At 38.6% G+C, this 144,179-nt stretch overlaps 3 protein-coding genes and 2 non-coding genes across 5 annotated transcripts; 3 read left to right on the forward strand and 2 right to left on the reverse strand.

The window, feature by feature from the left end:
* The first annotated feature begins 3,011 nt into the window (after positions 1–3,011).
* LOC139735060 (protein Wnt-5b-like) lies at positions 3,012–70,457 on the forward strand. Its single transcript, XM_071645833.1, has 5 exons — positions 3,012–3,041; positions 45,150–45,534; positions 49,077–49,345; positions 58,854–59,146; positions 69,064–70,457. Exons 2-5 carry the CDS (start codon positions 45,329–45,331, stop codon positions 69,520–69,522), a joined length of 1,227 nt encoding a protein of 408 aa, XP_071501934.1. The 5' UTR covers positions 3,012–3,041; positions 45,150–45,328; the 3' UTR covers positions 69,523–70,457.
* LOC139735059 (F-box/LRR-repeat protein 14-like) lies at positions 20,952–24,241 on the reverse strand. Its single transcript, XM_071645832.1, has one exon. The coding sequence runs from the start codon at positions 24,235–24,237 to the stop codon at positions 22,813–22,815; it is 1,425 nt and encodes a 474-aa protein (XP_071501933.1). The 5' UTR covers positions 24,238–24,241; the 3' UTR covers positions 20,952–22,812.
* A 6,432-nt stretch (positions 70,458–76,889) lies between the features above and the next one.
* Trnat-agu (transfer RNA threonine (anticodon AGU)) lies at positions 76,890–76,963 on the reverse strand. Its single transcript has one exon. It is a non-coding gene; the product is annotated as a tRNA-Thr (tRNA).
* A 37-nt stretch (positions 76,964–77,000) lies between these two features.
* Trnat-agu (transfer RNA threonine (anticodon AGU)) lies at positions 77,001–77,074 on the forward strand. Its single transcript has one exon. It is a non-coding gene; the product is annotated as a tRNA-Thr (tRNA).
* A 13,728-nt stretch (positions 77,075–90,802) lies between these two features.
* Positions 90,803–122,836, forward strand: LOC139735084 (GRAM domain-containing protein 4-like). The gene is made up of 17 exons (XM_071645857.1): positions 90,803–90,833; positions 91,059–91,711; positions 93,821–94,052; positions 95,772–95,901; positions 99,963–100,042; positions 101,629–101,779; positions 102,184–102,209; positions 109,744–109,835; positions 110,814–110,905; positions 111,507–111,555; positions 112,564–112,682; positions 113,089–113,198; positions 114,578–114,732; positions 115,972–116,107; positions 117,806–117,893; positions 121,386–121,467; positions 122,534–122,836. The coding sequence occupies exons 1-17, from the start codon at positions 90,803–90,805 to the stop codon at positions 122,834–122,836; spliced, it is 2,529 nt and encodes an 842-aa protein (XP_071501958.1).
* Positions 122,837–144,179: the final 21,343 nt, after the last annotated feature.

Here is a 144,179-nt window from a genome sequence, read left to right on the forward strand (position 1 = left end):
AGCTGGTGTGGTCTCTTATTGAAGCTGGACGGGTATTAAACCATTGATATTAACACCAACAAATATCAAATCAACACCATGTGGTGTCATTTTTGAATTAACACCAGTACAGTGTCAAATTAACACCACGAAGTGTCAGGTGAACACTTTTCAACACCATCACAGTGCATTTTTAACACCTGTGGGTGTGGTCCTTTATTGAAGCTTGATCGGTGTTAGATTTAACACCCGTGGTGTTAAATCTAACACCGATGTTTTTACAGTGTATACTGCAGCCTTTGGCGAAGATGAAATATCAAATTCTACTGAAGCACTAAGCATATTATGCTGCACAGAATTGCTGATGGCTGTATGCACGCTAAAACTGCCACAGCTTAGCTCATCCTTAGCGGAAATCTCAAACCTTGACACGGGGCACCTGCCCCCTTCCATGTCAACGTCGAACCCTTACTCCAACAGAAGAACGTCACTTCCATCCCGAGCTATACGGCGACTTGTTGTTTGCGTCACCAACTGACCAACGTGGTTGGCGCAAGTAACAGACGAGCTGAGCTGAACCTCCTTGGACCTTGTCACTTACGTCTTGGGCACATTTTCGAGGATTAGTGTCCAGTAGCTAAATTACGATCAAATCTGTGTAGTTTACCATTCAGGAATCTGATGAAGTGCATGCATTTTCGCATCCATATATTCACACCTTCATTGTTCATACAGTCATCTTCCAATATTATTTTTTCCTCTACGTTAGATTTTCCTCTTTGCAGAATGATGCACTTCCCAATCATTATCTGGTTGATTGATGCTGAATTTGGAAAGCTTAGTTCACTCAATCATGTAATGCATGGATATCTATTCATTCAGCGCTACTTTAGGATAGTGATATTATTCACTGTATACACATGACTCGTTTTTATGTTGTTATTGTTGAATTTGGCGTATCAAGCCTGTTTTGTAGGATGGAATTGAATTATGTAGAAATGGGGTCTCGGTTCTGAGTCTTTGCTCCCAGCTCTGTGCAGAGGAAGGAAAGCAGGCAAGCAAGGCATTTCCACATCAATCAGGCCTGCCTCGAGTTGTGGAGAAACTTCACTTTTTAAGGCCTCTCTTGTATTATGGTTAAGATGAAAATCCCAGCCAACGAGACATTTTGCTGCGAGTCACTCTTTCGATATTCAACCATTCCTCTGGGATTCTTTTTACAAATGTAAATGGAGGACAAACTTCCGCCTATTTTCTTACATTTTTTTTTTTCAATTTAGTCTGCTGTAAGAATGCAATTTTTTCTCTCCTGTAAGTATGCGTGCAACGCGAAATCAACCGAAATCCTAAATGGGTAGAGTGCATGAAACTATTCTGAACTGGTGATGATGATGATGATGACTTATATGCGAGTATACGAAAATGTTGCTATGTGCGTGCGCTATGATCAAAGCTGGGAGCAACGCTTTTTGTTCTGAGCGTTATCAAATTTGAGATTACTTTCCTTGACTTTTAAAGCTAATGCATGCACGCACACACCTACTTATCTCTGCGATGTTTTGCAGACAGCATATTCGAAAAGTAGAAAATACATATCATTGTTTTATACTGGCAGGGTATATGCCACAGGCAATGTACGAGCATTATACCTCGAAGCCGTCAGAATTTAGGACATTTTTATGCGAAAAGATTGGATAGAACTGTAATGTATTGGCGTGTATGCAAATTTGAAGGAAGCGGGAGAGAGAATCTGGGGGAAAAAAGCCAACCAGTCACCCTTTGTGTACACCCAAACACTGTCAACCATGATTGTAAATGACTACATCTCGCTTCTCACACTTTACAGTTGGTAAAATCATTAGCAAAGTGGATTATAGAAATTAACTCGATTTTGGAGCTTCTTGCGATGACATAGCGATATCAATTATGTCTTTATAACTTATAGACACATTCTCAAAGGCGTAATTCACGATAGAGAAACCAAAAAATTACTCGTGGAGCAGAAAAAAGAAACATTCCTTTGTTGCTATTCTTTTGAGACATCCAAGCGCTATGATTTAAAGCATTCAAAGAGATGCTTTCACCATATCCTGTCTATTTATCTATATTTAGTTTACAAGAGTGGAGTGTTCATACTGAGCATGAGGGAAGAGGGTAAGAGAAGGGAATATTTTTCACACGAGATGTTAGAGCTTGCAGTGTTTGACGAAAGTGAAACAGAAAGAGCGGAACCACCACACTTCCTGTTAAGGCTATAGGCCATCACCCTGTCAGTATTATATGATCGACAACTCTTTTATTATCCACTTTCCATCGCCTTTATAAGTTGGCTTAAGTTAACATGCCTTTGTTATAGCCCCTGTGAATGGCTTTCCTGTCTGACGTTTCTTCTTGTTATGCTTTCACTTTTCTTTTATTTTTTTGTGTAGTCATTTTACATATCACTTGACAACTGACCTGACTCTGTATGACTGTTGCAGTTAACATAATTATGTTTGTCAATGACACATTTATATTGTATAAAATGATGATTGAAGAATAAGAACACTTGCGGATGATATGATTGGCAATGTGTGTTCGTGTTTATTTGTTTGTTTGTTTGTTTGTTTGTGGCAGTTGGAATATTTCTGACATTTATTCAGAATCATTACCCTTATACGACAACGCGTATAAAGGACTCTGGATGCTGACACATCGAAATTATATGAACGGGGGTACGGGGAGGGACTTCTGACAGCGATAACTTTATTAGAATGTGTTTATGTTTTATTTATTTGCCCATCATGCGGCAAACTGTGCCACTTTTATCATTTATTTTTGTTAAAGGAAAAGTTTCCTCTCTGTGTCACGACAATTCCAGTTCCTCATGCACTGTGCTATGCCATATGTGTTATGTATAGTGTTCGTGTACTGGAAATGTTGACAGATGAATTTACCAGGTTGATGTTGATCATATTATAATTGCACATCCTCTTTTTCTTCACTTTTTATTCGATGCAGAATTCACTCCTGATTCTAGTCCTGTTCACCAATCACCGAGGAGATTCTCACCTTCAAACCAGGTGAGCACGGTCGTGTGCGAATGATTTTTTTTGAAGCTTTTATTCTTTTCTTTTTATCAGCAGTACGATGCTCCCATGGTTTGTATTGCTAGAACCTCGGCGGTAATAGAAATGAATGCGTTCTTCTTAACTAAACCAAGCAATTACCCAGACTTTGATGTTGACATGTGTGAAAATTCAATTAATCTATAGGTGAAAAATGGAAAAAGTGCAGTCAATGGAAAATAAAAAGGTCAAAATCTTTGAAAACATTCGAGTTATATGGTAAGCATGAACGTATATCCTGTTGAGTAGACATCTCTTCCTTGATTTATCATAATTACATGAATCAATGAGATAATGATGAACGCACCAGCAAAAAAAAAAACACTGTTTAAGTGCAAATGATTGTATGACAATTTTGAGACCGCCGTTGTTTCGAGGTTGTCTTATTGTCTTTTTTTTTACAACATGGGGTTCTTTAACTCTGCATTCGCTTTGAGAAGACACCGTTTAATATAAACATGGGGGTAATGGTTGAGACAGAAATAGCACCTTCTAATTTTCTTGGAAACGGACCCGGAATGATAGTCCTTGCAAAGGAAAGAAGCAGGATAACAATAAGAAAGCTAACGCTTTACTTCAGTGTCATATCTTGTAGCTGCTGATAATTATTAAAATAGATCTCGGCAAGTTCGCCTATTTTGTCCTCTGTTTCCCACCGTGTTCCAGACGTTTTAACGTTGAAGCTGCTGCTGATGTTGGAGTCACGAAAACGGACGAACTTTTCTAGTTATTAATAATTCATCGAGGAGTTTCATTTCAATAACGATGTAAGATCATGTTACCGATGAAAAACTAAATCAATGCATCACGTACTTCAAAATGATGCCCTCCAAAGCACAGTCAATTTGAATGAAATCTCATATGATTGAATACTCTGTATTCAGGTATATCTATTGAGTCACCTGTGAACGTAATATTGTATGTAGACCTAATTACGTGACAGATAAACAGTAAATGGGAAAAATTTCTAATGTACGACCGAAGGACTGATTTTTACCTTTTTCATAAGATAGTTTGCGTGCTCTCAATCTTTCCATATTGTATATTTTCACATGTTTTCCTTTCATAAAAAGAAAGCCTAGTTATGCAATTGGATATACAAATAGGTCTCTTTATTATCTTTCTGTCTTTTATTGTAATGCGTACATTCATTCCCACATCAATCGAAGACGACGGCAGCATTCAGATGTTGCATCACTTAGCTGTCATGCTAGACGCCCTCCTTTCGGATGCCCCTTGATTATCATGAAACCATAGATTACCACCTTTAAAGGACAAGTTCACCTGAAGATACATGTGGCTTGAGATAATGCAGCAATATAAGTAGAACGTATCAGTGAAAGTTTGAGGAAAATCCGTTCAAAAGTCATGAATTGTTTGAAATTTCTACGCACTCACTGCTGGATGAGAAGACTACTACAGTTGATGATGTCACATGCGTAGAATGATATAAAGAAGAAATAAAGAGGATTCCACAAAATTTCTTTTTTTTTTAAGTACACACTCCTTAACTTCCTACCGACATTATGTTAAGGTATGATTTATTGCTCCCCCTGCCTTCTGTATGAAAGGGGCAAGTCATGTGCTCTTTTATTGTGAAAGAAAAGTGAAAATTTTCTTTATTTTCGGTTTACACAAAAACATCACAAGCTGTAGTAGTCTTATCATCCAGCGATCGCGGACTTGAAACTACAAAAATTGATAGCTTTTCAACGGATTGTCCGATTTTACTCAAACGTTCACAATGTGTTCTCTAATATTGCTGCATTCTCTCAATTCACATGCTTATGAAAGTGAGCTTGTCCTTTAACGCATTCAGATCATTAGCACAAAAAAAGTCCCCGTTCATTGCTGATTTTCTTTGTTTGTTTTGTTCTGCTTTGTTTTGTTCACGGAGTTCTTGACAAGAAGAACAAGATATAATCTTTTCAAAGATTTCATCTTTTTTTTTTCTTTTTTTTTACGTTTTCTCTCCGGGTCGCTTGAGAGGAAAGTAACATTAGCCTCGAGGAAAACATGGAAGTGAAATTAATTCCAAGAATTTTGTATTCTTGTTTCACTCGAATTGTCATAGGAATTATGTTGATGATAACATTCCATCTTGACATAGAAACATGTGGATTCTGCAAGGTTCGCAAAATGTGTGCTATTTTATATTGTTATCATCGTTATCTTCCCGCGGAATGGCTTCATGGCTGTTCCCCGATTCTATTTGGCGCGATTTCGACATGGACCGATTTATCACACTGTGAAAAATTGCGGAGGAATCTATTTTTTTAGAGCTTCTCACTGCTGGTAAAGAGGCCCATAATTAGAAGAAATATATATATATATATATATGAACCACAAGAAACCACCAGCTTATTAGTATATTGTATCAGTAACTAAATATTATTAGCGAAATCTGCTGTGCTCTTCAGTATAGCATTGTTTTGATTGATCATTACATTTCGTCTGGATTGTTAGCCTTTTAAAATTCTGGATTACTATTTTGGTAGTTTTTTAAATAAAGCTTCATTTATACACAAAGTATGGTGGAAAGAGACTTTACTCATGCTTGCTTTCTTTGTAGAATACTCTCCCTCGAGAAATGAAAAAAATGTTAGGTCAGATAAAGCGTTCAAATAATCTTCATAGGTATATGTTTATATTAGCATGTAAATGATTTTCCTTTTAATTTTGTGATATGACTTTTGCACTGTATAAGTTGTTCCTCGAGCACTTGATTTCGAGTGGATCTGGCGTCTTACGAATGTTATCACACATATCATTATCACTAGTAGTGTGTAAATATTGCTGTTACTTTTGATGAGTGCACATTTACAATAATTCTCCCAGGGCTATAACATAAGATTGTCACTCAGGCTAAATTTAAGTAATGCAGTCAGCATGTCAAATAAGATTCGCATATCGACTTACAATTACACAACCGTTTAGGCCTACTATTACATGAAACGAAGAACGGATTTTTGTAACCTATATTTTTTATCGTAACTGTGGACGATTTTTTTTTCACTATCGTATAGCAAAACAAATTTATTCACCTTGACTGTGGTAGAAAACTCCAGAAGGAGGGGTTGCCGTGCGACAGCAGTGATCTGCGAGAGCAGAATTTTTCGTTACTTAGCTTCTTGTCAACCACCTGTCAATCATCTGTCATCAGATTCTACAAATGGAAATTTAATTCTTTCCACGCAGGGGAATTCTGCCTTGGTTAAGACTTTATGTAGTTCCGCTAGCTTTATAGTACGTCAATACATACAAAAGGAAGCTTATTCTCCCGCATATTATTCGGGCCATTTTACCAGGCCACACCCTTATGATAGATATAAGATTATTGGCATCATGACTATAGGTAACCTTCAAAGTACCATGTGTTAGTTAAGGTGTCACCGTACTCGTTACCATTATTACTATCATTGATGGAAGTCATAACTAGTTTTAAAAATTCAAACTCAAATGAACTGTCCCAGAACATCAGAATTTTAATCTCATAATTTCATGCGGCGGTGATATTTTGCTTTATGGTAATATCAAATTTACCTCGTGGATTCTAGGGGTAGGAGGTTATGTTTAATCAATATCGCTTTCTCAGCAATAGAGATTGTGTGTGAATTTAAAAAAAAAGTCTATTAAAAAAAATCGAACTCTAAAGGGTTCATTAATGAAAATCTTATAACATCGTGAAAAAGAAAACATTGTAACGTTGTCTGTGGCGTTCTGAATGTTTGATGATGCTCATTACTATATACATTATTCGATTTGATTATTTGGTTATTCATGTGTTGTACCCTATTGCTTATGTAATAATCATTACAGCGTAATCTCACAAAAGTGGTGAAAATTGCCCAGCAGACTTGCGCTAAGTCTAGAGTACGATGTCGTTAGTGTCAAGTGTCTTGGGTGAACTCTAAAGGTCTGTCGTTGAACCCCCAGTGGGTTCAGTCTTATGTCCCACTTTGAGTTCCCATGTTTGCTTGACTCAACGACTTGCCTGTATACGCACCTGACATGTGTGTGTTTAAAGTTGAACCGGGCACCACTGGAGCGGCTGCACTTAGCTCATAGACCGGCACGAGTTATCAGGCCAGACAGAACATGGACAAGCACAATGTGATTGACAGTTAAAATGCCCTCAGGCAATGTAAAATGCAGCGTTGACGTCCGAAGCAAGCTTCTGCGGCGTGCATGAAACAAGCTGTGGATCATTATGCGAGTCCAGTTATGTTTTGCCTATAACCAGAGTAGGAAGGAGCGTATGAAAGCGGTAAACAAGCAAACAAATAAAATAAAATAAAACAGAAACAAAACAACAAAACAAAAACAGAACAACAAAACAACAACAAAAATAGAAACAAACGAACAAAGCGCTTCAAACAATGTCTTTCACCGTGTCCAGAAGAACAAAAAAGTCATGATATCGTATTTGAGTCCTCTGTTTGTCATACTGGTCTGATACTTCCTAGAGAATATTTTTGTGTTTTGGTGTTTTCAGCGATTAAGCCAATTTGAAGGAGATTCTCAGCACCAAAGATTCACCATGACTCTAAATCAATTCCTTTCACTTCCAGTCTTTGCATGAGAGATTAGAGAGAATGGTGGAGGTGGTGGGTTGATGTGTGTGTGCCTTCCTGGCTAGTAATCCTTGTGGGAAAACAGTTCAAACAAAGTCAATGCATCAAATTTAATTCCTCAACATGCATGACAATACACGCTGGGCCAAATACACAGCCCTCCAACACACACACATACACACACACACACACACACACACACACACACAAGTCCATGCATGAGGAACGGAGTAGTCCTACTTACGACTAATGCTTGTCTCTTTCCATCATCATCGCCATTGTTTTGACAAGCTAGTTTTAGTTAGTATAAGCCTACAGAGTACAATCAGAACAAAAGACCGGAAGTAGTTTCAGCGAACTTTGACATGAGTTAACATTATTTTCAATACTTTATCTTATTACCAAACAGTCATATAAGCTGAAGTGAGGATGATTATTAATTTGTCACAACTCTCCCACTGATCGGTGCACCACAAAATACTATGAAAATCACGGTTAAGTCCATAAAACTTAGCAACTGTAATACAACCCTTTACCATTCGCAAGGATTTATATGAATTCGCAAAATCACAGAAATTAAATTAATTCTCTCAACATTCTGGGGTCCTAGCTAATATACTACCGTTGTTTGGAAAAATCTGTGAACTTGAATATTAAAGGGACTGTACAGTACTGGTTGAGGCAGGGATTCATGTTTTGAACATTCCTAAGTGAGATAATGAAAAGCCTCTTATGAAACATGGAAGAGCATGTAATTCTAAGAAGGATTCAACATTTATTTGATGAAAATTGGTTTTCAAATGGCTGAGATATCCAAAAAAGTGCTAATAATAAAAGGTGACATGCCCCAACTTTATTAGTATCTCTTTGTTTCACCTTGTTTTTGGATATCTCAGCCATTTCAAAACCGATTTTCATCGAATAAACTTTTGATTCCCCTTAGAACTGCATGCTCTTTGACATCTCAGAGTGGTTTCTGAATATCTCACAAAACATTAAAAGCTAAATCTTCACCTCGACCAGAACTGTACACACCCTTTAATCGTAACTTTCTTCTCCTAGGTCTGATTTTGATGAATCCTGTACGTTTGGTTGTTGATTTTTTTTTATTTTCCTCTGTTCACTCCCCCAAAATATATAGATTTGAATAGGAATGGTTTCAAATGCAGACTTACGAAATTTGTATAACTTAAAATCTGCTCAAAATTAAATAGATTTTGTTCAATTATGATCAGAATCTATTGTTACTATGAAAAGAATTCAATCAAAATTTGATCAGATTGTGAATAGAAACCTTGTCAGTACTCATCTGAAGGAATTCATATTCAAATTGATTAGTTCTTTTTTTTACAGTGTTTGGTAGAGCCAAATTGACTCGCATTTCAAAGGAATGGAAATGGCAAACGACTTTCAATCAGGCTCACACTCACCAGCGAGAATCTAGATTTAAGATAAGGTCGATCAGAAAGAGATCACAAGCGCCACGGTCAAGCATAACTAAAATGCGTCATGAATTTCATAAGAATTAACAGGCTTTAAAACCTTCCAACTTCCATGTCGTGCGCGTAAAAAATTCCTTAGAACTTTAATTATACAGTGTATATCATGGATATTACCTCCCTTATATTACTTTGTTGTTAAGAGTAATGTACTAAGGTTATATCATTATAATGCACTCGGTGATGAACTATATTGATCTGCATTCTTCTAAACATGTTTATCTTTTTTTATTTTGTTATTGATATTCTAAACCATGCGTAATTCAGCTTTTGAATTGGAGGCAAAATGTTTCGCTTGAGCCTCACTCCAATGAATTGAATTGAATTTCATGTGCCCAACTACTTACACTCTACAGGGAAATGCGTGTCACACGACTATTGTGGTGACCGTTTATATAAATTATGTATACATCAGTTAGTTTTGATAACAGCACGTTGGGAATGCGAATATGCATGTTCGTATCACTTGGCTTTTAATAGGTGGAAGGACCACCCATCAGAGACAAACTTTAAAAATTGTCTCTTTAAAGTCTTACCATTAGACCACAGAAATACAGATGGTTTTGAAGTCTTAAAGAGCGGATGTAAAGTTCCCTTTGGCCCATGTATATAATTATATAGAGAGAGAGACATGTGAAAAGGTTAAGGAATGTGAATATTCATGTTCGCATCACTTGGCTTAGGTGGAAGGACCACCCAATCAAAGACAAACTTTTAAAATTGTCTCTTTAAAGTCTTACCATTAGTATAGACCACAGCAATACAGATGGTTTTGAAGTCTTAAAGAGCGGATTTAAAGTTCCCTTTGGCCCATGTCATAGAGAGAGACATGTGAAAAGGTTAAGGAATGTGAATATTCATGTTCGTATCTCTTGGCTTAGGTGGAAGGACCACCCAATCAGGGGCAAACTTTTAAAATCGACTCTTTAAAGTCTTACCATTAGACCACAGCAATACGGATTTAAAGTTCCCTTTGGCCCATGTATTATATATAGAGAGAGACATGTGAAAAGCTGTGAAAACCTATGTTTTGATAAACGCTTAGTGGCTTGGACCGCCATTTGGCTTCCTTGTTTGTTCGGGAAAGTGCGGTTTGAACATCACCATTCAGATGGCAGTGTACAGAAGGGAAAATGGTTGACTTTTCTGGCAACGTAATAACAAGAGAGGGTTGGATAAAGAGAGGGAGGAGGAGAAGGAGAGGGGAGAGCGTCGTGCCGCCATGTCTGTCAGGCGGCTTGCCACACTGCATCCAGGAGTTTCTTCTTCTAAAGGAAGAGAGGTGCATGCATTCATTTCTTTGTCGAACTTTACGTTGCTTTATTATCTCGAAGGATTATGTAGTAACCAACAAGTGCAAAGCGTTTCTAAAAGAAGGAAGAGAGAAGGGAAGAGGGACAGCGGGATGGGTGGGTGATGGGTGATTGGTGATGGGGATGGGGAGGGGGGGGGGGGGGGGGCTAGTGGAGAGGGGTGGGGAAGAGGGGATTTTTTGAATTAAGATCCCGGACCATCTCTGGAAACGGATGAAATTAAATTAATTTGAATTAAATACTTTATGCCGGATCTGCGGAGAACGAATTGTTGCACACACACACACACACAGACACACACACACAGACACACACACACAAAGAAAGCAAGGCAAAATGCAGCATTATCCCAAATGTCAGTTCTTCATGTTCTGTGCTTGTGTGCCGGTGTGTATGTGGTATGTAAGTACGCACCACAGATTGTTTAATGTATCAACTTCATTTCAAAGCTGTTGTATACCGGCATCATGATACAGCATTCACAACATGTACTATACCATGTATACTGTGAGCTTCGGATCCTGTACAAACTGCATTTTTTTTTTTAAATGATAGAAAGGTGCAGCTGTTTATATGCTTGTATACGGCTGTTTAAGCCCTTTGACCCTAAACTTCGTACTCAGAACTCGTATGAATAAACGTCTCTGTTCACAACTGCGCTTCGAGTCGACGCTATTCTACAACCTATCGCGCAGACGTGAAAAGTGCGTTGACGTCGTGCTATATCGATTCGCAATATCGAAAGTGTGAGTTTCTGTTCGTTTTCGTCCAAAATTGCGCCCAGTCGACCATTAATTCAATATCCGCAAATGGGGGAACAAAATGCCGAGCGTGACACTACAAAAAAACGTGAGCCCCTCCCTCCCCAACCCTTTTCTTTTTCTCCCCCCCCCCTTTTTTTTTCATTTGGTAAGAACAGTAATGTATACGGTAGACGTGTGGTGAAGTAGTTGCTTCTTCACATTGTCCTGTCCCACCCACACAGAATATCCTTATGCTTGAATCACATCTTAGATTACCATTATTACTAAAGCTTGACATGATTACAAGCGTTGGTGTGTTTAACTGGAGCCGTCCTCACGTGCATGGACACAGCATGAATATTTCACCAACGGCATGAAGAATATTGCATTGTTTCCGTGTACACTGTGACCGAAGCATGCAATTTCTGTGTGTTTCTTTACTTTAATTCCTCTCTCCCTTTTCTCTTGCCCCTTTTGATCCTACCTTCGATGTCGTCATCATCTTTAATCCGACGTCGAGATGCATATCAGGACTCAGAAATAAATAGTTGGCGCACTCCGATGTGATATTTTCATCCTAATTCTAACGGAGGTCAGTGCGAATTGTTTTGATGTCACAAATCACGTGGCCGACTCGTCTCTCGTAACGTGACTGCGGAGGAGTATGGTGGAAAGTGAGGAAAGGTTTAAAGAAACAGGAAACACATTTCCTTTAATGACACCAGTAAGAGGCAAAATTATATCAACACTACACGTTTTCAGATTATATCAGCACTTTCATGGCGCAGCCCTAAGGTAAGAAAAATGCAATTGCTTTTTCAAGGTCAGTATAATAACGAGGACTGTAATAATTATTAGTATAATACACTGTACTTAACTAAAAAGCAATTAAATTGATGCTATTCAAAGATCTCCCAAATCTTGGGATAAGGTTTTCACAATTTTGACATCGTTCATTTCATTTCACCCCTTCTCCAATATATTCTGACTTTGAAGTTGATTTCAGACATATTGCAGGCAATTACATGTACTGCTTGTGTACAAATTTATGAAGCATATAATAGACCTAATCTTACAGCATTCACTGATGATGTTATCCGGTGACTTCTCGATTATTCAGTACTATTACATGTAGATTACTACCTGAAAATTACGTGTGCGTGAGGGATTTCACTCTTTCTTTATTTCTTTTTTTTTTTTTTTGGCTTTGCGCAATAATTCTTTTTTTTTTTCGAGAGTATGCGTATGCTTGAAGAAGCCGAGGTCTCCGTTTTGTCTTGAACTCGCCAGCCATTCTTTAAAACATACTACTGTATCTCCCGTCCTATTAGTGGTGTGTGTGTGTGTGTGTGTGTGTGTGTGTGTGTTTGTTTGTGTTGGCGTTTGTTTAGCATAGGCCTATACACTCCCTGGCAGGATATTATGCTTTGTATTTTTATCTCGTATAGTTGAATATTATGTATTTTGTGCCCGTGCGTGCATCTGAACATGCAAATCAGAATCTCCAAGTATACTCCTTCACAGGAGATATTCATAATTATGAAATCAAAATAGCATTTTAAAAAACGGGAAAAGTATATGCTTATGCAAATGTATAAATGTGTGTGTTCTTTAATGGAAGATGTGGGGTAGTTAATAGGGAATTACAAAAAAAATATCAAGGCTTAAATTCAAACCATTCCTGTTATAACGTGCAAATGCAGTATAAGCCTAACTGTAATTTATACCAGTTATCTATTCCAATGAATAACAGTTAAGAAAATGAATTATTAGTAAGTCCGCGTTCTTTCACCCAGAATAATGTAGTTTTCGATCGCACTTTGTGATTTATATCTATATTTGTCGAACACATGACTTGACGAAAATGGTCAATTTCAATATATCATGATTATATTACTGTAGAATGGTGGTTTGAATGAAATCCCAGTAAAGATTACGGAATAGTGTGCGCGTGTGAGAGAGAGAGGGAGAGAGAGAGAGGGAAAAGGAGAAAGAGAGACGGAGAAAAAAGAGAGTGCTCTATTAATGATTTTAAGAATAAGCTGGACGAGCATTGGATATTTGATTACGAGTAACTACTACGTATAGGTCCTCAGGGGCGGATCCAGGGAGGACCGCAATCGGTGCACGCCCCCCCCCCCCTTATTTTTTGTTGAAACAAAAGAAAAAAAATGGGGGAGGGGTGCGTGCGCGCCCCCCCTTTAGTTTTGCAAACGCGCCCCCTCTTCACGGAATTCCTGGATCCGCCCCTGGTCCTCATGGGTCTCAAGCAGTTTTCATCCCTCCCTGCCATGTGTATGTCCAATAGATTTTTTAGAATTTACGATAGTCATGTTTGAATGAGTTTAGCCCAGGCTATATAATTCTTAGAAGGATCGAGAGCAGCCGATGATACAACCCTGATCGATGAAAAGATTCTGACCTATACCATCGTTCCGGAAAAGTAAAAGTAAAAGTGAAGTAAGTAACAGATATAGAGAGAGTATGTATGTGTTTGTGTTTGTGTGTGTGTAAACTGTGTGTCGTGTCTGGATGGGAAAATAATCAGGAGAGATAATACAGTAGAAGTGGGTTTCAAAATGCGTGAAGAAGATGAATTTCTCTTCGATCGCTTTTAGTCTCAAAAGTAGGAGCTAGTCCTCAATTAGTGAAAAGCTGGAACAGTATAAAGTAGACTCATCAAAATGATTCCAGCCAGAATAGAGACGTTGGAAAGGAACATAGGATGACGGTTGAGGGAACTTTTCATTTCATGGCTACATCGTAGAGAGCGAAAGAGAGAAAGAGGGGTGCGAGGGGGTGCAACGCTTTCGGAGTATACAAACAGTCAACTCCATGTCAGTTGATCTTTACGATACTGAGGAGAACAGTCAACTCTGTGAAAAGGCGGTCGAAGTTGAAGATAAGAAAAGTCGAAAAGTGTTGCAGCGGGTGTTTTTCAAATCATTGACAAAGATCCTAAACTTGTTGATCTAAAAGTGTTTAAAAAAATCAAGCGATTACTGTATAGATATGAAACTGTTTTAAAAGAATAGGTAATATGGGATTGATTCATTGCATTGTACCACTAGAGTTAAGAATGGTTTATTATATCAAAAGGAATTAGATAAATAAAGAATTGTAATGATACTGTTTAAAACCAGAGAGAAAGATGCAGCTACTTGTTTTTTTTTTCATTAGCTATCTTCATAATGTCTAAACCAGCTGTAAGTTAAACTTGTGCGTATACAAGAATCGGTATCCGTGCCTTTGCTCGTGCGCATGATTCATCCCGTGCGTTTTACACAAAATGGAAGCAAATTCGTCGAGGGTTCCGTCATGTCTGTAGAAGCTAAAATTACTTACGAGTATACATGAATCTTCCTTCTTAGTTTATTCATAGCCCACTTACAATAATGATGGCGGCCAAACGATCGAACATACTCTGTTGGTCTCTGCATGCTTATCTCTCCTGATACGACACAAGTATGCTTTTAACAACTCCTTCTCGACTAATTCCCATGCGATAATACCAATGAGTGACGTTGCTATTTGAGTTTTCTAATCGTGTGATGTACAAAGCATGCATGTTCCAGCACTTGAGGTACATAGAAATACTGGTGATTTATAAACAACAACAACAACAACAACAACAACAACAACTTTGATATCTCCCATGATTCACACGATATTTCACATCCGCACATAATCGTAATTTTCGTATAAGAAAGACCGAGATAAAGAATAAAACATATTAATGAGCTATAATATACGCCAAAGGGTTAGATACTATAATCTAAGAAGTAAGGCAATAGAACGCGTGATTTCTGAATAAATTCGAAGTCCCTACAATATAATTTTGATACTTGATTCATATTCCCGAAAATCAGTGGGATTGGTTAAAAGTGATTCGTCATGATCTTCTACCTATAATACACATGAAAGGATAATTTCATTATAATCATGGATCATTGTCTTTCTTCGGCCATATTCATGCAACGCAAAAGTAGTTCAAGTCACCGTTACCATTGGGAGCAGTGATTAAAAATGTTCGAATGGATGCATATGTATAGTTCAGTTGTCACAAAACATCCTACCATATAAAACATTGGTAAGACGCCGCAAATATAAGGAGATATCACAAATTTTCTCCATAAACCTAATTGTATAGACGGTTCATTCTAGAAACGATTTTGATAAAATTACTGTTCACATTTTGTATATCTAACAATACCTAACATTGATTATACTGACTAAATTTTTTAAGTTGGTTGTTGTTGGTTGTAGAACTATTTTGCAGCACTTTTTCATCTGCAAAATGATAAATAATCGGGCTTCAAGGTGAAGATGGAACTTAATAGCGCTTCCTTTGTGTATTCAGAATACACTTCTGCTGTGATTTTCCACTTTGTCTACAGGAAGACGGAGGGTTGAAATGAGAAGAGAAAGGGTACTTTCCGCACCAGTTAAAAGTTAGTTGTTTCCTGGTTAAAGGACAAGTTCACCTTCATGGACATGTAGGTTGAGTGAATGCAGCAATATTAGTAGCGCACATCATTGAGAGTTTGAGGAAAATCGGACAATCCGTTCAAAAGTTATTAATTTGTGAAGTTTCTGCTCAGTCCAGACTGGATGAGAAGACTACTATAGCTTGTGATGTCACATGAGTACAACGATATAAAGAAAGAATAAAGAAAATTCAACATATTTTCACTTTTCTCGCATAACAAAAGAATACTTGACTTCTCTCTTTCAGAAGGCAGGGGGAATAATATTACCCTTAAAGGGGCATTCCGGACGATTTTCATAATTTCACATCATGTAGTGCATAAATCGACAGCCCCATGTATAGATTTGTGGAATTTATTGTGGTCCTTGAGCAGAGAAACCAATAAATTGAAAATCTTAAACAAATTACACTGAACAGTGTTGATGACATCAGAGCCTCATATATTTCAGATATGTAGCAGTGTAATTCCATTACAATACCGCTTGCTCAACAAGTTCACCTGTGAAAAATCTATGCATGCCTTCTTCTTTTGTTCTGCTTCCTTGAGCCCCTACTCCTGCATTCTTATGGTGAGGCTGCTATGTCATCATTCTTGTTCATTGCAATTTGTTATAGATTTTGAAAACATTCTCATTCCTCATCCCAATCACTAAAAATTCTGAAACTCTATAGTCAGTTTAACTAATTTATAGTTGTTCAAATGTAAAAGTCGGAAAATCATCCGGAGGTCCCCTTTAACATATGTCAGTAACAAGTCGAAGAAATTTGCACTTTATTCAAAAAGTAAAGTTTTGTGAAATTCTCTTTTTATTTTCTTTATATGGTTGTACGCATATGACATCATACACTGTAGCAGTCTTCTCATCCAGCAGTGACTACGCAGATACTTTAAAAAATCATAACTTTTGAACGGATTGTCCGATTTTCCCCAAACTTTCACTGATGTGTTCTACTATAAATATTGCTGCCTTCACTCAATCCGCATGTATATGAAGGTGGACTTGTCCTTTAAAAGAAAGAGTGAAATTTTATACAAGCATGCGCGACAGTGAAAATCTGACCGAAATCAGAGTAAAAGAATAAGAAAGTTATGAACTTTCAAAAAACAAAAGAAGATAAGATATGATAAAAGGATACAAATATGGAATGAAAAAAAATCTTATGCTATATAAAAGTGAAAAACATAATATTGTTCATTGTTAATAACTTCAAAAGAATGATCAGTCAGATATATTAGGATTTAAGAATGTGGTGCAACATTGCGTTTGAACAACAAAAACAACAACGAAATCCACCGAAAATGTCAAGAATTTATGAACAAACCATGTTTCTGAGGCGATGACATCATCAACCCACTATAGTTCTATTTGCATGATGAATTATTATAATTGATTGTTCAAGAACTGTTTCGTGAAAATCAGCGAAACTTAACAATTTCCATAATCCAGTTCCATATCCTATTTGGATTAAATTTTCGAGTTCATGTTTGTAAATTTCACTCTCTCTTCTATTTTTACCCCGATTAACTTTATCAATAAACCTCTAAGAGCGGGAGATATGCATAATAGATTAGCAGGAGAGTTACACCTCTATCTGTACCGTTTTTGTCATGTTTGTTAGTTTGTTTGTGTTTAGTTTGGGCGCTGTTGCAGTGTGTTACAAAAAGAAAATAGAGAAAATGAAATTCATCATCGCAATTCAGCAAATAAATTTGCTGAAATGCAGCAGGTAGAACACATCAGAGAATTTTGAGGAAAATCGGACAATACAGTTCAAAAGTTGTGAATTTTGAAAGTTTTGATGCAGCCATTGCTGGATGAAGAAAAAAACGACTAACGAACTACTAGTATACAACACTTCGTGACGTCACCAACAATGTACAGCGATATAAAAAAGACATAAAGGAAAGTCAACATTTTTTTTTCTAGCGTAATGAAAGAGCGCTTACGTACCTCTTTAAGAACATTATGTCAGGATATGCAAGTCAAGGGAATGTGTGAGGCTTGTATGTACAAATACGTTTTAAAATCGTTTGTGTGGTCGATTCCTTTGGAGCTGTACAATCCTCTCCTTTGCAGAGTCATAATTGCTAAACAACTCTAGTAATTTGATGTTGGACGAAAGAAATAATCTACCTTCAATTTGCATTCCAAACATGGACAATATGTGCAAGTAAATGAGAGACGTATGGGTATTACATCATCAAATTGACATAATTATATGAATGTGATCAATATCATATTTCTGGGAAAACGCGAAACTTTCCGTAAATGTCAATGTCTTATCCAATTTTAATGAAACCTCTCTACCTGTGTATACACACGTAGTATTTGATTAAAGAGGAAGTCCAGACGATTTTCACAATTTGACACTATGTAGTGTACATACAATGTAAATGTTTAAGATTTGTGGAATTAATTGTGGTCCTTGAGCAGAGAAACCAGAACTCTGAAAAACCCAAAACAAATTACTAGTACACTGAATAAGCATGATGACATAGGAGACTCACATATTTCAGAAATTAAGCAATGTAATTCCTTTACAATGTTATGTACCGCTTGCTTCATAAGTTTACCTTTGCATAATCTATGCATATTATGCTTTCTTCTTTTGTTCGGCTTCCTTGAGCCCCAACTCATGCATTTCCATGGTGAAGCTGATATGTCATCATCCTCGTTCATTGTGATTAGATTTGTTCTAAATTTTAAAAACCTGCTCATTCCTCATCCAACGAAATAAATTCTAGAACCTTGTACCCAGGATAACCAACTTATATAGTTGTTCAAATGTAAAAGTCTGAAAATAATCCGGAATTCGCCTTCAAACATTGTGGAGAAGATTAGCTAATAGACACCCCAACCCTACCTTAGGAGCAGAATGCCTCGCCTATAGAGGAGACCACGATTCCTGCACGAGACTCGAATCGGTGACCTAAACATGGGGATTCCGTGCTTCTATCCGTTGAATCACGGAGGCACAGGGGATTTTCTCTTCTATATACCTCCCTGGTTGAAGTATGCAATCATGTACACCGAACAAATCGGGGTTTCAATCAGTTTCATACATGCAACCATCATTCCTTTTAAATTTCAATCTTGCGTATTTCATTGTACGGGCTTAATTATTCAAAGCAAACAAATTCTCAAACTTCATTTTATCATGATGCATATCTTTTGTTAGGATTGCTCTGCATTGCTGAAGACGAAGTACAGGAGCAGCATTTATGAAATGACAGTGTAGGATTTGATTTTCACGTAACATCTTTATATCTAAATCCTTACCATTTAATTACATCTTAAAGATGTAAACAAAGTTTAACGCGTTTTTATGAAAAAAAAAATGAACCTTCAATTGGTATTACTTTTTATTTTCCCGGTTGAGTTTCCTAGCTATTCGATGACTAACTCGGTCCTGCAAACCGTAATACAATGTAGAAAGAATGTATAAATTCATGAATGAAATGCCAGAAGTTCTATAAGAATACAGTACATGTATGTCTATTTCAAGGTTTTCCTTGCTAGTTTTCTTATCACTGCGAAGCATTTCATTCTGAGATAATCATCGTATAGGAGCCTACCATGTTTACATGTATTGGAGATTACCCTGAGTTTTGCTCATTATCTTCACTTTGCAGTTGGAAAAAAAGAGCGCGCATAGAATAGCGCGCGTGCGCACACACACACACACACACGACACCCAAGCACACACGCACACGTGTAAATATACATTGGTACATGGTGTACATGTAGGCCTCATTAACTTAAAGGACAAGTTCACCTTCATGTACATGTGGATTGAGTGAATGCAACAATATTAGTAGAACACATCAGTGAAAGTTTGAGGAAAATCCGACAATCTGTTCAAAAGTTATGAATTTTTTAAGTATCTGCGCAATTACTGATGGATGAAAAGACTACTACAGTGTGTGGTGTCACATGCGTACAACGATAATGAAAATAAAAAGAGAATTTCAGGAAATTTTACTTTTTGAATAAAGTGCACATTTCTTCGACTTGTTACTGATGTATGTTAAGGATAATATTATTCCCCTTGCCTTCTGAAAGAGAGAAGTCGAGTGTTCTTTTGTTATGCGAGAAAAGTGAAAATAAGGTGAATTTTCTTTATACTTTCTTTATACCGTTGTACTCATGTGACATCACAAGCTATAGTAGTCTTCTCATCCAGCCATGACTGAGCAGAAACTTTAAAAATTCATAACTTTTCAACGGATTGTCGGATTTTCCTCAAACTCTCACTGATGTGTTCTACTAATATTGCTGCATTCACTCAACCCACATGTCTATAAAGGTGAACTTGTCCTTTAAATATGTAAATGAATTGAATTACGTATACACTGTTACAGCTATACATGTACACACTATTTCACTAAACTAGTAGGGTTTAGTTATACACGTGTAATACATGTAGTGACATTGTGTTATCTTCATGTTTAGCGCTCGCAGCGGAAAATCTTATCATGACACATCATCCATACACCCTGGGGTAAGCAACAAACAAACCACCAACTTCTGATTTACATAAATACAACCACATTAGTCGTTGAGTTTTTTTAATAGATATATATTTATATATCGAATATTATATTCCCAATATAATCATTGACGCTACTTACATCTGACATAAAACGTTACTTCATTGAAGAGTGTGTTTAAGGCTACAACATTAATGTACAATACTAATGCGTATCTCTGTCTTCACATCATTGAGACCACGGATGTTCAGTTGCCGTGATTTTTTTTAAAAAAGAGCGTAAATAATAATATTTGTTTCCAAGAGGCAATTATCTAGAAATATGGAAATGAAATCTGAGCACATTCGGTGAGGGGGGTACTGAGTGCCTGCTTTTAGAGGTCGCAAAACTTGTAGCAATAATTAACAATTTCCCTATATGATTGACTAGAACTGCCTTCATTTTGTACTTGCAAATTTTCTCACTTCCCCCAGTCAGGCGGGCGCAAAACTTCATGAAAATCATACATGTCATGTTTTTTTTTTCAACAACAAATTCCCTGCCATGCTTATTTTTCTTTGTTTTTCTTTTCCACTGAAAAATCATCGTACATTAGACATATTTGAGGTAGAACACCTTAATTACAACACAACTTCATGAAACTCACTTTGATACATGACTTGTAGTTCAAATGAAGATACTGTAATATCACATCGATTATTTCCATTATCTTTGTCAGCGAGTTCCATAAAAAACACCACACTCCCCCACCCCCTCCCCCCCCCCCAAAAAAAAAGGACAAAAATGAAATCAGTTGGCTCTAGACACAGAGATAACAAAGCAGGTTTGGATTACACATGCAGAAGGACTTACAATGTAAATTTCCTTTTGGGAGAAAACTACAGCCCTTGCCAAAAACCGACGCGACCATCAACGGGAAAGATAATGTGTGTGAAATTACCCTTTCATCAGATGCATAAGTCCTTTACAAACGTTACGTATTACTTATGTTGTCTGCTAATGCACTACAAATATTGTACATGTAGTAGATGTATTTGGAGCGGGATAGCACCGGTGGAATACGGTAGCTCAGACCCTTTTCTCGTTTAAAGGTATCGAAACACTCTACCATTTTATAATTGCAGATTTCACGTCAAGAATTTACCCCAGAGCATTCGCAGTCTTCGTGGCATGTAGCTTCCAGCTTAGCCTCTTCACGTTCATTCTCATGTTTCGATTGAGCCAATTTTCAAACATCGAATATTATACCAGAATGTGTCGCGAAAAGTACTGAGTGAGCCCGTATCATCAGGAACACAACACATAAAAGAAAAAGAAAAAAAAACAACAAAACAAAACAAAATATGGCTGACCTGTTTAAAAAGGGAAAATAACAAATCCTGCACGGGAGCCTTGGGCACTTCCTTGCAAAATCGAGAGGCTGATTGTACCGAGCCAGCATGAAGTATTGTGGTGTGCTGGGATATGAGGAATGAATAGCATAGCAATGGGCGCTCCTCTCCGCACTTTAACCATAAACAGGAGGGGTTAAAGGCTAGAACCGATGACCTTTGAACCCGATTCGTCTGCGCACAATACTTGTACCGTCTTGCGATCATGGCACTGCGTTATCCCGGTGCGTTATTCAAAACCATACAGCCATGCAGTCTACAACTGTTTCATACTTTCTTAGGCCATTTCTGCTTCGTATTGAACGCAGAACAAGAATGACACTATCATACGTCTTCTGCCAATTTGTATACATGCGACACTAGTGTATGAATAACGTGCAAAAACTTGAACACTTCATGATGTAAAACAACGATTTGGCGTAGAAGTAGAACAACGAGTAAAATATCATGGTGTAGGATGGTTTGACATGTATCAATGTCTGTTTTTTTTTTTGAAGTATGGCATATAATATCTGGATTCACCTCTTGTATGACATTTCGTTATATTTCTCTACTTCTACTGAAGGATGTTAAACATATATCAGTACCCGCAATTCGTCTCGTCTCCAAATGTAAGGAATAGAAATTGAAAAACTGAACAATTGCCTATCTGTCTAAGATAAATTTCATATCTCCACGGACAGCCATGAACATTGTATAAATGTACGAGTCATATACTGTATTATAGACATGTGTAATGTTACCTCATTTTATTATGACCTTTCAATTTCAACATATTCCCCGTTCACATAATATTCACCAGCAGCCGTTTCATTTCCAAACTCTTGCAGATTTATTTTACCAAAGGATAGTTTCCTGTTTATTGTCATAAAATTTGTCAGAGTTTTGCCTTCTTTACTGGTGGTTGACTACTATCTACAGGTGCTAGTGGAATAAGTGATTATGTCTTGCATCATGTTAGATAAAAACTCAGTGTTCATCTGCTCCTGTTCATCTACATTGCTGCTTACAAGCAGTTTAAAAACGTTAAAAGTATTTTTTAAAGGCGCTCAGTAGCTCGTAAAAAATAATATTCTATTTCACTGATCATCAGTGAAGAAACAAGATTTTCATTCCCGTGGAGTGTGGCGTTGTGACAACCCAGCAGTCACTCGGTAAAAATTAACACATCGTAATCTGCTGAACATAAAGTGAGCGACTACTACCACTGCTGCTGCTTCTACTACTACCTCTTGTGCCAGAGCCCGAGGTTGAGGACAGATAGGCACGGGAGTTGCATGATCCGTTCTAGGCCAACGGTGGTGATCATCGTGCAGCCATACAGATCGATGCATTGCAATTCTTTCAAATGCTCAGCAATGAGAGCCAGGCTTCTGTCCGTCACGCTGACACACTGTCCGATGTTGAGGGTGGTGAGGTTGTGGAGATTCCGGACCAATCTCCCCAACCCCTCGTCGGTGATATGGCAAGAACTTAGACTACAATTTGTCAAACTGGGCATTCCCTGAGCGATGTGCGATAGCGCAGCGTCCCCGATCTTGTCGCAGAAGCTGGCATCCAGTGTGTTAAAGTGTCCCCCATACTCGGCGAGGTGAGCAATGCCGATGTCGCTAATGTTATCGCAGCTCCGGAGGTTGAGTTCGCGAAGACTCGGCATCCTGGAGAGGCTGATCATGCCCGTGTCCGTGATGCCGCAACAAAAACTCAAGTTGAGGCTGGCGAGCTTCTGCAATCCTTTGGCAATGCTCATCAGAGCTGTGTCACTTAATTTCTGACAATCCTGTAGCACCAAGAGTTCCAAATCTCGCGTCCCCCTTGCCGCCTCCACACTCACTCCAGCTAAGTAACCGATTCCCACGTCAGATATGTGCCGACAACTTCTAAGATTCAATCCTTTGAGTTTGTGAAGTCCCCTGGCGATAACCAGGAGTCCCGTGTTGGTGATGTTGCTGCATCCTGCCAAGTCGAGCACCTCCAACTGTTTCAAATACTGCTCAATTCGCCACAAACTTGTATCGGTAATCTGCTTGCATAGACTGAGATTCAGTACTGTTAGTGTGTTGATCTCCCGTGTGAAGGCATGGGACAAACCAACATCAGTCAGGTTGTAACAACCACTCAGATTTAGGCTCTGTATGCTTGGCATTCCCTGCAAAACATGGCTCAAACTCCGTCGTAAACTGAGTATCTGAACTCGTTTGATCCCCCGTGCCACAAGACTTGGAAACAAAGAGGGGTTTGCCCGCCGCAAATGCAACTTGGCCTCCACTCCACGCCATACCGAGCGGTGATACGCCGCGTCTCTCCATGCACGACAGACCTGTGCTACGCGGCCTTTATCACGTACGTCCAAATAGCCGAAAATTAAGGCGAGTACTTCAGGAAACAAACATGAAATGTGAGTTTCCTCTTGGTACTTGTCGAAGGGCATTTCGTCCACAGAGCGACTGGCTCTGTTTCGACGGCTTCTTCGATTCCCAATGGCTTCACATTTGCGATGTTTTCCATGCAGAAATCCGCCGCCTCGGACGGCCGATTCTATGCACACACCACATTCTCGTTGCACGCTGTGCCGCATAGATGCATACGCTATAACACACGTCCGTTGAATGAGCATGCATGCGTGCATCGATATCAGTTCACAGTGCATAACACAGCGTGGGTATGGACAGATGAGACGGGGCCGCTCAGGTCGCGGTTTGTGGCTGGCGAAGCACAGTGTGCTAGCTACCCCCTCGGTACACTCGTTTACCATCGCACTGTGTAAGAACGTATTTGCAGTGGCCTCAGGCATTCATTGATAAGTCACGTGACTCAGTCCAGCGCGGCGTACGGCGCTGCTGTTGTGACGTTCAGTATTCTTTCCGACTAGTCGAGCGTCCACCGCAGGGGGAGGTTTCTTTTGAGTCGCAATGAGCTTCGCCAAGCCAAATTGCTGATAACCTGAAAAAAACGAGGAACGCGCAGCAAGACACCAGTGTATGTTCTTTAAATCTATATGAAAAAAGAACCCTGATTCATATCGACTAGCAGAGAGCTCTCATTTTTTGTACCTTTTAATTTGTGGTTCATGCTTCCACTATGCAAATTCAGCTATTGTGAATGTAGAATGCGCTTACTTTGGCAAACTAGATATCACTCAGTTGGATACTGTGGTAATTTTCTGTGTGTTAACTTGAGACTAGTAAGCGTTTTTGAAGAGTAAGTGAAGCTGAATGTAATCATCGCTCTTTAAGGCGGACAAAGGAACCATTGTACTGTGTTTAACTTTACGAGACCTGATGTGTTACATGCTTTGGCCGAGACCATGGTCATTAAATGGAAATCGATTAGGTTAATCCTTCCTTTGTTATAGAGAGTTGGATTGACTAATCCCTACCATTCAGATGAAGTCAGTGACGATGTTGGTACAAGTATCAAGAAGAAAAAGCTGCAGACAGCATAATTAAAGGATTGGAGTTCCATGAGTCAGGGGTGTTTGATTTAAAGAAAAAAAATCTAGCCGGTCTCTGGTAGGCTTACGTTGTCTTCGGAACTTAGCACATGATCATCATGGTGTGCAGGTCAAATAATTATAAAACAACGCATCACAGGGGAATCTAACGTGGACCGGGTTGTTGTTTTTTTTTTTCCCAAGAATTTTACATTTAAAATTTGTTTACCTGGAGGGCTCTAAGTAATGGTTAGCTTTAATTTGTCACATCTCTGTAACTACCAATGGCGATTTGTGTCAGTATGCAAGCTAGTGTTTTAGTTCATGTCGACGGTGGTCTATAGAGGGTTAATATGGGAAATAAGTTCAGTCAATTCGAATAAATACTTCTGGAATTGTGTCAATTCAATATAGGCTAATTTAGGGGGAAGAAATGTCGGTGTAGCTTCGCTACATTGGGTGGGGTTCGTTCTTGTAAACGCACTGTTGCATCACCAGCACACGATCAGTCGTCAAGAAAATAATGAAACACTGTCCAACTCGTTTGCTTGAATCAATAATCCAGGCCTGTCCTGATTTAATGATCTATTCATCAAACACTCGAAGAATCGCAATGAACATAAATACACGAATGTGTATCCAAAGCGATGTGATGTGAACTTATGGTTCGAACGTGGGATGAAGCGATGTGAAGTGAAATGTAGTGTTCTAAAAGTGTCTCATGGGTGAAGTGTCATAAAAGTGTCCTGAAAGTGGTTTACTGTAACAAAGGAATACATATACACTTTAATTATACTGTAAATGCTACTACATATGGTACATAAGCGTCGTTATAGCTCACCTTGTGTATACTTGGCTAGTTACTAATAAGCATTAATTGATTATAGTACAGTAATTAATTAACATAAACATAACACTTGAACTGAATGATATTTACAATGTAATCGGACAGACTCATAACTTCATCATTCTGAAGGGTTCACCTCATAGTCTTCTACTAATCATTACATAAACTATCTGTCTAAGTAACATGAACAGAGTGTTTATAATCATTGCATACAGTCATAACAATGCATGGAATTATGTGTGTGTGTGTGTGTGTGTGAATCTCCTTCAAATAACTGAGATTTTGACATACAATAATTGCTGTATAACTTTACTACTAACACTGTACAACTATACACACCTTTAATTATATAACAAATAATGATGACAACAAACATTTCTTTTTATATCACAATTGAATTAGCACAACTATTGATTATTGGCTATTGACTATTGGCTGAAATAACAAGTATTAAGCTTCTATCTCAACTTACCAACTGTTTGAGAACCCCAGTCAATTGTTGCCATACAGTCCCATACTGTATTTTGCAGCCTCCACTGCTTCGTTGATTCTGACTGCCTTCTATCACCGATAGTTGCACAGTGAAGAAGCGTCAGAAGTTTCGCCTGTTTAAAACCAATCCTCCCTTTTCTCTATACAAATTATATCAAAAAGGAATTTCTAGAAGTGAAACTACTTGAAACAGTGCCGACAGTGGCGCCAAGTGCACTGGGTCGGGCAGAGTCCCCTTAGCGATCCGTCATCTTGACACGGTTAGTCCTCTTTTGACCTCTGTCATAACCCTTATGACCCGCATTTCTCTATGAATATATTTGAACTATATACATATCAGATCTCCTCTACTGACATCTCATTATGCTGAATGAGTGTAGGCATTATAAGTCAAATACAGTGGAAAATCACACTTCTGCCGCTACAGTCGGTTTGGTCTTTTTTTTTTTGCACATCATGACATGTAGGCCTATAATGTGTAGATGTGTGTGTGTGTGTGTGTGTGTGTGTGTATGTGTGTGTGATGTGTGTGTGTGTTTGTGTAATTGTGTGTGTGACAGAGAAGGGTGAAATTAAGAATTTTGAAAGAATGTCACCAAATAATGACATTTCATATTGCACTAAATGAAATTGCACGTCTATAATTATGTTACGTGATCGCGTACATAATATAGATCTTGAAACGGTGTTCATCAGACCACAAAGCCAGTAACGTGGAATTTTCGAATGGACAATTTTATATGATACTGACATCTGCAATGGTAACCTTGATTCTTAAGGATAATCCATTCATGCAGGACTTGTAGGTTTCACAAAGAGCAACATGTGCATCCGCCATCTTTGATAAGTATTTTGTATATAACACTCATTTTTCCGCATTGCTTTCACGAAAACATTGATGATGATAGTACATGTATATCTATACTGTTCCTGTCTAGATACACTTGCGCATGTCCATCATTACCCACAATTGTAACTGTTATAGACAAATTTACAATTATAGGCAAACTACAAATATCGACGATTCTCGATAAGAATCAGAAACGTAGGTCGAGAATGCGATGAAAAGCTAGAAGTGTATTCCTTCCATGATGGAATACTCCGTATAGATGATGATTACGATCAAATTTATGGCGAGATATTATCTAGGTTGAATGTATTTCAGCTGTAAAGAGAAAAGTATATCATAGAATATTCTGGTGAGAGATGTATATTGAGGCAGTCATGAGAAACACCGGCTTTATCACTGTCTGACCCTATGGGTTGAACTCAAGGCGTATTCTCTCCTTTCGATCGGCTCGAGTTACATCAGCTGACATCTTTAGTATACAGCGCACTGTCTGGTGAGAAATACAGCTGTAGATGTGATATCAATGTTGTCGCATATGGACTTACCTTTGTGACTGAACTTTCTCACTATCGGCAGTGGTATCAAACACCCTTACATTTTAGAGATTGTAGTTGTACTTTAGAGCTTTAGAGCTCTGTGAAATGTAACATTTTTTGTACAAAGCAATTGTGATATCACAAAGTAATTCTGACATCGCGCACTGCGTCGCACCGTCACTCTCTGAAATGTAACAATTTCTAACAAAACCATTGTGACGTCACAAAGCAATTTTGACATTGCGCACTGCTTCATACTGTCACTCAGCGAAATATACAAAACTATTGTGACGTCACAAAGCAATTTTGACATTGCGCACTGCTTCGTACTGTCACTCTTTGAAATGTAACATTTTCTAACAAAACAATTGTGACGTCACGAAACAATTCTGCCATTGTGCGCAGCATTGTACCATCACTCTGTGAAATGATTTTTTTTTACAGAGCAATTGTGATTTCACAAAGCAATTCTGACATCGCGCACTACGTCGTACCGTCACTTTTGTCTCCGAAATGTAACAATTTCTAACAAAACAATTGTGACGTCACAAAGCAATTTTTTATATTGTGCACTGCTTCATACTGTCACTCAGCGAAATGTAACAATTTTTAAGAAAACATTTGTGACGTCACAAAGCAATTCTGACATTGCGCACTGCTTCGTACCGTCACTCTAAAATGTAACAATTTCTAACAAAACCATTGTGACGTCACAAAGCAATTTTGAAATTACGCACTGCTTTCTACTGTCACTCTTTGAATGTAACATTTTCGAAAGAAACAATGTAACATCAAAAAGCACCCCTCCCCCCCCCCCCCGCCCCCCCCCCCCCCCGTAAATAGTTCTTTCGGAGCCACCTCTGCCCATAGTTTTAACCAAAAACTCTCAGGGCAAAGTATATTGTTTTAGAATGCTGGCCTCTTTAACACATCATGTTGTAATATTTGTGGAAATGATGTCACAAAGCAATTGTGAAATGTTACATCGCGCCCTGCCTCGTACGGTCACTTTGATTAAGATCCCTCCACAACGTCGCATCCACCACACGACGTTTCCCCTCATATTCCACTTCTTCTGTTTAAATTTTTGATCGGAAATATATAACAAATAATAATGCTCGCCTAATTTCGAGTTTCTGGTATAAACTATGGGCGTCGGTGCCTCCAGATGTACCATTCACTGAGAGGCGTAGCCTCTCAGGGTATGAATACAATATGTAGTACAGTGTACTATTTTGAAGTCACCTCTGCCCATTATGTATTTACCAGAAACTCTCATGGCAAAGTATATAGGGCCTATATTTCTATACAAGGTGATGAGGGCAAGGAAACCATTTTTGCATTGCTTAAGATGGTTTTACAGTGGATTCTATTACCTGCCTGTACAAATCAATTAAAGAGAGCCTCTGCTAAACACATTTGCTGAGGTTCGAATTTTATACGTACACTTAGGATACAGTAACACGCAGTATTGGATTTACGCTTAACCCAATCACACATGCCAATGCGGCCTGAATATAAAGAGCATCAATGCAAGAATAAGAGACGTAAACTCTTGTGCTTTCTTCGTGTTTTGGGTTGTTCTAAGGAAATTTGGTTGTATATACATTTCAAATCTCATTAAATCGCATCACGATGCTATGGCATCAAGTTTATACAATGTGAAAAAAAAAAGAACTTACACTGTTACCACTTGATTTCAGTGCATTGCATGCAATACATGCAATACAACACATGAAACTCTTTCCCCATCATATTACATTTCAGTGATGTTTCATGTCCTTACGTTACATTACGTCTAATCAACTTCATCTACCTTGAATGGTTCTATGAGATTAGATTTTGTTACGATTACATTCCTGAATGGGATAAAGAAATAATTCAAAACGACCAGAGAGTATGAAAAAACAAAAACACACCCACACTATATCAATCAGGCTTACGATTTGACATGCAGCGCCCATAGACTCTTGTGTGATATATACGTACATCATATTTATTAATTACATAAACCGATATGAAAATATGAATGTCTAATATGTATATGAATGTTTGTTTGTTTGTTTGTTTGTTTGTTTGTGTGTGTGTGTGTGTGTGTGTGTACGGGAAGGGTGGTTAGCGAGAGAGAGAGAGAGTGAAGTAGAAATATATATCTAAGGTTATATTATTGAGAAAAGAAAAAGAAACGTACAACCGATTTCAATAGATAAATGAAAAAAAAAATAAACCTGTAAAATTCACTGAAAGTGGAAAAATTTACTCAAAATAAACACGGCGGTCTGTGAGCACTCTGTGTTGAGGAGTTGAATTTCCTGCAGGAATTATATTGAGTAAGCATAGAGATTGGCCTGCCGACAGACATGGGAAAGCCGACAAGGCTTGGTCGGGTCATCGTCAATATTTGGGAGTCACGCCTTTGACCTCATTTGTGTCCATAATACGCCGTCTTGCACTATACAGCATCTATGGACGTGCACTTACACATTCACAAACACTACTAATGTGTATATTTATATAAGTGATATATATTTCTCCATCACCCTATTTATCTATCTATTACACAATACATAGATTATGTGTATATGCATATAAGAATATATGTTGTATATATGATATATATATACATATATATATACATATATATATATATATATATATATATATATATAAGTATATCTATGTATATACTCATATAGATGAATAGATATAAAAATGATATAGGTAGATATAGGTCTATACTCGCACATACACTTGATCGGTCTGTTCTAACCTAATGTAAATACAAACGTTGAATCCTGCTGCATGATGCAGATATCACTTCCCCGCTATATATATGTATGTATATGTATATCTTATATATATATATATATATACACATATTATAATGATCGTGATTTGGGGGCTTGCAATACCGTAAGTATGTTTATGCGAGATCGAAAAATCGACAACATAACAACAAACATGGGGAGACTGTGGTAAAATGGATGAGACTCATAACTTTCGAACGGAAGTCTCAAGTTCAAATCCTGGCAAGTGCTTACGTCCTTCGACGAAATGTTTCTGCCAATGATGCTCCTCTCTACCCAAGTGTAGTGGGTACCTGGCAGGGTGATCTTCGTTATTCCCAAAGTCCGTTATTTCGAAACAGACAAATTCCCTGTGCGTAGATGTTAGTTAATCCGAAAATGGAATAGGGTAATTCGTTATTCCGAAGGTTCGTTTATCCGGAAATGAAAGCAAACACACACACGCGCGCACACACACACACACACACACACACACACAAGCTGCGTACTAACCTTATTTCATCTTCGGATTACGTACTAACCTTATTTCATCTTCGGATTAACGAACCTTTTTTTTTTTCAACTGAAGCATGACTTTGTATTATCTTTTTTTTTGCCAGCATGCGCTCCTATGTTTATTGATACCATTTATTAATTAAGACAAATGTTCTTTGTTTATGATGTAAAACCTGATCTATCTTGTGTTATGTTTTTGTTGAAAAAGAAAAAAGAAGAAGAATGAAAATAAATGAATTGAATTGAATTGAATTGAACCTTCGGAATAAGGAACCGTAGGGTAACAATAATGGCAGCGCCCTCTGGTAGAGCAGTGGCAACACAGAAGAGACTACCCTGGATAAATAACACCAAGCATGCATTTTAATTGTTATCTTGGTCGTTAAACCTCTCTCCTTCCTACTCTTCTCCAGCAGGTCAAGTAATATGCCCTGCACTTCAGTCGCAATAGGCAGGATTGCTCAAGAATGGGCGATACATAAGATATATCTCTATGGGATGGATCCGCTTGACCAAATTAATTAGAAATCACCACCTAAGACACATCAACAAAATACGAAGATTGATATTATCATCTGCCATTTTGCCGCAACGACTCAATACTCCACTTTATTGATGAATTAAATCTCAGAGACCTTATCGTATTCTCTTGTCTCTTTTTACCGTTTAGTTTGAATACTCAGAATGCACTTTGCAGTATTTGCTGTGTTGATATGTCGGGCAAATCCCCGGTCAAGCTTTCTGGTTGTCAGGAACAACCTGTGATTTGCTTTCAGGGTGTGACCATGTGCATACAATCTGATTGTTATAGTTACTTGGTTTGTTTACATGCAGGTCTTGTCTCGTATATGCGGCTTTCTTAGGGATTATCTCTTCCATTCAGTGTGTAATCGGACAATGCTACTTTCTTGAATTTACAATAAAATATTATCATTATCCACTTCTTTGCCAATGCTTATAAGAATGCTGCTACAACAGTGGATCACTATTTTCCATAATCGAATTTTTTTCCGCTCGCCCACGAAGTATTTATACAGTGTTTTTTCCTAAATATTGTACATGTTATATGTTGTTCTATAATTTGTCTCGTATATATATTACATGAACCTTTTGCAAACGTTTGAACAATATTATTTCATCGCATGTATACTTTGCACTATGTTTTTTTTTTTATTTTCGATGATTGGAAATAAACTATGATTGAATTGAATTGAATTGAACAACATTATGAATTCCGCATTTACTGCTCGTACAAACGTTCATCACCACACGCTTCATTTTCTCAAGAAGCTCTTTAAATCGATAAACTATGCTTCACATACTAGCATTGGCTATGATGTCACGTGGGGTAAAGGACACCAAAAGAAGTTAATCCATTTTACACTGAGGTGATATACCTTTTAGGCAGAGGAAAACTCACCAGCTTTGACACAGAAGTAATTCAAGTATAGGGCTATCAGGGGGTTTACGTGCGGAGCGCACTAGAGGGCGCCCATACCCAATGTACGAGTTTCTCACTCGCCAAGTTCGGGCAATTAACTTTTTTTCTTCTCTATTCTTTTTCTTTCTTTCTTTTATATATATATATATATATATATATATATATATATATATATATATATATATATATATATATATATATATATATATGTAAGGGTTGGTGTACTTCATATAGGATTAAGTGTTTCTTGGCTATTTTTTTTCTCCGATTCGGTAAGGTGGTTATCATTCATTTATTTTTTAACTTCTTTTTTGTAATTTACCTAATCTCGGAAACTTTGTCGATATGGAGATTTGTACAATGTACAATGCATAGAAATTATTGCTATCAAGACTCAATATGGTAGTATACTTTTGTGAACTATACTCAGTTAGTGGAATTGAATTAATTGTTAATCCTAGCTTAAGCGAAAAACAAGAAAACAAAAACTTCCACAAACTTGAAAAGGGAGATATTCTTTTATTCTGTGACAGACAGGCAGCCAGAAATAAAGAGTAAACAATGAGTATGAATACGTGTAGGTTCATATTAAGATTTACAAATGTCTAGGAAATTGACACATAGACAAACCGAGAAAAGTCAACTTAAGCATACAAATAAGCAACATAATAAGAGATACATAGTGCTCATATCGATCTCACATGATTTAAGTCTCAAACCTATCAAGTGCAATGAGTCTTGAGGACCTTATAACTGAACTTTACCGGGTATGCTTTGGAGAAAAAAATAAGAGAAATCAATTTTAAAAAAATGAGTGTATATCAATCATATTGAAATACTAGACAGTTCTTGCTGATGAGGAGAAATAAGACCTCTTCAATTCACCTTCATGGAGTCTGTGTAAGCTTTGTACATAGAGGGCGCAGTTACATTTTATGAGCACAAACCCTAGAAACCGATCACTCCCATGAACTACATGCGTCACAGTACATGCTCAGAGATGCAGCAACTATACGGACAAATTCGTGAAACAGCTTGATAAAACATGACGAATGTTTTATTATCGTGTTGGAAATGAATTTAATGAATTATTGCTATGTGAAAGCAAAATGATATTGCAGAATGACCAGTGACTAAAGATAAATTATTATTGATATTGAAAAGTAGGTTGTTTCTTTCAGATCTCGTTCGATCGTTTAGGCATGTTGTCATTGTTGGTGAATTATTCATGTCGACAAACTATAATGCTGCAATTGTCATGACCTCTGTTTGCATGTACTGTATTGCATTAACACGTCTTTATATTGTTAGTCATATTGAACACATGGCATAATCCGCTTCCAAAGGCAAACTTCGTAAGATAGAGAAAATGTATCATGGCTATACTTCATGCCATTACCAGCAATCTACACAATCATGTCGAAGAACCAGCATGCACAAACGAAAACTGAGACTGAGAAAAAAAGAAGAAAAAGAAAAGAAAAGAAAGAAATAGTCACACTAGATTACAGAAAACAGTGTTGCAATAATAAGACATCGTGAGCGCCGCCAGAACAAAACTGATAGGCCTACTCCAAATTGAGCAAAAAGTTGATTCATTGTACAGCAACATTAAAGTTCTCAGGACCACCACCCTAAAATCCACACATTCATAATCAACACATTGACTACACAAGAGGAAAAGAGTTGGCCTGACGGTGTATGCGTAACATTATTTTGACGAACATCTCCTGTCGATTAACGTGAGAGGGCGCTATCAAAAATTGTATATTGTTTGGCAGGCAGTGGTGCTTTGCAATGCTTGGCCTGATCGACCAGGAGGTCTCGATGGTGGTGCGGATTTGATAACGAAATTATCTTAGTAACTCAGTGGTTGTCATGGGAATGTCTTAACGTATCGAGTTTCACGATTTTTTTTTCTATTTAAACCAAACAGTCTTCATTCAAATTCAATCCATTGTGGCATGACTTGTGGCAAGATACAATCCTACTTATTATCTCCCCTCAAACCCCTCAACATAGCGAAATTCGGATTTTAAATAAACATCAACTGATCGCAGACCCACCAGGAGCACCAGTGTGTCTCATTATAACAGAAAGTGTCAGATACACTCATCGTCCAGCCATGAAGGGTAGCAAAATAGCCGTCCCGTGTGGCTCTCACGGAGATCGCAGCTCAATCTAAAGCCAGCCGTAAGCCGACGACAAGCTCTACCAACATCTCTCCGAACCCCCTGGCCACAAGAATTTAACTAAAAACGTCACTTTCCGTTGTATCATCCGCATGGCTGCGGTCGGTAGAAATATTCAAATATTTTTGTATGCCGCATGAAATTTTCTCGGAGAAAAAAAAAAGAAGAGAAGAAGATATCTACATGTCATACTTTGCTATGTCCAAATCAATCACCACACAGCGCGATGGAAAAACATTCATCTCCTATCCGTCGAGGTAATATCAATTTAATGCTATAAAATTCTAGATTGCACGACTTTTGTCATCATTCTGTAACAACTATCTCGACCTACTTGATCTAGTCTTCTGATAACGTCATTATCACCATTCTTCCATGCACAATTTACTGTTGAAAACACGCATGCGTATAAAGTTTTTGGAAACAATAATTGGAAAACGTGCTTCAAGATTCCGTCCCATTCTACATTCCTTGCTTCAAAAGGAAACAAATTTAGGAGCAAATGCGTTAGTAATGCCCACAAAGGAATATGCTTGAAGAGGAAAATATTACTGAAATCGTAATCCCGTTCTAACACATGGCACGTTCCTCGTCATTGCTGTATAATGTAATATATTATGTTTTTGGTAACTGCAAAGAGGAGCACACGTCGGCCAGTTGGTTTAATGTTTCTCCTGCTAGCTTTGCCACATGATGCCACAGCGTATTGTAATACGGAGATCTACTTTATCTACGACAATTTATTATAAACATACAATTTCGCGAACAAACCCCAGTTTTTTATTTCGCCGTTCATTCAATCTCTGATCATGTCAGTTCCAAGCAATCTCAAGTGAATGGTAATTGTTTCTTGTGTAACTGTTCCTTAATGTTTGTCTGTTTCATTTTTTCCATCTGAGAGTATAGCTAGATAGCCCACGTTCAGCTGCACTAGCTGGTCTTCCATGAGGTCCAGGTGGATGTGAGACGGAACCACTTCACCGGGTTATGCACCCTGACCAAGAAGCATGATGGTTTCAACATGCACAGTGTCATTTAAAGACTGCTAATATATAATCTCGTATTATACTTTTCTGTGAAGATGGGATCTGATTGTTTACAAAGGATGTGAAGTTTTCCATTTTGGCTTGGGTCCCCGTTGTGACGCGAGGCACCTTAAAACAAAAATTAATGCAACTTGCAAAAATTACAGTTACTATGACAGCAACTTGGCAATACATAGCCAATAAGTTAAGAGCGTTCCTTAGTCACTGTTGTCTCTGCAACTTGCAATGAATTCAAATGCCTTTAAATAAAGTTATTGTTACCCTTTCACTATCTAGATTGATGGCGTAATTGGACTAGAGATGTCACTGGGGAGCCCGCTTTTTGGGGGAGTTCGCTCCTCCCTCATCCACGGACGATAGGGCAGTTATCAATGGTTAAATGGCATTCGTGGAAAGCTATCACAAACGGTCGAGGACTGGATAAAAGACAACGAACAGATATATCAAAGCATGTTACTAACGGCTGATCAAAAGGAGCGCATTCCGTGAGGCCATTGATCAGCCACCCCGAGTTTTGTCCTCGGTTTCTCTAAATGATACTCGAAGCCAGTCAATTTACTCGCAAAATAATACTCGCTAGCTGAGAGGGAGACCTTTTCTCTTTAAGCATGAATAATTGATACTGGCATGTCCCCCTTTGAGAAGACTTGAATAGTCGGGGGACAACATGAAAGAATCCGCATCGCTGGGATGTGGAAATGTTATCCTTGCGAGCACGCGTACAGCCAACGACTTAAATCGCGCCCGCGCTTCACCCTCTTTCTCCCTTCGCCAGACGATCGATCGATAGCGAGGAGAAGCGTAACCGATTATCAGATTAAAGTGCTTTGTTTGGCGTCTGACTCCTTGTGTTTACTAATAAAAAAAGATTTAGTCCGACGCGAAAAAAAGAATTCATTTCTGACTTTTCCCCCCTCTTCTCGCGCACAAAAAGATGGTGTCACTTCACGGACTCGTCCATGGAGCATTTCCCGTCGCCTTTTTGTAACACGCCATCGAACAGTGAAGAGGTACTCGAATGGCCCATTGACTTGAAGGCGAAGTGAGTTTGAGGGTCTCTTGGTCAAGTGGGTATATAGCATCACAAACCAGCACGGACTTCCGGAAAGCACCTCAATGATTCGACTGCGATTATAGCAACGGACTAGGCAAGCTGCTGTGGTGAACGGCGGATAAAGTGTGACAGCCTTTTCGTCAAACTCTCGCAAACAGCTCCCAGATATTATGTGTTTCAGGTGCGTATATACGCAATAACTATACGATACCATTTTATAGAATGCGTGGATGATGTTCAAACGAGGACGCTGTCTTACGTCGAAATAATTGAATAGGGAATAAAAACATGAAGTCAACTTTGGACATGTTACCTTTGCAATGCCGAAACCGATTCTTAGCTTCTCTTACAGAAATTTATTCGATGAATTCAACATGACGTATCATAATGTTCTATACAAAGGCAACATCTGACAGCATACAATTTTGAGAACGTTTTTTTTTTTCTTAACAGATTCGCTTTCAAAAGGTTAAATTTGATTTTTCAAAACAGTGTTTGCGACATAGTATGTCTATCTGTTGACGTACAATGTGATGTTGTTGCCATAATTTTTAGGGGACGAATGACGTGATTATTCTCTGAAAGTAATGAAACATTATGACTTTAACTAGCAAATTAAATTACATGATGCATGGAAGAACAAAGCAAGGAGTATGAGTGGGGCACATCTCTATTAAACCCTTTCTGTGCCAAAGGAATCAAATGTGCACAAATTTCAGACACAAACCTATAGACAGGTATAGTAAATGTGGCACGCGCAGGGTTAACTGTCCCATTGATTTCCAGTACTCCTTTCTGATGGGACCAAGGTTTCCTTCTACCTTGCGAATCAAAGGTAATGCGATTATAGAGCGGCGATTATCGAACATGAATGTATCCCGTCCATCAATCAACTATGAGTGCAAAAGACACGCCTGTGGAGGAAATAAGTGTACTCGACAATGCTTTGGTCCTAATGGACAGACAGACAGCTTTTAGGTTTTAAACTCAGTGACTTTAGAAAGTAGGGAGGGAGGGAGGGAGGGGGGGGGGGGGCTGTTTCACAAAGAATTTTAGTCGATCTTAAAAGTTAAAATAAACTTCAAATTATGATATGCTCTGTGTGTCTTCGATGGCATGTTATCTTCCTACAATGGAAATGAAAAATTGGAGACTTATTCATGCAACCATTAATATATAATATAGAATAGGTGACAAAAGGAATTTGTCTCTGAATCTTGATAACAATATGAAATCGAATCTAAACAACAACAACAACAATAGATACAACTAAACAGGAAAAACAGTGGCATACCATGATCTTAAGCTGATTTGAACTTTAAGACTTAAATTCGTGATGAAACAGCCCTGGATAGTCTTGCCTGCAGAGGGAGTTTGGTAGACTTGTGAGCTTTTTTTTCAGATATATTTCTGAAATATTATGTTTGATCCGTCACCACGATCTGATAGTTTAGAATAAATCATTTAAAGCATATTTGCCTGTTAATTTCTGTCTCATGTTACTAAGGCATATAGAGCAGAAAGGTCATACATAATATTAACTCACAGAAGAGGACTTTTGATGATTTTGGCACTGAAAGATCTGTGATAAACGTTAGATTTTTTTTAAACACATTAATAAGTTCGTGAAGAATAAGCGCGCACAAGGAAATTCAAAAATATATATATCATCATCAGGATACCGACCAGGTGAGATGGTGTTTGCTAGAGAAGAAAACATATTGATATCAGTTTACAATTCAAGTTTATCTGTGTACTGCACTCAAACTGTGCATAATAATATATAAAGATTACAAAAATTTCCTAGTCTCATAGGGTGGTGGTGGTAAACATTTTCGCCTCGAAGTTGCTTCTCATAAAAATCTTTTCGTATGTCCATTTTTCTCTCTCTCTCATCTCTTTCTCTCTCTGTTTTTTCCTTTCCTCCTTTTTTTTATTCGTATCCTTCGCTAACATTGCCCTCTTGAATTGTTCATCTGTGCTGTAATTGCTACCAATCGTCACTTCATGTTATTTCGTACTCGTTTCGGAACTTCAATTATTTAGCCATCTTGCAGCGTCTGTTAACAGTTCCAATATGTCAGTTCTCGCTGGCATGTCAGAGGCAAAGCATTCGTCATTCGGAGGTAAAGCATTCATCAGTTTGTTTGCAGCATATACAGCCTCACTTTTTCCCTACCTAGTTACACAAAAGTTGACGGTCTCTCGCTTCGACTTTCTAAATTTGTGTCGCTTGTTCGTGTTGGTTATTTCGCGGGTCGTTCACCTTCGCTGCAGGCGAAACCGAATCGCCCCGGTCTGTATGCGGGACGGGATCGCTTTCACGGTTCGAACCGGCCCGTTAATGGCCCGCCGTAGCCCACGCTCGCCCCGCCTCGTCATGTTACATAAGGAGGGACAAATAGGGAAAGCGTATCGGTGGCGGATGGGGGTATGTCATGCGAGAAATGCGATACAAGCGTGCATAATTATTGACGGAAAAGACGAATAACATTGCGAGAGGTTACCGCGTGAATATACAAAGCCGTCACTGCATGGCGTACGTGCAGGCCAAGCTTGCGGAGATCTCATACCAGTGACATTTTAATATCACAATGGTAATTCGAAGAAATCAGCTGCATTCCTTTTCTTTTGCTCTGTTTAATGCTGTGTTTTCCATCAAATCCGGCTTAAAATATAACATTACTGTCTTGCATGAAATACTCTTTCATAGGCATAAAAGATATGTTTTTTCTTAGTATCAAACAATCATCAAACAATGTTTAAAGAGTTATTCAGATCTAGAAAACACTTTTGGTGTTTCTTAAGACTGCTGTCACTGCTTTGGGGAGCATAATAATGAGCTTTGGTTTCGGTGCAAATAGACAGAGTTGCACCTCATCTTTCAAAACCACTGAAAAAAAAAGAAATACTCTGTGAGGCAAATCTCCATGTTGGTTCGATATTTTGATTACTGTTCATACTACTATTATATTCTATATTGAAATGTCAAATTCGTTTACAATCGTTCAAATTTTGCATGTCACACATACACACACACACACACACACACAAACAAACATATGTGTATATATATATATATATATATATATATATATATACATATGTATTATATATATATACATATTATTGTAGGCTACATAATAAATTAAGTTTAAGATGCGTTCTAATATCATTCTTTTTCAGTAAATTGTTTTGAGAAAAAGACAGATGAAAATAATGTAATAGAAACATTTCAGAAAACACCGACGTACTACATTTTGTCTCTTAATTCTCTTAAATGTTATTGGCAAAGAGATGCTCTCCAGAGTTCCGTTAGAGGAGAAAGAATATCACATAACAGTAAAACACATCTGAGTTAAATGGGTGGTTTAGTTTTGGTTGAGATGAAGATTAAGCTCTTATTTTTAGAAACTGCTTATGAAATATTAACGAGCATACAATTCTAAGAGGAATTCAAAATTTGTCTGAGATATTAAAAGCAAAATAAAACAATTCGATCCTAACAAAAAGTGGGTCCCATCTTTTAGTACAATCGCTCTATTTTCGATATCTCAGCCATTTCAAAACCAATTTTCATCAAATAAACTTTAAATTCCTCTTAGAATTATAGTATGCTCTTTCATATTATATGAGAGGTTTCAAATTATTTCACACACAAAAAAAACGTGTGAAATTTGAAGCCCCATCTTACTCAAAAATATATTGTCCCTTTAAGATGGTTGTGAATGTGCACTTGGAAACGCGACGATCTCAGTATGAATACCCAGAAAAGGGTGGGTAATTACAGAAATTCACCAAATCCGCATTTCTGCCCCCCTGCGGGTGTTTTCTTCCATCATCATGCAGTTTTCGACTTGGGCTTCTGGTCGGCTTTCCTCACTTTTTAAATCGGTTTTCACGTATTTTATTCCTCTCTTTCTCCCTCTCTTTTCACTCTTTGGTTCGTGTTCATGCAGAGATTCAGTATTTCTGGAATGGTAGGTTATTTTTTCGTGACTGGCTCTCCAAGATGGCCTTATAGAATGTGTTGGAGCCTTTATCAACGCTTCGAGCCCTACCTGTCCACTCCATTTGGGGTTTGCGGTTATTTGGTAATTCTCAGACATCGATTTTTTTATTTCCTCTTTGTTAGAAATTATTTCTCGGTATAAATATTGCTCTGTATGAAGGTATGCACAATAACATGTCAGGTACACTATACAATGAACTTTCTGTTAACAAAAAATGTGGCTAGTATTTCACGGTATTTACTTTCCCTTAGTGAGCCCCATCCTTTTTTAGTTTTTCTATCAAAGAGGAAGCTAAGTAAAGAAAGGGAAAGTTATTTTGACTAAATGACCTAAAATTGAGACATAAGCGCAATCTTGCGTCACAGCAGCAATTTCTGAAAAGAAGGGGAAAAAGGAGGAAAAAGCAAAACGTTTGAATGCTAAAGGGCCATTGAAGTATCAAAGTTAATTGCATCTATTCAATTCAATTCAATTAAATTCAAACTTTATTTCATTTTTCGAAAAGAACATAAACGTTTCACTTTCTTTGGCAACAGAGAATAAGGTTGCATAATCAAAACAAAGTAAATTGAGAAAAATATAATTGTGGAACCTTGGGGTAACAAATACGTTGTAATGAAAATTGACTGACTGAAGTGATAAAGACGATATAACATTACGCAAAACGTCGAAAAATGGAGGGACCCACTAAAAAGACAATGCTTGTTGACTGTGGGCCCCTCAGGTACAGAATGTCAATAGAAAATGAAGTGATGCAAAAAGGGGAAAAGGCTGGGAATAAAGTCAGAAAAAAGTCTAATGGTTGTGGAGACATACCATGGAATGTTGATCATCCGAGAATGATAAATCAACTCATCATTCAAATCGAATACAATAATGTAACCACATAGATATTCTTACAGACGGATCTTATATGGAGACAAATTTGTGATTTGCTGTATTTTATATATCTTTTTATCAACTATATATATATTACAGTTTGTAGAATATAACATCACTAATATACGCCTTCTGTTGGCAGTGATAGAGTCCTGATAGTGCAAAACAACAACAACAAAAAAAAAACCCGAATAATTATTTCTTAGGTCGTAGGAACATGTATGTTTGTTTGCTTTTTGTAGTCTGAAAGGCTTACCAGTACAAAACTGAAGTTAGCCTACATTAAGGGATTGGGTGGTTATTTTCTCGCTGGTAACTAGTTCAGGCCAAGAGATACATCGTTCTGGAAAGAGACTGTCTTTCGTCTGTCGATGTCACCAGCCCCACCGGAACGAAACGTTACCACTTGGGGCTTAAATTGCTATGCAAGCCATTTCGGCGTTATGAAAAGCTTAGGCTACTACGCCAGTGTCTCCGCCTTATAGAAACGGAAGCACTGGGATCGGGCCATTGTGTGTAGTCAACAATGCACTGAATAATAACCAAGAGTATTCGCAGCTAGACTGGATGGTTTGGAATTACCTGCCTTTGTGATAATATTTCCAGAAGGGGAAAGTTCAGCTTTCGTAAAACAAAACAAAACAGAGGCGGACAAAAACCCCAACCCTGCCTGTCATGACGGTTGAAGACCCTTGAACTTTGGGTCATTCCACTAGCGACCTACATTTGGGCAACCTTTTGGTCAGCTTGACCACGATGTTGCACCATGTTCTATTGCGTTCCGCGCTTGTTAGGAAAAATTGATTTTATGGCATAAAAAAGGACTAAAATAAAACCAAAACAAAACAAAAATCCAACAACACACACCAAAAAACAAACAAACTTGAATTACGATATTCAAATCAAGCAACAACCTAAAAGTGAGAAACGATATTCAGATTTCTGCAAATATTGTAGACATTAAGGTTATCCAGTCAGGTACAAACTGATTTTAACTTTTTTATTTATGTTATTCTTATTATGACAAATTATAACGTAAAGTCGTTATAAAAATCAACGATTAGTATGACATTGATAAAAAAAAATAGTATGCGATGATTAGCAGTTTAAGGAAGATAACAATTCAATTCATTCTTATTTCATATTTCTTTTTCCATAGAATATAACATGAAAAAGTTACGAAATTGATCTTGAGAACACAATTCTTGACTGTAAGATAAAATTATAGATAATTAAAGAATTAAAAACGTGTATACATAGTTCAAACCTGGAAAGTAGTAGTAAAAGTAATAGTAATAGTAATGGTAGGGGTTATGATAATGGTAATAGTAATGGTAATAGTAAAAGTAATATAGATAGTAATAGGAATAGTAGTAGTAATAGTAATTGTAATTGTAATAGTAATAGTAATTGCAATAATGATAGTGATAGTAATGACAACGATTGTTACATGTAGACGTCAAACAGTAAGAAAGTAAGAACGCATCTCGAATTCTCGACGCCCGTTACATAAAAGAGAGGAAAAAAGTCAACAGAAAAAAAAAGAGAAATACGATGAAATACACAACTTGAAAGGAAGATTATGAAGTCAACTGTTCAAGCTTGAATCGAGTGATAACAATGCTTCATTATCCACGATACGTGGATGTTGCTATATACAATAACAACGTTTTCTTAACATCTTCAAGGAGTCGCATACTGTAGTGCACGCTGTATTTTCAAGGAAAGAAATATATGAAATATATGTATCATATGATGTAACATGAATATACACTTGTATGTGTGTATATATATATATATATATATATATGTGTGTGTGTGTGTGTGTGTGTGTGTGTGTAGGTGTGTGCGCGCACGCATGTTGAGTGGTTACAATGTCATATTATATCGTATTGTGTTTCTTTTTTTTTCAACAAAAGTCAAAGTCAACTCAAATACACAGACAGATTATTTTCAGTTTTCAATCCCCGAGTTCGAACATATCGTATAAAAGAAATGTGTCGACAAACCATCAGGGTCGGGTCTACCTGGCAATAGATTTTTTTTTTTCGAAAACCAGGTCAATATTGACACTTTGTCACCTTTGGAAGCAGCAAATGGTAAACTTCCCTTGTTTGAATGACTGTGTTTACTCTGCCTCTGCCAATTTTTATGTCTAAGAATTAAGTTTCACGAAAGACGGACCGAGGCGGGAATGTGCCAGATTTTAGTATGTCTTCTCGTTCGTATGATTATTGGTGCTTGTGCAGATGTGTTTTCGCGCGTTTTTGTCTCTTAAAACAAACATGATAACTATATATTTGTTTTTGAGGAAAAAATATTTTTTGAGTACAGGATGAAGATCATTGGAAAGAAAAGAAATATCTTTTTTATTGTTTTGTTGAGTCCTCATGCCCGTGTGAGCGGTCTTTTTCTAACTTGCCCGTGTTTTGTACCAGAAGCATCTTTGACTTTGACTACTGTGCATCGTGGTGATATTACATCTATATTATTATGCTGAGCTTGGACGTATCTCTGCTCAAGATTGTTCGCTGTTGCGGAAATAATGAGTAAGTGTGATGGTAATATCAATGAGAAATTGACTCTCCTTCACAGTATTTAAATATTACTTAAGGAAATATCAAAGAGTCAGTACGACTCCTTTTAGAGCTCTGTTTTCATTTTCTTTTAATGGCTGAAAAGTGTTTTCCATAAATGTTATACTGTATACAGAGTGGCGTTCTTCTTTTATAGAGCGTTCCATAAATGTTATGTAAAGAGTGGCGTTCTTCTTTTATACAGCTGAGCAAATAACAAAAAACAAACAAACAAACAAACAAACAAACAAAAAACCTCAAAAGCGTAATCCATTGTACCCACTGCCATGGACAGTCGTCCAAACAATGGTTGGCGAGTTATGTCGTTGTAGAAGGTGGACGTCTGGCGAGAGAGGGGAGAGGGAGAAGGGAGAGAGAAATTAGCCGAACTTGCGAGAACCAATCGGAGCGTGATATTCCAGCTTCCAGAAGCTTTACTGTGGTTCCCCTCGCGAGACGAAGTTTTAAGGGAGTGCTGTGCGCCAAAGCGATTCGTTCATACAATATATTGCATTAGAGAGCAGCGAGCAGTCAGATGTGTTCAAAGCGCCGAATCAGACCACTCCACTTACTCTCGCCTGTCCGCTTCGCTGGCCTGTTTTGGTTGTATAGTCCCGAAGCGTTTTTCCTGTGTACAGAGCGTATTTATTAAAATAAACGATGAAATGTTACATCATTATCACCTTCGTCGATTGAGAAAACTAGGAAATCATATCGCATGACTAAATGTCTGTATATTTCTCCAACTCTGTGATGGCCAACTGTAACATCTCGTCGCCGTGATCCGTAAGAAAAAAAAAATTACCATTACAATGATTACGTTTGTTTGGCTGTATTCAAGATGTTCATTGCCAATGTTTGCAAGCTTTAAAATCAATGTATTTCTCTTATTTTCCCCCAGGTCGACTTTGGATACGTAGTGCGGATATTCAAGGATGCTCTTTATTCTGCTCGAACCTGAACTGCATTTCGAACAAGGGACGTGTCATCGGAAACGCCAGTCCGCCGCTCACACGGAATATACGCTTTGATGGGAAGCTTTCACGAGAAAGACTGACATTGCATTGTGTGGATGGTACCATGGACCAATCATCATCGGACCGGTGCAGGAACACGATGTCAGGGCCCCGCTCGAACACTGAATGGACGAAAACCTCTGGTTGGAGGCATCTCTTTCGCCGCTCGTCGGTGATGTCGGTCTCGAAAAATGGCGCCTTACTTTTGCTCTGGACTTTCGTTGGATTTTTATCGGTCTCGATAGCGAAAGCGCAGGACACGACATGGATGTAAGTAATTGTCCCCCTCTTTTTCTGTCTCTGCCGCTATGACTATTCCTACATGGTCACTTGCCTTGTCATCTCTCTTCATACTTTTTTCTTTTGTTAACATAAGCCCTATAATGTCACGTGTCATTGTGATGATTTTTCTTCTTTTTTTTTAAAGGAGAGTTCGCTGCATCCGTATAAGTGACGACATAAGCCAATCCTTAGGTACAGCTCGATCAGTATTGACTGCTTTGAATTGTGTCTGTATGAAAACAGTATACATGCCACCACCAAACCGCAATCCTGGGAGAAGGACTCGCCCATCAGTGATAATCAGCGTCCATAATAGCTCTCCTCCCTGTACCACCAGTTTGCGACGATTATGTTGTTGGGAGATAATGGTTGGTAAGGGTCATTATTAGCGTCTTCGGAAGAAAAAAAAAATAAATGTGTTTGTGGTGTTGTTTAGGCTTTCTGGTGAGATGAATAAAACCTTAATTGTAAGGTTCCGTGAATTAGTATCAATCATGGGAGAAATTTATCTGTGTGCTGACATGTTACAGACCAAACTTAGGTCAAGTAGTTTACGCAAAAGCTTTGTCCAATCCATCGTACCACAGACTTTACTAGCGACCAGTATAGACCCTAAAGTGCCGGTTCCATATTGTGTATTTCGGCAGGCAAATGAGAAATTAATGAAGTATAATTAGCAAGTTTCATACACTTAATGTGTGTCTCAAGTCATACTGAGAAATATTGATTGTATTTTTGTTTTCTTCGACCCTGCTGAAATGAAAGCGGCAGTTGTTTTTTTTAAAGGAAATCAATGATGTGGCTATCCATTCTTTTTTTCGAACACACTATTCTACGTCACACGTAGTTGATACACCTATCTTGATACAAATGACGCATGTTTGTGTATTCAAGTGTGATTGTATTTAACCATCGGGTCCTCGTACAACAACGTATTATACATATAGGTAATGATAAGTGTACTCTGTTAGAGTAGTAATAGCAAAATTGATAAGACTGTCATAATTCTTATCACCTACTCGTTTAAAGACTGTGCAGTTAAAGTACTGTTATCAAAAGGTCCCTGCCATCAGGTCAACCACTTATCCATTTTTATGTTATCATATATCTTGATAAAAAGAAACGTGATGGGAAGAGAATCTTGCCCAAAGATGAAGGCGCCATGCAAGATTCGTAACTCTTGATCTCAAGTTTAATACACCAGAATCTTATCAACTCAGCCACAGCATGTATCACTGTATAAACACACATAAACGTAAAGAAACTGTATAAAATGTTCTGGACGATAACCTGGCGAGAGGCGCGTTGCACTATTCCGCTGATGGATACAGGTATATTCTGGACTGGGAAATACTTTCAGTCAATCAGTAAACGCGCAAAACGAAGAGAAGGTCGGCAAATTAATGGAGGCTTTCTCGGGGGACAGATTAGGACGACTTGGGGGTAAAGCATCATTTAGCAGAGATCAGACGAAAATTGTCGAGTGGTGAATTGCGTTGTCAGGTTGGAGGAGTGCAACCAACATACATTTGTACGCACCCTCTTCTTACACCTTTAAATGAAGGAGAAAGGGGGATGTAGAGGGATTGACTAAAAAGATGTGTGTAGGATAAGGGTAGGAGGAAGAAAACTTAGCGAGGGGAAGTTAAGCAAAGCAAAGATTGGAAGAAACGAGAAGTGTGTATTGCAGTAATGCAGGGATATCAAAGATACTGACAAATGGAACGAAAAAGAAAAGAGAGGAAGATTGTGACTGCGTGGAAATGTTGGGAGGGAGATCAGCTCACCAAACCGTGACCTGAGAGTTTTTCTCGCGGCCCATTGTCGAGAAGTATCATAGCCAGACTCGAGTCACAAATCCGCTGGGCGGCTTGTCCTTGCATTGTTTCCGCCTCCTTCTGTCACCGCGGTCAACCCTGACGCCACCATCCCCAACGCCTCCTTACCTCATCCCTTCTTCTCCGGACCAAGATCTGGGTATATGTTTAATTAGATAAACCCCCTCCCACCCTCCCCATCGAAACGCACCAGTGACAACAGAGCTTTACATAATAGCTTGCCGCCACATTCCTTGCCTGTGAATCGAACATGTGGGGTGTAAGGGGGGGGGGGGGGGGGGAGGGAAGGGAGGGGAAAACCAAGAAAACTTGTCAATTGAGCCGACATGTCCTTTGTCTGAGTGCTTTCATCATGCCAGCCCAGATGAAATTGTAAGGTCTTACAGAAAGTACGAGGTATGCATTGGGCGCAAGGTTTACTGACGCAGAGTGCCCAGAATCTCTCTAACGGTACAAGTAAGAAGCAGGCTTCGCTATGCGCAAACAAGTTACCTCGACAGTCCAGATGCTTCGTGATGAAGTCATCGTGATCAACGAGGCAAGACAAGAATTTAGACGTTTTAATCGTACGCCCATCACCCTTAGCGGGAGTTGGCATCAAAAGAGCGTCAAAAGAATCCATCGATGACACTTGAATAGGTGACAAGTGATACCTCTTTTTCATGCCAGCTCAGCAAAATCGCCTTAAAAAAGCCTAGAATCAAGCACTGACCAACGCCATATTACTGACATTGTTCTCGTATTACAAGCCTACCGAAAGGGGATTTGGCGTGCAACGATCCTCGCCACACGGGGTAAATTCGTGTGCCATTGTTGTTTTCATCGCACCTCATTACAGGTTGAGTCCATTTTCTTTGGACAGGCACTACCAGCTATCATGCCGAGAAATGACAGTAACATGGCAACCCCTTTGATGACAAGAACCATTTAACTAGATTCGATATACGGTTGCTGCAAATAGACTTCAAAGTCTGCTCTGTATACGCCAAACTTGAGACCGATTAGAGCCTGGTAACTGAAAGTGAGGTTAAAAGTTTCATGAAACATGTCTGGAGTACTCTCCTTGCCTCGCACATGCTATTCAAATAATTTGTTCGCGTAATCATTTGCAGAATTAGGGATTTATGTAAATAAGTGTCAGTCTGTCGATGTGACAGTAGTCCGTCCGTAAAGTCCGTAGTCCGTAAAGACCACGATACCGAGTTTTTCGGTAAAGGCATGCTTCCGACGATTCTCAAAAGAATGTGCAAGTAAACATAACTAATATTTAACCGTGTTCATGGTGTTGATCACGTGACGACTTGAAAAAAAAAACAGTTCCATGAAACGAATTGTGATTTGTCTTCAGCAGAATCAAATCCTTGTATCATAAAAGACTTGTCAGATAGTAGTATCCAACTACAGTACCTCAGTTCCCTTGGCAGCAGTCGGACGGCAGCCGAAGCTCAATCATCCATTATCATTTTACTTGTCATGTTAACCACAAATATTGTGATCGTATAACAAGCTGTCATCCAACCACCCGAATAATAATGCTATTTCCTGTATCTTTTTTCTTTGTGTGTGTGTGTGTGTGTGTGTGTGGGTGTTGATGTTGAAACTTCTTAATGTTGATGATATTGTTTTGTAACCGTGCTGATTACTTACATTCCACATGCTCTGTTTGCCTTTATAACCCTTCCCTTGGAACAGAAACCTTGGTCTAGATACCCGCGTGCAGCAGTTCGACGCGTTTCGCAACCCTGAACTCTTCATTCTGGGCACCCAGCCCCTGTGCAGTGAGCTCCTGGGTCTGTCACCGGGCCAGCAGAAACAATGCCAGCTCTTTCAGGACCACATGGCACCAATAAGCGAGGGCGCCAAACTCAGTATCGAAGAGTGCCAGAACCAATTCCGGAACCGACGATGGAACTGCAGCACGGTCGACAGCAACAACGTCTTCGGTAGAGTCCTCAACACACGTGAGTACGAGGTTGGCAGGGAAATCCAGGGTCCAAGACCACAGCGTCTAAGACCACAGGGTCTAAGTCACAGGGATCCAATGTAAAAGGGTCTAATTCATAAGAGGTCCAAGACACAAGGTCCAATACATATAGGATCCAAGGTAAGGGGGTCCCAATTACACAGATGCCCAAGACAAAAGGTCCAAGACACAGAATATGTCCGATACACAGGTGTCCAAGACACATGGTCCAACACACATGGGTCCAAGGCACAGGTGTCCAAGACACAGGGTCCAAAGACAATGAGGCCCCGAGACACAGGGGTCCAGGACACAAGTGTCCAAGATACAAGAGTCCAAGGCAAGGCACAGCTGTCCAAGACACAAGGGCCCAAGAAAATGGGGCCCCAAGACACAGGGGTTTAGGACACGGGTGTCCAAGATACAATTGTCCAAGGCGCAGGGGCCAACACAAGACGGTCCTAGACACAGGTGTCTAAGACACGGATGTCTAAGACACAGGGATCCAAGACAACTTCTTACTTCTATTTGTCATTCGGTTTGTCAGCGTTCTTATGGACCAATGGTGATAGAGGGTCCACACATTCTTAATGGGACTGGAAAGCATGGGCTGTTAGTATTGTAAATGCATTTTATTCATATGTATATAATACGTATATTGTTATCATTATTTTAAGGGGGATGCTTATGAATGAAGACTGCAGCTTTGCAATTAGCAGTCTGTTTGTTTGTTTGTTTTTATACTTCACCGTAAGGCAGGTATCAGTATATTGTGTATAAGCAACCGTTGTATTTTGTTTTGTATAGTGATCTCTTTCCTACGTCTGTTCGGAACGTGTGGTGATAAGGTATTCGTGTTACTTCCTGAGATGAGAGGTGAACTGAACGAATCGTTTGAAAATGACGTTAGATGATGCACGTACATCCCATCCACAAGACAGCAAGGTTATCACGCAATCACCCAACATGCCTGTGATCAAGATGACTACATTTACATGTCCAGTGAACTCCATGTACTCCTTCGTATAAATATCAAACCGATCTGTAACTTTTCACACTTTTTCAATTCTAGCCTCCCTGCATCTGAGTTCAAAGATCTCTGGTGTATCTTCCACAAACCTCTCCATACATCACGTATTGATCTGAGTACTGACTTTATTAGAAACGTACCATACCCACAGAATATGAATACAAATAAAGTTCAAGTGCATACACGGTAGTGCTGTAAAATTCGTCACCAATTTCGGGTTGTGAGATGGGCAAAACCAGTACTAAACTAGAAGCTTTTGCACTTACTCTAACAATCCCTCTGCGCCTATTGCTGTAACTAGGACTGTCCTATTTACCGCCGGTCACGGTTGCCGTGTTATAATGTGTACCAAGCTCATAAATCATCCCAAGTTTAAATCAATAAAAACTTTGCCACCTACCAACTTCTTGGTCAAGTGACCACCTTTTATCACCCACTAGAGCCCAGTGCTGTGCGGATTCCAACACGTTTACCTCGACAAATATTATTCATACGCTTCATGACACTCTCAGTTTATTACGAGTGATGTCAGACCCTTTTTTTCACGGCTTCTGACTGTTCACGTACGTTCAGTTTTAGTGCGTCGGAACATGGGCCCAAGTACGTTCAGTTCTGGAGAACCTTATCAGAGGAAACGTAGTAAAAATATATATGTGTACACAAGGTTTAAGTTTGATGTGATTATCTGGTGTTAATAGCCCCGCCTCAAGACATCGGTCAATGCTATAGGTGCGAAAGGTTACAGTAGATTGAGTTGTAATAGGCTGTTATTTCAGTACTAACCGCCCACTCACCTCCGTATGATATTTTATTGAGTTTTATACACAGAGGTATGCGAATAATTGTCTTCTTGTGACAAGAATTGATACAGCTTCATGCTTGAACAGGCCTAGATATAATCTGCAAAGATTACACCGAAGTGTTGTGTAGTGTGTTTCCCCTTTCAATCCATATCGCAATTTATCAGAAAGTAAGCCAATCGTGTTTAAGGAATTATTTTTGTTCATGTTCTGATTACTTCCCTGAACTTAGAGAAATTTTCTTTCATGGACAACATGGAGCTAGTAAAGAATTTAAAGGAATATCATGACTTCAGTATACTTGATGAGATGGGATGCAAAAATATTTACTGATGTTTGGGTGTCAAAGTGTGTAGTTTGCTTTGATTTTGCACTTTTTAATATTACGTTGCAACTAGCAATAAGAGAAACACTGTGTGGATTCAAATGGCGCAAATGCTTTATAAATCTACCGTATATTTCCAGAGTTCCGGTTTGAACTGATTTTCAACGAATTTGCATCCAACTAATCACAAAATATCTCATCTGCAAATGGATGAGATTTTGGTACTGCCCTTAATATTGATGCAAACCATTTTCATCAAATACTAGACGAAAGCCTATTCCAGACTAGGCAATAGCATCACGGGTCCTTAAAGGACAAGTCCACCTTCATATACATAAGGATTGAGAGAATGCAGCAATATTAGTAGAACACATCAGTGAAAGTTTGAGGAAAATTGGACAATCCGTTCAAAAGTTACGAATATTTTAAGTATCTGCACAGTCACAGCTGGAAGAGAAGACTACTACAGTGTATGATGTCACATGCGTACAACTATATGAGGAAAATAAAAAGAGAATTTCACAAAACTTTACTTTTTGAATAAAGTGCATAGTTCTTCGACTTGCTACTGACGTATGTTAAGGGTAATATTATTCCCCATGCCTTCTGAAAGAGAGAAGTCGAGTGTTCTTTTGTTATGCGAGAAAAATGGAAATATGTTGAATTTTCTTTATTCTTTCTTTTATCGTTGTACTCATGTGACATCACATGCTATAGTAGTCTTTTCATCCAGCCGTGACTGAGCAGAAACTTCAAAAATCTATAACTTTTGAACGGATTGTCCGATTTTGCTCAAACTCTCACTGATGTGTTCTACTAATATTGCTGCATTCACTCAACCCACATTTCTATAAAGGTGAACTTGTCCTTTAAAAAAGCGAATTTACACAATAATCACCTATGTTATTCAGCATTTAGATATTTCAGCCGCAGGAATATGTAAGTAGGCCTACATGTAAGTCGGTCAACTTAAGTCCGAATCTGGGGGGACTGCTTAAAGGGTGTATAATTTTTGTATGTGTGTGTGTGCGTGTGTAAGGGGGCACTTCCCCGGTTTCATGCGGAAGCGATCCCGTCAATCCGTTTGACGTTCGACTCCTGCTGTTACATTCTTCAGGACTTGGAAAAGCTTGACTTCTTCTCGTCCTTCTTCTCCGACGTTAAACCCCAATGACTCCGTATTGTCGCATTTGTTCCCAGATTTCACCGAAGCAAATATGTCTCTTCTTGAGCGACAGAAAGAAAGGAAAAAAAAAGCCAGTAACAGAAATGGGTCATAGGTACACACACTCACTATAACATACAAAAAGGCAAGAGTCTGAAAGATAAGAAAGAATCCTGTAGTTTGAAAACACTCAAAATAGAAAAGTTTTTAAAAGAAACTAGAACATATAAAATATTAAGTGTTTAAATATTTTGAAGTGTTATATTTTATCATCTAATCTTATACTTTCGTTATGTTGTAATACCTGTAGAGTGGAAGAGGATTATACAAACATGTTATTACAAATGACAAAATATTAATCTTAGGAAGCAGGGCAGCAATTCTGTTGTGTTACATTATGGAAGAGTTTGATAATACCTCCGTCTCCCGCAGATATAAAACAATTGTCATATAAACGCGTCGCCATTCCGTAAATCGCCGATTTCTTCGAAGGAATGGCAGTAGCTGTTTCACTTTTGGAAGACCCTATCACTTTAATTACACTTGGAGATCGGCGTCTGGAGACTTTATCCAGGAGCGTGTTCTCAAACTCTTTCTTTCTTTTTCTTGACGGGTGCATTGAGTGGTGATGTAGACCTATTTATCGAACACGCACGAGCAAACACAGCCAAGAATAGGGAGACGTACTGTCGATGGTACCGGTCATAACCCGACCAACAATATCAAGTCTGGCGCTGGTGTATGGGTCGTGAAAACTACAAAAAGACGTTGATGCATACAGAATAACTGTTATGAGAGGTAAACTTCACTTTTTTAGGAAGCTGTAATTTTGTTACAAAAGAGTAGCTGAAAAGTTTGCGATCGCACGTTTGAATTTGAAGTGATCGAACTTCTGGAATAAAAAAAAAAAGAAGCGAAAAAAGTGAAAGAATAAAAGAAGGAGTGTGGGCAGGAATTTTGAAGTCTCAAGTGTAAACAGGAGAGTTATTTAAACTCTCGAATCGTTGTTGTTGGTTTGCAAATTGCAACTGGCTGCACCAAGCAATTTACTCCTTCAGTTTGATATCACTGGCACCAGATCCTGGTGTAATTTAGACGTGCCAATTAGCACGGTATATGAACCCCCTATTGGGAAGTGTAATGGGCAATAGGCATTGCGTGCAATGAGCCCCTTGCCTTACCAACAACAACATTCGTGTATGATTAGTCAGAGAAATTGTTGCTTTCATTACAATAAGAGGACTAACCAAAAACAGCAAGCTATAATGTACACCAAATACGAGTAATACAAAAGCAAACCCGAAAACAACTCATGAAACAGAACTGAGTCCTTCACGCCAAATTACTGCAGATGTTGTTTTCTTGTGTAATCTATAACTCTTTGATCGCAGGCGATAGATTCGAAATGCAGTGTAAACAAATAAATGAATAATATAAAGCATTAACATTATGTGTACGGGAAAGCTACGTGATTACTTAGATTGTGTTGTGGTGTGAACCACGATGAGACACCACAAACAAAGTTAATGCGTTTCTCCTTCAAGATATTGCCAATAACAATACGTGCCCTCCTTTAATATGAGCTCCTTTCTTCCTCTTATTCAGTCAGCACTTTCTCCTCTTTCCAGAGGCTAAAGATTTCTTCTTTTTTTTTAATTGTTAAATTTCGGGAAAAGACCGGGACAACAGACCGTAACTAATCCGGCATTGCGCGCTAATTCCTTACCTGGCACCATGCTAATAGCGTGTTCAGCACACCATGTAGTCCCCATATAGTCGTGGAGAATCACTTTTAGCTCCCGCGGAAGGAGGCGTTAAACAACAGGGAGAATCAATACACCAATATCGGCTCTCTTTCATTCGTACTCACATCCCATTCACAAACAATCTCTTAGTCGTCGTGAATAACTGAGATCAGTTCCCTTTGAGGGGAGCGCAAATCCTATTAATAGTGACCCCTCCCTGATGTTCTAAGGATTATCATTACTTCCCCCCCCCCCCCCGTGACTGACCTCTCCCTAATCATGCTCTCTTTGTTCCACCGGAAGTGGAATGTTTCCGTTTTTAAACGTTATCCTCTTAAACTCTTCACACAGGACCTTCGTGACAACACGCAAATAGCCTAGGCCATTGTGAAACCTGTCACCTATGTCGTGTCAGACATCAGTTGTATGACATCAATACAAAGTGAAACACTTACACGTACACTGTAAGACTGATGATACGATAAAGAGGTGACCAATGGTGATCTGTGTAGATACGGCGATAAGAGACCAAAAAAAAATCTGCAGTATTTAGTAGTAGTGACAGGGTCATGTGGTGATAATGAAATTGTGAAAGACTAATGAATAGGTCATCCGGAGATAAGTGAGGGATTGATGTCGTACTCTTGAGCAGTGATCATGTTTTATGAAAACATGTAAGATACTACAATTTCATAAGTTTGTTGTTTGATGCCTGATTTAACCAAACCTTTCGTCATTCCGCGAAACAGATTTTACTCACTTTTAATTCTTATAGAGTCAACTTGAACATGAAATAACAATTTAGTTTAATCTTTATTTAAAGAACTGATTCAATTTGAGACAGTCTTCGAAGAGATTTCTTATTCGTTCACATTTCATCACACACACACACACACACATACACACACACACACCACACATACACACACACACACACAGAGTTTGAGATGTAGATGTTTTTCCAACTGGATCACGTGTTGTCGCGTGTAAAAGGGACGCAAACAACCGGCTCTCTGGTATTCGGCGGGATTGTTGAATCGGCTGCGTGCTTAATAACATCAGCTCTCGTGTGACAACATGTTCAATGACGACTCATGTAACTTGCGGGTCTCCATTACCCGAAACGTCATTACACCGGCCCATGCAGGCGCAGGTCAGGAGGATTAACTAAACAAACCGAGCTGAAGTTGGGGCAGGTATCTTCCGCTTTCTTGTTCTCGAAGGGTCCGTGATTTTCTGACTGGATGTCGTCAAGGAGGGGAAGAGTAAACGATTTTTGATGATGATAGCCTGCGGTTCCCGCCCCGCCTTGACGCTGTCATCCCCCGCTAATGTTACACCAGCATTGTTATCTTCAGGAGATGTGACGTCACTCTCCCCAGTGGCACTGTCACTTTTGATCCCGGCATGCCTTTAAACGTGTACATGTTGATTGGGACGGACTTGAAAGTATTCCGACACGTGTCCAATTGCTGTTATGTTTACCCGGCGTTTTCCCTTCGTGTCTTGTATGGGGATGAAAAAAAAAAGGAATAAGTGGTTTTTTCGAAATCTCGTTAAAAGTTGACACAAATGTTTCAGTGTCGGATCACATCCGTGCAAAGATCACGATATAGCTTAGTGTCAGCTGCAAATCGAGGCTCCGCCAACATTGCGGCTGATTAAGTGCTTTTCATTTCTCAACAGAAAAAAAGTTGCCATTTTGGGGAGGCTAAATTTTGACAGGGTGAATTGAATTAAACTGGTCGACCCTGTCGAAGCGTATTCTACGCCAAATATCCACCCCGACAAGTTAGTTATCGTGTCGGGGTTTTTTTTTTCTTTCTAAGAAGATCAAACAGATCGCCGTCACAATGTTATCATGAAGTATTTTGTCCATAAATTTCACATTCCAAGACATACATTATTTCTTTTAAGTGTACGAAATTTGAATCACTATTGACAGCTGACTGAAAAAAAGGGGGAAAGCTGTAGAACTTTGAAGCATGAAATTGCTCCATGCTGATGATTGACGCACACACACACAAACATAAAGAGCAACACAAAGGTCACCTCTGAAGCCATATGTTAAAAAAAATGACTTGCTTTATAGCATTGCAAACGATGTAAGATGTTTAGCTTTAGAAATTTTGAAATCCATAATCGGTATCAAATAAGTGATCCATGAGAAGTGATAACTTTTCATCAGCCTAAGATTAATGAGGTAAATGTTACTTCATTCGAATGATTATTCCGCTTTGGATATAATGTGGGGAAAGGCGGTATGAAGAACACTTTGGCATCTTCTATTCGTGATGAGTATTCTTTTGAACCGTTTGCGTATGTAATCTTTGATATCTCATATGATTTAGAGAGATGTAATATGGTAATGGAAACAATATTAATGGTATCTTATACCAAAACGAAAAAAAAAGTGAGTCACCATAAGTATGTTTTTTTAGCACTATTCGTATCACCGCAAGAATCATCCGTTTTCATGAAAAAGGGGGAATAAAAGGAAAAGAAAGAAAAAAAGCACAAAAATACCTGTTCTCAAGGAGCACCTTTCGAGGAGAAGAAACAGACAAAAATTGGTATACAATTAAGTTGCAAACACTCACGCCTGTCGTCATAGAATCGGTTAGCGCTCTAATTGCATATAATGTTGGCGACATTTTGAGACGGTATTTTTGTAAGAGGGTTAAACGAATGAGGTGTAACTTGATGGATGTTGCAGCTCGCAGGGCGCCATTACGAAGATCACGTTCCGTATGGACCAGGTGCAGGTGGGTCATTTGGCAACCACGGTGATTAACGCAGTTTGTGGCAGTGCACAATACAATAAAAGGCAGCGGGCATCATTCCGTGCTATGCCGTCCATGAAATTAGACTTTGTGGTTTGTTCTCATACAGCTCCAATCAATTTCATTTGACGCGGTCTCCATCAAAAAGTTAGAAAAACACCATTACCCAGTGTCTCGCGATCGTTTGATTAATGGCAAAAATCATTAAATTATCGATACGCTGGAAATGGTTCGTTATATATTTCCTGTCTATTAGGGTGTGGTGGGGGGGGGGGGGAGGAGGTGGAACGTGGTGAGTATCCATGACAGATTCGGAGTTGACATTTTGCTTTCATACCTTGCGGTCTTCTGATAGGTGAGATGCATCCGTTGACATGTATATAACGAAACAGACTAAGAAAAATTAAGAGCACTGGTGAATAACGCATGCTCTATAAATGTATATGTTGCTTTTGCTCAGCCGTATTAACGCAATTTGTATTCCGAGGTACGCAGACAAATTGAAGTTTTTGAAAATTAGAATTGCTTTACAAGTAGAGATGGGGGTGGGGGTGGGGGTGGGGGTGGGGGGTGGGGGGGGTATGCACTTAATAATTTTGTCTCATTCTCATTTCCAAACCATCAGTAAATTTTCGACAAATTCTCAGAACTATCAAACAAACTCTACCAGATAGAGAGACTGTTGAAAGGTAAGACCAGGGAGATGACCTCTCTGGTAAGACCAAGGAGGTACGCCTAGTACCTCCCTGGTAAGACTCAAACTGGCCATGGTCCACAGCGTATGGTACACGTTTGGCGCCCAGTACAGAGCGCATGTATGTATTATCAACTGTTAGAAGGATGGGGGATCTTGGAAGAAGAAAGGAGAGGAGAGGGGGGGGGGGGGTAGGACCCTCCGTAAAGCATGATAACAAATATGTTCACAGGAATCAGGAAGTGTTTGTCGAAGTCACAGGATGGGTTAAAAAGGAGAATAATGCGGCGGTGGTTGCTTGTAAGGACCCCTGAGTCCAAGCGCTGCCAATAGTGTCAACATGGTACGGCGAGAGGTGCCAATGCATGCACCATGCATGCGAACGGAGGCAATAGCTCTCCAATGGCCCTTCTATTCAATCCAGTTGTCTTTTTAGCTCCCCGAAGAGTCAGGGAAGCCGTGAGTCAAGCAATGAGTAAGAGGGTCGCAGTGTCAGGAGTCACGGACCAGCTCGGGTCATGTGACTATTGACTCGTCCGTTTCGGCCATTGATCTCCCCGTTGGACATGATTAAAGGGAAACATAACCCCATTGATGAAAGACATTTGTAATATACGTTATGAAAGTACTGAAATGAGGGGAGCATATCAGTGAGACTTGGGTATAAATGCGGTGCCCGTGTTTTGCATTTGCAGTTTTATTTGTTTATATGTACTTCTTTTATGATAGGCTCACAGCCGAATAATTTTCATGACAAAAAAAAAATGGAAATTTCCTGGCAACTTCTTTATCTTCAACTTTCTTCAACTAATTTATTCCTTGACTAGCTCATTTTAACATGTTAAATCACAAAATTATATATTCACTGTAATATTTGATTTAACATTGCCTTGCCCTACATGAAATCAGCGGCATAGTAATGTGCGTCAGGGTATCTCCTTTTCCTCTTTTTCATTTCTTGCAGCGAGTCGGGAAGCAGCGTTCACGTACTCGATCACGTCGGCGGGTGTCGTCAACGCCATCAGCCGCTCCTGCCGCGAGGGTCAGCTGTCTACGTGTGGCTGTAGCAAGTCGTCGCGCCCGTCCGATCTCCCTCGGGACTGGGTGTGGGGCGGCTGCGGGGACAACATCGACTACGGCTACCGATTCGCCAAGCAGTTCGTCGATGCTCGAGAGCTGGAGACGAACCCGCAGAAAGGCACGGCGGCCTATGCCCGCAAGCAGATGAACCTACACAATAACGAGGCCGGCAGAAGGGTTAGCAATGAAAAAAATTTCAATATCGTATCATGATTAATATTAATATGGGGGGGGGGGGGGGGTCTTTACGAGCAACCACCTTCCGATCGTAAGGCTCCCGACTTTGTCGTATGTCCAGTCATGTTATCACGAAATAACGCCAAGATGCCGCCACAATGCAATGTACCCCTCCCCCAAAAAAGTACTATGCTTTCTTTCTGTTTTAAAGAATGTTTCATTATCTATCAAAGAACAAAATTGTACAGAACAATATACACTGTTTTCACAATAATTTCAGTAGCTTTCACCAATGCGATAAATCATTTTCACAATCGTAACTGTTAAACCTACATAGTGTTAACATTTTACAAAAAAATACAATACAACTTTCGGTCTAATAATTTCGATATCAGTTACTAGCTACAAAAGCTGCTTTCCAAAAAAAAAGAAGAAGCTGTATGCGTATTCATTTCCCACTCCCCAACCCCACCTCGCCTTCCACTTTCCGCATCCCCCTCCCCCATCTGAGCTACACTTATGCAGGCACTTAAGTTTTTTTTCACAGGGAAATACCAGGACCCTGTTGCATAAGAAGATGTGTTCAAACATAAGTCGGGTATCAGCTAATCAGAATTGAGTATTCACAGAGTTACGTTTTGTTTTTTCTGACTTATGTTTGATCTCAAATTGTATGTGACGGGGCCCAGTACGAGAGAAAAGTTGGGCATTTTATGATGGATGCTCAAACATACCCCGAAACTTCCCAAAATTATCATTTTGCTCCTTTTACTATTCATAACATATAACATTGTAAGAACAGACAAGCACTATGATAAATATCTCGTAAACATGCCTGGCAAGTCTGATTTTTATATTTTCATCCCTACTTATTCAGTCTTGCTGACTGAATGCTCTGCAACCCGAAACTCTTCCACTGTCGGCTGACGAGAATGTAGCCAAATATCTGCCGAAGTTCAGAGCAATGGGTAGGCAGATTCAAACAAATTAATTGACCAGCAAACAAGCGAATAAACAATTATGAACACACACACGTACAAACAAGCATCATACAGACATACATGCAAGGCAAGAAGCAAGCAAGTAAACAAGAAAAGCAAAAAACCAACAAACACCCAAAACAGACACAAGGAAAGGTTATGACATGTCAGAATCTCGTTTTTTTCGCTCGACGTGCCCGCGCCCTTTCTCTTACGCCGAGCATTCACTCCGTGTCAGAGACCAATTTGCCGGACCAGTTCTTGCTTGTCCGTCGAGTGGATTGGATGATGACAAGTCCCTTAATCCGAGGGTGTAATCGGGGTGTAATCGGGGGATTTAAAGACAGGCGTGGAGACCCGATTTCCCTATGTCAACCAAGCGATCAACAGGATTATGAATGATAAATTGTACACGAGCAGTGCATTGAGTGAGGCTCCTGATGCACACTGACAAGGGATTGTCGTTATACGACACGAGAAAAAGAATTAAATGAATAAACCTTCCTATTCGTCGTATTTTGTATCCCTCTTTCCGCAGAAGCTTAACGTCCAACAAGGGAGTATCATATGCATGTTCTGAAGAAAGGTTACTTTGAAGTCAAGACGCCAATTTGTTGAGAGATAGCGTTGAATTTCTGTTTTTCGGTAATATTGATTTATGCGCTCCAGTTTAGAAAAGCGTGCGTTCACTTGCACGCAAGTAGTCATATTTTCGACAAATGTCGTGTGGGTTTTACTCAACTCATTCATCTTTCAGTGACGTGAAAATGACTCACAAATATTCTACGTTGATACACGACCCAGAAAGAATGTATGCACTTACGTTAAAATCAATGTCGACGAAAGAATTTAGATGGAACAAGGGGATTTAGTGGGAGTAATCGTTTGGTAATACTAGTGGGAGGTTTTCAAGAGTGAAATGAATTTGTTTTAACAGATCATGTCAGCTTAGAAAGAGAACTCACGTTGAGATTTGTGGGCTGAAGTCGTTGCTTATCTCTTGCGCCATAAAAAAAAAAAAAAAAACTCCACTCATTCGGATTGCCACCTATTGACTGTGATGAAAAACACAAACAAAAGTGATATATCATTGCAATATGGATAGAGACGGAGCAACATCATTCACGAATAACGGAGATCATTATTCAACTAGTAATATTTCTGGCAATGATTCATGTTTGTGTAAAGACATTTAAACCTCGTCAAATATTACTGGCATTTAAGTTTCCCTCTTTTTAGCTCACCTGAGCCGAAGGCTCAAGTGAGCTATTGCGATCGCTCTTCGTCCGGCGTCCGTCGTCCGTCGTGCGTAAACTTTTTACATTTTCATCTTCTTCTTGAAAACCCCAAGACGAATTTTCACCAAACTTGGCAGGTAGCATCCCTAGGGGGTTAGGATCTCAATTTGTTAAAATGAGCACCATGCCCCACCCAGGGGCCCCCAGGGGGCCCCAACCCCCCCCCCCCCTCCCCCCCCCCAAAAAAAAAAAAAAAAATTGAGGAATCTTTAAAAATCTTCTTCTCTAGAACCAGAAGTGATAGAGCTAAGTTGATACTATGAGTTAGTACATTAATGACTGTAGTTCCAAGTTTGTTCATGGCAGATCCAGGGGTGCCCCCTTTGGGGCGGGGGGGGGGGGTCCAAATGGGGCCTAAATTGTACATTTCATCTTCTTCTTGACAATCTCATGATGGATTTTCACCAAACTTGGCAGGTAGCATCCCTAGGGGGTTCGGATCTCAATTTGTTAAAATGGGTACCATGCCCCACCCAGGGGGCCCCAGGGGGCCCAAACCCCTAAAATTAAGGCATCTTTAAAAATCTTGTTCTCTAGAACCAGAAGTGATAGAGCTAAGTTAATACTATGAGTTAGTACATTGATGACTGTAGTTTCAAGTTTGTTCATTGTGGAATCAGGGGTGCCCCCCTTGGGACCCAGGGGAGGGGGGGGGGGTTGGGAGGGGTCCTAATGGGGCCTAAATTGTACATTTTCATCGTCTTCTTGAGAACCTCATAACCCATTTTCACCAAACTTGGCAGGTAGCATCCCTAGGGGTGTAGGATCTCAATTTGTACAAGTGGGCACCGTGTCCCACCTGGAGGGCCCCAAGGGACCCAAACCTCCCAAAATTAAGGAATCTTTAAAAATCTTCTCTAGAATCAGAAGTGATAGAGCTAAGTTAATACTATGAGTTAGTACATTAATGACTGTAGTTTCAAGTTTGTTTGATAGCAGATCCAGGGGTGCTCCCCTTGCGGGCAGGGGGAAGGGTTGGGAGGTCCAAATCGGGGCTTAAATTGTACATTTTCATCTTCTTCTTGAAAATCTCATGATGGATGTTCACCAGACTTGGCAGGTAGCATCCCTAGGGGGTTAGGATCTCAATTTGTTAAAATGGGCACCATGCTCCTTGCCCCCCCCCCCCCATCCCCCCAAATTAAAATTTTGGTAGAGCTGTGTGTAATTTAGATTAGTGACTGCGTGAAAGGTGAACTTGCGATACTCAGGTGAGCGCTAGACCCGCGGGTCTCTTGTTGTACAGTTGTTTTGAAGAAGTCAGCATATTAACTCTCCGTGTTGGCAAGCTATAGGGTTGGAGAAAAGGTTTTTATATCGTGATTTCAGCTACAAGTAAACTAAAATTTATATTCTCGCCAACAAAAAAAAAAATGAAGAATTCAAAAAGCCTACTCGTGGTCTACTTCTCTATGTCTGTACGTGTATCATCTAGATATTACATTGTCCTGGGCAAATTTGGGTGTCTGTTGTACCTTTAGATACCTTCTTCAAACGCCATATTTATAAAGCTATGAACTTCGCGAGTTTCCTTCCAATCATTCAGAAAAAAAAATACTAAGAGCTGCCCTTAAAAAAATCAAACTCTGTGTCACGCACACATCAAATATTGAGATACTGTAACTATTGAAACAATATACGATGATTATCATTTAATACACAGGCCGTCACTTCCATTGGGAATTAATGTCAGTAAGCCATCGACTAGGGAAAGCTTGCGGATTCTGTGTAAAATCTGTGAGGATTTCTGTATCAAACTCTAGTTAAGCATGGACTCTAAACCATTTTGCTCTTTTTTTTGTGGCTCCTGTCATTTCTTCGGCGTCGTAATGATGATGGAAATAATTATGAAAGTTCGGCTCGACTTTCGCAGCATATAAGTACACCGAACAAGGTCTGCCCAGAAGAGGGGGAGGGGAGGGAGGGAGGGGGAGGAATATTTAGAGGTATATAAAAGGAAAGAAAAAGTCACTCCTCCTGATCCCTCCCCATCTCCAAGTAAAATTCCCCATGGTCGATTAATACCGATGATACGTTGCGAGGCGATCCACACCAAATATGCGAGTGCCCGCAAGCTACTGTTGCACTTCGCCAAGATATTAAAAAAATATCGAGCTGTTCCAGTACGCTCGACGTCGCAGAAAGTGTGTAGTGTGTAAGTTATGTCAGAAGAAAAATGTCACTATCGAAATCATTTTTCACACTTGCATTTTTTTTCATCTTATTTTTTTTCCTCGATTGCCCGAGGTCTTAGTTCAACTAGGCCATTTGTTATTTGTAGGTTAAGAAAGATTTATTCATTTCGCTTAAAATCTCATTATTTTTGTAACATTTAGCACTCCGCATTAGCCCGAAACGATGAGATATTCCGCCTTAGGCTCTGCTTAAATATTCTGAAGAAAAAAGTGGACCAGAAGGAGAAACATCACAAATAGAAATGTATATATTCATAAGAAAACCGTAAAGATGTTGGGAGGTGACAGAGTAAGAAAAGAAGGGGGAAAAGAAAGAGAGAGAGAATTGAAGAAGAGAAAGATATCGACAGAGAATAGGGGAGAGAAATGTGGGGCTGACTCATTGCCCATTGCTATGGGGTGAGTGCCCTCTATATTTATCATCAATGTGAACTTTCGACCGTGAGAACTTTTATTTTCCCGTCACTTTTTTCCCGGTGGTTTTCCATATATACACAGCAAAGTACATTGAGGTAAAAGAAGATACCTTCATGGTAAGATTTTTTGAAACAATGTCGAGGATGGGAGAGGAGTTGAACAATAGAAAAAAAAATAACAAAAATGAAAGGAAATCAAAGAAAAAGAATGGGATGGAGGAATGGCGGATAATAAAAAGATGATGTTGGAGGAGGGAGATGAATTTAAGGAGGACAGCGGAAGAAGAAGGGAAAAAGAAGAAACGAAGAAGGCAAGGGGAGGGAAATGTGACGGGATGAAATAAAGTGACCCAAGATGATAATTAGAAGAGGATGACGAGAAGAAGAAATTACATGTTATATAATGATAATTCATATTGAAAAGAATAAAGAAGAAAAGAGTAAAAAGAAGCCATGTTTGATGATAGTTATATATCACGTTACGCAGCTGGAACAATATTATATGCCCCCAAAGCACTATAAATATCAAGTAGAAAATAATGACCACCCAAAATTTATCGTAATGAGGAATGGTTTACACCAACTTTGGTAGAGGCTATATGAAGTACGCTACGTGCCCTATTTGTCTTCAACCTCGTTTCCGAATGGATGCAAGGAACAGGAGCTTACATGACTGGCTGTCTCAGATCATTTTTTTTTCAGTATCTCAGCGTCAAGTTCGTGGCAACAACCCGCGAAGATCCGACACTTGATCCACGACAGTTTGACATGCCTGGATTAGGACCATCCTAGTTTTGATGGCCGGAGCAGATCCCTTCTCTCATACTCAATCATTATGAATACCTCTTGATGAACGAACCCCCCCCCCCCCCTCCCCCGCAAAAAAAAAAAAAAAAAATCCTAGTTGCCGACCTTGCGTAGGGGAAGCATATATCATAGCGATGAATGCTTATTGCTACGATATCAATTCAATTTTCTTATTTTCCTGTGTGTTAAGTTAGTGTACAGAGATATCAGCTCAAATTGTATCCCGTGTGATTTCATTATCTTCTTAGAATGAAATTGATACGAGCAAATTATTGCCAAATCTGTCATGAAAATAGTCATAACGATGTATGTGGCACTGGAGACTTTAAAACCGATTTAAATATCGGAAGTATATAGGTTCTTGGATTTTGTTGTTCAATCTTGAAACACAAGTTTCTCTAGTTGACGATGACGACTGTCTGAATTAGAGAGTATAGCATCAAATAAGAATAGAGCAGCAACACATTTACGAAATTAGGTGATGAATAACGGCGACAGCCCATTGCCAATTCTAATACTCAGTACATTTCATAAAGTAACCTTTTTATAAAATAGCGGTACACACGTGTTACAATTGCAAGTTGTGATTCCAAACTTTCAATGCACCGCGTAATTTCTCTTTCTGTAATGCATTCCGAACTCAACAAAAGGGAAATCGAGCGAAATTAGGCTTGACGATTGTTGATGCCGAGCTAAGCACCGCAGTGATAGCTTCTCATAAGGCGATCATTTCAGTCAAAAGTCAAAGTGGAATATATATGCCACTCTTAATTTATTTTGGGTCTGATGTATTTGGACTGGCCGAGGCCGAATAATCCCTGTCATCTCAGGAAGGTTTACCGCGGTAAAGCCCCCTCTGATAGCTGTTCAAAGTGGCTGACATGTTGCAGGGTCACGAACGAAAAAGGGTCAGGCTCAGAACGTCGTCACCACTTTCCTGTATAAGGTGAAATTTAGTCTCGGCTACCAATCCCATCTCCGTCAACTGCCTAGAAAACGTGAGTGCAATCAGTCTGAAAGTAGCCACCGGATTTCTTTTTACTTCGTATATCATCAATGTAGGTCTGTCACTGAAATGATCGAAGACTACTCTTCATAACCTTGAACGCGTAATCCCATTTCAACCCAATGTCAAAATGACCTGTCACGTGAGCGATAGTACTTCCCTTTCCCCAGAAATTTCGTTACAACATCTATCAGGATGAAGAAGATGAATGTGGTCTCACTCGAGTTGAACTCTCAACAAACTCTGCGATATAATCGGTAGCGAGTCCTTCTTTTTTGTGTGTGTGTGTCAATTGTCTGCTTGAGAGTATATACACTGTGTGTATGTGTGTGTGTGTCCGTGTTTTTTAGTGAGCTTGAATGTTGTGCATTCACCAAAATATCAGGAAAATGATCAGTTTAGTTGTTATTGCTCTTCTCGTATTGTACATAACTCAATGTTCACCGCTGCATTGACAGATTGAGTTTTTTCCATTGTTTGTGCATTCAAAGCAATATCAAGTAATTCCAGGGCTGTAAAATACCAGAGATACAGGTTCAGTTGAATCAGTTTTATCTCGCGAGATCTCGCGAGATTCTTAAGATGAGTGAGACATATTATAGCCAAACCATGGCGAGAAGAATTTGAGCAGGGAGGTGTCTTCCCACCTCCCTGATTCCGGCGTTACCCGACTAAATAGTTTTTGTATCATAACAGCATCCCTTGCGCAGTTTGCAATTTACAGTGTCTCTCTTTTTGTTAGTCTATGGTCGATATCATGTGAGTATCACAGGCTACGGAAAAGAAGATTGTTAGATTGCATACTTTACATTGACATCTAATGTTCAGAATGCACTTTTGCACTATGGACAATACATAAAGAGACTTTACTTCAGATACACAGAACACACGTTTTCATTCTTGTTTCTTTAAAGTGGCTATGTAGATCATCCCGACCAATTCTTGTTAAGGTTACCAGACACACGTAACGCTGGACATTGCTGCCGAATGCTTTGTTCACAACACCTGCTCTAGATAGATATTGTATCGCTGATACCACTGACGTTCTTCTCTCACAGTCAATTAGAACAAAATTACTTTTCCCACTAGATCTTAGCATGCTCAGCCTCTGCCTTGGTAGAGCACCTTATTTCTAATGCCCCACAATGAACCCCACGTGATTTGAAAGAAAAGGACCGAATGGCATTAAGTGTAAGGCAGCTTTCGTTTTATTTGCTTGACAGCTCAAATTCGGTGTCCGAAGGCAAGTTTAATACTGAATTACCACATCAAAAGGTGTTAATCCTTTGTTGCAATCAAAACAGCCCTCGGCGCCTCTTTATTCAGACCATTTCCTAGCCATATCCGGCGTTGCGCGATGGCATCAATATTATTATAATTATTATTTTTCCTGTTGCGTGAAAAGAGGAAAAAGAGAACGGTCGTTTTTTGGGAAGCTATCGAGTACAACTTTCTGTTTTCCACTCTTGGCATTCCGAGCGAGAATTGTCGCAGTCAATTTAAGCCAGACAATACCAAGGCAATTGTCAAAATGAGTCTCAGACTTGACTCAAGCAAACTTAACTTAGTGGTCTGATAGAATATTCAATTTCGCGGTTATGGCTGCACTTACGTGCTGTAGCCATCGGTTTAGGACCACTTCATCAAATGGTTTTAAATTAACACGGTTTTCTTGCTAGCACTGAAAACACCAGAAATGCTTTTGCCGTTTTCTACCAACCTCAAACCGCACAAAGAAGGCACTGCCGCATCATCTACATTACGTCCATTTTTTTTTTTTTTTTTAATGAGCACCAAATCATACAGAGAACTGGGCTGTGATTAATCTATGCACATATTCATCGACACAGAATAATACTTCATGCAAAAGAATGTAAAGGTTTCCTTCCCATTTGAATCATACAGAGAACCAGGCTGTGATTATTCTATGCACACATTCATGGGCATAGAATAGTACTATACATGACAAAGAATGTAAAGGTTTCATTCTCATTAGGCAAATTTTATGCAAATCAGATATCTTATGGTTTATTTAATGTTACTTACGACACTCTCCTTTTGAAGAAGAAAAGCTTATAATTTTGATTAGATTAGAAAATGAGATAAAGGAAAGAGTAGGCTTATACAAAAGAGTTCGAGGCTCGCTAACTTTTGCATTGAAAAGGGAAGGGTATGCTCCCTCATTGTTATTACACTTCGGGCTTCTAAGATCATTTCTTTAATGGCGGTAGGTGACCGCTGACGAGTTTGTTTTAAATCTCGGCCCTTTCAGAGATTAATGGAACCTGTGTAAAAGAAAAAAAAGTACTAGCAAAATTTCCGAAAATATATTATCGACATCCAACGATAGGTTCAACCGGGTTGCACGCTCAACATACACGTGTGGCAAGCCCGAGGAACTGTGGCTGAACGCCTGGGGGCGCGCTTGGTATTATTTACAAACTAAATATTGGCCAGGTTTCGCTTCACCCAGTCTGCGGTGAAAGAGTCTTCAAAGATTAATTAGCTCAGTTGAGTAAACCCTGACAAAGCATTGCAAAGAAGAGTGCCGTCAGCATTTTTTTAAAAGTCTATTCAGTTGTTTGTGCCCGCCTGTTAGGGTGAAAAGACTGAGGTTAAGAGCCTTTACTTACAATTTGTAAAAGGGCCTCAGCTAGGAACTTGGCGACGGGGGTAGGGGGTGTCGACAAAGTGACGAATCTGTCACTAACGGTCTCGAAACATTTCACTTTCATCACTGTTTGGTATTTCGGTATAGTCTCGAATAGAAACATATTATATTGTAACTACCTTGATTAATTGCGGTTGTGATTGTAGTGGATATGCGGCGTATGTAGACTGTCGAATGTAGCGCAATTTCTGTATCATTTTTTCCTTCTTCGAGTAGTAAACATGCATTTTCTTTTTTAGGTACAATATGTAATTTATTTCAGAGAATTTACCTCTTTTTTTCTTATTTCTTTAATTCTTCATTCGTCCTCTTTATAGTCTAGAAGATGCTTTCTGTGGTTTGTTTTGCATTCATTCTTTCCACGGGAGTATGCCAAACATGATAAAACACATTATGGTATTTTAAAAAAAAATCTTCACAACATCATTAATTTGTATCCAAGGAGCACTGTTTTTGCGTGAATTGCATGTTATATACACATGTTAGATTTTTCTTGAACATAATTATGTAAAATGTTCGTTCTTTCTTCTCCGTTCTCTTGAAGGCGGTGTCCGACAACAAAGGCAGGGAGTGCAAGTGTCACGGTGTGTCCGGATCGTGCAGCCTCAAAACGTGTTGGCTGCAGCTCCCGCCCTTCCGAGAGGTCGGCACAATCCTGAAGGACAAGTACGACGGGGCTACGCAGGTGAGAGTCACCCGGCGCGGGAAGCTCCTCAACGTCGATTCGCGCTTCAACAAACCGACGCGCGACGATCTTGTTTACCTCGAGCAGTCGCCCAACTACTGCGTGGCCGACCCCCGCACCGGATCGCTGGGCACCACGGGCCGAGAGTGCAACAAGACGTCTATGGGCACGGACGGCTGCACGTTGATGTGCTGCGGGAGGGGCTACAATTCCTTCACTAAGGAGGTGGTAGAACGGTGCAAATGTAAATTCAAGTGGTGCTGTTACGTCAAGTGTCGGAAGTGCAGAACAATGGTGGATGTGCATATTTGTAAATAAAGACAACTTTCGTTTTATTTTCTCTGCGTCCTCGCCCGACAGTGGAGATGAGGCGTTTCATCGCTATTCGTCAACGCGCACAGTGTGATCTTGTGATGTTTTCATAAATGGAAATCAGAACTGTTATGTAAATGAATTAGCAGGGTTACATTATGATGGGCAGAACAGTTAGTGCAGGCGATCGACCGAAATTTGGCGCTTAATCTTTTCACGTCCAGATGTTTGCATTTCTGCGTGACGTCGGTGGACGTCGGCGTTCTAGACACTGACAGTAGAACGAGCAATGAGGGCGCTCTACAACCTTCGGGCCACCAGTGTCGTCTCGGCACTATTCGGTCCCGTCGGTCCTACCATTCAACAGAACTTGAGTTCTGTTGTCCATTCGGTCCTCATGACGCACTACTGACACTGTTGAGCTGCAGCGCCTGTGTTTGAAAAAGGCCTAAACAGTACTTCGAGAACGTCTCACGCCCGTCGGCAAATCTGATGATCCTGGTCTCGCTGTGTCTAAGGGTCACCTTGTTGTCGACAAATGGGTCACCAAAGTTAGACCGACACTGACTTAACTGGACAGCTAAATTGTACAGAAAAAAAAACACGACAGCAGAGAGAGATATAGATGGAAAGACTTGTCCGAACTGAAAACAGACTAGAGCTGTTGACCCGCAGAGATGTGAGCAGGGTGAAATTAGATGATGGAGAAATGGTACAGCAAGGTGATGCTGTGGCAAGAACATTACCCGATGTGTATACGACATTTTTATCGAAGAATTACAAATATTAGATTCTCCAGACTGTACCATGTTCTTAAAACGATGGAAAAGTAATACTTGGAAACTTATGTATCTAAAAAGGAAAGACGTATTCAAAGCATGAAAGCTCCTCTATGGACATTTTATGCTACTTGAGCTTTTTAATGTTACAATCAGACTGTGAAGAAGACTACCTGAGAATGAAATATCAAATCATTGTACTTTCTACGTGCTTCTTTATGCTTTTCCGCGATTTCTTTTTTTCCCCCTACTGTTCGATTTTCTTTCGTAAACACTCGAATCTATTTATCTGATCTAGCATTATAGGCATTCCTGCAGCTTGTGGAACAATGTTTGTGATTGGAATCGTAACGAATACATTTTCATTGTTCAGATATCGCAGCAAGTTGTCTTGTGTGCACATGCTTCTACATTCTAGAATGAAGTTCCACGTTACGGTAATTGCACAACGTCTACAAATCAATTATTTTCTCTTTTGGTTCTCTCTCCGTTCTTGCTTTCTTCCCCTCACTGATTCTGCACCCTGTTGGGATCCTTTTCCTTCTTCCTTGATTTACAGCGGGGAAAATAGTGTATTGAGATCAGTAGGCACTGTCTTATTAGAATTAACTTCGTAATATTGTCACGAATTAAAAGAGTTCTTTTGACAGCCTGGTACGTTATACTATTGTAAACTATAAGTTACTCGACTAGTTTTGTACAAAGTCAAAGTGTATTCGATCGTGGTGAAGAATTTGTACATAATTTAGAAATTGATGAGTTTATGTAATGCGCAAAGTGTTTGCGACCATTTTTCGTTTTTTTTTCTTTTAATGCCAATTCTGTCGAGTTCACGGTTGTGAATCAAAGACAGAGAAGGCACGTCTTTTTGTATGTCTGTTTGTTTGTTGTTGAAGTCAACTTTCAGCTGATAAGTTTCCGACGTCCGCTAGGATGTAAAGAAAGCATGCACGCTTTCGTAAAGTTTGATAAGAGAATATAATCGTCAAGCTTAACTTTGTCACGTTTTGCGTCAGCTGTGTTTGTTGGCTTAATGTTTCATTTATTCTGACATGAAAAGGGATTTTTTTCCAATATATCATGATTATATATAATTCATCAATCCATTAATTTATATATTTTTTGGTTACAAATATTGAATTATCCTCTCTACTTTTTTTTGTTCACCTATTTAAGCTATCTTCTGTTTTTCTCCTTTTTGTTGATAGACAAGACATTTCGTCGAAGAAGAAAACAAATACGTTATTTATAGGTTCTTTCTGAAGTAACGCTTACTCTTTAGAGAAAAGTAATCGCTGTAAAGTTACGAATCTTAACATCTCATGAAAACTCATTATGAGATTCGACGTGGGGACGTCATAATAAACGCCCCCAATGTAGAGGCGAAATTTAAGTAAATGGTTTAGGGCCCATATCAAAGAGTCTTTTTTCAAATGTTTTGTGTTGCTTTTTTTTTGCAGTAACCATAGCAACAATTTGAATTTTTACAACTGATTAATTTTTTCTTGGCTGTCATGGCAAGTTATTGCACCTTGCAATAATTGCAAACCTTTCCTTGATCGAATGGCTCCTATAGCCTGACTTTGTGTTGTTTCTCAGTAACTCTTTGTCACCAGAAACTTGTGGAATCTCTTCGGGCAGTCGGGGTTTCAAAATCTCGCAAGGGATGGGTAAATACATAAAATTGCAGTTAGATGAAACAGTTTTGGAATAGGATGGTTAAGATTTACTGACCGTGTGTGTTTCAAAAGTAAGGACATATGTATTTGATATAATTATAAACTAGCGAAAACTGAAATTTAGAAAATGAAACTGTTTAAACGGTTCATCATACAACCTGTACAATTCGTTTGCTCATATTCTATGGTGGAATAGAGAGCTAGCGCTTAATTAAGATCAAGACAGCTGATGATGGGTCTCAGTCTGAAAATGGTATTGATTTTTGTTTCCTCATAAACGCAGCTTGATTCTCTTTAAGCTACTTTGTGAGAAGTGATGATATTTGGATCATGGTAATATTTATCTGATGGGAATAATGAGGTCGATTACACGTGATTATGCTTTATATGGTTCAAACTTTTGTACAGAAAGAAATTGCAGAGAAAGGGTTGTAGTTTCACAGTGTACATTTTGCAAGTGTAAGCTCGATCTTGCTTGAAACTTTCACAAAGGACCTAAAGGACTGACCATGCAACAGTACATTATGATATATTTTTTTCACATTTTAACGCACACACACACACACACACACACACAAAACCCAACAACACACACACGCACACACACACACAAATGTCTCCTTAAAGGTTCATTTATAGGTTTACAGGGTGTTGTCAGTTGTCACATGACCATAGATCTTGTTGAGCAACAAGCAGTGACAAGACTAAGTTTTATCCATATCTTACGCAAACTACACGTGTTTATAGCTGTTATTGATCGTTCCATATAGGTCCACTTTAGGTCCACCCTGTCGGTATAGGTTGGAGCGCAGAACAATGTACAATGGGGGCGGAGTGCTGTAAATGATAACTTTTTTTTTTACCCTATACCATGCTGAGTGGTAAAGGAGGAAAACAATGTCTTACAATAATGTATTATCAGAAACAGGCATTAAAATATAAGCGTGAAGTACTAGATCAACCCCGTGTTGAATGTTTGTATGATTTATAATTCCACAAATAAGAAGTAAGAGAGAGTATTAGAGAGAGAGAGAGAGAGAGAGAAAGGTTATAGAGAGGGAGAGGGAGGGGGAGGGGAGGAGAGAGAAAGATGGGAAGGAGGGGATCAAATTGAATCTGTGTGTGATCGTGATTATGCAAGCGGTGGATGCTCCATAAGTTCATTTTATTATCATCGATTCTCGGCATGACATTTTGTTTATATACTGGGCAAGGCAATCAGTGACATTGGCGAGTTACATGTATATCATTATCATGTCCTGAGCATTTCACCATAGCAGGAGGAAGTGTGAATGATTCATGTCCATATTCGCAATCACACGGGTTTCACTGACTGATGAGTGGGTAAGGGCCGGTTGACTAATGTTCAGTTGCTGCTTTCCTCGACTTCACGGGGGATCTTTCGCATTACAAAAACCATTTATTAACATGCTTGCCATTATTAAACGAAACATCAAACAAAATTAATTTTTAGCGTAAGCCCATCTTATTTGCATAAATGAAATTGCTGCTAAATCATTAATTTTTATTCATTCTTGTAGGATATAGTATCAATTTCTCGGAAAATTCTCGACCGAACTGACAAATTATGCAATTTCATTGCACAATTTGGGGCTGCAGACAAGAACTGAATACATATGTACATTATCTTCCCACAACATTCATTAACATGCCAATAACCATCATAGCAAAATATGCAAATTGGGGCTTGTCGTGCATATAGTACAGTTGAATAATGATTACATTTCATAATGTTTTCATTATTTTTTGCAGTAATAGGGAACAAACTGATAATGGCGTTTTTAGAGTTTTGGACAAGATCAGAGACAAAGTCAAAGAATTATAGAAATAAATGAAACATATCGTCTGTTGAGAATGAGAAGGGCGTTAAGTTGTCTTGAACACTATGGGTTTTGTGACAACTTAACGCCCTTATCATTCTCAACAGACGATATGCAAATGTTGCGACACGGATTGTCGCCCCTACACGGATTGTCGCCTCCTGCTCGGGGCGACAATCCGTGATGGGCGTTGGCGGCACGGATTGTCGCCTCCTACACGGATTGTCGCCCGCCCTCGAAGCACATTTTGCTGGGTAATATCGTTCTGGACATAATCATTGAAATACTAACACATAACTTACATTGCTACATCCATGCAAACATGCCATGTAAAAACTCATGGTGAGGTTTCAAGGAAGTGTGTATGTGCGCGTGCACATGATAATTTAGTGTCCGTTTGTGCGTGTGCGTGTGTGTGTGTGTGTGTGTGTGTGTGTGTGTGTGTGTGTGTGTATGTGTGTGATGGTAGAATGTGTTTATTATGTCAGTTTTTTGCGTATGTGTTTTTTAGCTGCGCGTGGGGAGGGATACCTAGTAAGCTGTTGCTGGCATAAACGTTGATATTGATTTTATCAGCAGCTTTGAATTTGATGAGTTTGTTTGGCAGATTTGTATATGAATTCGGAGTGGAGCTTGCGTGCGGGCGGATGCTGCTTTTCTGCATACGGTCCATTATGTCTTATTTATCAACATTGGGAAATCGTTTCATCAGGAAGGATGTGGTATCGGTTCGGGTGTGCGTCGGTATGTGGGAAGGGGATTACATTTCGTTATTGCAAAAGTTTGTTATTCTGAAGGCTCATTCGTCCGAAGGCTCATTCGTCCGAAAGGGTCATTATTCCGAAGGTTCGTTATTCCGAATTTCATTTTTGGATCAACGAACCACTAGGTATAGGGAATTGTGTGTTTCGGATAAATGAAGCCTCGGAAAAAACGAAACTTCGGAATAACGAACCTTCGTGTGTGTGTGTGTGTGTGTGTGTGTGTGTGTGTGTGTGTGTATGTATGTATGTATTTGGGTCGGTGAATGTGGGTGTGGGATGATTTAGGTTTTGTTTAATCAGGGGTTGGTGGGTTGGGGATTGGATTTGAAGAAGGATAGTTATAAATGGTATGACGGATGTTGGTAGGATTTAATATTAAGGATAGATGTAGGCCCTAGATTTGTTTCGGTTTGGGAGGGGAGGGGGTGGTGGGGTTTTTTATGACTGATTTCATTCCAGATTTGTGTAATATATTTGTGTGTTTTTTTATGTATATGCCCTTTTAAGTAAGAAGGTGTTACATGATCCAAACCAATATATTCAAGGAATATAGGTTTGGTGGGGCCCTATACATGTCAAAACTTTCTCGTGAAGAAATTATTAGTAGGGTTGGTCTATAATCGAGTTATCTATGTTGAAGTGAGATTATTTGTGGTATAAATTGACACATGGATTTGCTTTTGTTTCGAATGCCATATGTAACTTTTTCTGTTCATGTTGCACCCAGAATGGGTCGATTTATGAATGATTTGAATGAAATCAATAGATATCAAGGAAAAAAATGTTGAGTTGGTTTGTTTGCATTATGAGGTTTGTTTGAGTGTTTGTTGGTGTTTGTTTGTATTACGTATGTATTAGCGGTGTGCAATGGCAGTTCGTTTGTGCTAATTAATCAAGTAACGATTGACAAATTTTTTACGGCGTGTGGAAATTATTCGCTCATGCATAAAGCATGCCAAACCTATTCTGGGACAAAGAATAGTGGTATGGACGTTCTAGTTTATAAGACTGATGGGAGAAAATGACTGCAGGGAAAAATGATCAAAGACAAATAACATTTGGGGAGGGTACCTCCCTCGTATGTATTTTCTCTCGGTCTCTCTCTCGCCTAGCCCGCCTCACCGCTGATATTTGGTTGACACACCCATACTATTTTTAGATCAACGCTGGTGTGAATTCTTTAAACACGTGCTCATACACTCTGAAGGCGTTTGTATTGCCACAGTAGCGCCACTATATTCCACATACACACGTAAACATACAGGCACACGTATACACACAGACAAACAAACCACTACCACTATGTATAACCACCACACATGCACAGTTTCTACATATTGTATTACTAAGTATTATACTCCAAACACACACACAAACACACACACACACACACACACACACACAACAAATCATACACATCACATACCATGCAACTCACAACACACACACACACACGCACACACACATACGCATAACTTACCAGTCATACCCATCCCACCAAAGCTTAAAGCCCGTGTACAGAAGCACCCCGAGCCCGGGGCGACAATCCGTGTCGCAACAAATTTTTTGCCAACATGGATTGTCGCCTTCGAGGTCAAAAAACTGGGAACTGCACAAGCGTCACGGATTGTCGCCAGGCGACAATCCGTGTAGGGGGCGACAATCCGTGCCGCCAGCGCCCGTCACGGATTGTCGCCCCGAGCAGGAGGCGACAATCCGTGTAGGGGCGACAATCCGTGTCGCAACATGCAAATCTATAATATGCAAATGAGGATTTAGTGGATGAGAAATGGGTGGTTAAACTGCTACATACGTGTTTTCGGGATTTTATAAGGTCTTTACGCCCGCTCAAATTTACAACGCAGAGAGCTTCTTTATGCACTGATCATGATGGAGAAGCAAATTCATTTATTCATTTTTTTTTTTTTAATAGGCTGCGTCTTCGCGTAATTTAAAGCTACTTTGCAACACGACGCAGTAAGAACGGAAAACGGCCAACGCAATCGTCGGCTTAAACGGCCGCCTTTTGACTCGGTGCACAAACGGCTTGTCTTTGGTATATAGATGGCGCTGTTCATCCTGTCGAAACGACGAACTCGTGACTGTACTCGATTACACCATTATGAATCTCACACTAAAATCCTGTTAAGGATTTTTTTTTTTCATTGACACAGCTCATTAAACAACTAGAATCTAATACAGGGCCTGATTATAATATATATATATTTTTCCTTTTTTTTTTTGAAACAAAGAAGGGAAAACTGACCAGAAACAAATAATAAACAGTGAAAACTTTGAGCAAAGAAAATGGGTTTTCATCGGGATTCGAACCCGAGACCTCCGGATTACTAGACCGGTGCTCTACCGACTGAGCTATTGAAAGCCCTAGTTCGAACACCGAATACCGAACACCGAACACGGGCTTTCAATAGCTCAGTCGGTAGAGCACCGGTCTAGTAATCCGGAGGTCTCGGGTTCGAATCCCGATGAAAACCCATTTTCTTTGCTCAAAGTTTTCACTGTTTATTATTTGTTTCTGGTCAGTTTTCCCTTCCCGTTATATATATATATATATATATATATATATATATATATATATATATAACGAAAAATAAACCGGTAATGTAATATTTCGCCAATATAGAGTTTATTGAGCAACTCAAATTTTCGGTGGTTTCCATCCACCTTCTTCAGGAGTCTCGACGCGGAATGTCAATGTCAAAACATAAATTGAACATTAAGAGACTCCTGAAGAAGGTGGATGGAAGCCACCGAAAATTTGAGTTGCTCAATAAACTCTATATTGGCGAAATATTGCATTACCGGTTTATTCTTCGTTAAATTGGAGCCAATACGTGAATTCGCAACATGTTTATATATATATATATATATATATATATATATATATATATATATTGAAAAAAATTAGACTGAGGTGGATGTTGCTCTCGATCTTGAGTCTCCCTTTTATTTGTCAAGCTTTCGGCCAGTCATCAGGCCTTCCTCAGGATCTACCAACAGAATAGTTATTACATGAATAACCTGATGTGTCATATATATATGTATATATATATATATATATTTATATTATACATATATATATAGACACCATATTGTATGTGAAATATGTCTCTACAATCTTTTTATTTTTTTAGGAGTTAATCGCCCACCAAAGCAAGGTTCCATCAAATCTTAAACAAAAACAAACAAACAAACAACCAACCTACAACAACACCTAATCCACAGAGAAACTGTAAAATCAAGAAACCTGTGGTCCCCTCTCAGTCTGTTCTTCAACAAGTAATCGCACCAAGAGCTATTCCACTAGTATGTTAGTTGGCTTGACAAAAAGAAAAAAGAGTAAGCATATAGGCCGATTATTTTGATCAATCAATATAATAGTGACAGTATCTTCCTTTTGATTTGTTACTGTAGATGTGGTTGATACCTTCGTTGGCTTGGAGTGCCGATGGAATCTCCACGCCAAGCCAACTTTGCCTCTGATTAACAGATCTAATAACAGTTAACGTTTTGATATGTAGAATCAGACAAAAAAAAATAAAATAAAAATCGTTCAACATTTTCAATTTCACACAGGTTTCTCCTCATTGTACACGAAGCAGTGGTATCAGCCCATATCAGCCACATCAGTTCAACCAGGCCGGGTGAGAAGTCGAGAAGAACCTCCCTGGTTAGGGTTAGGGTTAGGGTTAGGGTTAGGGTTTGATGGTTAGGGTTAGGATTAGGATTAGGGTTAGGTTTAGGGATAGGGTCCCCGACAGATTTTTAGTTTCCCCAATCTGTGCCGTCTAAAAAAAACACGCGCGCCGGGCCGTTCATTTGTGATTAGGTGGCGAGCTTCACGAGTTGTCGAGGTCATCGCTATAAATGGTCTCAGTCTGAAAATACGTGAGTATTGCGAAATAATGATAATAGAGTGTCACGTTTGTCTGACTGTTTACGATTGGCTTAAGCACTTAACATCGTTGTACATTTCAAGTATTTGATGCATCAGCACCAAGTATTTGGCCAAAACTAGCGCAACGAGCGTACCTCGGAAGTACTTTTAAATACCATAGTCAGTCCCATATGCTTGTTTTCCTGTTTCTGTTCGCGCTTATGAAGAGTGCAATGCATAATAATGGAGGGTGAGTCTTGGTGACTGTTGGAGCTGGCTGGATCATACTAGGTTCTACATGTGTTGTAAGTCTGCTATGAGGTGGGGTTTTTTTTTTTTTTTTTTTTTTTCAGTCTAGATCTACCCAGATAGCACCAGCCTACCTTCTTACTACTACCGGGTACCGGTATATTTATACACACACAGCCCTGTCGCTGTAAATTTTACACAAGTGTATTATTTTAAGTCGTGACTTTGTGTACAGCGACAGGGATGTGTATAGTTAACTACTATAGATCTATAGATCTAGGCCTGTACTAGACCCTAGTGAATTTGCAGACGTAGAATATAGGATGGTTGCAGCTCTGGGGGGTGTTTCATCAACGTTTGTCAGCGCTGACAATTTCAGCAAAATCCTTGGTTTTGATTGGCTGAGATGCTCTGGTCACTGACTGTTACTAATACTATGGTGATTCAAGTTGTCAGCGCTGACAAACATTGATGAAACACCCCCCTGAGCTAGAGTTTGACACAGCCCTGTCGCTGTATAAATAGCAAAGCACAGCGTCTGGTCGTGCTACGTCGGAGCATAAATTGTAATGTCATGAATTCAATGCGTGATGTGTGCAACCAGGTAACGTTAGACAGACTAGGCCTAATGACTGGAAAGTGTGATGAGTAATTTTTTATTTTATCACTAACTGCGACCAGCCTGAAGTTCGAACAACTGTTTCAAGGCAAGGGAGTGCCCCGGTGTTATAGGCTATCACTAGTACTACAGTCTACTAATCTAGTAAAGTAGGTCTAGAAAATAGTGCATGCTCAAGTACAAACTTGTGTGAGTAACTTCTTGTTGCCAGCTGCACGTTCCCCATGTGACAGCAGTCCAGGACTCAAAAACATTGAGTGAAGTTTGAAGCTGTGATTTGTGATGACAAACTGATGAGCAAACTTTAATCTAACAGTCTAGCATGCGGATTATTTGGTATCATTTTAGATTGCAATTAGCAGCAAAGCCTTTCAGCTTTCATTAACCCATTAAAGAAGAGTCCTGAAGCTGAGCATACTCAGGCAAGCGTCTGTGGGAAATGCGTATTGTAGCAAAATCAAACCGTCCTCAATGGGATAATTTGTTTAGATTGTTCATTTGTTTAGTTTGTTTTTTTGACATAAGTTTCTGTTCTGAAGTGAAAACCACAGTATAAGTTTCGTTTGTGTGTATGTGTGTGTCTGTGTCACAATATCATAAATTGTGGATTTACTTCTACGAAACTTTTGTTAATTTGCTGTGGTTTTCTGTCATTAACCATTGCATTTTTTTTTAGCCAAACACGTGCAGCTGTGTGTTTTAATGAGAAAGATCAGTCGCTCAAAAAAGATTGCCTTCAAATTCTCAGTTGAAGCAGTTTAAAAGTCCATCCTTAGACCAGTGTTCCTTGATTCCCAATGTCAATTATAAATATTAGTCCCAGCAAGGAGGCTTGCCTATTACCTCCTTGGTCCCAGACATTCATGATCACTTAGCAATATAATATTGATCTTCATAACCTCAGCACTGTGAGGGATAAATTAGTGCCAGTCAATTTAACTTTTATGTCTGAAAATGTGAAGGCAAAACCTTTATTCAGTACGAATGCTGTCTCATTTATACCTAAACACCTACAATTTTTTGTTTTGCCATGAAAAGAAAGCTACATTGTAGATTGTGTGGAAATGATACCCAAAGTATAATGCGTTTTCAGTTACTTATAAATGATAACATCACTTATCTACACTGTATGGCATATCTCTGTAGATTGTTCGGTTCCAACTACAGTGTGCATGATTTACTTCAAACATTTTCATGTGTGTGTGTGTGTGTGTTTGTGTGTGTGAGGTTGTTTTGATGTGCACAGTAGAAATGCCATGCATGGTAGCTCATGCTTACCTTGTACATTATACAGTAGACTACACACAAGGTATTTGTTTGATATTGTTCTCATATCTTTGTGCGATTGTGGACTTCAAGGACATTAATCATAGCGTTTACTTGGGAATGGAACATCATGTCTGTTACGTACATTATTTGGTGTAAATAGCATAGTATGGACCATTTGAAGTGCACATAAATTAAATGCAATGGCGCATTGTATTCATTTGCATTTCTAAAGTGTGCAATCCAAACAATGTTTTCTGGCTGCTCTTCTCTGTATGATAGCATTTGATTATCATCAAGAGCTAGATAGCAATGCATTCTCTTTTAGATGACTGTTACAAAAAATGACAGTTTTTTGCTTTTCTCATTCACTGTGGAAGAATGGCTTTCCTGTCTCACTCTTTCTCTCATGACAAAGTAATCATCAGCATGCTTGTGCCCTTCAAATCAGCTCTTTATATACTTTCTTTGTTGTTGTCAGATTGACAGGCTGAGGTTCACAATACATGAATGTGTGATTATTATCAAGTAGTGAATGGTCACGAGTGCCATGGTACAAGATTTTGCACAAGGCAAAAGATGAGACTCAATATTCAATGAGGCGAAGCAGATTTGAATGGTGTGCCTTATCTTTCACCGAGTGCGAAATCTTCCTCCTTCACACAAGTAAAGACCATACATTCATTACACAACTTGTTTTATACAATTGTACAACACCTTTGATGTCAGGGATGTGGCCCACACTAATTACCTCTGACAAGGGAGGAGGTTATGTTTTCGTTACCATTGGTTTGTTGGTTTGTTTGTTTGTCCATGTGCAAAATAACTCAAAAAAGTAGTTAACAGATTTTTATGAAACTTACAGGAAAGGTTGAGAGTGACACAAGTAACAAATAATTAAATTTTGGTAGTGATCCAAGAATTTTTTTTTTGGAATTTATGAAGGATTTTTGATATTTTGACAGGTAGGGTCAATGAACGTGGGAGCTCAAGCTGCGCATTTTTGAGGTTTTCAAATGCATACTAAAGTACGTGCTCTAGTTTCTGCTAGAGCGAGGCACACGCCTCACAGCTGAAGGTTTGTGATGTAACAAAGGCTTCTACTGTAAAAGTGGAAATTTTCGCGGTGTTCAAATTTTCGCGCATTTCGCGCAACCAGAAACTAGCGCGAAAATAAAAGCACGTGAATATTTTTGCTTGCCATATGTGCCTGTGCGTGATGTCTTGATTCCGCAGAATTAAAAACACGTGAAACCCTACCGACCCGGCCAAGCACGAAAAATTAGTCGCGCGAAAATATCCACTTTTACAGTATATTGAGAAATTGGGTGATTTTTCAGCATAATGTATTGACCGATTCTGTGACGCGCTATGTGTATTTTTGGCATGGGCAGCGCCATTACGCGGTGTCTCAGCCGACCCCCCCTTCCCACTCCCCACCCCTCTCCCTACATTAGCACGTGCGCAGAATGAAAAACTGATGCATGGTTGCTTTAGCCAATGGGCGTCTCGTACTGAGTGCGCGAATGCTTGCTTAGTGCGCGAACCTTTGTTACAAGTGTGCGATAAACATGGGGGGGGGGGGAGAGCGGGGGGGGGGGGGTCGGCTGAGACACCTCATGGCTGCGCTCAGTGCCCTAAAATGTCTGCTGCCCTCAACGAACCCGAATCGGTCAATACCTATGGGTGGAAATCACTGATCTCTATGGAAGAGCCCAAAGAGCTTCCTAGTGGTGGAGAGGAGAAAAATATCTTTGGGAAGAACAAGATCATCAGTGGAAAGTAACTGCTTGGCAGAGGTCTGCGCTCTCAGAGTGCTTTTCTAGTTCTTGAATGTGGGGGTTACAGAAATTGCAACCACTTTGTTGTGAAAGTTGAATGGTTGTACATTGAATTGTTGCACAGTACTGTCTCGCCTAGTATGTAATGAGCATACGGTTGAAGTTGTTGAGAGTAATACGAGTGACTGAATGCGTGCGTTTAATTTAATTGAGTGTGCATAGCATAAATGATATGTACATTGTATGTGTATTTTGTGTAATGTGACATCAGAGGCATACATAGGTGTAAAAGACTCTGATTTGATCATGTGTCTGACAAGGGAGTCAGGGTACATTATGGATGACGTCAGCCGTGCAATGTCCATATTTGCTTGCATGACTCAAGAGTGACAGCCCGCAATGGTACTCTTAAATGCATGTCACATGATGAGCAATTGACCAACCGTATACCTGAAACCATTTGAGGTGTTGTATGATATATAATACAAAACAATCTTATTCAAGTAGTTAGTACTGTTTGTTTTTGTTTTTCTGATATAAAAGACATGTACTCATAGAGGGGTATTGTAAGCCTTATTAAAGGAGACCTCCGGATGATTTTTAGATTTTTTGCATTTGAACAACTATAACTTAGTTATACTAAGGACAGACTTTCAGATTTTATGATAGCTGGGATAAAGAATAAGAATATTTTCCAAATTTATAACAAATTGCTATGAACAAGGATGATGACATGGCAGAGTCACCATAAGTATGCATGAGTTGGGGCTCAAGAAAGCACAACAAAAGAAGAAGGCATGCATAGATTATACACAGGTTAATTCGCAAGCAAGCGCTATTGTAATGGAATTACACTGCTACATTTCTGAAATATGTGAACCTCCTATGTCATCCTATGTGTGATTTGTTTAAGGTTTTTCAAAGTATTGTTTCTCTGATCAAAAACCACAATAAATTCCACACATCTATACATGGAGTTGTCGGTTTATGTACTACACGATGTGAAATTATGAAAATCGTCTGGAATGTCCCTTTAAGTAACCCATTGCATTTCATTTCCAGTCGCATATATGAATAGGCTGAAAAGTAAGTGATGCTTTTGATAGATGCACAAGCCAAACTCCATTTCTCGTGTAAGTTGGCAATAATGGATGTAGTGTAAATAATATAAAATTTGTTTGTTTTCTTCACATAGTTAAAATTTCTCTCACATTTTTGAAAGTCTCCAATAAAAAAGCCAGACAACAAAGATTCTTCTTCCTAAAGGTATTGTTTACCATTGGGAGCAGTGATTTCAGAAATAATCAAGGTATCAGTTGCATCACAAAAACATCCTGCCATGTGAAAATTTTGCAATAAAGCCTAAAATATAAGGAGATATCACTGTTATTCTCACTAAACCATAACTGTAGACTATTTAGTCTAGAAACATTTTTATTATAACTATTGTTCACATTTTGTATAAAGAGTATATTAACAAAACTTAATATTGATTACACTGATTCAAATTTTTACATTGGTTACTATCCATAACTCACATTTTAAAGTATTTTGAAGCACTAAAGCTGGATTTTTGTTTCATCTGCAAATGGTAAATAATGCCTTTAAAAACATGTGGTCAAATTTGTCACCAAACCTAGTGAATTATCACGAGGGTGACAATTCATATTCTTATTTGGTACAAGGACCCCCCCCCCAAAAAAAAAGACAAAAAACAAAAAAAAAAACAATAAAAATGCATAGATATTGTTTAAAACCAGAAATATTCTCTATAAATACATTAGAACATGGGTTTCCAAGGTTAGCTTGTGGTAGATCCAGGGGTTGAGCAGGGATCGAATGGGGTGTGGGTGGGCAGTTTTTACATTTTAGCCTTTTTTAAACTTCATAGTTAAACTTTCTAAACACAATCAAGTGTACTTGGCAGGTATTTTTACCAGTGTGATGGAATCTGTAAATAAACACCATGCCCCCATGAAAGCCCTCAAAGCTGCCCCCCCCCCCCCCCAAGTTTGCAATATTCTCAGGTAGTAGTCTGCAACAATGTGCAGAAGGTGAGTAGGAGACCCCCTGGTCTCTTGTATTACATAGTTTTGTGCTGGACAAAGATGTGTAATCAATTTGTTATCTGCTACATGCATAGCATGTTAGTCATGCTGAAAGTAAAGTTAAAAGAAAAAAAAACAGACAAAAAAAGATCAAGCATTAAATCCCCTTGTTGCACAGACTGTGCTCAAATATAATAGTGTGATGCCAAGCAGACGTAAAGAGGGGAGTGTGGGGTCAAAATGTATTGTCCATTGACTCTTATCCAGGAAAAGAGTATTTCTTTTTGATAACATGCTGAGGTATTATCGGCTATGCAGTAAAGGTGTACACTTCTAAAGCATAGCACCTGTTTCATTGCACCTTCTATCTGTGTCACCTGTATTTGAAGCTAGGCGCAGTCCAACTTCACAAATGCCAGCATGGCAGACAGCAAACAAGGTAATGGAATCTATAAACAAAAGTCTTTAACTTTTGAGTACAGGCTTATTATTCGCTTGTTTCTTTTTTGTAGCCCTCATTTGCACAAAAGAACACTTCATTTTAGAGAGAAAGGTTTCATTTTACTGAGAGCTGTAGAATGTGCAAAAGGAAAAAAAAATGAAAATCCATAGAATTAGATGTGAACGAATATCACTTCACATGCAAGTAGGTGTGCATATTCTTGTTTTCTATACCAAGGAAAAAAAAACAACAAACAAACTCCAGAGAATCACAAGTACATGTTTCTATCAGAGCCAGAGTGCTAAAAAGACCATCAAACTGTATGTTTAAATACGTAGAAAACATGAATTCAAAGAATAGGCTTAATCAACACTCCTGAAAATGGAAAAGTTTTATATGTATCCATATTTGTACAGCAAGGTGTGTTTTCTAAGAATTGCCAGCTAAAACTTTGTGCACTCATAATTATGTATACATTAATGCAATAAGTCAAAACATTACACTCTTTTACAAAAACTTGTGAGAATGTGCAAATGAGGGCTGCTTTCCTATTTATTTTGCAATCCATGGGTGGTGGTTATGTACAATATAAAGGTGCAATTCCATTCTGTGTAAATGTTGACTCCCATAGAGAGAGTGAAGTCAAAGAAAAGAGAAGAAATTCCATCCTAACCATACAGAAAATAAGCAACATAGTAGTTATACTGGATGTTGAGGTTGTATGTTCTCTTGAAAACAGTGATATAATCAAGGCAGTGAATAGTCTCGAATGTCATGGTACAAAATTTTTCATATGGCGAGGGATGAGATGATCGGTTTACTTCAGTGAATATTTTACCGATGCAAAATTTTATTCCATTGCGCAGATTTGATGTAGACAAATGGCTATTTGTTTTACACAGCATCTCTAACATCAGGCATGGTCCAGGCATTGGCCTGAATACACAACAATTATTTTTTTTCAGGGTAAATAAAGCAAAGGAAGTACTGCAAGATTGATGTATTATGCTTTCAAAAACTGCTTAAAGCATTGAATGTTCATGCAATGATACTTTTAACGCATATCATATATTGAGCAATTGACCAGCTGGGGAGCAAAAATCTGTTCAGGTTTCATATGATACAAAGTTGTAACTAATTTTGCTGTGGTACTGTCAATGTCAATGTCCGTTAAATCACACTAGTGACTGTCCAAAATCTTCTTTCTTCAAAGAAGATGATATTTGACGTAAACTTTCGAGTCTTGTGTGTCTCTCGTCTCAAACCATTGTGTTTCGCTTAAAGGAACAGTAATGGTTCTTAGAAGGTGAAAGGTTTGTTGCTGCTGAATTATCAACCAAAGATATGATTTACACTTATTTATGTAGCCAACCGATGAGAGAGTTGCAATGCGATGACAGCATTTGGCTTATTTAATTTGCATACTTAGTATTCAAGTGGTTATGTCAAATATCACTGTTCCATAAAAAAAACATGTGAAAAAGATAGATTCTATGACTCGCTTATTTTATGTCTGATTTTTCTGTTATGTCTGATTTAAATATTTTTTTTCAATTCAATTGATTTTACTTCTTTTTTCAAGTCAACTTGAGCATGGAATGGTAATGCCCCTAAAATCTACAAATAAAAAGATAACAGTTCATTAAAATTGTAATATATAACTGGATTGCACCAGTTGGGGTCTTGGGTATGTGTATATGCTTGTATGTTTCTGTTTTGTCTTTGGGCATTGTGGTGTGTCTTGTATGTAATACTAACCTCATAACATCAGGGATATTTGTCAATGTTTGTTTTGGTGTGGAGTCTAGTTACTATGGATTTTGCTTTATTTTTGTATTTTATAAATCAAAGCTTAGTAAGTTTGCATCACACTTGTGAGTGTGCCATTGTGAATGAGGTCAACATGTTACATTTTACGTAAGTGACCTTTCATCACAAAACCAACAAAGAGTCATCAACTAAGATTTTTGTGTTAAGTCCAAATTCGTCTGAGAGGGAATTATCACCTTTGAAATCTTATGTAAAATGTAACTCATAAAAATTGAGCATGTTCTTAACCCGCTAATTATATATAACTGATGGAAATTCACCATGCTGCAATGTCACTTGGGAGAAAGGTGCTTTGAATGATTACAGTTTACTGAGCCACCCTTCATTTTACGCCTAATTACGGCGATCAAAATGGGGACATACAGTTTTATGTCAATCACGATGAAATGATATTCAGATACACCTTAGACTGGGTACACTCGTAAAAAAATATTTCATTCATGATTATGTTATAGTGTGAAACTACTACTTTTACTATCTTGAATGTTTCTGTAGAGTTTCAATTCATACTTCCACATACCTAATAGATTAAGAAATTGGAAAACAAAACTTAAGACAGGAAAAAAAAAGTTATACGGAAATCATTTGAAATTGTATTTGTAAATTTAAGTTTATGTTTCCAAATGTTAATTTTAGTAATATAATTCTTTTTTCAAGAGATGCCAAAAACAAGAAGAATAGACAAGTTGACCCAAAATACATTTTTTTTAAGGCCTGAAGGAAAACAACCTGTGCAACTTTTTGTGTCTTTTCTTTTATGCAAGGTCACAAAGGCAAAAATCATGCTGTGTTTTGGTTTATCTCAGGAAATTTCAACGAATCCCAACAATCGCTGTATGCTGAGAAACGAAATGCATGTACTCATACATAGCTATAAGTATGCATGGGTGGGACACCGCATGCTAGCATGATGCAGTGAAACAATTTATGAACATCCATACAAAGCCCTCCATCTCCTTAAAATGTATCTTCCCCACCATAATTATTCTAGGGAATAGTGCTATATTATTTTCCATATGGGAAAGAAGATGCAATTTATATTAAGCGCTTGAAAATATATTGCATTATTCATGAAGTACCACTGTAAAATTACACCATGAGCCATTCCTACTTGATGTGCAAGAAAGTACCAAATATTGCACAGTGGTTCTACTGTATACGTAAAATATTTCGCAAGGTTTTTATTTTCGCGAATTTTGCGATCCAGGTGCTATTCGTGAAATTAAAGACACGCGAAAATATTGACTCTGATCCCTATATGGATGTGACGTACGCATCTACATTTTCTTCGTTCAGTACAGGACTCCACGATCACGAATTTGACCACTCACGAAATCGTCGGGAATTCCCGATTCGCGAAAATTTAGACTCGCGAAATATATGGCGTACACCTTGTATACAGTATATGGTTCCAGTTATCATATGAAATGCTTTATTACCCCTTTGTTAATCAATTTCTTCCTTGGCTATGGACATGTTTTTTAGATGGTAGACTTCTTGTCTGTCCCTATACCAGTCTATGACTGCATTTATCAAACTTGAAATGTAGACCCACATTTCAAAATGCATTTTGAAAGGTGTGTGTGTAGGCTTACATGGTTTGAAATGCATTCTTTTGGATGCCACATTTATCCAAAAATCATATAAAATGCAATTTGAAAGTTGAACATGGGAAGCCCGGCAATAAACTGTGTGTAAGTACGTTTCAAAATGGCGTTCAAGTGTTTAAAAGGAATTTGAGGCTCGAACACATTTCAAATCACCCTTTTTTAGCATTTGAAATCGCCACATATTTTTCACTATGACTGAAAACACGGTTGCATTTTAATATGCATCACCTTAAACTCGCTCAAACACGTCTGAAATAGTGAACGTATACCTCTGAATTTTTTTTTTTTTAAGTGTAATAAGATAAATGCACCTCAAAACTACTAATAGATGCAACCTATTACTGCTGGTTGACCTAATTCCCACAAGCTGCCATGAAATGATAATTGTATCATTTATATCAGAAAATGCTTTATGACAACGGCAAATTAACGAACAAAAAACAAACAAACCCATAACAGCTGCAACCTTAAAAGTGCAGAGGTCAACCTGCATTTATTCTTCCCTTGTTATAATTGTTAGATTTATTTTAATATTTATGCATGGAATTGAGTGTTGGGACAGCCATGCATTAAATTGATGAAGCAAAGATTTAGCGTTAGCTGTTAGTACTATAGTAGTAATGCTGCTAATGATCTCTCTGAGTCATATCTCCTATTAGCCAAAGGCTCAAGTGAGCTATTGCAAGCATTCATTGTCCAGTGTGCATTGTGCATCATGCGCTGTGCATAATGTTTTTTACACTTTCAGCTTCTTCTTGAAAACAACATCACAGATTTTCACCAAACTTGGCAGGTACACATGTAGCATCTCTGGGGTGATACGATCTTAATTTATCCAAATGGCCACCACACCCCCATATTAAGGAATTTTACAATTGTTCTCCAGAAACAGAAGTGATACCAGAGCTATTATTCCAAAGACAGTCAGTTAAAGTAGATTGGTGACTGTAGAGTAAAGTTCATTCATGGCAGATTAGGGGATGCCCCCCCCCCCCCCTTGAGACTCTGGGAAGGGGGGGGGGGGGGGGTTGCAAATTAGGGCCCAACTTGAACACACATGGTCAAATTGTTCACCAAAATTTGCAGTCATTCTCACTAGGTTGATAGAATCTGAAGTATAAAAGGTCCCTGTACCCAGTTTGCTATGTTCTTCTGCAGGACTGTGTGAACAGGTAAGCAATACCCCTCCCCCCTTCCCCCGTCTCTTGTATTTATTTCTGTTCGATTACTTGCAGAATTAATTCTTGAAATTATGTTACATATTTAGTTGTATGTACTCAACTTGTTAGAATTTTCAATGTTTGTGTATGGTCACAATTGGTTTGTGTGGTTATTCTGTCTAAAATTCTGTAGCATAATAGCAAGAGTAGTACAATTGTATATAAACTGGAATACGTCATTTTGTGGTTATACAATCTCTTCTAGTTGTGTAATACATATTTTATGCAACTGTAGTGCTTGCCACAGGAAAATCAAAGTAGGCTAATATGTGTAAACTCATGTCATTGTATTAAACCATGTGTTTAAATCTGTTGGCTTTCTGACTCACTAGTGTGGAACCATACCTACATTGTAATTCCATTTCTAATCCTCTTTCCTGCTTAAATGAGAAAGGGTGCTTCCGTTCTGGAACTGTGAAACATTATGCATTATATATACAGCTGCATACCATACTGTGAAACACAAATATGCTAAGAATTTAACCATTGCTCACAGGAACCTACTGTGTAGTCATTTCTTTTGAAATTTCTGAATCTCCTTGGGAGTGGGTTGCTACTGCTGGAATGATTATTACTTTTCACAAGAAACAGATCATTTGACACAAGAATTGTGAAGTGGTGTGTGCATAAAGAAAACTCTACTGAGAAGTGACCAGTTATAAAATTGTAAATTTTATATATCTTTTACCAATGCCATTTCTTTGTTGTCTTTTAAATGCATATTTACAATAAATATAATTCACAAACCAACAAACACGCTCTGATACAGACACCAACAGGTGGAAACGCACACACACAAATAAAATGAAATATACTGCTGTACTAAAAGGGAGAAACGCACACGCACACACACACATATATGGATAAGAGCTCAAAAGACCCTAGAAAAAACCACTAACCAGTTGATATAAGTGAAACACCTGATGCATCAGACTTTGGACTTTATGAGTAGGACCCACTCTAAAGTTGGTTTATTCTTTAGAGTGAAAAGAATGAAAGGAATAAGTGTTGACCAAATAAGCATCTCGAGCAATGTAAACTGACCATAGTTGTAGATGAAAAAGTTCTTCGTTATAAAAAGGCATTAGCTTTCATATCCACACTGCAGTGTCTATTGTGTTTATGAATGTATTTTTATCTTTTGGTGGGTGAATTTGACCAGTAGCATGTTTCAACCTGTGTGACAGATTTGGGAAGTGTAGTGTTTTTGCTACCTTAATTCCCATCGATGTTTGTTTGGAACACATGTCAGGGATTAGTATGGCTGTGAAAGCTTGTTGCCTGCCGTATGGTAAATGATTAATCCTTTCCGTAGACCTCCATCCGTCGTTGACAATCTCACAGGATCAAAACCTGTAGACAGGCAGTAACCGTGCATTTCACATGCATTCCGTGTTTAGATTAGAAGGGTACATATTGAATTGTGCTATGTTCTTTGTATTGAAGAATATTAAATGATAGTATAAGCAGTGCCGTTCTGTAATCATCATGTGTATTTTGATCCTCACCCGTCTAGGACTGGGTGACTTTCTGGGCAGGTGGAAGCAGAAAGTGTTCTCAAAAGACCATCTTGGGAGAGGAGATCCATCTGCAGGAGAACTCGCAACCAGTGCAAGTCAGAAGTCCCTACACAATGGATTAACAGGGGACAGGGACCTTGCTTCTGAGTCCCGACGTGACCCTTGGCCCGGGCGAGAGGCCCAGTCCGAAATTTTGAAGCAGGCTTTAGACCAGTTCGTAGCTGATATAGTCCAGCACTCCAACCGCCCCAACGCGGATTCGAATGATTGCAGTTTGGACTCTGAAGCGCAATCGGACGATCAAAGCAGCGTGGGCGGGAGCATCGTCAGCGACTCAACGAGCGAAGGAATTTCTGGAACCACTGCCGAAGAGGAAGGTGATGCTTCCTTTCCATCTCGCAAACATCACAGGACGAATGCACATCGCGTAAGGAGTAGAGTAAGAGAACCAAAGATGCCTCTGAAGCCCCAGCTGTCGATGCTCAGGAACAGATTCGGCCATGAGAACAAAGCGGCTGCTCAGATAGGCGTCAGCCACGAGGGGCGCGAGGAGTGGGCCAACATCACGGTGGAGAGCACCTCCATGCCGACCTGTGAGCCCGATGTGACGAGTATATCAGTGGAAGATGCCATGTGCACAGGATCTCAGGTAGATACAGACCATAGGTGACACTTGAGAAATGGTGAAAAAGTTATAGATGTAAGGGACGATATTGGGAAAAAAAGCATTTGGTTACAGGATATGATGATACATAGATGATATATTTACTAAGTTACTGAATTTTACCTACCGATATTTAGAACTTTGGGCATCATTTATCATCTTTTAGTCTACTTGAAGTGTAACAGACCTCAATCACTATCTTAACTGACAAATAATTGCCTGAAGAAACAAATCTCTTCATTGATTCCCATCAGGAGACTTTCCTCTTTAGCAATTTCTATGTCCTCTGTGATACTTCAAACAGCAAAAAAACAAAACAAAACAAAACAACACAACATGCAACAAAATGATAACATCCCAGCTGTAATACACTTGTATTTGCAAACACATTTCATTCTGCAAAGGTGAATGATTTATAATTTGCCCATGAAAATATTTGTAAAGTAAGTATTACAAATAACATTTTCATACTTATACAATAGGCAATGCAGTCAAATCAAATCATTGAGACTAGGTGATTCCCTTTAACCCGTTGAGGATGAGCTGATTTTGCTATAACACACATTTCCTGTAGACACCTGTTGAGTATACTTATGACTAGTCTTCAAGGGGTTAAGTTTTTCAAATATCGTTTTATGATGTCCACCAATTTTTCAGGCAAAGCATTACAAAGTTGCCATGCTTGCTAAAACATGAATTCAATATGAATTATACCCTTATGTACATACTGGCACTAGGTACCTAATGTACATTATTATAAATGGACTGCAAAGTAATCCTTTCTCAGCAAGATGTTTGAACCTTTCATATTGAATACAAATGACACGATACTTAGTATATGGATCCCCAAGGATATTGCCACACTTAAAGTCATGTGAAAACCGAAGATAATAAATTACTTTTGCTATTAAAATGCCTATATGTCTTTTTGAAAAGCAATGAGCACAGCAATGTATATTTTCCTTTACCTCGAAACTATCAAGTACATTCAATTGTGACTCTCACGACCCATTGTTATGTCATGTAGATGTATGACATGTCTGTATCGATGCACACTGTGAAGATCTATGGCAGAGAAAGGGGTAATTCATTGTAAATGTGGTACAGCAATGTACATTTCTATTGCTCAAATTCTACACCTGGGTATTGATGGCTTGTTTTCATGGTCTAGATGTTACCCCCACCCAAAAAAAAAAAAAAATGGTATGAAGGTGATCACATTACAATTTTTATGAAAAGTACATATTCCATCAATTTGTAGCAGACATAAAAATGTCAGGATGATATTACTCCCCCTGCTTTCTGAAAGAGGCAAGTCATGTTCCTTTTCACTACACTAGAAAAGTGAAAATATGTTGGATTTGTTGACATTGTTGTCTATAATGATGTCATGAAGTGTAGTAGTCTCCTTGAATATCCAGCTTATCCAGCAATGACGGCACCGAAACTTTAAAAATTCATGACTCTTCGGGTCTTGAATCAATTTCCCGATTTTCCTCAAGCTTTGACTGATGTACAAATGTATTCTAATTACATTGCTGCTTTCATTCAATCCACATCTATTTTGGGACCGGCTTTCCTTTAAAGGGATAGTACAGTATTGGTGGAGATGAGAATTGAACTTTTAACTTTTTGCGAGATACCAAGAAAACACTTATGAAATAGTTCAGAGCATACCATTTTAAGAGGAATTCAAAGTTTATTTGATGAAAATCGGGTTTGAAATGACTGAAACATCCAAAAACAAAGTAAAACAAAGCGATCATGATAAAGTGTGGGTCCCACACTTATTAGAATCACTCTGTTTGGGATATCTCAGCCATTTCAAAACCAATTTTCATCAAATAAACGTTGAATTCCTCATGGAATTACATGCTCTTTCCTATTTCATAAGAGGTTTCTCATTATCTCACCGAAAAAATGTTAGAAACCTGAAATTAGGTCTCACCCAAAACTATACGATCCCTTTAAAGTAGTGTTCCTGCCTAAGTGGTTCCCAATCATTGTGCAAGCACTGTTTATGTTTGTAAATTATGCATTAGTGATTTTGTTGTTGTTGTTGTTGTTGTTGTTGTTGCGACATGTGTATTGTAGAAAAAATCAAAGTCGAGTCTTGAGGACCATGCCCCACAGGACCCATCCTTCCACCAGGGTGGGGCCGCTCAAAGGGAGCCGCCCTTTGAAGATGCCTTCTCCGAGATGAGCGATGCATCCCAAGTGGCCTCCAGGTCCAGTTGGGATGGCAACCAGAAGAAGGTCTATGAGATGCAGCTGGAGAACCTTCAGGAGCAGCTGGTCGACATCATGATCGAAAACCAGACGCTGGGTGAGGCCTCAAATTGTTGCAAATTCCTGCATTTATTAGGACATTCAAATACCGGACATTTTGTTGACAGTGTTTGAACATCCAGTGTTTTCTGCTGTGTTCTGTATGTTACGATCATTATGAATGCGAATACTGTATTTGTGATTTTGCCGTAAGGTTTGCATCACAGTCCAAACTCCACCATTTGTCGTCTGTGGGGTTTTCATGCAAAATAAAGCATGGCAAAGCACTAGCCTAATCTCTGGGCAGGCTATGTAACTATCCATGAATGTACATCGCCACTGTATGTTTGTACATTAAAGGACAAGTTCACTTTCATAAACATAAGGATTGAGAGATTGTAACTATATTAGTAGAACACATCATTGAAAGTTTGAGGAAAATCGGACAATCCGTTCAATAGTTATGAATTTTTGAAGTTTTTGTGCAGTAACCGCTGGATGAGAAGACTACTGCAGTGTATGAATAACTCAGATGTCACATGCGTACAACAATAAAGGAAAATATAAAGAGAATTTCACAAAATTTCATCTTTTGAAAAAAAGTACACATTCCCTTGACTCGTTACCGACATATGTTATGGGTAATATTATTCCCCCTGCCTCTAGAAAGAGACAAGTCAAGTGGTCTTTTATTATGCGAAAAAAGTGAAAATATGTTGAATTTTCTTTACATTTTCTTTATACTGTTGTACGCATATGACTCACAAGCTGCAGTAGTCTCCTCATCCAGCGGTTCCAACACAAAAATTTTAGAAATTCATAACTTTTGCATCGATTGTCCAATTTTCCTCAAACTTTCACTGATGTGTTCTACTTACATTGCTGCATTTTCTCAATCCTTATGTTTATGAAGGTGAACCTGTCCTTTAATTATTCAGGTAGAATCACAAATTGGGTCATTCTCAGGCCAGTGAAGAGTTAGTGCTCCAGTAAACAGCCAGAGAACTATTTTCAGCTTAGCTTAACACTGACATTCATACAGACCATGGTCAAAATGCAATTCTTGTGCAGTTTTTTTTTTGCATGTTTAAAGGAATGGTATAGTTTTGGTAGTATAGTTTAACTTTTTGCGAGATACCAAGAAACGACTTATGAAATAATACAGAGCATACCATTGTTAGAGGAATTCAATCTTTATTAGATGAAAATGGATTGTGGAATGACTGAAACATCCAAAAAGGAAGTTAAAAAAAAGCAATCGTAATAACAGGTGAGTCCCACCTTTTATAAGGATTGCTCTGGTTTGGATATCTCAGCCATTTTAAAACCAATTTCATCACATAAATGTTGAATCCCTCTTGGAAGTACATGCTCTTTCATATTGCATAAAGAGATTTCTCACTATCTTACCAAAAAAATGTTAGAAACCTGAAGTTAGGTCTCAACCAAAACTATGCGATCCATTTAAATGCAAGTTCTAGCAATAACATTTGAATTTGTTGCAAGTTATATTTTTGCTATATCTGAGTGTCGCTTCTGATGTAGAGCTCAATGCATTATTCCAAGTGCTCCAAGTACAAGTAATCATGGAAGCGTTGTCAACACCTAGCGGTAATGTGACAAATGATGACACAAAACCTCTTGCCACTTAATATCACGAGTTGTTTCGTTAGTCCTGAAGTGTAGCTATTCTCTGCATTGTGTAGTGAATGAGTCCTTTGTTTGCCTAATGTGCACACAGTCCTAACTATATAGCAAGCTCTCTTCTTGTGTACAGCTCAGAAATTGCAGCGGTACGAGAACAGCGACATCATCCCGCTGCTTCGGAAGCTTGAGGACGAGAGGGAAAGGAACGAACTGCTCAACCAGAGATGCCGCACCCTTGAAGACCGCTACAAGAATAACAGGTGAGAATGCACACCTCCGCTCACTTATTACTCGTTAAATAGCCAAACTTTTATTTAAAGAGGTTCTCAATTACTAGAAGTTTCAGTCATTGCAGTTTGATCGCGAGGACATTGATACTTATGCCTGATTGCCTACAGTGATGGTAAGTATTGTAATGGTAATAAAACTGTCATAGACAGATGGTGTTATACGTGTAATATAAAGATACCTGCAAATGTTCCGTATGCCACAGGCCACATGCCCTATGCCATATGCTGCTCCACATAATGTATGTATGGTTTTAGAGTCGGCCCTCTTTACATTAAACATTCATCCTGCACAAATATTGATTCACAAAGTTTATTTTGCACACTTTCACATGACTTCTGTACATACGCTTGTACTGTATACACCATATATTGTGTGGATTAGGATTTGTGAGACAATTTTGTGAGACTTATTTGAATTTGTGTTCAAAAACCATATTGATAGAATGAGAACAAAGAATTAATATTTAGCAATATTCCACCAAATGTGCAACATATTTGCATTTATGCAGTTGTTGGCATCTTTGAATGTGCTACATATAAATGGCACTACATAAAATTAAATGCTGTTCATCATCATCATCATCATTATCATCATCATCATCATTACCATTATGATGCGAGGAAGTATCTGTGAGAGATATTAATTCTTGTGAATATCACTTGACTCACAAGATTTGCAGAAAGTGAAAACACCAAGAAGGGGTTTAACCATACATGTAACAGCATACTGTAATGGTTTGCAGGGTGTTCAGAACCAAGTCTCAAGTGATCATAAATGAGTTTTAACTTCAGCGTGTCATTGTCCGTATCAACGCAAGAGTCTGTATGATAATACAAACTGACGTGTCTCGTGATGAGGTGCATAATTTACTTTCATCTAAACAATTCATAGTCGGCCATCTTTATATTAACCCATGGAAGGTTAGTCTCATATATATATAGTATACTATGGCAGGTGTCTATGGAAAATATGGCATATTGCAGTATCAGCTCGTCCTTAATGTTTTCTAACCCATGACAGTTGCTTCGGCGTCAACTGCTTCCATGAAATATCTGCATGCTGAGCAAGCAAACATAAATTCTACTCCCAAACATAACCCTAACCTAAACCCTAATCCTCACATCAAACTAAACATAAAACCCTACTAGAGTATCACAACCCTAACCCGGGACCCAAGTCCTTGGAGAAAATGAGACAGGAGCAAATGTTGTGCCACTGGGTTAGAAACCGAACTTAGAGAAATGCCGAGAAGCTTTAAATGTACATGTACATTGCTTGATGTATAAGTACAGTGTATCATGAAGAGTGAGCAATGTGGATTTGCAGGATGATTCAAACCCAACACTAAACCAGGGGTGGATCCAGGAATTCCGTAAAGGGGAGGCATCTTTGCAAAATTAAAGGGGGGCACATGCGCCCCCCTCCATTTTTTTCTTTTTATTTCTTTAATTTTAGCAAAAAATAAGAGGGTGCGCGAGCCCGGTGTGCCCCCCTCTGGATCTGCCACTGCTAAAATGAGAGAATGTTCCTATTCACATAACACATTTTTGTAGATATGCTTGGATGGCTTGTTTCCAAGTTCGTTCACACTATACATAGTGCTGAATTGCCTTTCCGTGGTATACAGCTGTACTTGTATATTCACCTTCATCACACACTCGCTGCATTGCCTATTTTGCGGAGCAGATAATATTGTAGGCAAAATAATGATGATTGACTGTATTGCATGACTGTATCACTTGAATGCTTCATTAATATTGGAAGACAATTTACTGCCACACGCTTTGGAATACATACATAAAGCAGGGAGCAATAATGATTGTTAAATGATGATTCCTGTTCTGTTTGCTAGGTACCTAATGACCAATCTATTGTAATGATCACATCTGTCAAAATAATGTCAAACATATTGTGCCATAATTATGAGCTCAGTTTTGCCAATCTGTGTATACAGCTGTATGTACACTTTGATAATAAGCAGATCAGACCAGCTAGGCTGCAAACCTATCAACCTATCCCAGGATTACTGGTAGAAGTGTAATCATCTTCGGCTCTGCCCCCAAACAAATCACACTTCATTTCAGTTTGGTGTTACACTTCATATCCGGACATTGCATCATCTGGAATCTTAAGCACCATCTTGTATGAAGCTCCTCCAAGTAGAATGATGTAATACAGGTGGTGAGGAGGGGGGGGGGGGGGAGGGGGGAGAGGGGGAAGGTTTGGTCCATTAGACAGACAGAACCTCCCCCCCCCAAAAAAAAAAAAAAAAAAATATATATATATATATATATATATATATATATATATATATATATATATAAATATGTACATATTATATATATAATAAATAAATCAAATAAATAAATGAAATAAATACAGTAGATAAATAATAATAATAGTAGTAATAAAAAGAGATAGATAAAATAAATAAGTAAATAATTTGTATGTACGATACACATGTTATATGGCCCCTGGTTTACATACAGTGTTGTAGTCTGATGTGGCCATGGTATGCCTCATCTCTCGTGGGATTAATTTTTTGAATTTCCATAGAGAGAAATTACACCGGTTTTTACCTTCTGGTATGATACGTTGCAATATGATGCACTGTGCCAAAAAGTTTTGCTATCTCTGCGCCCTTTCTGAGAAAAGTTGCAAAGCTTGTACAGCCACCCACATTGATTCAGGACTTTGATAAACGAAAACACTGATGAGGGTTATTGCTGAACAATGCATATGTGACTCTGCACCTCAAAACAAACAAAAAGTCGCCAGACATGAATTTTAAGTTAAGACCATATTCTGAAAGAGCAGACTTTAAGCTTTAAAATGATGTATAACTCAAATCCAATGGACTCTCCTAACCTATCTAAATATTGGAAAGAAAGCACAAACTCAGGAAAAGTGTGAACTGAGAAAAGAGGCTCTGAAGTACAGTGTCTATTCAAGCGCTTAATCTTTACCAAACCGTGATGGCTGTGCGATGAATGGGACAAAAAACAGGAAGTAAACCACCAGAGTAACAACAATGAAGGGATTATCAGATTAAACTGAAATTAAGCATGCCTCATTAACACATTCTGTCCATACTTAATGCCAACTTTCAAAGCAGTAGCTCTATCCCTTCAAAAGTTATTAGAGTTGAAAGTGAAGAGTGTGGACAAGGTTTTTCAGAAAGGAAAAAGGGATTCTAAAGACACACCTGATCACAGTATTCTACCAAAAATGTTCGAGATAAACTGCTAAAAAAACACACTTTCCTGCCCGTTTTATGATACCAAATTTTAGTATAATGTAAAAGAAGACCCACTCTTTCAGAAAATATGAAAAAGTCAAGATCGGCTAGGTTGACCCATTTCACTTATTTTCAGTCCTCACGCAAAATCAGTGTGTGCGACTTTATGTTCGTTTTGAGGTGCACTGTCACATATGAACAATGCACGTAGTTCCAAATATGTTCAAGTTATGATGTGATATGTTTCCATATGTTAAACTTCATGCCGGATTTGAATGCCTTCATACAATATGTCTCACTTATCACCTCTTAATGAGGACAGCTGCTTTGATACTTTGGACAAAAGGTCTCTCTCCTGAATAATCCCCATAAAGAGGTGGTGACTGTAAGTTGCTATGAGGTTCATGTACAATGCATTATTGTATACGCCATATATTTCGCGAGTCTAAATTTCCGTGAATCGGGAATTCCTGACGATTTCGCGAGTGCTTAAATTTGTGATTGTGGAGTCCTGTACTGAACGGAGAAGAGTACTAGAAAGTACACTTGTTCATCACATTCACATCGGGTTCAGAGTCAATATTTTCGCGTGTCTTTAATTTCGCGAATAGCACCTGACTCGCGAAACTTGCGAAAATAAAAACCTCGCGAAATATTCAGCATATACAGTATTTGAAGCATAAGGAGTTGAGTAATCCCAATAAAGAGGTGCCAACTGTATACTGTAACAAGTTCCCATATCGTAGTTGTACAGTCTATTATTTGTATCATATGGATATGTCTACTTCTCAGAATGACGCACCAGATTTCTGGAGACGCTGAGGAGGTGAATGCACCCACTACCACACTCTGTGATGAATCATCTCTCTTTGGTTTGTATCCTGAAAAAAAATCCTTAAAATCATGAAGTGTTTCTTAGAAATATTTCAAAATGAATTGGGACAGTGCATCATAAAAGATATGTTGATAAACAATCAATTTTTTTTTGTACACTTTTCTCTCCCCAGATTCCTTTATGTCTTGGTCATAAAGTATCCTTTATGGTTTAGGGTGTGTTTGTTTGTGTGTGTGTGTGTGTGTGTGTGTGTGTGTGTGTGTGTTTATGTGTGCTGGGATGTGTCTCAAACTGAATCAGAATCATTTCAATCTGTAATAGATAATGTCATCCAGCTGTGGATACCAGCAGTCTGTCATTTCTTGTACAAAATGACAGACTTGAATTGTTAGTAATGAGAATAAAGAGCTCATGTTTATTTCTGGAAACATAATTGCTTTGCAGACAAGCTGTACAGGGAAGTTGTCGAGAGTGATAAATTATGCAGCATGTAGATCCATTGATAAATCTACACTACATGTATAATGGGGCTTCCGAGATAAGCCGCACACAGACAAAGTGCCATAAAATGACTCGTTGAAGACTGCATGGCATATAATATACACTTACGCTGAGTGGTCATGAAAATTGTCGCTTCATTCTGTCAATGACTCTGAATAGCCATGGTATTTGAGTGCCTGGTATTTCTTTTTTATTCCAAAATGTGCCATTTATCAGAAGAAAATCATAGGATTAAAATGTTGTCAAATTTTTTAACATTCTTTCCAAAACAAAACAAATGATTAATTCATAAAGATTTCAATGTTTATTAAATTTCAAGTAAGTCTACAAGGAGAAGTAGAAGGAAAGCAACCAAAATGGAAAAGTACTTTGTCTTTCATTTTCCTCTTCCAAAGTTGAAGGAAATTAGTTTATCAAATACATTGATAAGGGCAAATAGTCAGGTACAATTTGTGTAGTTGCATCTTCAAGGATGGATATTTTCCTCTAGATGGAAATTTGGAGCATTATACCAATGATCTCAATGAACCTGGCGTATCCTATTCAAAGTCTGACCGCAATACAAGAATCTTGATGGAGACTGTTTGAGGGTGACATGTAAGATCTGTTTTCAGATGTAAAATGGGAGAGATTAGTCTCTGAAGGCTTTAGTGTCTAGATGATTGTCTGAAGGACTAACATCTGTAGATATGGGCATGTATCTTATATCAAAGGCACTGTTTACCATTGGGAGCAGTGATTAAAAAAATGTTTGAGATGTCGCATTAGATACATTTGTGTAGGTCAGTTGTATCACAAAACATCCTACCACATGAAAAATTTCGTGATAAAACCCCAAATACAAGGAGATATCATTATTTTTATCAGTAAACAGTAACTGCTGACGGTTTAGTCTAGAAACATTTTTATTATAACTATTGTTCACATTTTGTGTATTTAACAATACTCAACATTGATTATACTGATTCAGATTTTTACATTGGTTGTTTCCACCCCTAACTCACATTTTAGAACTATTTTGAATCACTACAGCTGTGTTTTTGTTTTATCTGCTAATAGTAACAAATGCCTTTAAAGTGTAACAATTGTACCTACATTCATTATGATGTACGCCCTCTACAGATGGCTTTGACAGTCCTCCACCAACAAGATGGGAGAAGATTCAGAGTTACGTGATGGAGAGAGTCTGGTCTGTGATAAGCGACATGACGGAGGAGGCTGATGAAGCGGAACCAGAGCCTGTTGCCGGGGGAGATGAGCTGACTGTCAAGAAGTGAGTAAAAGACTCAACAACAACAACAGGAATATTGATATTTATCTGATTTTATTTGAATGTGATATTTATCTGTATAGATCTCTTTCTAGAAAGTGGCAAAATTATGATAACATGAATCAGACACAAACATAGAAGAGGTAAACTTTCTATTAAGGTGAAGTGGAATATAAGAATCAAAATGAACGAAATATACTATTCTTTAGATAAAATTAGAATATGTTTGAGATGTTGCTAATTTAATTACAAAGGAGTGTCATGTCACAAAATATAAATATTTAACGTGTGTTTTCAAATAACTCTGAAATTGGGAAGCATGGAACACTGATATATTTCAATAACGTGTTGAGTATGATTGTAAACTGCATTCTCATGAAGCATTTATTTTTGTGCCTTTCTTGCAGGCTTAAAGAAAACCTGAAGAGATTCAGTAAGTGGCAAACCTGTATAGAAATCTGCTATTTCTGTCTTTAACATATCAGTTCAATTCGATTAGATACTATATAGTATAATTTAATATCAAATGTAGTGTAGTGATTTTAATGCATTTGAAATAATTGAATACATATGAAGAGCCAACAGTACTATTCATGATGTATCTAAATATTCATATCAAATAATGTCAGATATGTGCATTTACTTTCTTGAACCCAGTGAAAAAAAGTTTCATTAAATTTCATGTCTGTATGATAAATCCTTAGAGGAGCACACAAGTGACCGCTGTCATTTTGCTATTTTTCATTTTTTGCTTGAACTTCAGTTACATCAAAGGAAATAAATCACAATAATTAGTCGGGTTCCTTATGTAATTTCGCCGGATTTTTTTGGAGAGTATCAAAATTATTCATTTTTTCATGAAAGATTTGAAATGAAAATTTTTCAATTTTCAATTTCAATTTATTTTCGTATTTCTCGATGGAAAATACATGGTATATAACAAAATATAATACAGAATGTCCAGCTTGGATATATACATGAAGAAATAGGAATACAAAAGTAATACATAACGGTCGATGTGTCATTTTCAATCAAAGTAAAAGATGCGAAGAGAAATACGATGGAACCTACTAAAAAGCAAAGCTTGTTTAGTGTAGGTCCCAACAAAAGCCTAGTAAGGGGAACAGGATGAGGAGCACGGGTACAATTAAGACCAAAAGTAATGATAAACAAAAGAGAATGACTATTACTCGGGGCTCAGAAGATTCTTCTCACATGCATTTATGTGTGTGATAAAATGAGAACAAGTAACCACATGCTGCACACTATAGCAGTTGCTCTCATAGCAATTTAGACATGGGAGTGATAATGACGTGAATACTTAAGTACTATTAGGGTTTAAACATTCCGGCTTCCATAGACACGGGGAAAGATTTGAAAAATGGAGAACATGAATCAATTGCAATTCCTATATGTGATATGCCAGCCAGCTGCAATGATGCATAAAAGAAAGGAAAGAAAGAAAGGAGGGGAAACTATGCGACACGACCAAGGTCTTACTAGAAGTGGAAGGAAAAACACCGATGGGAAGGAATTTGAGAGAGCATGCAACTAAAATGTATATGCATGAGTCTGTTCACATGGCAACAACCGAGTAGTATAACAGAGCAGCCATCAGCATAATAAAAAGGAATTTTAGTGCACTTGTGTGTTGTAGCTATTCAATACATGCTGTCTGAGTTTACGCTTAAAGGATGATAATGACAAGCAGCTTTTAACCTCTGTTGGGAGATCATTCCAATATTTAGGACCTGTATACATAATTGTGTTTTTAGCGAAAACTGTTCGAGTTCGTGGAAGGTGATAAGCGTCACTCTGGCGAGTTGGATAGTGGTGGACAGAATTGTTTCTTATAAACATCTGTAAAAAGACACCAGGAAGATCTTTTGAGGAAAGTTTATACATAAAAATACCTAAATTATAACCAAACAAATCTATCAGTTTTAAAATCTTATTTTTCTGAAATAAGGCATTAGTGTGAGATAAATACCCAGCATGGTTAATAATTCTGATCGCTCGCTTTTGAAGAAGAAAAAGTGAATCCAGTAAGTATTTAGATGCGTTACCCCACGCAAGAATTCCATAATTAAGATATGGGGAAATCATGGTTGAATATACAATCTGCAAGATATGGTTGGGCAAAAAATGTTTCAGTTTGTTTAGGATTCCTGTATTTCGTGACAAAATTTTGCTTAAAAAATTAAAGTGAGTTTTCCAGGAAAGGTCACTATCGATGTAAAGTCCTAAAAACTTTGTACTATCTACTCGGGTTAGGTTAATATCATTAATCTTAACATCATCAGGAATAACTTGCAAGGAATTGCTAAATAACATATAATGTGTTTTATCAACATTTAATGATAACTTGTTAGCGTAAATCCAGGACTGAACAGATTTCAATTCATTATTCATTATACTTACGAGGGTATTGGGATTGCGGTGAGATAGAAATAGATTTGTATCATCAGCGAAACAAATAAAAGAAAGAATCTGTGACGAATTTTGGAGATCGTTGATGTACAGGATGAATAAAAGTGGGCCAAGAAGAGAACCCTGGGGGACACCGCAAGAAGTTGACGTCATACCTGACTCATAGCCATTTATGTAAACAAATTGTTTTCTGTTTGTGAGATAGTCTTTAAACCACTCTAAAGCCCTCCCACGGATACCGTAATGGCTTAACTTATAATGCAAAATTTGATGGTCAATGGTATCAAAAGCCTTCGAAAAATCGAGAAAAACACCGATGGTGTGGGAAGCATCATCTAAAGCATGAGCTACTTTATCAATGAAGGCTAATAATGCGTGAGTTGTGCTATGCTGTTTTCTGAATCCAAATTGGAAATTAGAAAGAATATTGCAATTAACAAGAAATCTAAGAGTTCGTTTATAAACAAGCCTTTCAAGAATTTTTGAGACTGAGGTTAAGAGAGAAATCGGGCGATAATTGCTCACAAATTCTTGTGGACCCTTTTTGTATATGGGAACAACTCGAGCGATTTTCATATTATCTGGGACTTTGCCACTAGATAAAGATTGATTGAAAATATAAGTGAGTGGAGAAATTATTTCATTTATTATATTCTTCAGAAGAAAAGCCGAAATACCATCATTACCTATGCTTTTCTTAATATTCAGGTTATCAACAATTTCTTTGATTTCTTCTTCAACAATAGGAATGAAAAACATGGTTTGTACATTCCTGTCTTTTAAAAAAGAATGAAAAGTTGTCTGGGTATTTGGTATTTTGCTAGCAAGATCAGGTCCTAAGTTAACAAAGTAATCATTAAATACATCGGCCATTTCCTGTGGATCATCAACTTGATGACCGTCATTCAAAATATGAGTAGGGGAATTTGTAACAGTGCTAGATTTCAAAGCTGTGTTTATCACCCTCCACGTACTCTTAATGTCGTACTTGCATTTTTCAAACTGATTTGCAAAATACAGTTGCTTGGCTAAGCGCAACGAAGAAGTAAGTACATTGCGGTAACGAATATAACGGGATTTGGTTACATCATTCGGAGATTTTCGGTATCTGTAAAACAATTTATTCTTCCTATTGATAGACCTAAGTAGGGACTTTGAAATCCATGGTTGTTTTGGTACTCTCTTATAATTTGATCTGAATCGTCTAAATAAGGGTATATGAACATTACACATATTTATAAGGATGTTCATAAAAACATCAAAGGACGAATTTACATTTCTTTGGTTATAAACAGAGGACCAATCAACTGACCTCAATCCCTCTCTAAGTCTATCAAGATTACATTCGGACATATCACGAGAACCTGAATTAAGGGTTGGCATTTTCCTAATAGAAAACTGTGGTACAAGCGCATGTATCGGGAAATGATCGGTGATATCAGAAACTACAATACCAGAAGTAACATCAGCAAAAACATTATTAACGAATATATTATCAATGAGAGTAGAAGTAGCATCAGATATCCGAGTAGGTTTCCTGATAAGAGGAATGAAGGAGTTTGACAACATGAAATTAAGAAAATCTTGACTGCATAAAGCGTCATTACAATTTAAAAGATTTATATTAAAATCACCCATAATGAAGCATGTCTTAGTATCAAAATAATCATTAGAGAGAAGATTGTGAAACCGCTCAGTGAATTCATTAAGGTTGGAATGCGGAGGTCTATAAATTTCCCCAAAAATGATATTCCCCTTAGTAGGGGTCATGACCTCAATAAAAATACTCTCAAGGCATTCAGACATGATACAATATTCATTTAACAGTTTATGGTTTAAATTTTGCGTGACGTAAAAACCAACACCACCACCTCTTTTGGTAATCCTGTTGTTGGTAACTAATTTAAAACCATCTATGGTAAATAGAGAAGAAGGTGACGTTTCCTTGAGCCAAGTTTCACTGAGACCAATTATGCTGTGTTTAAATTGTAATTCGTTGAGAAATACAAGTAATTTATCAAAATTTTTATTAAGGCTTCTTATATTGAAATGTGAAACAAAAAGCTCATTAGAGTGTGAATGGGAAATTGTAATCATTTCTTTTTCCAAGTGATAGTGAGAAAGTTGGCCTTCATTTCGAGCAGACGCATCATTAGCGTCAAAATCAAGCTTCAGATCTTGGGTTTCTGTTTTGGAAAGGTTATTGTATAAGCAATCAGAAAAACAATGTTTCCATTTGCGCCGATACCTATATGGCCGCCATCTTGGATTTTTCCAAAATGGCCGCCGTAAAACATGTTTTCTTCAATATATCGGCTTCTAAATTACCCAAAAATTTGATTTTGACAGCAAAACCACCATTTTCAGGGCCAAGAAATCCAATGGTAGCAAAATGGATAAGCTAAATTCAACAATAACCTCACATGACTGACATTTTCAATTTTATTAATTGTTTTACAAGTGACCAGACATGAACATTGCAATAAGTTAGTTTCTATGTGGCTGTGGGACCAGTATACTCGTCATAAGAGAAATGGATTTAATCTCTTAACAGGCATCTAAGAATAATTCCAATGGCAGAGGAAACGGCATAAAAAAGAGTCAGATTCAACTGTGAACTTGCCTGACTGACATTTCCTATTTCATTGTCTCTATTAAGTATTCAGATATAAATGTTCCATTACCCCCAATCGGTCCAGGCGTTTTTGGCTGTGCTAAAACTGCCCCCCCCCCCCTCCAAATCTTGGCCATCAGTGGTGCGATCGCGACGAAATTTGGAGTGCATGACACCCGTAATCTACACGATTGTATCATAAGATTTTTTGAAATAATACATTTCTAATCTTAGATTATCAATTAATTACGCAAATTAAGCCCAAGATCACATTTTAGTCTAATTAGATAATTGAGAGTCTACTTTTTGGTTTGTATATCTGTTGTAGCATATTCAGCAATTACATCATGAAAGTCATTTCAATTCTTATGTATTTTGTTATTTTTGGATTTTCTTATGTATTTCATATCTGTTTTTTACTTTTGTTTTTTTTTTTCTTTTTTTTTTGAAATTGACACTGATGACTTTTCTAAAGTAATCAGCATAAAATTGATAATCAAAGTGATTAATTGTATCGGGTTTTATGAGTTGTGTCTAACCAAAGAACCAGCATAATCCTCCTGACAGAAATTGATTTAATCTCTGAGGCAGCCAACTTTCTTTCCATCTCTTCTCAATCATTGTCATTGTCAGTTTCATTTTTGGTCTGAATACCCTCATCATTTTGACACTCCCTGCTGCCTCGGCACAGAAATAGAATGGTTTAAAAATCTTTGTTGTAGATACAACCACAAACTGACATGTTCTGTTTCATTAACTGTTCTACAAGTAATCAGACTTACATGTAAATGTCCACTTTGGTAGTTAGTGTCCATTACGAACCAATATACCCCTAATGACAAATATGGGTTTATTCTCTGAGGCAACAACATTCTCTACATTATTATAATCTCCATTATCACCACCCTTCAGTTCATACATTAATTGTGCTTGTTTTGAGTGTCCTCATCATTGTGACACTCAATGCCACACCAGCAAAGAAATTCAGGGGTAACAAAAAATAAGCTAGATTCAACGATAAACTCACCCGAATTACATTTTCTGATTCATTGATTATTGCACAAATTAATGATCATACTTAAATGTTCCACCAAGGAGAAAACATGCTCCTCATGATAGAAATGGGTTAAATCTTAGAGGAAACCATTTTTTATATCAAAAAAGAAATCCAATGGTAAAAACTGATAGCCATACTGCAGAGGATCAAACTGAGGATCCTGCAGAGCAATGCTGGTGGGTCCTCTCACTCTGGCTTGGGTATGGACTCTTGTAGCATATATGTCTCACAGCTCCAAGGGTGGGAGGTAGCTTGTCAATTTCTCCCCTATGCTTGCAGAAGAGATGCCATCGCAGTTCGGAGATAGTCCTGATGTGGATGTATTTGAGTTAGTAGACTGCACATACAAAGCTTGCCAGAGTAGCCAGCAACCAAATTCAGTTCCTTCCTCCCCTGTGGAAAGCATCTACAGAGAACTGATTGCATCTCTTTCTTCATATAAACTTGTTGCAGCCAGGTTGCTATGCGTACAGAATTCCAGTGTTGTCAGCACCAGTGAACGCATAGAAGATTGGCCCTATGGCTCTCTATAATATAGGTTCTATATCCATAACCCAGAGGTCATGAATATGGACATGTTCTTTAGCATGAGCTCAAAGTTTGCTATAACTAACAATAGAGACTATATTTGCTATGACTGTTAGAACACTAATCGTCTGCAAGAATCTTCAGCTAAATGATTGAGGCACACTTAATCAGAAGAAGAAGGGAAGAAGAAGAAGAAGAAGGACTTCTGCGTCTGTAGAGAAGAAAACCTCTGCATTTGATGAGTTTCGCTGTGATGCTATAGGACAGCATGGAAGATCAACAATGTGTCTACCTCTTCATGATTCTTATCCTAGAAAATAAGTCATTTTTGTTACTCCTGGTATGCCCTGAAGAAGAGATGTAGGGGCTTGACCTTGATTTCCCCACACCCCGGTACTGCACCCCCACCTACACACACACACACACACACACACACACACACACGCAAGTGCGGGAACACCCTGAAAAAAAAAAAACACACACACACACACAAAATCCCCTGTGCTTGAGGCATGACGACCTAGGTAGACACTTCATTAGTCCTAAATAAAATCTTTGTAAATTGATATTACGTAATCTGTCACAAAATAAATAAGAATTTGCAAGAAATGCTATAGGAAATGTCTCAACACACATGAAATTAGGAACATTGGATTCTTTGACCCTGAAAATAGTACTTTAGCTGTCAAAATAAAAGGTCTGTGTCACTTAGAAGTTGAGATATATTAACAAAAACATTGTTTATGGCGGCCATTTTGTAAAATCCAAGATGGCGGCCATAAATGATTCGGTGCAAATGGAAACATTGTTTTTCTGATTGCTTATACCGTAACGTTTCCAAAAATGTATAGTTTTCAAACTCTCCACAAAAATGTGACGAAATTTAAATTCTAACATAAGGAACCCGACTAAATGCATGTACTGTGACTGAAGCAATGTGTGTGAGTTAACTTCAGATATGAGATGCTCTTTGCTAGTGATTTAAGTTTTTATGTATGCATCATAGTACATGCTCATTGAATGGGGTTTGAATTTTTAAAGATTACATTATGTGATAAATTTTGTACTAAAAATGAGCGTTATCATCATTATGAATGCATGATGTCCAGAAAAACTGCAAGAGTGCTTCTCATTTCTATAGATGTACATTGTAGAGTGCTATCTCTATCCCCATTCGGCGATATTGGACACAATGTGTTTTGAGGTGTTACAAATACCAATACATAGTATAAAGCTCATCTAGTGTCAGGTACATGCTGTAAGACTCATCATGTGGCAGGTTATGGCAGTTTTCGTTTTATTCTGTTCATCTAATGCATGCTTGTGATTGGGTTGCAGAGGCTGGCTATGAGCCCGGGCTACTCTTCTGTCGAGCCATGGCAGCGGCAGTGTCTTGGAAATCACCAGCGTGCACAGTCCTTGTGTTTTTGGTGAGTTTGCCCATATAATTCATGTCAAATAGTAAACAGAATAATGTTGTTGGGTTTTTTGGTGCCTCATTTGATGACATAGCACATACAGTGTAGCTATGCATGAAAATATTCTTCTACTTATTTTCTTCTTTTTTTATTGCAACTGATATTCTCAGAGTTCATTCATCAAAATGCTATACTGATCTAATGAACAAATGTTTTAGTTTTCCTTTGGCAGATGAATAGTCTTTGTGCTTTCTTTTAAGAATTTGAATCCTGATATTTCAAAGTAAAAGGATAGTTTGAAATATGTTTAGAAGCTTGTTTAAATTTGCATTTAATTTGACCCAATGGATTTAAGTGATTAGTTTCCTGTGGCTTGATTAGGTATTAACATTAAAGCTAATTTTCTCAAAACTGCTATTATTTTTGAATGACTTTCATACTGTTGCTGTGGGAGGTTCTGGATACAAAATAAGACAAAGTATATATCCTTGGAAAGAGTCTGAAGAATATCAAAAGCAGAGAATTGATATTCAGTGACTTTATCATGCTCTTAAAGTGACAGATCACTAATGTAATGTGAAATATGTAGAGATGTCTTTGCCTATTGATATATCAACCTTAAGGCCACCGCACACTACACGATCAGACTGGTCTTAAAGTCTTAAGCCAAGCTGGGTCTTAAGACCAGTCGTACGACCGGACACCACACACTATACGACCCGACTGTAAAGCGCGCGCAGTGCGCTTGCATTTTACTGCATTGTGAATGGCTGAAAGCCTACGACCAGTTGTAGAAATTCAACATGTCAAATCTCTACGACTGGCGCTAAGACTCAGTCGTACAACTAGAAAATGGCAAGACTGTGACGTCACACTTCTAGTCTTAAGGTCTTAAGACCGGTGAATCGGGGGAAAATCGTGTAGTGTGTGGTGGGCTTTAGATTATTGTGAACTCTACCTCTGATATGTGTGATGGTCTCTGCTTTACAGCTATACGTGTATGTAGTGTGGAGAGGCTGGTGTGCGACGGTGGTGCTGGGTCTCATGATTTGGTATCTAACCACAACCTACTTCATCTCCAGGTGAGATAAAATGTGTTTTTATGTTTCTTTATTGTTGACAGTTCTAATATGAAAGGCGTCATCTGGGTCATCAGACAGGGAATTAAGGATATTACTAGTAGAGACTGTGCGCTGTTAGTATTGCCAGCTGTCATACTATAGAAATCTTAATAGATTTTACCATAAAAAATGGATACGTGCACAAAAATGCTCCAAATGATTTAAATCAGCTATTGAGACTATGAGACCTTTTTGGATTTTCAGCTAATAACTTGAGAAATGTTGTTTTGCTAGATTTCCACTTGCAAACTTTACATAATATCTATTATTTAAAAGCAAACAGTGTCAAAAGCAGCACTGAGTTATATCTGAAGTTGTACACAAAATATATGCCATCATGAAACAGTCTTAGTTAACTTTGAGGCAGCAGTCATTAACACTGAATCTATTCTCCTCAAGTTAGAACAGCAGCTCACTGGCATGATTAGAAAATCAGCTACACAGTGAAAAAAATGTTGTAGACTAGTGATGTCTGATTTGAAAAGCATTACACTGACTGTCAGTTGCAGGTGAAATTACACTCAAACTTATTCTGTCGGTTCTGTTTATTTTCTCTTTCCAGAGGTTGGATAATCCAGTTCTCCCTGCTTCCCTATCATCTTGTTGAAGTGGTAAGATGCAATCGGTTTATCTTCATGGGTGCTTACGAACCCATTTGTGTGTGTGTGTGTGTGTGTGTGGGTGCGCATGATATACTTAATATATCATTGATTGACATGTCCTTTTGAATAAAATTCTTCTTTTTTTTTGTATTGTGCCTTGCAGCTAAAATGACACAGTTGAATTGTATTCATTATGTACTGTAAGTGTGTGTGTGAGTATGTAATGTGTATGCCAAGCACATACTGCAATATTTCATGCAATGGAGGTTTAATTATAATCAGCCGTTTTAGCCTCATTTAATACTGATTCAGTGTCTTATAATGAATTTGCCTGGAAGGAGCTTTACAGAGAGTTACAGCAACCATAGTCGATGAGTTTTAAGTTGTGACTGAACCACTGTTGAACCTAGGCATAATAATCTCAGCGCTTCCTTGTCATTCTCCTGTATCTTAACCCGTTGAGGATGGTTTGATTTTGCTACAACACGCATTTCCCATAGACACCTGCCCGAGTATACTCGGGACTCGTCCTCAACGGGTTAAGATTGTATTTCTCAACAAGTCTCTGTTGTTTTTATCTTGTTTTGTTTATTTATTTATTTTTGAAAGCATACAAGCATGTAACTTATGAGAGAGCTCAAAAATTTAAGTTAATTGATAATTGTAGGACCCCAATCTACTGATTTAAGTCCTTGCCCACAACATATTGGTAGTTGCATGGACATGCTCTGTACCTCAGCTTATTTCTGATGCTTTTGTAGCTTCCAGTGTCAAGAGTTATCTGTACTTGTAAATGCGTTTATCTGAAGTAGTCAGCTGAGGAGTGTGGTAGACAATTTGCATTTAAGAACATTTTGCAGGCTGTTGAATGAATTTTGCATATCACATAATTTTTATGATGTTTTGATAGGGGGATTGTTTGATAAGAGCATCATATTCCTGTAAGAGACATCCTTGAGATGAAGATCTGTAGTAAGAAACAAACGTCGTGTCCTGTTTTTGTATTAAAATTCTCAGACACCGGACGAAGGGCCCCCTCTGTCTATGTCGGATCGTTTCCAGCTGGTGCTCCACGTTAGCCGGAAAGTGCAAAATCTCCTAGGTCACTTAGCTGACCAAATGGAAAAGATTCGCAAGTGAGTTGTGCTCAATTCTTGCCGATGATGGTTTGAACTTCAATACAACTCTCAACAGCACACTTCTAAAAAAAACAACAACCCAAAACATTTATGACGCATCTCTAAAAAATAATGAAAGAAAGGAAGAGGTCAAAAATACTTTTTGTGGTTTGGAAATATTGAGTGGAGATTATAAAATGGTGTGATATCTGAGTATGGTCCAACAAAAACAAAACAAAACAAAGCAAAAAAAACAAACAACAACAACAACAACAACCCTCACAACAAAAACAAAAACAAAGCAAGCAATCAAGGACATTCTGTCATTTGTGATTGGCCTCTTCCGAGCTAAACAGACCATGTGATGACAATTGTAGATTTAATCAATGTTTATGTGTGTGTTTTTGCTTTTGATTTCATGCAGTTTTCTCTATTGGACCAATGAAGATCTCACGAAGCAGCTGTACAGAAACCTGGTAGTAGCTTTCATTGTTTCACTGTTTGTCTCAGGGTCGTCGCTCCTTCTCTTTATAGGTGAGTTTGCACTTTAATAGCTTTAACCCTGTGAGTCTCTATTTGTCTGTCTGTCTGTCTGTCTGTCTCTTTCCTCCTCTCTTTCTTCCAGTCTGTTTATTATCTATATCTGAACATCCGTCATGTGTATTGTAGAGTAATGTTTGTTAAATCATGAAGACAAAAGATTTTTTGTCTCGGAGGCCCCCCCCCTCGACATTTCGCACGATTACTCTGCAACACGCAATGCTCTCGCCGCGATGCTCCATGACTTTTTTCTTTTGAGTTTCCCGCACATTTTGACACCAAATTTGTGACGCCCGGGAGTACGGTTCTGAAGTTACATGACTTTTTGTACATGCACGTGAGGCCAAAACTGGCTAAAAAATGTGATTTTGTGTACAAAGTCAATGCAAATTGAGATTTTTCACATGCTTCATATAAATATGCTTATTTTTACTCTCAATGGCTAAAATTAATTGAGTACCTGAATATAAGAACGACCCAAGTCCAAATTTGGCAATCGCGTTTGAAAGCCATTTACGTAGTCATGCAACTACAGATAATCATTCAAGTGACTGTTTTATATTCAGATTTGAATTAATAACAACCCAATAACCGAAAACACTTAAGGGAGTAGGGAATCTTTTATTAATTTCCATTTTTCCTAAATTTTCTCCAATGGACTTGGGTCGTTCTTATATTCATATACTCAATTTGTTTTAGGAGTATTATGCTTCAAAAAGTGTCTGTGACAAATTTTGTTACAAAAAACAACAAAAACAAAAGGTCGAAAAAACAAAGAAATACACAAGAAATTCATGAAACAATAAAATAAATAAGAAATTAATTTTGATACCAAATTTTTTTTCAAGTACATTTGCTAAGAATGCCACAAAGAATAATTATACCAAAAATGAGCACTTTTGGAGCTTTATTTACTGATTTAGATGAAAGATTCTGATTTCTCGCATAAATTATCATAATTAATCAAAATAAAATAAAAGAAGACTATTTCTAAAATTTAAAAACACGATCTTGTAGATTACATCGCACACTACCATTGTGCAAAGTTCCGCGGCAATCGCGCTATCCATGGCCGAGATCTTAGGGGGGGCCCTTGAGGCCCCCCCCCCCCCCCCCCGTCTTTTGAGCTACCAAAATAGCCCAGTCTTTTTAGGGTTAAGATGACAAATTCAGTTACCACAGCAATGGCATGAGTATTTAGAGCTGATTGGTTATTGTCCAGTTGTTGTCATAGGAACTGCAATGGTTGTAAGATGCAATTATCTTGATTGCTTAATTGTGAGTTACGAAAATCCTCGGGAATAAGAGATCTATTAAAAGAGTATGAACATTTTTAATCTTTTGTCATCAATAACTGGCTGGTCTTTTCTCAGGTTTGTTTCTGGGAGTAAAGATCTTCCTCATGAACCCAGTGCTGCGGAGGTACCCACGTCTGAAGGCCCGGTACAGCTTTGAAGAGAAGCTCTTCCGGGAGGTGCCCACCAATGCTGAGCTGGAGCGAAGGCTAGCTAACGAGGAGAGAGAACAGGTACCTTCAGGAAGCCTCCTTAACCCATTAGTAAATGAACTGCCCAAAACCAGCCGTCTTATTACTCCCTAAAATGCCCAAAACTGCCCGTCCATTTTTTTAAAAAACCTGTTGAAGATGTGTCCTGAGTATGACTCGGGCAGGTGTCAATGGGAAATGCATGTTGTAACAAAATCAGTCTGTCCTCGACTTGTTAATAGTTTTATGCTTTATCATTGTTTGGTTTTCCTATAGAATACATAATTATGTAATTTCAAAGAGGTTGAACGTCAACAAAAGTATGTCAGAGTTACTTCTGTGACACACCATTCTCTTGATAAAGTCTTAATAGGCTTTCAAATAATCATATCTGATAATAGACAACAATAAACATGCCGTAAGCTATTTTAAATTTTTTAGAAAGTTGTTGAAATGAGAGCAGTATTGCTGCTACCTTCCAGGGAACCATAGGTCATTATGCACAGGATCTTTAGTTGCTAAAGGGTTTAATGTGAGGCAAGGCTTTCTTGATGTGGGTTGTATTCATGTTATGACACTTCCATTGTCTTGGTTCAGTACAAGTCCAACTTGAGTTTGATCATTCAGCATCAGTGATGAAGAAGGAATGCCTTCCTATGTAGAACTTCATATTATGTTACAACATCTTATACATACACGAGGCAACCATCTTGATAGATAACAACATGCACATGCTGCTTTTCAAAGAAGTTTATTGGGCTGTGTGGTGAATTGTGCTTCACAAGTACTGTAGGAAGCAGTTGAAATTGATGTTCAAATTGAAGTTACTGTCAAAGCTGTCAAAATTTTCACACATTTGATTATTCATGCTCAGCTACAGAGAATAAATTTTCTGTGTTCTCCATTTTTGAGGATTGTGGTGAAAATTGAGTGAGCACTTGAAAGATCACACTGCTGCCGTGGCAGTAAAAGGGCTTTGGCAGCACATAATAATTACAGTATAAAAAGGTAACAAGTCTGCTTTACGACAGCAAATTCACTCGGGCTAAAGGACTAGCGACCATGAAGAAAACTACAAATAACAAAAATTCAAAGCAATTAAAAAAAATGTACACAATTGTGTGTTTTTTTTTATAATGAGCAAAATGCACAAAAAATTTCCACTGCTTGTATGTAAAAATTCCACTTTTACAGCTGTAGTCAAGTAGTCTCAATATCTTTTTTTTTCTTCTTTTTTAAATCCCAGTGCAAGTAATAGTATGTTATATACTTTCCTTGTAGTTCTTGGTGCCTGACATCGAAGGAATCACCATCCGGGCGGCAGAGGAAGAGTCCCTAGATTCCAGGCCAGCCAGTAAGAGGTGGAAAGCCTTTAGCCAGTCCTTCAGCTTGCCTGAATCAGAGCAGCCACTACCGGGTGAGTCTAGACTTCCACTCCCCCCCCCCCCCCTTTTTTTGTTACCCTTTACTATGCCTTCTTTTCAGATTAGCACAGGTGTCTGTCTGGAAACTACAATGTAACTGCCAGTGAATAGAGATTACACAAAGCTCCTAATCCCTACTGTGTCACTATGGCCTTCTTATGTAGGACTGACTGAGGCAGATTGCTACACCTCAATGAGATTGCTATTTAACTTACAATTAGGTCCTACACATTTGGAGGGATTAATTGAATGCTCATGAATAGCTTGGCAAGTTATACTACCATAAGTGCCTCGGCACATGAAACCCTGTAGTAATAAGCGCATGCACATTGCCCTAGCTTGCAATTTTTTATTCATTTTTGTTGTTGTTGCTGGAATTACAAATGAAGCAAAATGAAAGTAGACGAGACATTTATGAGATGAGACACAATGAAATAGATGAAACAAAACTTCATAGCTGCAGAAAGTTTAGACAAGTCCATACTTTGGTCCAATGGTGTGAAAGTACACCATGAAGGCCATTAGAGTACAATGAGGATATAGGCCTCAAGCAGAATTTTGTACTACCTGTTTGCTATCAGTGTATGATTTTACATCAAAACAGGAAATAAATGGAGTAACATCATTTGTTTCTATTTAGTAATTGCAGAGTTTGAAATTGAGGGGGTCGGTGCAATAAAGTGCTAACCCAAACTTTTGCCAAAATTGAGTTACATGCATTTTCATAATCCTTATCTTTCACTCTAACCTCCGTGAAAATATCATATTTGAATTCAACCAATAAGATGGTAAAAAATGTATGCATTCATGTTTTATTAATGTACAATGTATGGACTTTCCAAACATTCAACAGCGATTATCTCAAAATGACTATTGTGTGGGTTAGCACTATATTGCACTGACCCCCTCAATTGATTATGTTTGTTCAGGAATTGTAGGAATCTGTAGTGGGGTTTATAAGTGAACCATAAAATGTTGCCACTCTTCATTCATTTTAATGTTTTGTATTTCAGAATTTTGTGAAATCCCCCATATCCTGAAGAGAGTAATAATGATTTCATTAACTCAAAGAATATCACACACAAACTTGTCAATGCAGCATGGAGTGGCTAAAGTTGTTGCTTTTTTTATTCTTTTAACTTTATGGTTAGTGTCTGAAGTTCATTATGATCCTGCATTACAAACACTTGCAGACAGAATTCACAAAGCTTCCTCAGATCAAATCCATGGTCTCAATATAGTGTGTGGTCTTCTGTTATGTGCAAAGTGAGCATAATTTGCCAAGAGATGCCTTTATTATTGGACCTCTGTCAGCAGCTGCAATGAGTCGAGCGCATTCACATGCCCTAAATAGTTACTGGTAGATTATGGTCTACATTTACACATAGACTGCATTTTTGCACTCTGGCCAGAGAGTATAAATTCATTAGCCAAAAAAGAAAAAAAAAGAAAAAAAGATGAAGCTGTTACCATAGATAGGTCCTGTTAGATGCAAAATTCATTAAAGTGCTTGTTTGATATTAACCCAGTCAACTAAGATGATCTTGACATTAGCTCAAAGAATGTTATACAGAGTGATGTCATTTGCATCATAGAAACCAATAACTGTGCATCATACACACTGAACTTGTATTACAATGTAAAGCAATTCTTATCTTTCTTTCTTTTTTTCAATTCTTCCTCTTCGTCAGGTTGGAAAGATGGGAAACGCTGTACACTGATCACCAAAAACACAAGAGCAGGGGCCTTCAAGAATGGCAGACTATATCTCACCAAGAGGTGCGTATACCTTGAAATGAGATAGTTTGTCAGCGTTGGAGGACTTTCCTGGCTCACCTGAGTTATTAGCGAGCTTTAGATCTACTACGCAGACATTAAGACGATGATTGCATCGACCGTTCTCCTCTCTCCCTGCGTCGTGCTTCAGAGTAGCTTAAGATTTCACAAAAACACAGCCTATGCAAAGTGAAATAGCGCCCTCATGAGTCATTTGTCATAGTGGCATCAAGTAGCTCCCTGCATCGTGAATTTGAGCAGATGCTAAAAATGGCCCAGAACCATCGCGAAGTCTCAGACGCAAGATTGATTTTGATAAGCGATCTTGCGTGGGTCTTTTTTTCCTCTGAACGTCCGCATCATGAAAATCTAAAGCTCCCTATTGTATCAGTGTGTGTGTGTGTATTTTGTATGCATACATGGATATGAAAAGCAAATGAGGAGATAAACTCAAGTTTATATTGTACATTTTTATGTTATGACAATTTATGGCATTTATGACAACATTTATATCAATTACTACGGTGTAAAATCATTGGTCTCAAGGAGTATCAGATTATCTCCATTAAAATCTCTTCCAGAAGCACTGTAAGTTGATATTCGCATGCAAGTCATTTATTCAGTTGGATTATCGACTTATTTGTAATAATTTGCTGGCAGGCTTGAGGTCAGTGCCCTTTTCACCCATCAGGATAATTTTATTATTCAGACCCACCTCTATCTGCAGTGATGTACAAGTATAATAGGCATGTTGAGAAATTCACCATCATCATTGCTCATCTAGTCTGAGTGAGTTTGACATGGTGGCAGAGGATGAAATAGTCAAAATCATCAAAGCAACATCCAATGCTTATTGTGATCTGGACCCAATACCCACTACTCTCCTTAAAAATGTGATGTACTGTCTCACCCCAGTTCTTGCTGAAATTGTGAATACCAGCTTACAAAACGGTATTGTGCCAACATGCTTGAAACATGCAATTATTCATCCCAGACTAAAAAAGGATGATCTTCCCCATGATGATATATCAAGCTACCGGCCTATAGCAAATCTCAGCTATGTTGGAAAATTAGTCGAGAGAGCTGCTGCTAGACAGATCAGGGAGTATTTGAGTGAGAATGATCTCCTTCCTCAAACCCAGTCGGCTTATCGTGAACATTTTAGTGTGGAGACAGCTCTTTTGAAGGTCCAGAATGATCTCCTTCTGGCTTTAGATGCTCGTCAGGAAGCGGTGCTGGTGTTGCTAGATTTTAGCGCAGCATTCGATACGATCGACCATGATCTTCTGCTTGATAGAATGGAATGCTACTTTGGAATTAGGGGAACTGTTCTTCAATGGTTCTGCTCCTATTTGAAGAACAGAACGCATACAGTTCAGATAAAAGATGCCCTTTCGGAAACCTGCAGTGACAAACTAGGGGTTCCTCAAGGATCCGTCATCGGGCCCCTTTCCTTTACGATGTATACAGCACCAATAAATGACATCATAAGAGCCCATGATGTGAATGTAATGCTCTATGCAGATGATACTCAAATGTACATAATGTTTAAGAACACCGAGCGTGAAGAATCTTTGAAAAGATTAAACGCCTGTATTGCTGATGTCAGAGCTTGGGCAATGAAGAACAAGTTGTCTCTGAATGATGCCAAAACGGAAGTGATCCATTTCACATCAAAGTTTTGTTCTCAACCCAACCCTTTGAATGTCTGTGTTGGTGATGGCCAAATCAATCCTGTGCCTCATGCTAGAAATTTGGGGGTCGTCTTTGATCAGCACATCAGTATGAAGGAACATATAAAAATTGTCTGCAAATCGGCTATGGCAGCAATCAGATGCATCAGTCAAGTCAGAGGTTTCCTCACAAATAAAGCTACACTCACACTGGTTCATGCATTTGTCACCAGCCGGATAGACTCCTGCAACAGCTTGTTGTATGGCCTTCCTTCTGCCGACATCCACCGCATGCAGATGCTGCAGAACATCGCAGCCAGGCTTGTCACACGGACTCCTCGTCAACAAAGTATAACCCATACCCTCAAAAAATTACACTGGCTACCTGTTGACAGACGTATAATGTTCAAACTCATATTGCTGACCTACAAGGCACAACTTAGTTCTTCCCCAACATATCTGGCAGATTTGCTCAAGCAGTATCACCCTCCTCGCAACCTTCGCTCAAGCACCCAAGCGCTTCTTCACATTCCCAGAACCAACACTTCATATTACGGGGGCAGATCTTTCGCAGTTGCTGGACCTACGCTTTGGAACAATTTACCACAAAAAATTCGATGTGCACCCAGTTTTGCAAATTTCAAATCCGGTCTTAAAACTCACCTGTTTCGTCTTCCTTGATTAAGATAAACATTCATTACTCCTTTTGTTAATTATTGTATTTATTATGTTGAGTGTTACATTTGTTAGTCATTTGTTTGTATGTTGTATCTGAATTGTACAGCGCATAGAGAAGCATGTGCTTATTATGCGCTTTATAAATGTAGTATTATTATTATTATATTATCAGACTGGCATCTATTATGAAAGCAAGCAATGAACGGAAAAAGTGGGTGTTCATAATGTCATTTCTTTTTCTATCATGTTGCAGCAGTCAGAATTATTATTTGTGACCCGCTACAACAAAAGGATCCTAAAGTCGCTGGTGGCTGAGCCAAGAAAATCGAGTTTGAAGTCACATCATCAAAATTGATCAAAACAATCCGATTTCTGTTTTTGACATGAATTTGTAGTCTAATGTTTTGTCTATCATCTGCCGAAATTTCGAGGCTAAAGGATTAAAGGAAAGGCAAAAAATCAGCTTTTTTCTTGGCCATGATTTTTCGACTTTCAACATAACAGAAACGTGTCCGAAGATTTGGATTTGGCGCCGCAGCTAGACTCCACCCTTAGCAACGAGGGAGTGATCTTATTGGTCAGTGCGTGGCATCCTGATTAGTGATTGGTCGTGCGTACACTGCTGATGCTAAGTTTGAATGAACATTGCGGTGGTCGTTAGGAGCGTGCCTTCTAATGTCAAGCGGTGAAAACTGTCTCGCCTCCCCTTGATCATGATAGCGTCGGAAGGAAAACTTTGAAGGCGTTTTTCTTGAAACTCTGATTTCCTCAACCACTTGACATGCGCTTATACAATCATCAATATCTCCGCAACCGAGTCCTTTTATGGATTGTGCTATATATGCAATTAAAGTAGAAGAGTAAGGGAATAATGTCATGCCATTTTGAGAAAAATTTTCTCCCCCGACTTTCGGATCCTTTTGTTGTAGCGGGTCACATTTATCTTGAGTATGAACTTCCGCACCATGACATCAGCCCAAATGTGCTTCTGACTGACACAGAGTAGGCCAATGTGTTTTTATTCCAGTTGATAATGCAATTCTCTTGGAGCAATTATGTTTTGTTGTTGTTGTAAGTATGTTATAAGTATAAGATCTTCAGACATCATTTTTTTTTTCTTCCATGTTTGCTTTTTTTTAATAAGCTTCCTGTGTTTTGAGAAATCCAGACTGGTGAAGGAGGGCAACATGATGATTCCATTCAAGGATGTTCAGAAGATTGAAAAGGTAAGTGTGCTTCTTGACATATGCTTTTTTATCATTATCAACAGCAAGACACTTGCAGATTGTAAGATTCTAAGGAGCACAACCTCTTCTCCAGAATTTTAACCCGTTGAGGATGGACTGGTTTTGCTACAACACGCATTTCTGATGGACCCCTGCCATAGTATACTCGGGTCTCGTCCTCAGCAAGTTAATACCTGCAATGTGCTTTGTGTTCTAACCCCACCACAGCCATACATACATTATGAGACTCTGTTATCGATGCATAGCAATCAAGATCCCATCTCTCGCACAACTTCTGAAACCAAATTAAAGAATGTCAGTCATCCACTAAACCGGGGTAAGGATGAGTAGAGGTGACAAGTGAGGCATGATCTTTTTAACCTGTTGAAGATGAGTCCCTCGTATACTCGGGCAGGTGTCTATGGGAAATGCATGTTGTAAAAAAATCAAACCGTCCTCAGTGGGTTAATTGAAGGATGTCTGAATACTGCGTTGGAGGCAACATCTGTGAGTGCCCTTCATCCAGACTCAAACTGTTGACTCGTTAAAGACGAGCTGATGTTGCTATAACATGCATTTCCCATAGACAGCTGCCCGAGTATACTCGGGGATAGTCTTCAAGAGGTTAAAGTGATCATGGCGGTTGCCTGGGGAAATGCTAGTCATGAAAGTAACTGAAGGTTTATGAGAGTTTAAACCCAAGTTAAGAATGAGATTTCATCTTGGCATGTGGCACTTCTGTTCACTCAAAATATTATTTATTTCATAGAGTGATGTCATATCGCACTTGTGTGAGCCTTTAGGAGCTCATGTTTGCATATGTTGCATCTGAAAGACCTCTTCGACAGATTAGTTGTCTTTGTGAACACAAAAATCATGACAATCTCATCAATCTTAATTAGGCTGTGAGCATAGAAAGAGACCTGATGTGTGTGAAAGGGTTTTTAACGTGACATCACCCGATCCCAGCGTACACCTTTGCAGCGACAATGTGACAGTCTCTGTTAGCAATTATTCCTGTAAAAATAGTCCCTTCCATCATAAATTTTTGTCTTCCTCATGACAGGCCAAGCCCTTCGGCTTCATGCCGGGGTCAGGCATGTCCATCCAGGTCCACCTGTCGTCCAGCGACAAACCCATCCTGTTCGGCGGCATTCTCGGCCGGGATGCCGTCTATGACAAGATCTGCCAGACTTGGCAGGCGGCCAAGCTGGCCCTCCAACACCAGAACAGCCAGAACCAGAGTCAGAGTCAGAGCCAGAGAGAACAGGTAGATACCAGGGAATCCAGGAGCAGCACCATGGAAGCTGCACCGGCAGCGGCGCCGGAGGATGGTAGCGGTACCGCCAGTGCCTCAGAGGAATCTTAAGGTACCAAGGTGTAATTTGATGGGCAGCTGATGATACAGAGGGCCGGACGGCATCTCAGAAATCTATTAGAAGATAGCAGTGTGTCTTAGAGACTGAGGAAGTAGCATGCATGTAACATGAAAAGGGAAAGATACCAGTGCATTGGGCACAAACTTGTGGTGATACTGCAATCTTACATAGTCATAGGTTGAAGATAAAAATTCATGTAGATACCAGTGGCAAAGTGCGTGGTAGAGCATGGAGGAAGATTAAAAAGGCGATTGAACCAGCTGCGTGGGAATAAGAGTGGTGAAAGCATGCACCTCCTAGGTATGGGTCCTCTATTTTTGTATATGCGGGCATTGTGAATGGTAAGTCGGGAGACCACAGCCGGACAGGAGTTGGAGGCAGCCATGACTCCATAGGTGCTGACAAGTGATGCGAGATAGGCATGATTCTGATGTAGAGATCTCTTTGTTAGAATGATGCTGGCACCTCGGACTTGTCGCTGTCCGTCAGTGTAGAAAGTAAATGCTGTAGATTACCTAGCATAACAACCAAGCATTGCAGTAGTCTTATGAAGAACATCCATGGTCATAGTAGGTCACAATTTTGATAGGAAAATTGATATGCTATGGTCGTATTTACCCAGGGAAGCCTTCTGCATGTAAATATTGTCTTCCCAAATGGCTCTAACATTGTTTAGCACACCAACAATTCCATGTCACCATTGATGCACTTGGATGAAGAATGACATCATGGGTAAGATATCTTGTATGTGGGTGTTTACGCTGGGAAGGGTTTGAATCAGCGATCCTCTTTTATAAGAGTCTTTAGCCTTATCCACTAGACCATTGTGTGCCAAAATCAATGATACCAAAATAGGCGATGTCACTGTTAGGTGTGCAATGACCATGAAATAAACAGTGCCTCATATATAGGTATTCCGTGCCATGAACACAGTTAATTCAAGAAGCCTCTTATACTTTTGCCATTGCAAGCAACAAATGGGCATGACCAAGCAGTTAAAAAGCAGAAATTTGTTACATAGATTAACCCGCACACAGGACGTTTTCTGCTGTTATGTTTTGTTTTTATCCACATAAACAAGTTGGTAATTTTCTATAAAATGTTCAGATCCATGGATATCATTTGCAGTTGAATAAGAAGCATGTCTCGTAGGGCAAATGTTTTTGTACAGCAGAAGACATGGCAAGGTTATTGGCAAGGTTATTGGGAGGAAAATTGGTTGTACGGTGTGTTTTTCTTTTCATCTTTTGGCCACATGAAAATCGAATTAGAATGTCACATCATGAAACTTTCAAATGAACTTTTAAGTGCTGTTTTAATTCTGTGATTGGCTTACTAAGGTTCAGGTGCTGAAAGAATGCAAAGCCTATGTTTTCAACTTATTTTTCACTCTGTGAGATGCGAATGTACTCTTCAATATGCCTCCCACATGACCCCGTCTTGGAATACCGCCGATGCTCCACCAAATTTTTATGTGTAGCTAGAGATTTTGCTTCCAAATCAATATTTCAGATCATTCCTCCACAGCAGTACTTCAGGTTTGTAATGCCTTGAATGACTTTCCCTGTGGTGACCAAACATTTTCAACTCGTGTCATCCCTATTACTGTAGATAACTTTGTTACTGAAATGCATCGTTTCAACATCCCAGAGTTATATATGTGTCCCGTCATCCCTGTTACTGTAGATAGATTTGTACTATTTCTGAAATGCATCATTTCAACATCCCAGAGTCATATATATGTCCCAGTATAGCAAGTAATTGTAAGAAAGAAGATTAGAGAGAATAATTATATCAAGAGAATACACTTTATATCGTCTCCCTGTCGGAGATTGCAGAGAAGTGAAGCAAGAGATCAAGAAAATGATTGTTCATATAAGTAAATGGAATTTTTTTGAAGAGGAATTTGGACAGGTTCCAAAACCAAACCTGTCACACAATACACTACAGTTTACAAATGTGTAGGATGAAATTGCTGGAACAATTTTATGAATGTAATAATAGCATGAAGACAGGTTAGAATGGATTGTGTGTAGTTGTTGTTGTGAGCTGTATGTTTACATCATCTTGTATCACCTTTACAAAAAGAACTTTTTGTGTATATACTATATTGGAGGAGGAGTTACTGGTACATCACTATATGCAATAAATAATAGTAATTCTAGTTAACAATGTGTAATCAATTGCAACTGATTGACAAATTGCCCTACATCGACGTAAATAAACACCTCGACGGAAGAATTTTATGAATTTGAATAATGTGTAATCATTATTAAACTTTTTCTTTTCTTTGTACCTTTTTTTTTGGGGGGGGGGGGGTTCTATATGAATAACAAAGAGTTATTCATCCTCTTATGAATTGAATTAAATTGCATTATGATTGCACTGAGCCAGTATAATGATGATGTGCTTGCTGCACAAGTCAGTAGTAGGTGAATGTAGGATTTGAATATGATTAGGTATTTGGACTGCACTTGGAGCGCTGCTCAAAGTTTGTCATGCATAGAGGATGATTTACAGGTACATTAAACTCAGGTATGCTGATAGGATGTGTTCTCCCGTCAGATGTTCATGAAAATGAAAGCAAGTGTGCAAACAACAAACATGAAGTATGACAAAGGAACACGATTACCTATGACATTATCTTTTTTGGGCATATTTATTTTTCTAATACCTTGCTTCAAAGGATTTCTAATCTTAATCTTGTATCATTCAGATCAGTTGTGCTTATCATGTATTTACAAAATGATTTATAGATCTGCATGGCTAATTACCAGCTCCTCGACCACATGTATTTTGACATTCTTCTTCTTGTTATAAACTATATTGTGCACTACTAATGTTCTTGCAAAATAGTTACTGGGTAGTCCTTATTACCACTTATTCAATTCTTATATTGTCTGGGGATCATGCTTTCGATTAATGACTTTGAGTGGTGGTTACTGTCCCCATTATTCGGCTGTTTCTGTATTTGTTGTTATTACTTTCTTTTTTTTAACTCTGCCATGTAGCGGACCGAGAGATATCACATTGTCTTTCTCTCTCTCCATCCGTCCATTGATCAGTGATTTTGTTTTTCATCACTAGAACAACTTGAGAATAACTCAAAATGTTTCAATCAGGATTTAATAATTGTCTTTGATGACAATAATGTGCTGATTAGAAGGTGCTTGTCATGCCAAAAATCACAGGTAAAGGTCAAAGGCCAAAATTCGAACGTATACACGACAGTATTGATAAATGAAATTCAGCTACACATGATGATGCAATGATCACGGCGAGGAAGTTCAGTGGTAACATTTTGGAAAGATCTGGTAAACTTGGAAGGGCAAGAATGACCATAGTGATTTTTAGCAGTAAATCAAATATGCCAAGTTTTATCAACCGTCGTACAATGATAACCTTGTTGATGTTATCTTGGAAAACAATTTTGTGTACATGAGAGGTTGCAGGTGACTGTCAAATTCTGAAATAATTGTAGAAGCAGTAACGGAAACTATTTATGAGAGAATTTGGCCATACTCGGTGCAGGTACAGATATTGGGGGAGCACTTTAGGTATGACCATCCCGAGTTTGGTATGTCTGACATCAGTAGTCAATAAAGAATCCGCAAAACTATGTGTTTTTTTTTTCGGATTTTGATTCTTTGTAGTGTAAATGCCCCTATTGGCTCTTTGTGTCTTGTCTCTCTACCAGCTGTGTGTCATTACTGATGTACAGACATGCTGCATTGATGTTCTTCCTGCCTAGATTGTCACTGAATTTTGATATGGTTTTGTTTGTTTGTTTGCTTGTTTCATATCCAGGGCTCATACTGGAACAAGTTTGAGTTCATTGCATTGGGATGTATTAGTTATAACTTATTTAAAAAAAGAGAAATATATATCATATATATTTGACAGAACATCTTTTATGTCTTGAAATACACATAAGAAGTACTTTCTTGTTTTTATTGTTTTTATTTTTTGTTTTGTTTTGTATGAAGCATATAAGAAGTTAATCATGATCTTGCAATCAAAGCACACTTAAGAACAAAAAATGTGTAAGTCTGATAATGATGTCACGCTCAAATGCAGTGACTTTGCATGCATGAAGCAAAATGATGTTAGTGTCACTAAAACTCGTGAACAAGCAGATGCATTTCATGTCTCTTTATCACATTTTGATGAACAGGCATCGATTATAGTGCAGATTTCATTGCTTTTATATTTAACATGTTTAAGAAGCAATTACTTTATGTGGAACAATGACAAAAAGGGATGTAGTCTTTATATGTGTTTGCAATATCTCATGAAGGGTAAGAAAGACGTAGAAGAGGAGGAGGAGGAGGAGGAGGTAGGGTTCTGGTAGGGAAAAGGCAACGGAAGAGGATAGTGATGAAGAGAAAAGGAGGAGGAAGAGGAGGAGGAGAAGATGGAGCAAGGGACAGGATTCAGAGAAGAAGGGGATAGGAGGGACCTCTGAGGAGGATGAAGTGGAGGAGGAAAAGGAAGTAATCATTTAGTGAGTAGGAGATGAGGAGGAGGAGGAGGAGGAGGAGGCTGTAGAGGTGGTGGATTTGAATTATAGAAAAAAAAGTATCCGTTGTCCTGTTTTAATTTTTTTTTTTTTTTTTTAATGTACAGTACACAGTACAATTATTGCTCTTTTCAGACTCTTGGCTCTTGGCTTGACATTTTGTGACGATATTGTCGTGTAGCTGTCTGAACAGCTGCGTGGATACGTATTTGTAAAATAAAGAGATATCGTCGTGCAAAGTTGGGAAAGATGTATCCCCTACCATCAAACCACGAGACCACCTTCTCAATTGTGTTTAGTAAATATTGACCTTCTCAATCGCAGTTTCCGACGTGTTTCAGTATATTTGTGAATGTTTCTTCTTTTTCACGTCAAGGCTCTTGCAACTTGACAAACATGAATTATGTCTCATCAGTTATAAGAGAAGTCATTCTCTGTATTATTTATCGAAGCAAAATTGTAGTCTCGATATGAGTATAACCAGTGATGCAAAGGACCACGTAATTGTTTTTTTTTTTCTTCAATGTTCCGTCAACAGTACTCCTCATATCTGCAATAATAATATTGTCTAACGAAAGGGGAAAGAAAAATGTTTAATACTATCATGTGATCTTACTACATTGTACAATGTTTCTAATTATCATGTCGTTCTCATCCAGTGTCGTTTTTATCGACAACCTTTCTATATATGATTAAAGATTTATCGTTAATGAAAGAATGTGTGTCCGGTCCGTGCATGTGCGTTGTACAAGTACATTAATTGTAAACATGATGATTATGTGCATATTTGTAGGTATATTCTTGCGATTTTATTTTGCTTTGCCGCTATAAACATACACTGACAGACAAATAGATACATGTAGATAGATAGATAGATAGATAGATAGATAGATAGATAGATAGATAGATAGATAGAGATAAATTGATAGATAGATAGATAGAGAAAGAAAGAGAGATGAGAGATAGATAAATAGGTAGATAGAGAAAGAAAGAGATGATTTAAATATTTTTTGTTTGATGGTATGTATGTGTGTGTGCGCGTGTGTGTGTGTGTGTGTGTGTGTGTGTGTGAGGTTGTATGTATGTTGTTCTGTGTGCGCTGTGGATCTGCGATATCAGTGCACGGGTTTCACGTTCTTTGTCTGACGATGCCAGAACATTAACTGTCTTCAAAGACAGACCAAAGAAGTTTGAGCCCAGTGGAGACATGTAGGAGTAACATGACCTACTACATTCTGATAATCTGTCGATAACATGGCGAAATGACTAAGCGACGCTCATCGATAATACTCCGGTCATTTCCAATTTCATGACTCGTAACTAAAGTCTCGTAAAATGTCAGTCCCGTGTCTTCCCTTCCTTCACTAGTTCCTCTGCCCCCTTCTCTACTTCTTAGTATCCCCCACTCTGTTTTCGCTGGAATCATTCATTCGAAAATGTCTTGTTTTCGGTTTGTCTTTCTCTCCCCCCCCCCCCCCCCCCACCCCTCCTTCCCTATCCTCCAATCTCCCATCCCTGGTTTCCTGAGTTTCTTTTTTCCTCGATGCATTGCTATTATTTATTTTTCAGAAGTCTTTCTGCTGCTATGCCCCGCCCACGCCCACGAATCTCTGTCACTCGCTTTCCTAATCCTTTCCCCAACTCCTCACTTCCTGCTCTCATTACGAGACATTAGTCTCCTACCCGAGGTCGTTTTCGGGTTCGGATTCTCTTCATACCCGACATTAAACGACAAGCTCCGAAGTACATGGACCCGAATGCTCCAGACAGTGCAGTGAAAAGTCGTTTCGTGTTCAAACTGACTTCAATTTTCTTTTAAAAAGAAGCTGTAAAATCAAACTTACATTAAATAATAGAATAGAAGTATGTGTCTTGCAAAGACCAGTCTCAAATTTGCTTGTACGAGAAGGACGGTGGAAAATTACAATTTATGAAAGATGACAATAATTTGACGAAATTGACACGTAGCTGACCGGTTTATCTCAGACTCGCCTATTTCCTCTGTGAATGAAACTTTTGCGTGAAAGATAATGATTGTTGATTTTATTGTAGTCGATTTGACAGCTTGGGGTACAAAAAAAGAGTTTTTTTCCTTGTCTAAATAGTAATGCCTTGTAATGATTATGGGATTACCATTAGGCTCTTAACATGGTCTCTGCGTGAAAGATTCAAACATAATCCAATATGAAGGCACATGGTGTATGTGATGGGCTAATAAGAGTTGTAAAAGCCAGGGCTAACAATATTCTTGTCACTATTATTATTCTATATTATAAACAACAACAATACCAGTGATAATGATAATAATGATGATAGTAATAATGCTATTATTATTATTATTATCATTACTATTATTATTATTATTATTATTATTATCATTATTATCATTATCATTATTATCATTATTATCATCATTATTATTATCATTATTATCATTATTATCATTATTATTATTATTATTATTATTATTATTATTATTATTATTATTATTATTATTATTATAAATGATACAATAACATATATCAGACAACATTTCAAGCTCTGGACGTCAAAAAAAATTGCTGTGTACTCTCCGGGAAAACATGCAAAAACTGTTAGCGGAAGGGTACCACCATTCCTTTCTTCTGATACCATCCCTTTAAGCTTTGCCTTGACAAATTAAGCAAGAAATATTGAACGGGTGCAAAGACAACGAGTAATTCCGAACTTACAGTCAATACAAATTCAAGTTTTCATATTTCCCCTTAATTCAATTCATTAAAGATGTCTACCACAAAATATGCAATGGCTAAGAAGTATATGAGGTTAAGAGTACCGACATAAATACCTCAGTTTGTAATGATATATATTTCGAGTATGCCGCTATTTTCATTTGTTGTGTCTATATTCGATGGTGAATTACGACAGTGGTTGGTATTTCAGGCTCTATTCGATATTATTGAAACATTTTTTTTTCTCCATCACAAAATCAATTATTTCGATTTTTCCAATTTTGCTATGTATAATTTAAAGCAAGGAATAACGGGCGGGAGAACACAGCGTGAAACGTAATATGGAAGTAGCCCTTATCGCCTATTTGATTTAATTATTCGCTATGCTCTAAGGGGGAAAAAGTGAGACCCGCGAAGTCCCTCCAAAATCCGTTGATCTTGCCCTAATGCTGCCCACGCGATAAGGCAACCAAATGCTATTGGGAGTGACAAAGACCGTGGGCTGGGCTATGTCCAGATATCTTGCGAATGGATAGCTCTTCTCCCCCGATAAGCCAAAAATGTTCATTTCTATCGTTTGATCGTCGTAGATGGGAGTACCTCAAATTCACGTTCCTCCACAACGCCGTGAGACGGACAGGAAGAATCGGTTTTCCTTCGTTTGTTTTGCTAATCCTCCCCGTATTGATGTTCTGGAGATTGCACGGTTTTTTTTCATCAAATGTGTCGACAATGTTTTTATTTGTGTTTTCTGTAAACCTATAGCATTAGTATGTTGTGTCATATGTGCTGTGAAGACGGATGATGTAGTCATACGTTAGACTTGGGAGCCTATAAATACAGGGGAGAAAGAGAGGAATAGCATCAGTACCTCCAGACAGCCGGAGAAATCACTAGGAAAGGAAAACCAGACGGAAAAACTCTTCTCTAACCACCCCAAGAAGAGGGAAGATCGCCATCAAAGTTCAGCTCATACAGAAGGGTAAGATTGGCAATTTCACTCTGGAGTCCATGCTGTTTTCATATCATTCAGTTTATTCTAGGCCCTTTCACTCTTCAACCTTGTTCTGATATTTGCGATGGACAAGCAGGGACAATAATTCTGTCCGTATGCGCAAGAGTTGTCAAATTTCATTCGGTCCTAACCGTAGGAACAATCAAGAGCGAAAAATATATTTAAAAGAATAGTCCTACGTCAATCCTACACAACACTCTACACCATTGTCATTATGGTTGTCGATTCTATTTTCGCTATTTCTATTTTTTGTTCATGATGATTTTAGGAAGGTCCTAATCTTACTTTTCAATACGTGTGCAGTATGCTGAGTAAATCGCTTGGCTTTAGTTAAATTAATTTTTTTCATTATATTTCCAGAACGTGATAGTGACGAGATGAATCGCCTGTGGATTTTGCTCGCTCTTGTGGCCTTGCTCACAGCACTGACAGCCGCAGCACCCGGTAAGTCTTACAGAACAATATGTTAATTTTCTTCTTTTATTTTGATCACTTCGTATGCATGTTTCACATTTTCTGGAGAAAGGCATGCTTTAGCGATGAAAAACATGTTTAAACGTTGATTGTGTCAAGTTAGATTCATACTTCAAGGCGCTCAACAAGACTCATTGCCACTATGAGTGCATGCAGAATCTTTACCATTTTACAGTGAGCGTCAAATGGAAAATATAGAAACTTACATAATTCTAGTATTCCAGTGTATTCGAAGTAGCCTATTAAGATAAGTCTATGCAACCAAACAAACTTGGCGCGTATTATAACAAAGCTGCAGCGTGGCTTGATGATTCTTCATGAACAATTCACAAGCTTATCCATTGTTATTTTTATTTCTCGAAGCAGAATGTTAGAGACAATCACCTAAAACCAGTCTCCTTTGTCTAATGAACGAAGTCATCTCGTGGGTGTATAACGGTACTGGTATCGTTTTATCTTTCAGCCCGACTGTGTGGTGGAGGAGGAGGAGGAAACAACTACAACTGCCGAGGGGGAGGAAATGGTGGCAATGGAAATGGCGACGGCGACGGCGATGGCGATGGCGATGGTGATGGCGACGGCGATGGCGACGGTGACGGCGACGGTGACGGTGATGGTGACGGTGATGGTGACGGTAATGATAATGACGATGGTGACGGAGACGGCGACGGGGATGGGGGAGACGGTTGCGATGGTGACGGTTATGGGGGTGGATGCGGCTGTGGTGGTAATGGAAACGGAAATGGTTGTGGCGGTGGTGGTAGCAGTAGTGGTAGCGGTAGTGGCAGCAGCAGTGGCAGTGGCAGCGACAGCGGCGATGATGATGACGACGGCTGTGGCAGTGGTTCTGGAGGTTGTGGTAGCGACAGTGGTTCTTCGGGCAGTGATGAGGATGGCGGCTGTGGATACGGTTACGGAGGAAGCTGTGGTGCCACTGGAGTGGCGCTCTCCGCATCGTATCCAGTTCCTGTTCCCGTTCCCGTGCCGCAAGCTCCCGAGGTACATTACGAGGTTGTCGAGAAACCTGTGGTCGTCCCAGTGCCTGTTCCGCAGGCTCCAAAAGTGCGCACTCAAGTGATAGAGAAGCCCGTCTACATCCCTGTCCCTGCCCCAAGCAGCGGTGGAGAGGACGACGATGGTGGGGATGACGCCGGTGGCGCTGACGCTGGTGGAGACGATGGCGGTGCAGATGATGGCGACGACGGTGTAGATGGTGGGGCTGGCGCTGGAGACGATGACGATGATGATGCCGGAGCCGCTGGTACTGGAGGCGATGATGACGATGATGCCGGAGCCGCTGGTGCTGGAGGCGATGACGATGATGATGCCGGAGCTGCTGTCGATGATGGTGATGATGACGGCGGAGACGATGGTGGCGACGACGTTGACACTGGTGACGACGCGGGTGACGACGACGACGATAACAATACCGATGACGGTAATAATGATGGTGATGATGGAGACGACGGAGGCGCTAACGATGGTGGTGATGACGATGATGACGGTTGTGGAGCCGATCTTACCGCTCCTGGTTGCGTTGCACTCAAGAAAAAGGGAGCTAGCGGACCAGGTCAGGATAGAGATTGAACTTGATGTCTAACCTTATCTACTTTTTTTAAAATCATACATGAATTAAACCAAATTCATTCAAAATTACTCATCTTTACTCATAAGCAGCTTACAACAAAGAAAAAAAATATACGCAACTCTTTTTTTTTCTGAGCGGTGTAATTTTGTGAGTGCTTTCATAAATCCATTAAGAATGATTCAATTAATTCCTGTCAGTGTATGATATATCAACAGTAATTTTCAATTCAGTGCAAAAAAAAAGAGAGAATGAAATGAACAAGTCACAAAATTGACGTACAGAAACATCCTAGCAAGTGGGAAGGCGCAATAAGATCTGTACGGAATATAAAATATTTATGTAGAATGTATTCATAGAGCTTGAAAGTTGAAACGAGAACGCCCAATGATAAATTAGTTCATTTGTCTGAAGTTTGTGATTGCGTGATGACATGAGCAAACCCTGCATGTTGGATTAGACCCCAAGTGAACAAGTGACGGAACAAGAGAATGTATGCAGCTCTTAGTTTACTATGATTCAAGGAAGCTGTATCTCGCAGTGCGTAAAGTCATATAGCACTTTTCCCTCCCAGGGTCAAGACATCACGGATAATGTTTAAAGGCTTTTGGGCCTGTTCACGGTTCATCTCAATATATACCATGATTGTGTGTTATATTTACCAATCTGCTGACCGTTTGGCTTCGTCTGAATCAGCACAGAATATAACGTGTAAGCATAAACCTCATTTCTTGATACAGTATGATTGCAGTATGTTTACGATTATGATGTTTGTCTTATTTCTTTGCAGCGCCAATACTTGTGACAGCCAAGCCTTGAATAAAAAGGAGAAGAACAAGGAGAAGAAAAGAGGCGTGGCGCGTTGCATGTTTGGTGACACCCCTCCGGTCTGATTGGACGGCGACGAGCCCTTACGTCATAATGATGTCTCCTACTACATTTGCTGGATTTGCATGAGAGCGCCAGCTTGATGATGTCTGCAAATGTTGAAGCAATGAGTGCGTTGTAACTGTGCTCATATCATTTTAGTTCTTATGATGATTAATCTATTTAATGGAATATTTATTATTTTATTTAATGTATGTGACGTGTGAAAATCTTGGAAACAGCCTATACTGAAGCAGCAAAAACAACATCAAAAGCACGTTAACATTTTGAAATGAATTCTATCTAGAAAAGTTTGATTGTGTCTGAAATCTCGTTATTTTCTATGTCATTCTATAAATCTGACATGGATTGTATAATTGAAAGTCAAACCCGACTGATATCATCGTAAAGTACTTTTCAAAATACTAACTTATGAAGTCGTTTAGTTATTCTATTTAATATTTCTCAACTGTGACAACTCTATCTATGTATGTGTATCACTTATTAAAAGCTGCAAATATGCAAAACTGATATTTTCTCATTAGTAGAACTCATTTTGTTGAAGTCGGAGACATATTTTGTTGCTCTCCAACAAGTGTCTTGTGTATTAAAGTTATGTATGGTGAGAGAAAGAGAACAAAAAGAGAAAGAGAGATTAAGGAAGAGAATAAGAGGGAGAGAATAATACAGATGCAATGAAGAGTTTCATTACAAAGCGGGTTAAGTGTTATTTGTAAACATTTTAATGAAGTACATCATCAGACAGAGCAACAACAACAAAATCAGTAATACCTCAAGTGTTACATATAAAGGAACATTCTCGATGTTATGATTAAGAATGTTCCGCATTTTCATAATTATCATTTTCCTTTCTGCAGCTTTAATCGCAAATATCTCAAATGAACAAGAATGGAGTTACCTCCTTTTGCAATCAAACTCTTCACAGGCATCCATTCACATTTGCCCCATTTGTGAGAGAAAAAGAGAAAGAGAGTGCAACTACCACTTAGCAGCAGGCGTTAACTTTCTTGGTACCACCTATCATTCCAGTATCATTGCACACAGATGATGGTAACAACATTATTCACGCTTCTTAAAGCCCGCCGCACAATACGACTCACGACTATGCGACTGACTTACTTTGGATCCGAAATAAATCACAACAGCCTCAGGATAAACACGCTTGTTTATTTCAGATCCAAAGTCTGTCGTCGTATAGTGTGCGATGGGCTTTAGAAGAAGAAGGGCTGTCGAAGAGTCACAGATGCAAACGGGAAATGTATGAGAACAACAAGAACCAGTTTCTCCGAATATCATGTCACGTGGAAAGAAACACTTATGAAAACTAGGCAAGTTGTTAAAGAGATGGTACAAAATGTATATCTTGGTTGAGATCGGGTTTCAGGTTTCTAACTTCTTTTTTGAAGAGATAATGAGAAACATTTTGAAAAAGCATGTATTCCAAGAGGAATTCAACGTTCATTTGATGAAAATTGGTTTTTAAATGGCTGAGATATCCCAAACAAAGCGATACTAATAAAAGGTGGGACCCATCTTTTATAAGGATCCCTATGAACCTTTGTTTTACTCTGTTGTTGGATATCTCAACCATTTTAAAACATTTTTTAATGAAATAAATCTTGAATTCCTCTTAAGATGGTATGCTCGGCGACATTTCATAAGTAGTTTCCTATAGTATCTTGCAAAAAGTTAAAATCTCTACCAATACCATACCATCACTTTAATTACCGAGAGGACTGAATACACTCCATCTAACGCTGATGATTACTTTTACCATTGTATGTAAATGATATGGTGACAGTATCTTATTGACAGAATGACAGGGACTACTCTTCTTCAGTGGTTGACATTGATTAATCAAACTGGCAACGCCTGTCCTTCATCTCCTCCTGAAGCAACAACACGACGCAAGTAGGAAAGTGCTCTTTCATCAAAGAAAGAGCACGAAGGTCACAAACTATCACTGCAAACTTATTGCAGCAAAATCATTGTCCCTATCAGTATCATTATCTATCTAAACGAAAGTAGTGTCTGATCGATGAACTCAGTATCCCTTTCATAAACAAGCTATCGGTACTTAGATAGTACCTTTGGTGATTGATAAATTAGGTCACACAGATTGTCTCAGGGAGCCCTAAAGTGTTCAGGGGAAAGCTCATCATAATGTGCGAAGTGATGCATTTTACATTTACTCCACTCCGGGCTAATTATTGTCACTGAGTAGCTCGCATCTATGCGTATACCCCATTCCACTATCACAGACACAGACATCTGAATTATCACATTTCAGTTCTGACAATGTCGATGTAAATATTCCTGTGATTGTGGCGATTGATGTATATTATACAAGGAATACAGAATAATGTGTGAAGAAAAAGTATACACACACGCACACATAATAATTCATAAAATGAAAGTACTAGTATACGTCTGCGAGGTCACAAACAACCATTGCTGCAAACACACGAACAGCAAAATCATTGTGTCTGTCTGTACCACTGATGTTATCAAAACGAAACTCATTGGCATATATTTACACTATTTCATTATACCATCTTATTTCCTTCAGCATGTCAAATCCAATTTCTTAGGAAGTCATGGGATTGCATATGAAATGTTAGTTGTCCCAATTTTCATTAGATCTCAATGAATGAAATACAGAGGAGAATCATCCACATGTAAATTATGAATAAGCAATCATCAATGTGGCTGCAATTAATCTCATGGACGATGTACGCTTAAGTATTAAAGAGGAAATCCACCACAAAAATGAATTATTCTAAACGAACGAGAAAAAAATGCCTGCTTAACATTCTAAGAATGACAAAAATCAAACGAGAAATAAGGGCGATATGACATTCTGAAATTTCATTTTTTTTCGGAAAACATTTCTTGACCAGTTCTTATGAATATTCAAATGAGCGAGTCGATGATGTCATGCCCTCCAATTTTTCATGTATATTACAGTTATATGAAATTCAGAATTTTTGTTTTCTTATATTTAGCTAATACAGGTAAAAGCATAGTAAAATATATCAGAGTTATTTTGTTCCTGTTTATTTCAAGTGGATATAAGGCAAGCTTACACAGCTTATACAGCTGAAAAATGAGAATTCTGTCATTTCTGTATGTGAAATAAATAACAAATTGTGAGAGCATGACATCATCAAACTGCTGATATGAATATTCATAATGACTGGTCAAGAAGTAATTTCCGAAAAATGTTGAAATTTAAGAATGTTGTAACTTCCTTATTTCTTATCCGATTTTTACCATTTTGCAGTGTTCTGCAGGGATATTTTTTCTCTTTGTTATGAAAATGATAAACTCTTGAGTGGATTTATTCTTTAAAGAGAAAAAAACCTGGTGCTTGCAGATTATACGTTTCAGCAAATGTGTAGGCGTCGGTGTTCCCCCTGTTTTCTCGAGCTTCTGTTTTTTGTGTTCATTCGGATCCATGAACGAGCGATCCCGGTTTAAACGTTGTTTGTCGCTCACTGTGAAACGCTGATTTGTATCTGGGCGGTGCTCCTCGCAGCTAATTCCTTTTGCATTATCAATCTCAAAGACAGGAAACCTTATACAACTGTTCCAAAGTCGTACTGTCGCTCAGAAAAAAAGAAAGAAAGATATAATGATCGATTCCGAAATGAATCACAGAAGAATGATTAAATTGTGCAAGAAAGCAGACTCGTTTGTGAGCATTATGGTGCTAGTCCCTCTGAGTGAGCTAATAGACAGGGAGGGGGAGGAAAATTAATTATGGGAAAAGGAAGACATACTTTCAAAACAATTAAGTAAAGTTGAAAAAAATACGATACTAACATTCTGGAACATAATCATGATTGTGATGAATGGAATATGACTGTGTTGTTCAAAATGATCTTTTAGGTTCGCTGTTGAAATGGGGGAGGGGTGGTCTTGACTCTTTAACGTGCAAATGAGAAGTCAGGAAATGATATGAAGTCTTCGGACATCTCGCAGAAAACGGCACTGAGATAGTACAGGATAAAACAAAACAAAACAAACACACAAATCAGGGTAGTAATATTACTTGGTCATTATTAAATGGAAGGCGTATTATACCTTCCCTTTTTTTTTAATCACTTAAATTTTTCATGCACACAATATTGAACAATATCTTGACTGAGTGGGCGATGTTGTAGACTTGTGATTTTCTTTCCGTAAACTGAGCATACCGTTGCTTGAAAATAGAACTATTGATAGCAATCAATTCGACATAATACTCCTATCACTACTGCTAGAAAATCTAAAAGAAATAAATACCCATGATAATCACACCGCCAACGCCTATGGATTTCGGATTTGCAGCATTATTGAAACAGATTTTAATACAAGAAGTATCTATCGATCTTGGCGCTATATGCTTGGATGAGGCTGGCTCAAGTTCGAGTTTTCACTGAATGGAAACTAGATTTGCTTTGATAAGACTTGCCGAAGGGCTGTTTGACCGGATAGCATGAAAGCAAGGCACATCAGTCCACCCACGCACAAATTAGCCCATCCGGGCCTCTGGCTTGGGCGAAGGAACTTCCAGCAATACGTGGAGGATTACAGTTGATCATTAATTGAGCCATTTGATTAATCCCCTCCAGCAATAAGTGATTTAAAAGTCTTCGACCGGAATAATATCAAACGAAATTGCGATTTTTGCGATATTTCTCACTCTATCATAATTAGTATGGATTTGTTAATAATGAATAATACAAAATTACCGGATATATCAATAAAGAAAAACAAGAAAAAGAGGGATGTATAAGTACATCGGCTTATCTAAAGCTAGAGGAACACAAACGAACACAGCTTTTCTTTGGTAATTAACAGAGATGTGGCTACTCAAAAGATCGTTACAATATGAAAGATGTCTGGATGTGTTTGTATCATTCCGGGTCCTTCAAAGCGATGACCAAAGAGAGAAAAAAAGAAGGAAAACTCCACCCGATAGACGGGTCTATATAAGAGGGACTGAGGCAGTACCCAAAGCATCAGTCCAGCTCTGGAGAGGGCAAAGAAAGCATACAGAGCCACAGTACTGAAGCAGGAACAGTTCCATCTCGACACTCAACTGTCTCTGAAAGCAAAGTTTTTCCAGCGAAGCACTGAATCCCACTGGTTGATTCGTAGAGCTTGTGGTAAGCAAACTGTCAATGAGTACTAAGAACTGCTTTTGTATAAATTATGTACGCTTCTTAAACTCAGAAAAAAAAAACGGCATGGATGGTACATACGATGTTTTTTTAATCCCATATGGCCAAACAGATTTTGTTGAGTTCGAGTTTGAGGTTTTGTCTTTCAAATCCGACTATAGAAGTGTTTTCAGTGGTATTGCAATGTCTGCATGTTGCTGTGTTAAAAAAAGGAAAACTAATGGACGCAGTACATTCTAAATAATTATAATAAATAATAATACATTCTAAATAATATCTAATTGTCATTTCCACTGGGGAAAAAAAAAGTATGTTTCAGCATCAATCCGTGTTTTTTTTTAATCAAACATTTGAATAGTTTTAGCTTTTGATTAAAAAACAATAATTTGACTGTTGTTGGAACATAAAGTAAGGACACCTGATACTTTTTTAAAAATTTTCTCTTTTCTTTCTCTCTCTTGACTTCCTCCCCTATCGATTAACTGTCATAATGACAAATCATTTCCCTAGCCGTTTAATCGTTACCTTTTTCTTTCTTACATTAAAGTAAACCTTTGGATCCTGACTATCTTTATTTTCTACATTTTGAAAGGTTGGACACTCAAGCATCATGGGACGGATCTGGTTCTTGCTGACTTGCGTTCTGTTGCTAGCAACATTCACCCGGTCTCATCCTAGTAAGTAAAACATTTGGTTGCACATTTGCCCTTAGAAGATCGAGTTATCTATATGGAGTTTTTATATCTATTTAAATTTTTATGCCTTTATGATTATACTATCGACAAACAGATACAAACACATACACACACCTTGCCTCCTCTATTATGCTCTTTGCAGAATCACTTTAACCAGACTTATTAAAGAGATTTTCCATTATTTTCTCTACACTACACCATATGACATAATGACTACGCCAAATTGTATTACGTACATTAGAGTGGACGAAGTTCTCACTGGTAGTGTTATGTTTGTTTGTTTGTTTGTTTTTCAGTTTATCTATCCACACACGCGACTACCAAATTGATCAACCATAATAAATTGTAACATTATCACCAATGTAACATATTATTACATTTATTATAGATACATGAGATGGAGGTCGTTGTCTCTGATATATCTCCAAAAAGTGATCCTTTTCCATCTTTTCAGCGGGATCGTGCAATCGAGGAGCTCGAGGTCCAGTATGCGGAACAAATGGCATAACATATGGCGACGCGTGTGATGTGGCGGACGGCACAGACATTGATCATGACGGTGACTGCGGTGACGGCGACGGTGGCGACGGCGATGGTGACGGCAACGGAGGAGGAGACGGTGATGGGGATGGTGGTGATGGTTGGGATGGAAACGATGGGAATGATGACAGCGACGGTTGGGACTGGGACTGGGACTGGGGCTGGGATTACGACTGGGATTGGAACTACGGCACCAACTACGCTCCGGCTGTTGGAGGTGGAAACATTGGAGGCGGCGGTGGCGGCGGTCGGGGTGGTTCAGGATGCGGCAATGGCGGTGGGAGAGGATGTCACGGCGGAAATGGGGGAAGCAGTAGTGGGAGTGGGAGCGGTAGCGACAGCAGCGGCGGAAGCAGTAGCGGAAGTAATGGAGGCAGTTGCGGTGGTGGAGGGTGTGGTGGCTACGGAGGATATGGAGGCTACGATGGCGGAGATGGCGGAGATGGTGGTGATGGTGGTGATGGTGGTGATGGCAATGGTGACGGTGGTTGCGGGGATGGCAATGGGTGTGGTGATAACGGTGATGGTGATGGAGATGGTAATGATGGTTGCGATGGGAACGGAAACTGCGGCAATGGAGGTGGCGATGGAGGCTGTGATGGAAACGGTGATGGAGGATGTGATGGGAACGGTGATGGCGATGGTGACGGAGGCGACAATGGTGATGGTGGCTGCGATGGTAGCGGAAATGGTGATGGCTGCAGCGGCAGTGACGGCAGTGACGGCAGTGACGGCAGTGACGGCAGTGACGGCAGCAGTGATAGCGATAGCGGCAGCTGTGGAGGAGACTCCGATTCAGGTGGATCTTCTAGTGGCAGTGGAGAAGGTGGTCATGGCTGCAGTGGCGTAAGCAGGGGTGGGAGTGGCGGTGTAGGTACCGTGAGCGTTGCCGCTGCACCTGCACCTGTTCCAGTGCCAGTGCCACAAGCTCCTCATGTTCATCACGAGGTTGTTGAAAAACCTGTTTACGTGCCTGTGCCTGCACCACAAGCTCCCAGCGTGCGCACTCAGGTGGTGGAGAAACCTGTCTACATTCCGGTCCCTGCCCCTGCTGATGACGATGATGATGATGATGGTGATGATGACGGTGACGATGCTGACGGTGGGGATGATGGGGGAGCCGCTGACGGTGACGGTGATGGAGGAGATGACGATGGTGATGGCGACGGTGGCGACGGCGATGGTGGTGACGGCGATGGTGGTGACGGCGACGGCGACGGCGACGGCGACGGCGGTGATGGAAATGGTGGTGATGGCGGCGGAGCTGACGGTGGCGATGACGGAGGTGATGATGATGATGACGGTGACATTGGTGGCGCTGATGACGGAGACGACGACGACGATGGAGACAACGGTGGCAATAATGGCGACGGGGGAAACGGTGCTGACTGTCAGGCCGATGCTACGGCGGCAGGATGTAGTCAACTAAGTGCAGGTAAACTACATGTATTCTATGCTTATTCGTATTCCTGACTTACGCATGCCTTGTCGTATACTCACTATAGTCTCAATAATTATTTTGGCACACGCTAACATTGAAGTCTAATATGTTAGTCCGAATTATGACCCCAAAGAAAGTTAAAGACGGGTTAAGATATTGTGAAGTTCCTCATTATCAATAAGGATGTCGCAGGGAAAGAGTAGTTTTGAGATCAAGTCTGCCATAATCTTGTTCATACCACCGTAATAATCAGTGTTCCTTTCCTTTTCAATACCAATGATTGTCATTTTCATTGTCTTTTATTGGTAACGTTTCTTTCCACTACAGTCATGGCTTCACCTTAGTACGTATATCCCTGGGAGTACCAACCTTTAGCCTGCTCCATGGGCTGCACTGCGGAAGCGTACCCTTACCAGACTGGACAATTCAACGTCATAATCTATGGTCTCCGACTGTGCAGCTGTGACATCGGGCATTCGCCGATTTATTCTCATACTAGATCAGGGGAAAGATTTCAAAGCATTTCGTCGCCTCTTCACTGAATCGGCGGAAAACGAAATGTGAATTTTCGGTGATATGAGAACCATACGTAAGGCCGATGCTGCAGAAACCATATTCTTTTTAGACTTATTTATTTCCTTTTCCTTTTTCATCCGTAGACTTTTGAGCTGTTACCATTACAGAATTATCTTCACTATCATTGACTTGAATAAGTACTCTTGATTCAATATCTATGTCAATATTCTGTTGATATAATTTTGTGCAATGTTTGTTTATTAATTCTGTATCAATTGTTTGTCAAAATGTTTCTTTGTTTTGTGTGCTAATAAAATCTGTTGACAACTACATCAATGTTTTATATTGTCTGGATGATAACAAATTTCGGTCAGAAATGAAATTTATGTATGGCTGCATTTGTTGGACTCGTATGTGAGTAGTGGTGTGTGTGTGTGTGTGTGTATGTATGTATGTATGTATGTGTGTGTGAGAGAGAATAACTTGCATGTTAATTTCCATACCACTAATATAATTAACAAAATAATTTGTAGTTATAAAAATGCAAGTTATGCTCGGTCAAGGGAAAGGTGCATTTCAATGTCTTTTGTGAATCAAAGCAGAATTTTAGCAATGATTTACAGAATTCGCCACTGGCACAATCTTGGTTGGAAGAATGTTTGTAGGTGTATCCAAGTAATCTTAACAAAAAAATGTAGAGATATAATTGTCGTGACACATAATTCGATAATCCTTTGGCAACGTAAGTGATTATCTGAGTAAAATGTTCCAATACAAATCAACATGCATTTGCATTGTATACAATTCCTTTAAGGGGCACATGTCAGTTGAAAGGAAATGGATAGAAATTCTCATTGCTAAAACTAAAATAAACTTCATTCATTCATTCATTCATTCATTCATTCATTCATTCATTCATTCATTCATTCATTCATTCATCCATCGTTCACACATGACCGACTCTGTTCTCAATTATTCAATACACTACAAGTCACATCTATTTCTACATTTCGCTTATAAACATTACACAGTTTTCGAAGTTTGGAACATATTATCTAGTCGTGATTAACACGTGAACGTAGATTTGTAAATATTTAGGACCCCTAAGACAATTTACAAGTAAAGATTATCAGTTTTTAAGTAAGCAAATATGCAATCTAATGGACACAATGTAAAGGTACAATAAGGGTTTATGACATAAGAATACGGGGAAACGAACAAAAAAAAAAAAAAAAGAACCATGAGTGACCATACAATTGGAAAGAACTTACTAATATTAGTGCCAGGAATAAAAAAAACAACAACAAACAAATAAGTTTTGAAGAAAAGGCCCCTCGGGAGAAAGAGAAACGATAGATTTTTTTTTATGGGTGGACAATAAAAACGTCACCATGGTCATGAATGGTACTGTAGTTACACAAAGCCGTTAGACTAATGAAGCAATTGAACATAATGAGATGAGTCTATCTATTTACGTATCTGAACATTCCATTGTCGAATGATATATCAGAACATTTAGAGGAAGCCTATTTCATCATGTCATCGCAAATGTTCCGATGACAGTAATAACAAATAAATGCAAATCATTCTGTAAGTCACAAGAAAGTTCCTCTAAACATTACTAAAGGAAGCTTATAGTAATTATCGTAATGATTGTTAAAATGATGATGTTAACTATAACTTATTCGACAAACAGGTGCACTTGATAGGCTTCCCAACAACAACAACATCAGTGATGTTTACTGATTTGACTTTTCACTTGACCATGTACTTTTTGATTC

This window comes from Diadema antillarum, unplaced genomic scaffold (genome assembly GCF_040938485.1).
Source record: "Diadema antillarum isolate AM-2024a unplaced genomic scaffold, OU_Dant_1.0 seq00000563_RagTag, whole genome shotgun sequence".
NCBI lineage: Eukaryota > Metazoa > Echinodermata > Echinoidea > Diadematoida > Diadematidae > Diadema > Diadema antillarum.

Excerpts from the sequence above, each read along its gene's own strand:
- LOC139735059 (XM_071645832.1), bottom strand. The coding sequence starts at position 24,237 with ATGCACTGTGAACTGATATCGATGCACGCATGCATGCTCATTCAACGG.
- LOC139735060 (XM_071645833.1), top strand. The coding sequence starts at position 45,329 with ATGGACCAATCATCATCGGACCGGTGCAGGAACACGATGTCAGGGCCC. Across the intron at positions 49,346-58,853 it reads CGGTAGAGTCCTCAACACAC|CGAGTCGGGAAGCAGCGTTC; the intron begins GTGAGTACGAGG and ends CATTTCTTGCAG. Across the intron at positions 59,147-69,063 it reads ATAACGAGGCCGGCAGAAGG|GCGGTGTCCGACAACAAAGG; the intron begins GTTAGCAATGAA and ends GTTCTCTTGAAG.
- LOC139735084 (XM_071645857.1), top strand. The coding sequence starts at position 90,803 with ATGGCTGTGAAAGCTTGTTGCCTGCCGTATG. Across the intron at positions 94,053-95,771 it reads GATCGAAAACCAGACGCTGG|CTCAGAAATTGCAGCGGTAC; the intron begins GTGAGGCCTCAA and ends TCTTGTGTACAG. Across the intron at positions 116,108-117,805 it reads ATCAGAGCAGCCACTACCGG|GTTGGAAAGATGGGAAACGC; the intron begins GTGAGTCTAGAC and ends CCTCTTCGTCAG.